This window comes from Ostrinia nubilalis, chromosome 19 (assembly GCF_963855985.1).
Source record: "Ostrinia nubilalis chromosome 19, ilOstNubi1.1, whole genome shotgun sequence".
Lineage (NCBI taxonomy): Eukaryota > Metazoa > Arthropoda > Insecta > Lepidoptera > Crambidae > Ostrinia > Ostrinia nubilalis.
The window spans coordinates 1,984,891-2,129,069 of NC_087106.1; the positions used below are offsets into that span (position 1 = coordinate 1,984,891).

General features: G+C 36.8%; 6 protein-coding genes, 1 long non-coding RNA gene, 6 other non-coding genes and 1 pseudogene across 13 annotated transcripts; 4 read left to right on the top strand and 10 right to left on the bottom strand.

The window, feature by feature from the left end:
• The first annotated feature begins 38,562 nt into the window (after positions 1-38,562).
• Positions 38,563-40,134, top strand: LOC135081038 (uncharacterized). Its single transcript, XR_010259105.1, has 2 exons — positions 38,563-39,254; positions 39,874-40,134. It is a non-coding gene; the product is annotated as an uncharacterized LOC135081038 (long non-coding RNA).
• An 11,745-nt stretch (positions 40,135-51,879) lies between these two features.
• On the bottom strand, positions 51,880-55,073 carry LOC135081033 (carboxypeptidase B-like). Its single transcript, XM_063975757.1, has 6 exons — positions 54,948-55,073; positions 54,615-54,824; positions 54,272-54,380; positions 53,833-53,955; positions 53,322-53,510; positions 51,880-52,499 (listed from the first exon to the last, which is right to left on the bottom strand). Exons 1-6 carry the CDS (start codon positions 55,025-55,027, stop codon positions 51,897-51,899), a joined length of 1,314 nt encoding a protein of 437 aa, XP_063831827.1. The 5' UTR covers positions 55,028-55,073; the 3' UTR covers positions 51,880-51,896.
• Positions 55,074-55,583: 510 nt separating this feature from the next.
• Positions 55,584-58,427, bottom strand: LOC135081032 (carboxypeptidase B-like; annotated as a pseudogene).
• A 1,709-nt stretch (positions 58,428-60,136) lies between these two features.
• On the bottom strand, positions 60,137-63,289 carry LOC135081034 (carboxypeptidase B-like). The gene is made up of 6 exons (XM_063975758.1): positions 63,172-63,289; positions 62,705-62,914; positions 62,232-62,343; positions 61,767-61,889; positions 61,137-61,325; positions 60,137-60,863 (listed from the first exon to the last, which is right to left on the bottom strand). Exons 1-6 carry the CDS (start codon positions 63,249-63,251, stop codon positions 60,270-60,272), a joined length of 1,308 nt encoding a protein of 435 aa, XP_063831828.1. The 5' UTR covers positions 63,252-63,289; the 3' UTR covers positions 60,137-60,269.
• Positions 63,290-64,917: 1,628 nt separating this feature from the next.
• LOC135081367 (uncharacterized) lies at positions 64,918-74,751 on the bottom strand. Its single transcript, XM_063976086.1, has 3 exons — positions 74,739-74,751; positions 71,595-72,606; positions 64,918-66,071 (listed from the first exon to the last, which is right to left on the bottom strand). Exons 1-2 carry the CDS (start codon positions 74,749-74,751, stop codon positions 71,609-71,611), a joined length of 1,011 nt encoding a protein of 336 aa, XP_063832156.1. The 3' UTR covers positions 64,918-66,071; positions 71,595-71,608.
• A 923-nt stretch (positions 74,752-75,674) lies between these two features.
• Trnae-uuc (transfer RNA glutamic acid (anticodon UUC)) lies at positions 75,675-75,746 on the bottom strand. Its single transcript has one exon. It is a non-coding gene; the product is annotated as a tRNA-Glu (tRNA).
• A 1,177-nt stretch (positions 75,747-76,923) lies between these two features.
• Positions 76,924-76,995, bottom strand: Trnae-uuc (transfer RNA glutamic acid (anticodon UUC)). Its single transcript has one exon. It is a non-coding gene; the product is annotated as a tRNA-Glu (tRNA).
• A 1,102-nt stretch (positions 76,996-78,097) lies between these two features.
• On the bottom strand, positions 78,098-78,169 carry Trnae-uuc (transfer RNA glutamic acid (anticodon UUC)). Its single transcript has one exon. It is a non-coding gene; the product is annotated as a tRNA-Glu (tRNA).
• A 1,228-nt stretch (positions 78,170-79,397) lies between these two features.
• Trnae-uuc (transfer RNA glutamic acid (anticodon UUC)) lies at positions 79,398-79,469 on the top strand. The gene has a single exon. It is a non-coding gene; the product is annotated as a tRNA-Glu (tRNA).
• A 16,735-nt stretch (positions 79,470-96,204) lies between these two features.
• Positions 96,205-96,276, top strand: Trnae-uuc (transfer RNA glutamic acid (anticodon UUC)). The gene has a single exon. It is a non-coding gene; the product is annotated as a tRNA-Glu (tRNA).
• Positions 96,277-105,938: 9,662 nt separating this feature from the next.
• LOC135081042 (carboxypeptidase B-like) lies at positions 105,939-108,963 on the bottom strand. The gene is made up of 5 exons (XM_063975762.1): positions 108,857-108,963; positions 108,146-108,355; positions 107,591-107,693; positions 106,884-107,195; positions 105,939-106,590 (listed from the first exon to the last, which is right to left on the bottom strand). Exons 1-5 carry the CDS (start codon positions 108,919-108,921, stop codon positions 105,997-105,999), a joined length of 1,284 nt encoding a protein of 427 aa, XP_063831832.1. The 5' UTR covers positions 108,922-108,963; the 3' UTR covers positions 105,939-105,996.
• Positions 108,964-111,842: 2,879 nt separating this feature from the next.
• Positions 111,843-116,057, top strand: LOC135081059 (carboxypeptidase B-like). Its single transcript, XM_063975781.1, has 6 exons — positions 111,843-111,973; positions 113,568-113,777; positions 113,949-114,054; positions 114,175-114,297; positions 114,557-114,745; positions 115,285-116,057. Exons 1-6 carry the CDS (start codon positions 111,894-111,896, stop codon positions 115,894-115,896), a joined length of 1,320 nt encoding a protein of 439 aa, XP_063831851.1. The 5' UTR covers positions 111,843-111,893; the 3' UTR covers positions 115,897-116,057.
• A 15,285-nt stretch (positions 116,058-131,342) lies between these two features.
• LOC135081251 (carboxypeptidase B-like) lies at positions 131,343-136,418 on the bottom strand. The gene is made up of 5 exons (XM_063975995.1): positions 136,292-136,418; positions 134,476-134,688; positions 133,671-133,878; positions 132,876-133,190; positions 131,343-131,894 (listed from the first exon to the last, which is right to left on the bottom strand). The coding sequence occupies exons 1-5, from the start codon at positions 136,390-136,392 to the stop codon at positions 131,343-131,345; spliced, it is 1,389 nt and encodes a 462-aa protein (XP_063832065.1). The 5' UTR covers positions 136,393-136,418.
• Positions 136,419-137,489: 1,071 nt separating this feature from the next.
• On the bottom strand, positions 137,490-137,561 carry Trnad-guc (transfer RNA aspartic acid (anticodon GUC)). The gene has a single exon. It is a non-coding gene; the product is annotated as a tRNA-Asp (tRNA).
• Positions 137,562-144,179: the final 6,618 nt, after the last annotated feature.

A 144,179-nucleotide genomic window follows, 5' to 3' on the forward strand; every position in this document is an offset into this window, starting at 1 on the left:
TCAAACTTAAGTGGTAGTGGACGGAGCACATAGCTCGTACATGGTTGCTGGAACAGTCCTCGAATGGCGACCACCGGGAGATGTAGTGTGAGCAGGCCTTCTACTAGATGGACCAACGTTTTGGTGAAGATCGCCAGAAGTAGGTACCTGAATGCGGCTGGCAGCGCAAGCGGATCGTTGTGGAAATCATTGTTGGAGGCCTTTGTCTAGCAGTGGATGGCATTTGGCTGAAGCCACGATAGCCGAACGGTGAAGGGGTCAGACTGGGGAACTCGAGATCCGAAGAACGCGAGTTCGAATCCCACCTCGCAGTTTGACTATTGTGGTGAGCCCATTTGTACTTAATTTGTGCAATACAAATGACTAATAATCTTTATTAAAAAAAACTATTTAAGTTTATATTATCAGTTATCCGATTAAAGATCATCATCATCATCATCATGTCAGCTACAGGACGCCCACTGCTGAACATAGGCCTCCCCTAATGCTTTCCACTCTGCGCCTTCCGGTACGCGGCCTCCATTCCAGAACCTTGCTGCCCCATCGGCCGTCAGTTCTGCGTACTAAGTATGTGCCCTGCCCATTGCCACTTCAGTTTGCTAATCCGTCGGGCTATGTCAGCGACTTTAGTTCGTTTACGGATTTCCTCCGTTTAAAGATGCCTTATGCTTATTACATGTTTTGTTCATTAAATTCTCCGCTGCCGCTTGTGTCTTGTCACGCTCGAAGTAATATCCACGGAGACACGTCCAAACTTCTGGGCAGAGACAAATTTCTCAAAACTCTGGACCGCGGCTTTAGGCCTACCGGCGAACGCATTATTCTATTTTATGACTTTTGTTATGAAATCCTTTTAATTTCACTGGTTTTTGTTTGAGACAGATTATCTTCTTGTTTGGTTGTACTTTGAATGGGTAAACATTTTGTTGAGTGCCGTTTACGTGTTTTGAGTGCTTATGATCTTTTTGTGGGAGTTGTGACTGATGTCTTCGGGATTGTCTTTGTTTTTGAGTTTTACGGGGTTCATTATACGTCATGTTATAGCTTTACATAATGAAAAGTCATGAATTGAGATAGCAGGCAGCACGTGACCGGTCGTTGTATAAATCTGTGGGGGTATTGTCCAGCTGTGGACAGCTGAGACGATTATTGAAGAACAGGTATTTCTTCCTTACTCTCGATTATAATTATTTCGAATTGAAAAGCTTACTTTTCTGCAGTACCTAAATGTTTCTTTCTTTCTTTCAGTAATATGAGTGAGTACAAAATAAGTACTAGGTAATAGGAATTTGACTGAAACTTATCTTATTGACAAAAGTATATACTATACAGATAAGTACTTAGTTTCTTCTCAGCACTTGCCATATGTTTGTCTCGAAGCGCTGGTAGGGCCCAAAAGATAAGGAGACATGTCAAGTGCCCCATAAGGGCTACCTTTTCTTTTTTATATTTACTATATTTGACGTTCATAAGTGCCACTTGTGGTCTAAACTGAATAAATATTTTTGATTTTGATTTTGACTCGTTACACCATACAAAACAAACTATCATAAAGAAACAAAATCGGAAAGCCTGAATTTAGTTGGTCTCGACGCAAGGAAACGGCCTCTTCCAGGCAACCCAAGGAAAGACTATCCAGTAGAAGATCGTCTGTCCATCTTTTCCATTTAAGATTTGGACTCTATTTCCATACGCAAACGAGTCGATATTTGCATGTTTCTAGACTCTAGGTCCATCAGTCAGTTTGTTGCGGCGCTTCTTCTCAGCACTTGCCAAATGTTGGTCTCGAAGCGCTGGTAGGGTAAAAAGATTATGAGACATGTAGAGGCTCCTTAAGAGCAAAATGACGATTTGTAAGAACTATTTATTAGTCTAAACAAATTAAGAAATTTTGACTTTGACTTTGACTTAGTGCCTGAGATATAGGAGTGACATGGACATAATATGATGTGACAGAGCACTGACTGAGTCTAAGCCTGGCGTTTATAACCTATAGTATCTTCCCCACTTGGGTTGGAAGAGGTCAGAAGAGCTATTTCCATAAAGCTTATGTAGAATTTCCGCTTCAGAACTATGTGTTGAATGAATTCTCCAGAATTATATTCCATCCAAAGCCATGTAAGCTACAACATATTATAAAGGGTCATAACTTTGAATACTGGTAGGGTTGATACGTTACAATTTTAGCAATTAAATCCAAAAGGGTTGTTAAACGTTACAACTTTACCAATCACATCTAAAAATGACGATTTTTTTAAATGTTTGTTGTAGTCCAAGAAAGGCTGAAACGTTGAGAAATTGTCTTTTTAAGAGAAAAAAAGTACGACAGTATAAATTTCGCTGGGTCAGCTAGTTGTTTTTAAAGTAACGCGTCGGAAAAAGGATGGTAGTACGAAGTTCACGTGGGTCAATTATTTGTAGGTACTATTAAAGGGAAGCGGAGCGCGATAAAAAAATGAGAATCTTGGCTCCGACTACAATTTCAGTATTTTTATCGCTCTTTTATCGGATCAAATCTTGTCTCTAAATTATTATTTCCGTCGTGGCAACCCTAAACGGGACTAATGACCTTTGGAAACAATCAGCCAACTTTGTCATTAGCAAAAACTTTCATTGGACGATTATGGAAATTTATAATATAAAACCATTTTGTGGTAGGCACAGTATGATTGGTAAACGTACGATTACATAACGTACGAATATTGCGTGAAAAGCAGATTTTTATGAGAATTTATGGAGCAAGTTAAAGCCAAAGCACACGATGCGTTACGATGGCGATGCGACGCCGGAGCGGTGTCGCTGCGAGGTCTTACAACCCGATCGAGTTAACTGCGCATCTGGTAGCTGTGACGTCACATCGACGCTCTGGTACGGGACGGGGTGAACGCGGGTGAGTGCGAGGGAGAGTCGCGTTTCAACGAAGTGCGTTGTTAAGAGTAGGCGCATACCGTTGATTTTTAGTTGGCCGATAGTTGTGCCCGATTTTAAATTGTATGAAGAATCGGCCAAATCGAATCGGCGTAGTGTGCGCACTCCCATACATGCCCATACTGATCAACTGCCCGACTAAACTATCGGCCGACGAAAAATCAACGGTGTGCGCCTACTCTAACTTGTCGAACGGGTTCTACATAGAAATATCTGTTATACGGTGATAGATCGAATATTGTTCTTTGGTTTTTAGTCATCACATCAGACTGTGCATTTTGGTTGCAAAATCGCTCTTAATACATCAATATAAGGAGCGTATGTGTAGCTTTATGTACCTTCTCATACATAATAAGTAGGTACCTACATTGCTTAAAAATCTTTAAATAAATTAAAAGTGCTGTGCCAAACTCAAATTAAAAAACTCATAAAACCCATTTTATTTTTGCTACTAGGCTTTTAAAAAGCACTTTTACAAAAATAAGTGTGTTTCTTTAGACATAACTTTTATTGTACAAATAAAAGATTAAATTATTATATTATTTACTTCCGAAATAGTTTCTCAAATAAACTTAAATAACTCAAATACAGAATTTTGTGTTTATTGCTATACTTTCAGTTAAACCTATCTCAAATCCGGTAAGTGTATCTGAAAATACATTTTCCTTTAAATCTAAGGCGACGTAACACTGAAAACAGCACGAAACTGGAAGAATTGAATCGGAAACGTAGTTATTGATAACTTTGTTTGCCAGACGAAAGAGAACCAACGGACATTCTGAGATCTGCAGTTTCTAAAGCAGTGGTTCTTAACCTTTAAGTCATGAGGGACCATTTTACCAAATGTTTGTCCTGTCAGGGATCACACAATTGGTTATACTTATTTATTATATTACAGTCAAAACTCGTAATCGGTCAAAACCACTTTTGAATGCAAAATCAGTTAAATGTGGTTTAGACCGATGCCCTTAGTCAATATCACTTGACCGATTTTTGCAGTCAAAAGTGATTTAGACCAAGGTGTGCAAGTGCACTTCGTGGACCACTTGGAATCCCTCCAGGGACCACCAGTGGTTCGCGGACCACCGGTTAAGAACCACTGTTCTAAAGCAATGTTTAGATAGGAAGATAAATAGATATTATTATTAATCACTATCACTACGTAGTATAATAAAGTCGCTTTCTGATGTCTGTCCCTATGTGTGCTTAGATCTTTAAAACTACGCAACGGATTTTGATAGTTTTTTTAATAGATAGTGATTCAAGAGGGAGGTTTATAGTAAACTTAGCACACGTGCAAAGCCGGGGCGGGTCGGTAGTATTGAATAAAGATTTCTTAAACTTCCATAATATTGCAACGCCTTTCCACATTTTAAGTATCGTAATATAAATGTAGTAGTGTGACAATGTATTAATCTTGTTAGGTACATAAGTATATACAATATCGTAATAATAGTTACCTATTGGTAAAGGAAAATTAATTTAACTTCGAACAATATTAGGTACTAACATTGAAGTAATATTAATAAAGATTTGTGGTCAGCACTCATGCACTTTAATACTGTATTTATCGCCATTTATGAGGAAACAAATGAAATTTGAACTTGATATTTCCAACTGCACCTAAACAAAGATTGAAGAATGATTTTGGAGTTACATAGTATTTTATTGTTGTGCATGTGCAGTAACTTCAAAGGTTAACTAACATTCATTACTTTTCATTTACAACTCCTACTAATATAAATGCGAAAGTTTGTATGGATGTCTGGATGTTAACATGATGAAACTTTACAGTATTATTTTTTATTACCCAGAATAACATAGGCTATAATTTATGACGATCTGTGACAAACTTTTCACGCGGGTGAAGCCGCGGGTAAAAGCTAGTATGTAAAAAATCATACACATTATACATTATTCATATTTTTTCCTTATAGTCTCATGTAGCTACTAGTAACAGGTGCGTGTGCAACAAATTAATATAAATTGAACATTTTATTACACAGTGTAGGTACAGTCAGTGTCACGAACTATTAAACTATTCGTGACACCCAAATAGGCCAGTAGAATTAAACACAAAAATGAATTAAATCGGAAATAATTCCTACTAAATATTTTAGCGCTTTAATGGCTTCATTAGTTGCCCATAAAGACTCTCCTAGGTTTTCGACTTCGACGGAGTTGTGCTTAAGTGGTGGGGGCCCCCGAAAGAGGCGCTTTTTCGGTTTTCCGGTTATACCGCGTAAAGGACTTACCCTATCGAAAAGTGGTCTTCCTGACGGTTGAAGGGCATTTAATCCTGCATTAAATAAGACCAAATTCATATGTTTTGAACAAACCTTTCTCGTGCAAATGTTCGGCAAAGTAGAAAATATGTGTATAATTAATGACCCTCTCCACGTCCAATGGCTCGTTACCCACAGGCTTCCAAATCTTGAAAAGGAGCGCCTCAACCAGTGTAACCCTATCAAAGCTTACGAGCTGGATGCGCCTATCCTTGTTCGTCCCAGCCGTTCCTTAACTGCGGTTGCTGCACCTCTTCCTGGCACTCACCTGAACGACTCTGTATTACCTACTGTGGCTGCTCCTCTTCCTTGTATCCTCCTGCACGACTACGTTGCCTAGCCGTATGCCTGGTCTAAGGTTCGACGCCAAAAATCAACAACAACAAGTTCATATTAAAACGCTGAAGAGTTTTTTGTTTGTTTGTTTGAACGCGCTAATCTCAAGAATTACTAGTTTGATTGAAATAATTATTTTTGTGTTGAATAGCTCATAAATTGAGGAAGGCTATAGGATATATACAATCACTCTGCGACTAATAGCGGCGAAGCAGTAAAGAAAAATGTTGCAAGCACGGAAAATAGTATTTAAACTATTTTCACGCGTACGAAGTTGATTTTGTGGCGTCGAACCTTGGACCAGGCATATGGCTAAGCAATGCAATCGTACAGGAGGGTACAAGAAAGAGGGGCAGCCACAGTAGGTAACACAGAGTCGTTCAGGAGAGTGCTAGGAAGAGGTGCAGCAACCGCAGTTAAGGAACGGCTGGAACGAACAAGGATAAGCGAATCCAACTCGTAAGCCTAGACAGGGATACGCTGGTTAAGGCGACCCTTTACAAGGCTTGGGAGCCTACGGGTGACGAGCTATTGGACGTGGAGAGGGTCATTAATTATACACATATTTTCTACTTTGCCGAACATTTGCACGAGAACGGTTTGTCCAAAACATAATTATGAATTTGATCTTATTTAATGCAGGATTAAATGCCCTTCAACCGTCTGGAAGACCACTTTTCGATAGGGTAAGTCCTTTACGCGATATAATCGGAAAACCGAAAAAGCGCCCCTTTCGGGGGCCCCCACCACTTAAGCACTACTCCGTCGAAGTCGAAAACCTAGGAGAGTCTTAATGGGCAACCAATGAAGCCATTAAAGCAATAAAATCTTTTGTAGGAATTATTTCCGATTTAAAATCTAATTCTACTGGACTAAAAGTAAAGTACGGCAAACGAGAAGCGATACCAAATGTAAACAAACCCAATGTCATGGGTGAACCCGTCTGACTTTGACATATTTTGGCGGGAGAACGAGACATTACGACAAATACACAAGATGGGAAGAGACAGAATATATTGTCAACTCGACAGTCGTTTTTATCTTTGTATCGCTGCTAGTTGGCCGTACTTTAGCCAATGAGTTCGCAACACGTCTTTGTTACATTTTTGTTACATTTTTAATCTGGTTGTGCTATCAACCTTTTGGCCACTTTAGGGCTGAGTTTCACCACCTAATTTTGACCGTAACTATAACGATAACTGGTGTTTTTGTATGGAGTTTGACAGATTTTTGACGTTTTTCAAAGTTAAAGAGAATGGTGCAACCCAGCCTAGGTGTCATGAATTATTTGACGCTGACTGTACTCCAAATATAATATATTACGTCATCCCCTCCATTGTAGAGCTTGTGAATACCCTAAAATGTATAACATAGTATATTATTCTGTTATCAAGATAACTTAGCTTACTTCGAGCGGACACTCAGCTATTTTCCCTCAAGAGGCCATAACCATGACATAATAATAGAATATACTATGTGTACGGCACTATCGCATTTTCAGTGAATAGAATTCAGCTTCAGGACCAAAATGTACGTTACCTAGTTTCAGAGACTAGCTTTAGCATACGGTTTTGCTCGCATATTCATGACTGAATCAAAGCGTATATGAAATATAGAGAGACTAGCTTTTGCCCGCGGCGTGAAATTAATTTTGCCACAGATCGTTATAATTTATAACCTATAATATGTTATTATTATAATTATTTCAGGGATACTGTAAACCTTCATCAAAATCCGTTTACTAGTCATCATCATCATCATCTCAGCCATAGGACGTCCACTGCTGAACATAGGTCTCCTCCAATGCTTTCCATGTTGCCCGGTTGGTAGCGGTCTGCGTCCAGCGCTTTCCTGCTACCTTTATGATGTCGTCGGTCCACCTTGTGGGTGGACGTCCCACGCTGGGTTTTCCGTTTACTAGTATTTGTGTGAAAAAATTACGAACATGGTAACATCTACATACACACTAACTTTCGCATGTGTAATATTAGTAGGTATGATTATCATATTCTCTCTCTACAGGGTGGAATTTTGTAATGCCACCTGGAGGGAAAGTACTCTTAATACTGTACTTAGAAAATTTTACTCAAAGAAAACATTCCTTTATTTTTGAAAATAATATTTTCAAAAATTTGCTTGCCATACCCAGGAATCGGACTAACTAACATTTGTTAAAAATTACACCCTGTATTTTTATTGCATCGATAGTTAGGGTTAAGTATAGGATGAAATCTCTCTAACAAACTTGATAAATCAAATGAAAGGAAAGCTATAAAATCTTACATTATTTTAATTATTTACGGAAAATTGTAGTGTTGTGGTGAATTTTCGAAAAAATTTTGAAAATCTTTAAATGCAGTTTTCTTTCTTTTCAAAAATAAAAATAATTTCTTTGAGTAAAATTTTCTAAGTACAGTATTAAGAGTACTTTCCCTCCAGGTGGCATTACAAAATTCCACCCTGTATACCTTTCGAACTAAATCAACTCTATGTAGGCATTTACCAACCTGCAACACACAATGCAGGAAGTTAAAACATTACGAGTTTAAATTAAATTTTAATCAAAACCCAGAACAATAGATACTAATAAGCAGGAAAATAACTTGTACCTGTTATCATTTGAAAGTTATTTCGTTAATTATTTAGTGGAATAGCCCAAAATTCCATCATTTTCAAAACCTTGCCATAACATTAATGAAGTGCAGGTTTGTTTTAATAAGTCTCTAAATATAAGCTACCCTTTGCAAGCCACAGGAATGCGGGAGTTTGTAACGGTATTTAGAACGACCGCCATTTTGGCGGGGCGGCCATTTTGTTTGCGAGTTTGGCGAGTTTGGCGGGAAGAATCTTTGACCATAATAAAGGTATAAACAGTAGATGTCCTCTTATTATAACATGATACGTTATTTGCTTCCAGTTGCTTCCACCTTTTTAATATAAGTTTTTTTGTAATTCCTTTTTTGTAAAGCAAGCAATAAACGATTTTTTATTTATTTTTTATTTTTTTATTTTGATTATTTCGTGTTTCTTTCACGAATTAAATCATTTATTTCTTGCAAGTTGGCTTTTAAAAACTTTTACTCCTGTCAAATATACCTTGTCTACTTCAAGACAACAAACTTAAAAGACCGATACAGCTCATTGACATTTAGTCACAGTAACCACAAAATCAGTAACTTACAATTTACAATACCTCCCACGACCTCCACCAAGGTTCTCGTGAAGGTCGCGGGAGGTGCCTGGATGCGAGCGGCGCAGAACCGGTCTTTGTGGAAAACCTTGGGGGAGGCCTTTGTCCAGCAGTGGACGTCTTTCGGCTGAAACGAACGAACTTACAACACACTCTACCTTTGGGCCTACCACTTTCATCTACAGTACATTAGTGGTTTTTAAAATGTATTCGGTTTGCAGAATTATACCGAGAAAGGTATAAACTGTAGGTAAACTAAACGAAGCTATTGTTGCTGCCAGGTGGACCCAGATTTTTAGGGTTCCGTAGCCAAATGGCAAAAAACGGAACCCTTATTGATATTTTGGTAGGTGAAGCCATGAATCTTAATCCCTAGTCAGCATTCATCATTTCAACCACAGGCCGTCCACTGCTAAACATAGGCCTCCCCCAATGATTTCCACATCGCCCGGTTGGTAGCCTGCATCCAGCGCCTTCCTGCTACCTTTATGAGGTCGTCGGTACACCTTGTGGGTGGACATCCCACACCATGCTAGCCAGCATTAGTGCTATGATAACTAAGATGTTAATCATAAATTTCTTTTCTAATCTTAGTAACAATCAAAATGAGACACAAAGACAGTTGCTTATCTGTTTTATTGATTTACTGTTAGAGTTAGTTTACACATTTTATGTTAATATAAAGATCAGAGAATAAAAAAAATAGTCTTTTAACCGACTTTAACAAAAAGAGGAAGTTCTCAAATCTCAAATCGGTTGGTTTTTTTTTCTAGACAATTTTACAGAAATAGTTTCTATGAGATAACGAAAATACACTTTTATACCACTTTTAGGCATAATGACAAATTATGACATAAAACAAAAACACAATGACAAAAAACTATTAAAACAATAAGTACCTAATGTAATGTTTACTTATGACTAAAAGTACCACTAATTAATTTTACATGATAAAATACTGACAGACACATAAACAATCGGTATTACCGACGTTATACCTATTTTTAGCTTATTGTGTACCTAAGTGCATACGTTTTATTATAATAATATCAAGTAGGTAGTATAGTGATGTCACCGATGTAGAAATAGATTTAGTTCAGCGGGCCTAGTGTGAGTTTACGTCAAATGCATTCGATGTCGACGGCGTAAAAAAGTGATATTGAATGTATGACGGATTATACAGTGTGTCCGGGCATGTAGTGATCAAACTTTAAGGGCGTAATCTATGGACAATTTTATCGGTGAAAATACTTTAAATTTGGGGCTTGACCCATTTCTCGCATATTTACAAGGATTTAAGTTTTTAATTTTAAGTTTTCACCTCTTCCTTCAAAATCAAGTGATACCGTGGGTAACTTTTAACATTAATAAGCAAATATTTTATATCATGCGATAGCCAGTAAAATTATCTTTTAGTAGAAGTAGAAAATAGACACAAGTTTCATACATTTTAAGGGAGTAAGAATGGATTTAATAAGAAATAAACATGATTTTTTTCACACCTTTTCTCAGTTATTTCCCAACACAAGAAAAACCAGGTCGTTAAGGTATGTTTTATTTGCATTGTATTATTAGTATTTAAGCCATTCTACAAAACGAATGTAAATTTATTAGTCTACGTCTATTAGTTTCGACGTAATTGTTGAACAGAGATACCCATTCCCAGCGGTTTCCATAGTAATCGGAATAGGTTGTGTAATTCTTTCAGGCAGTGCATTTTCGCATGTCGCGTGCGCTATGGAAACCGCTGGGAAGGGGTATCTTTGTTCAACAATTACGTCGAAACTAATAGACGTAGACTAATAAATTTACATTCGTTTTGTAGAATAACTCAAATACTAATAATAAAATGCAAATAAAACATACCTTAACGACCTGGTTTTTCTTGTGTTGGGAAATAACTGAAAAAGATGTGAAAAAAATCGTGTTTATTTCTAATTAAATCCATTCTTACACCCTTAAAATGTATAAACTTGTATCTGTTTTCTACTTCTTCTAATAGATAATTTTATTGGCTATCGCATGATATAAAATTTTTGCTTATTAATGTTAAACTACCCACGCTATCACTTGTTTTTGAAGGAAGAGGTGAAAACTTGAAATTAAAAACTTAAATCCTTGTAAATATGTGAGAAATGGGTCAAGCCCCAAATTTAAAGTATTTTCACCGATAAAATTGTCTATAGATTACGCCCTTAAAGTTTGATCACTACATGCCCGGACACACTGTATAGCGCCCCTAGCGGAAACGTTCAAGAACTAAAATTTTCATTAATTTTTTTAACGCGCTCGCTAGTGAGGACGTTTGATATAAACTCACCATCAGGCCACAGACTGTGTAGGTTTCAGTCTGCCATTAAAGTCTCTATCAAATAACATTCTTCAAAGTAACATTTTCAAATCTCTCAAAAGGAATCAATCATCTTACTATTTACACCACTTCAATACTTTAGTTCTCCTAAGTTTTATAAACATAATTGTGTCTGTTAAAAATTTACAATGCATTCGAATAAAATAAAAAAATAAAATTCAAAAACATTAGGGCCTACTTATTTATTTACCTTAATGATATTACCTACTATAGTTACAGTTGAAAAACCCCATGATCTATGGAGGAAAGTCAGAAAATATGGCATCAATATTCCTGTCATTTATTCCTTCGGTAATGACAATCTCCTCATATACAGGGTGTCCCAGAATGGGTGAATCAAACTGCTAGGGGAGGTAGATCTGCTCATTAGCAGCAAAAAAATAAAGCGCGTAAGGACACAAGAAAAATGTTTTTGAAAAAGTGAAAATAAATCAGCTTTGCCTAAGTATCTGGCTATAATTGCTGCGTTTGGAGTTTATTTCTACTTTTTTCTTACTAATATTAATTGTACATGATCGCTTCGTTTATCTGTAAACAAACTTTTGAAAATAATGACTAGATTTCGAGTTTAGAGCACTTTACTTTACTAAAAAAAAATCCGAACTCAATTTTCTTTCCATATTTTTTAGGGATAGTACATTAGTAGAGCTACCTTCCCTAGCAGTTTGATTCACCCATTCTGGGACACCCTGTATTTACAAATAGCCTTATCGCTCTATAACTGTCATACTTTCTATACATTCATTCCTTTATTTCAATCACCATACGGTCATTGGTCTGCTTGAACGTGCTGTTTAAAAACTCCACTGCAACTACTGGAAAGTCGAACCTTAACTTCGAACTCCTCGTATGTTCTTCTGATTCATTTCGTACCAGGTCCAATGACAGTTTAACTTTCCTCGGGACAAACTGGAACTTCACTGGTTGGGTTTATTGGCGGTCAAGCTGTAGATCCTGGCCACACAGGAGTTCAGCGGTGGGATGGAGAGGTGAGATAGTCCCGTCTGCTGAGAGCTGATGATGTGTCTGTCATGTCTCACGATCAGGGTAAGTAAATGTTGGTAATGTTCCAGCAAGGTCGATGCATAGCACATCATCAGATATCACTCGTTAGTAATATTTCTGGTTTTCCACTTTCTTTGACAATTTCTTAACTTTCTTAAGCAGTGGTTGTATTATCATCTCCTTCTTTGTAACTTTCATTCTTTTAACACTGATTTGGTGGTCTTCTGTTGTACAAAATTTTTCCACAAAAACTATAGTGACTTTCAACTTTCTCACAGTCTGTTAGCAATTTAACTTGCTTACTTCTTCATAATCAATATCTCCTCTTATACAACAATCGCCGATTCTGTCAAAGTCCATCGGACAATTCGCGCTGACGAATATATTCCTGTTAGCCATCACCAATTCATTTTTAGCAGCGCGAGGTATGTTTAGCAACCATACGCCATTCTTTTTGGGTCCTCTGTTAACTTTAGGTTTCACTGTCACTAACTTATCCAACTCATTGTCACTGAAGAATATCATGTCCTGTGCTGATGTCACATAGTCTATGATTAGAAGACACAGAACTGCTGTAACGACACTTTTTCTACTCATTTTGACGTGTAATTAAATTGGTAAGCGTAAAGTGGAGTGCACTCTAGTGTGATCAAACACAGACTGAGTTTACTCCATTATTATGAATCATTTAGAGGTGATTAATTAGGAAGGCACGGGTTAATATTAATTGATTTGTTTGCAACCGCGCAGTACGTCGGTGTAAAGTACTGTCTGAACTTATAGCATATTGACAGACCCCTTAGGATTATTATTTTGTAAATGTTAATTCACATTTTACCATACTTGACCTTCACTGGTTGGGTTTTCTGTTGGCGGTCAAGCTGTAGATCCTGGCTACACAGGAGTTGCAGCGGTGGGAACGAGAGGTGGGAGTATAATAATAATCAGTTGACCTAAATAAATTACGGTTTCTTGTACAGTCATACTCGTATGACTAGTCATAAATTAATTGAAGTGTGTACTTGTGGTTAATTATTAAGAAACTTTGTTGTGTTAATTAATTAATGGTGTCAAACCATGTTATTACCATTGGTTTGGGTTTTTTATTAGTCAACTCTCGAATAAAATCATTTTATTACATTTATCTCTTTTGTAGGTAGGCCTTTTAATCGATAAAATAGGCCAAGTGAATAATTACTAACGCAAATATGGACCGCGACGGTGAACTTAATGCCATGTGTCATTTTCTTCCAGTCAACCTTTGACAGTCTGAAATATTATAACAATATACGAGTACTTAATGATATTAATGGAACTCAACAAAGATAAGCATAATTTTCCATCGTTCAAAAGCAGCCGTGAGCTAATGTTTGCGCCCGGCGTTGCTTGCTTTCCTCTCGAACGACGCGATCTAGGGGAAGTAAAATATTTGCTATTCCCTGCCTACAGGCTCAGCCAAACCAACGCGTGCACGATGACGATGACAATCAGACGTCGTGTGTGAATTTGTAGCGATTAGTTCACATCAACGCGTCCTGTGATTGGTCGCGTTGATCAGAGTAAATACAAATGAGTAGGTCATCTTCATAGAAACGCCCGAGCGCGGTTTGTATGTGAGCGCGCCAATGCGTATGCGGCGAGCACGCACACACTGACAAAATTTAGCGTTGATTAGCGGTGAGGTGCGTAGTAATCGCTATCGCCATCACCGACGCGAACAAACGCGTTGATTTGGCCGAAGCTTACTACGGACCTATTTCATATTACGTCTATACATCGCCCCAATCGTGAAGTCTGTTGCATCAGCGCTGGTATCGTAGTTAATCCAAAAACGGACTTTGTATCTTTGAAATAAGGATCACAAAATTAGTTCCGAAAAATTCCGCTGGTATAAACATTTTGCCGTTTTGTATTGACGATGAAGTTGCAGGGAATTGTGCAGTTTTGTTGACTGTTGAATGCTTTCGCTGTTTTCTTAAGTTTATTTCTTTGGAAAATATAACGAGTATTGTTCACGTTCTACTGAAGAATTATATTCCATTTTACAGATGTTGGGATCTAGATTTACGACTCTTCTTGAACAATAAATAAAAAGGTTCATTTAATTTTTATCTCATAATTAGATCGACAAACATACCTAATTATGTGATAAAATACATATTATCACACGAATCTGGGTATTGAGTAACGCGCGCGTTGCGGCATCGCAACGAAATCGCATCTTTCTAAGGAGAAATATTATGAAAACTCATAAAAAGTAATTAAACTCATGGACGCGTGAATCAATTAGAATGATAACTGGTAGTAAGTAGCTCGACGAAAAAAGCGAGAGAATGTAAAGAAAGAAAGAAACAATTATTACAATATTCCAAGACGTTCCGCAGTGGACCGCCACTGAAATGATGACGATGATGTTGAAATAAAAATACAGTCATGTATTTGTACCATATTAAAACCTTTGATTCCTTGATAAAACTACAAGCATTTCAAGACCTGTGGGCCGAGTGTGAGTTTACATCAAATGTATGAAAATTTTAGTTTTTGAACGTTTCCCGCTAGCGGTGCTGTACCATCCGTCATACATTTAATGTCATTTTTTGACGCTCACTAGTGCGTCACGCTCACTAGTGAGCGCGTTTTATGTAAACACACACTAGGCCCTCTGAGTACATACAAATTTATACTTTGCTCTTTCTTCGAGTAGTTTCCTCATAAATCTAAAAGCTTGTTACATTGATAATTAATAATGGCAGCCGTAATGAAAGCGTGAAATGTTTACAGATCCAGATTTAATTACTCCGACTAGGCAAAGTCAAGGGATAATTCCTCGTTATCTCCCCCAAAATTCATGACTTCCCCAACTTTGGGGCAGAGCCGATAAGGAATGGAGACGGCACGTTTTGCGATTGCTATTTTTTGTGGGTAAATGAACGGGTTATTATTTTTTCATATTTTTGAGGAAAAGCAATGCATTAGTGGTGTGGTAGCTTGGTCGACTCATTATAAATAAATAATAAATTGATATGTTGTGAAGCGATAACGAAATTGAATCTGTCATTAATGTTACATTTACTGACCTGTAGAAAACATTCGAATTAAATCTGAGGTAGTAGGTAAACATTCCGCTAAGTGCCGTAGTTCAGAACAAAAAGTTACCCTACACAATGTATTAAAATACATGAGAGTTTTTATTCCGAAATCACTTCGATCCGGCCATTTTGGAAGTAATATTCATAATAAAAAAAAAAATATCCTGGTCATTCCTTAAGCGATTTCGAAATCAAATCTATCACGAATATGATATTTAATAACTTAACTAGCGGCGACTTCGTACGCTTGGATCCCGTTTTACCCCCTTAGGGGTGGAGTTTCGTAAAATCCTTTCTTAGCGGATGCTTACGTCATAACATCTACCTGCATGCCATCAGCCCGATCCGTCCAGTGGTTTGGGCTGTGCGTTGATAGATCACTATGTCAGTCAGTCAGTCACCTTTGAGTTATATGTATAATTATGTGCAATTTGATATCCCCAGTAACTTATTTTCAATCGGATAGAAGTCTTACTATAACGTCTGTAATTAATCTATCGACTGGTCTGAACCAAGAAAACAGCTTACATTTTGCATTACATTGGTCAAAACCATAACTGCCAGCCTCCTCCAATCCCGTTTCTTAATCTGAAATGTTGTAGCAGTCGGCAGTTCTGTTCAAACTTATTTAATTAGTACTCAGTAATGAGCAGGACTGCGACACTTCGGATCGGTTTAATTTTTCGTTAATCGCCCTAAGTAAAACCACAGTAAAAGAAGGGTAAGTAAAGTTAAATCTATTTGTCAATAAAGTTAGTAATTAAGATTTTAATTCAAATTTACATTTACATAATGGATTTCGTAAAAATAACAGCTTTATTTTGTATCCTATAGTATTAGTTACTTTTTTAACATCATCATCATTTCAGCTATAGGACCTCCACTGTCGAATATAGACCTCCCTTAATTGTTACTTTTTACCATGCTAAAACTCGGTACACAACATAAGCGGGAATTTTACAGTACATGACAATGTTTCCTTGCCACCAAATAAAGAAAAATAAATAATACACAATCTAAGTTGAAGTTTCAATATCAACAAGTTATTTTAGTCTCCACTGCAGGACGATCTTTAATTTACCAAAGGAACATGGAGATGAAAAACTAAATTAATATAAATACTTACTTAAAATATTTGCAGCGGATTTACGTTTATCACTTATATTATGGGAAAGCTGTGTTCCCGAACCGTAACTCAACAAGATTAAACTTGAAATCCTTCTATCCTATGTTTTGTTTCGCGATGTCGTTTGGACTCCATTTTGATCAATTTCGTGGTTTTCTTAACTAACATCACCGAAAACCTAAACTAAAGATTAGTTCATCATCATTATCATCAGGTCATTTAGTCTATACTGCAAGATAATGACCTACCACTCTCTTCTAAAGGCAAATGGAGGATTTGGTCTGCACTATCCCCGTTGGTCAGACGGCTTGAAGAGGCCTGAACTTCGCATATTTCCCAGTTATTCACCTCTGACGTCATTCGGAGAAAGTGGGGGTGGCACTATTCTACTATGACTCATACTTCTTTCTTAAGAATTCTGGACAAAAGTTGGGTTTATTTAAGGTTTTTTGAAATGCCTATTGGCCTTTACAATCGGCCAGCAGTGAACTAGGCCATAGGCTGAAAGAACTTCGAACTTTTTCTTCTTTTTCTTCTGACTAATTTCATTGCGAGTCCAATGACAGTTTAACTTTACCCCGTGACCCGTGACTAACTTGACATTCTGGCTTGACTTTGGGTTGGGTTTATTGGCGGTCAAGCTGTAGATCCTGGCTACACAGGAGTTGCAGCGGTGGGAACGAGAGGTGGGAATAGTCCCATATATTAAGACACTGAGCGACCCGTTAAAGAACATCTCATAATCACTGACACGTAATTAGCCCCACTTAATTAGTCACTGTTTTAATTGTTATTTCCTTCCTCAATTAATGCAGTTTGACAAAATAAACAAATCGTGACGATGTAGACACTCTTTGCCTGTTTATTATTTTTGTAACAAAATATTTACTATACGCACAAGGATATGAGGTCATTAAAGTTTGTAAGAAAATTTCTAAAATGACGCTGCTATGACTAGTCATACAATTAACACGGAAAACAAACTTGTTATTAAATCTAAAACGTTAATAAGTAGTGTTTACAATTGTGACAATCTAATTATTTTAGTAACAGGACATCCAGTGCTGAACATAGCCCTTTATGCGTAAAGATATTTTGGACCAGAAAATACTTTTGTCTTTAGGCATTCAGGTATTTTAGATGAGAAGATACTTTCGTCTACAGGCACTAAAGTAATTTGGCCGAGAAGATCCTTTCATAGATCATGGTTTATGGCCCTGATATAATAATAATGTAGGTATGTTGGATGAAAAAAATTAGGTACGTAGAAATTGTGATCTATGACGGTATTTTGGGATTCATCTAGACTAAAATTCTATATTTAGTTGTTCAAGAATCTATGCCTATATTTTATGTACAAAAATACTCTGTTACGTGGGTTTTGCCTCCTTATTTTGAAGCCTACTTTCAATTATTTGTGACAATGTCTACATAAAAATATTTAAAGGATTTCATCTACCTGTTCCTGTACCATATTCTCAAAATAACTTCACAATTTTCCATCAAAACAAGCAATCTGATATTTCGTTGGAAATTCCATCCGATACAAGTCGAATGACTCCACAAAGTTACAATTGCCGATAAACTCAGCCTGAGTTATATCCCGAAAGAATTACGGCCTTTCTTTATTGACACCAGGGTTTTCTATTACAAGTATGTTAATTTTGTTACTTTATTCCTTTGTGGGTTTAGAAAGAAGTTAATTTTAGCCTATCACACAATGTGGCACTTGGGGAAGGCGTATGTTTAGCAGGGGAAGTCCTGTGGCTGAAATAATGATGATGACACTGTGATGTCAACGAATTTTCGAATAGACATTACTTCTGAGCAAACATTGTGTATGCCGCACCCCTGATAAAAAACTGGAGGAGGGGATGGGGGGTTCCCTTGAAGACGGAGAAGGTCGCTCGAGAGCAAACCAAAGGCTGTGAGAGGGATCTTTGGACGAATTGCCAAGTTAGAACAACAATTCTCCGTTTCATTGGGCTCCGGTGGACACCGTCGGGTTTTAGTAGGCACTAGGCAGGCCTTGTCTACGTGGAGAGAGTCCCACATAATCCACTGATCGTCCCATTCCCCGAGGAATGCTTTGCGCATACTCACTGACGTAGAAGAGGTCGCACTCCTGCTTCATGGACTGAGTAATGGAGCATCTTAAGAAAAATACAGTGACTGGATGAAAAAGTGGGATATTGTGCTCTATGATGTTTTGAAGAGACTAGCTTACATTCAGCAGTAGACTGCTTAGTGAAGGCTGATATACAGCTACTGAGAGCTTTATTTCTATGGACATGAACGGGATGTCCAGGTTTCAATTTCAGTGATGGCGTTTATCAGTAGTAATAGAGTTCAAGTTTGTACTGTACTGTTTTAGCACTCGTCAATAATAAATTTACTTGAAAAGAAAAGTAAAATACTCCATGTACTACGTAGTTTCTGCGTAGTCTTTCCTTTTTCGTAAGTACGTACTTATAACAAAGCGAGCAACGTATATCGGCCGATAGGCGTCACCAATCCGGCGAAACACGGCATCTTCATTTAGCTACGAAATTGAATTTATGTGACAACCTGTCTTGGAGAAATTCCCTTTCTATTCGGAAACCTTCGGGGGTACAAGTTATAAGATGTATAATTTTGATTAGTGTTAGGATCGGCATTTGGATTTGGTTTCCCTGCGTGATCGAATCAGAAATTAGGAGATCGACATAGCTCGCAAAATTGCTAAAATAATGTGGCAGTGGGTAGAGCACTCAGCTCGTAGAGACGATGGGGGTTGGGGCAGAAAAGTACTTGAGTAGCGACTACGGGCTGGAAGACGTAGCATGTTCAGGCATCCTACAAGGTGGACCGATGATCTGGTAAAGGTCGCGGGAAGAGCCTGAATGCGGGCAGCGCAGGACCGTTCATTGTGGAAAATTTAGGGCGGGGGGATTGTCCAGTAGTGGACGTCATTTGGCTGAAACGAACGAACTAATGAATGGCATTTGGAAGACTAGGTTGATTTTCTTCCAAAATATAGGGTGATCCATTCTAGTGAGGATTTCATGTAAACAAGGAAAAGGAGGAAGGTCGCTACCACCTTCGGCCTAATCATTACTTTTCATCAGGTGAGATGCAGGCCAAGAGTTCTTCGTTGTGGATAAAGAACGTAGTACTATAAAATGACATCAAAGCGATCAACACGTAAAAAAAGCAGGCACAACCAAAGTAGAAAAAGACTTATTCTCATAAATTGTACCAAACATGAACAGTACACGATCCCCACTTTTTGTTTTGCTGCTGAAATACCTACTTCGTAATTTTACGATGTTTATTAAATCGCCGAAGTTATTGTGGACGTTGTTTGCAATAAGAATTTTTAATTTTAGATATTTTACGGCTCGGATATTGGGTAGTGATGCACAAAGCCAGAAAATATTCAACGTGAAATTGTGAATTTTAATACAAACACAATATTCAGGTGTTTCAATTGCAATAAGTTTTCAAACTTAATCTTATTCTATTCAATTCATAGAGTTGTTTTTATTTAAAATAACCTGGGATTTCAAAGGAAAAATTTCCACAATTTCTGCTGTTGACTCAAACATATTTGTTAAAACACTGAAAACAAAATACATAAGCTATTTGAATATTGTATGAGAGTGTAGAGTTGCAAGCAAAAATCATGCACACGATAACGCCGTATGATGGCTTAACATTTTCAAAATTTGCAATTCAAATCATTGGGGGGCGGGATAGACATAGTAAAAACTGAGTCAGTAACATAGATAATATGTAATGCATCACTAAACGTGCTAAAGTAACAGACTGTTTCAATAGTGTTAAGTACTTAAAATACCGACTGTTACTTCTTCTTTTTTCTTGTTACTAAATAAAAAAACAGCTGATATCTTTTTCATTTTTAAGAGCTAGTAGTACTAGTGTCGAAAAAACAAAATAATCCTACAATCCTCCATGTATCATTTAATTAAATAGTAGGAATAACTAATTTATTTCGGAATTAGAAACTTAAAATAAATAAAATACTCATAAAAGAAAAATGGCATTAAATTCGTGGTAAAAGTATTTAGCTTAGGGGAAATTGACGCCTATTAAGTATCCATTTTTTGTTCAAATTGAACTTACTATATTCATGTTTACTATGACATAATGGTGTGCGTATGTCATAGCGACGAACACGAATTCAAAATTAGTTCCGGAAAGTACTTGGATAGTCTAATAATTTATGACAGTGACCATACCATATGCCATTACAAATACTACGAGTACAAGGCTTTACCCTGTACCTAACTCAAAACCTGAAAAAGATTTCATGAAGGTCCTAACGCTCGTATAAACATTACCATGAGGTCTCACAGTGCGCGTTGACGCACAGGGTCACACACGAACCAATCACAGAGCTCTATTTAACGCTGTGCGTTCGATTTGCTGCTTCACATAAGCATATATCGTTTGTGAATACGGGTATTAATGTATGTGTTACGGTTAATGTGATAAATTGAAAATTATAAATAATCGCCGGTTATTAGTAATAATAATAGCCGGTGAGTGAGGGCCACCCCTAAGCCGCCTATTTAGTTTTATACACATAAATGATCTCATATTAATCACTCTTACCAAATCATGAGGTAATTATTCATAATAACCGGCGATTATTCATAATTTTCACATTTATCACATTGACCGTAACATATGGACCAAAAAACCTAAATCAATTGGGACTAAATGGATATCAACAGTTATTACGATGCACATTTAATTTTTACCCCACCGAAAGCTCAATGTCGAAATCACTGGGGGGTACTATTGAAATTATAGACTGATAAACAAGCATAAGTATTATGCTTACCACGAGAGGTTAACGGGGTTAAAAAAAATTGCATTAATTCTATCAAGTAAATAATTCCACTAAGCTATCAAGTTAAATACGCCCGCGTTTAGAAAAAGTTTTGCAACTTTCACACTAAGTTTCATCCAAAAATAGACAACAAACTAATTAATAAAGTAGGTTAATTAACCTGATGTATCGCTGACCTAATTAAGGCGTTTCAAATCCGATGGAGCCCAAAATCACGGATAAGAGCAAAGTTACAAATGGGAAATTTTTGGGACTTACACCAGAACATTTCCTGTAACCATGGGGTTGAGTTTGAACCCTTAATGATCATGTTAAGTTCTAATTTGGAGATTAAAGTTTGTTTACAAAACGATACGGGGAGATAATTTGATTAAGATGAAAGTTTACGTCGAATACTTAGAATCTTTAGACGTACCTAACAGTGTTATTGCAAAAAAGTTAAATGGACGTTAAACACATGTTCAACGCGCGTTGAACTATTTGTAATAAGGTCCTAATGCGTAATAAGTGCTGTTTTGTTCCCCATTCGACGAAGCACATGATGTCGTGCCCTGCGTGCCCAAACAACTGCACGCAGGAAGATTTAATTAATGCTACTGGCAACGCCACTCTTGTAGCGGAATTTTTGGCTGACACTGTATAGGTTTGCTGTCGACACGACAAGAAGAAGAAGAATAGGTAGGTAGTTTTGTAAGAAATAAAGATAAAGATACGTGCTGAAAATTAATATGCGCACTTCTATCAGCAGAACAAAACCCACGCGAGCATAGCCACGGGCAAAGGATAGTAGGTATGTTAAATATAGAGAGTTCCTTAAAAGTATATTCAGATTTTCCATTTTTTTTAAAATAATTTCACTTTAATTTTAATTTCACTTATTGCCAATATTCTACTTTAAGAACAAACTCATAATGTATAAAAAACATGTTCAGAGAAATAAGATTCTACAGGTATTTTTCCATTACGAAAGTAATATCATTTCAACGCAGTTTCACGCACATTTTTCGCGTTTTCCAATCATCTACACAGCCAAGACCCAAAATTGAAAATCTTTTTATCATAATAAATGTATTCTATGTAAAAACGGCGATAACAATAAATACATACTTACTGCACTGACTCGTCTTAACCAATTTATTGTTATTACGAAACGAGTCGAAATGAGATTTGCCGAAGGATTCCATAAATTCAGCTTAGGGAATGTGGGGAATGAAATCCCACAACATAAACATAAGCAGCAGGCCTACTTAAAGAACTATAGACCAACCAAAACTTCTTCAAAGTCAGCCATAAGGCCTTCACATGTCTCATAATCTTTTTACCCTACCAGCGCTTCGAGACCAAAATTTGGCAAGTGCTGAGAAGAAGCGCCGTAACAAACACAGTCACCACTATTATGGAAAGAGAAAGAAAATAAGAAAAGAAAAAAAAACAAAGTAAGAAATGTCTATTTAGAATCAAGAAAGAAGAACACAAAGAAACTTTATACCATTTTTTTTCTACTGTAGTGTGGTTCCAGCAGAGTAGAAGACTGATAGACTCACACAAACCCTACTTTTCGTGGATGTTACAAAAGGTGACTAAGGAACAAATAATCAAACAGTCATCAGGGGAGTGCAGGCGAAATCTTTCATTTCAAATGATAACTACGAAATTGATTGTCCCACTCTCATTCCTGTTTAAGACTTCCGTTCCACCGAATAGCAAAAAAAATAATTAAAGTAATTTTTGGTGGCATATCATGCTGAGTTCTCATCATATTTTTCTATTGTACGTGGCGTTAGTATACAATGCTTTGGATCTTGAAATTGCCTAAAGATATCATACTGGATATAACGTGTAATTTGTAACAAATGAAAGTAAATGATGTTTTTGTAAATAATACGAATAACCTTTGAACCCATAACGTTTTCCTTGACTGTTTATGATCACTAATGCCTACAAAAACCGGTCCTACCCACATCCAGGTGTTTCCCTAAACATATGCCTATACCTTAGCTCCTAATCTACAATTCCAAAATTTTTATACCTCAATGCGAAAGGTCACTGACTAACTCACTCATCACGAAATCTCAGGAACTACAACTGCTAGGAGTTTCAAACTTTGCATAGGGTTTCCTTTTAGAACGTAGGTGCTCACTAAGACGGGATTTTGCAAAATGCGACCCCTAAGGGGTAAAAGGTATGCCATAGGCCGCTAGTAATAGGTATTCTAAAGCTGAAGAGTTTGTTTGTTAGTTTGCTTGAACGCGAAATCTCAGGAACTACTGATACGATTTGAAAATTGATTTTTGTGTTGGACAACATCACCCTACAGCCAATAGGGGCGGAGCAGTAAACTATTTTCACGCGTACAAAGTCGCGGGCACATCTAATAAACAATATAAATAGAGTAATATTAATATACTTCTAAAAAATATAGTCTTTTTGACTGATGTCTTGAAAAGGTTATGATAATATTCAACATCTTTCATAATATTGATGTTATTCACGAAAAATATTACGTTACAAGAAGCAATCAAAAACTCAGTGACTGAATGTAAACAACATTGGATAAAATTGAGTTTATGTTACAATGAACCCAATTTGTTAAAAGGTCTTTTGATGTACCCTTGTCTGGGATATAAGATTAACTAAACGAGTTAGATTTCAAGCCAAGTGGTGTACTTTTGTTCAAGCAGAGATATATCTGTTACCCTTTGTTAATTTAGAACATTCTAGAATAGAATTTGATAGTAAACAATAGAGAATTTGCGTCTATTGTTGGGTAGTAAATAATATAATTAAAGATATGTGGATTCTGTGGAGGGCTGTTGAACTGAATGCAAGGTCATCAGTTTTGTGTAAAGGGTTACAGTTAATTTATTTAACAATATTTGATATTCAAATCAAGTTTAAGATGTTTAGACGATTATCACACTGCACCGCGCTCCGCCGCGGTCCGCGTGATTACATATAAAAAATTCCACGCGCAGATGCGTTGTCAGTGTGTTGTGCCGCGCGTGTTTTCTATACAAACTGAGGTACTTGCATACAATGATTAAATCTGTCGTCCCGCGTACCGCGGCGGAGCGCGGTGCAGTGTGATAATCGCCTTAAAGTCATTGATTTCGAATGTGCATAGAGTGTCAAGCGGCTTGTTGTGTAGACGTTTAAAATGGGATACTGCTACTCTTTTGAATATTATTTCCCGTTTTTGCAACATTTTTCTTTACTGCTCCGCCCCTATTGGATGTAGGGTAATGTTAATAGCCTAAAGCCTTCCTCGATAAATAGGCTATCATCATCTCATCATCATCATCATCATCATTTCAACCATAGGACGTCCACTGTTGAACATAGGCCTCCCCCAATGTCTTCCACATCGCACGGTTGGTAGCGGCCTGCATCCAGCGTCTTCCTGCTACCTTCATCAGATCGTCGGTCCAGCGGTCGGTTGGGCAGCGTTCGGGAAACTACGCAACATCTTTTCGTTAAAAATACCTCAGTGCCTGAAGTCGAAAGTCTACAACCAATGTGTGTTACCTGTGATGTCTTATGACTCGGAAACGTGGCCTCTCACTATAGGCCTTATACAGAAGCTCAAAGTTGCACAGCGTGCTATGGAGAGGGCTATGCTCGGTGATTCTCTACGAGATCGAATCTGAAATAGGCTATCCAAAACAAAAATACTTTTCAAATCGGACCCGTAGTTCTTGACGAACAAACAAACAAACTCATCAGCTTTATAATCTATACTAATATTATAAATGCAAAAGTAACTCTGTCTGTCTGTCTGTCTGTCTGTCTCGCTTTCACGCCTAAACCACTGAAGCGATTTTGATGAAATTTGGCATAGAGATAGTTTGAGTCCCGGGAAAGGACATAGGATAGTGTTTATCGCGGTTTTTGAAACAGGGACGCGCGCGATAAAGTTTTTCTGTGACAGACAAAATTCCACGCGGGCGAAGCCGCGGGCGGAAAGCTAGTATTAATTCACTGGTTCTAACTAAGACACAATTTTTGTTTTCTAAACTAATAAATATTTTGTGTCACATTTTCTAAAGTTAATACTATACGTATATTGATATCTTTAAGGTAAGATAACTTTCCAACCTCACCCAAAACTACCACAAATGGGCATAAAAGTGGAAATATAAAACGTGTTATGGCAGCCTTCTAGCAGCGGAAATTAAGGTCCATCTGTTCGATACAGCCTTCGTAGACTGCCGGAGGTGACTGCGTAACTTATGTGGCTGTGGTTCATACGCTGTAGCGGGGGCGGTAGCGGGCGCGATACGTCGAGCGATAGCGGCCGCCCCGCTATCGCTCGACGTATCAAGAGAAAACAAAACTAACGCCCGTATTCACAAACATTGCTATGAGGTCTCACAGTGCGCGTGGACGCACAGGGTGATATGAACCAATCATAGAGCTCTATTCAACGCCGTGCGTTCGATTTGCTGCTTTACTTAAACAAGTATCGTTTGTGAATACGGGCGATAGTCTTAATAAAACTTGAACATCATTTGAACAAAATGTAATAAGAGTTATAACTAAATTTTATACAGTTTTTTACAAAAAATAGAGGTATTAAAGTAATTTTGCCTTTACAGCAAACACATAAAAAATGACATCAAATCCGTTATAATGAAGAGAGACATTGATTGTTTTATTAAATGCTAGCAAGCTGAATGCTAGAAACCGAAATTATTGCTCTTTATATCATCATATTAAAAATCGTGTAGGTAGGCTTTTGTCTATCAGTGGACATAATCGAAATCTGCGGCGCTATGGTGTAATTATATCAACCAATTGGCTGTTGGCTTTGGGGACCTTTTTGGCACTTTTTTTTTGCTGGTTACCATTTTTTGATTTATTTACTACTAGTGGCCGCCCGCGACTTCGTATGCGTGGACCTCGTTTTACCCCCTTAGTTCGTAAAATCTGTTGTTAGATATCATGTTGATAGACGGCGTTTCATGGCTTCCCCCGTATGAATATTTACGAACGTCAAAAACAGTAGTTTGTCTAGCGCTGTAGATTTTAACCAATGACGATAGATGGCGCTTTTTAGACACGTCTTATTTATTTTCATTGAAATTTATTTGTCACAAATCGTCATAGATATATGTTAATCTGGGTTATAAACAATAATACTGTAAAGTTTCAACAAAATCTGTTCAGTAGTTTTTGCGTGAAAGAGTAACAAACATCCACACAAACTTTCGCATTTATAATATTAGTAGGATAGTAGGATTCCAAATCGCTTCAGCGTGTAAACTGTCGTGCTGAACAGTGAAATCGAGCACAATCTTTGACGTGTACAGTGCAGTGTCCCGGCACAATATCACGAGTGCCAATCAACGATAGCAGTACACTGTCGAGCTTTAATATCAGACAAAAAATTATATTCTGCCATAAGATTTACATGAGATATTTTTCCAAAAAGCTTATTAGAGACTTTTCTGAAAACTGCTGTTCTTTTTAGAGAAAGAAAAGCATAGCACAGTTCTCAGTAGAACTGCGCTGTTTTTCGTTCTTCTTTTATTCGCTCTGATTAAATTTTTTCCTTTTTCATGAGTTATATTAACTACTAACTGGAAACTGATCCAAAGTGTTTTTATAAATGTTTGTGGTCACTCCTGGGAATCAAACTTATGACCTTCTAAATGGACACAGAGCCTCTCTGATCTAGACATTGTAAGGACGGTCCACATAATTACGTATTCTTAATATTACAAATTATTATTTAAATTAAAATACTAAGAAACAACTTCTAAATTAAAATAAAAACAAACTACGAATAAGTCTCAGTCAAATCGCACTTTTCAGTTAGTCATGAAACAAACCTAACATTTTCATTTCATTTCTTTGTTACAGGCAACATTCGTTTCTAATGCAAGAATAATGCCCTAAATTAAAAATATTTCATTTTTTTCAATTCATTAGACCCAACGCCTGCAAATGAGGTAACTTGGGCAAAGGGAAAAATTATAGAAGTATCTAAACATGTAAGTTTGTGTTTTAAATTTAAAAGAAATGGAGAGTAGGCTGGTATTTTAATTTGCAGATGTCACGAATACATAAACACATCAGCATAACATTTGCTTCCAATTAATAACTAGATAGTACATTTAGCTAAATACCATATGATGTTATGGTATTTAGCTAAATGTGCTTTCTTGCTACATAAAAATGAAAGTCTTCAGTTGAAGGTGAGGCGGGTCGTTACATTCCCTCTAATATGGTCGAGTGAAGCGATGGCTGGTTCACTCGTCATGTCTGTGAACAGGCGCTGCTTTCGGGGACTGGTCAATCCAAGTTATTCAAATTTATTAATGCGAGTCATTTCTACTAGTATTTAAGTATCTTAATCTGTAAGTCTAGATATTAGCACGTTACTACCTTGTTTAATATGCCACGCAATTTTGTATACCCATTCTTATAAGATACACCATACAAGAATGCGTGGTGATTTCAGTGAACTGCTCCTGAATCAAATGTACCTACTACTGCTTTTTCTATTTATTTATTTCTATTAACCGGCAGACAGTGGTGACTGAGTTTGTTGCGGCGCTTCTTCTCAGCACTTGCCAAATGTTGATCTCGAAGCGCTGGTAGGGTAAAAAGATTATGAGACATGTAGAGGCTCCTTAAGAGCATAATGACGATTTGTAAGAACTATTTATTAGTCTAAACAAATAAAGAAATTTTGACTTTGACTTTACTTTGAAACTTTAATCAACTCGCGACCAAAATGCATCTTCAAGCATTAATAATTTTAAAGAATTTACGATTATCCAACAAAGCTTACACTTTAACATTATTAATAATACAGCTTTAAAAGGCACATTTAATGATATTGTTGCCGTTATATGCTGTCAATAAATTAAAATGAAACAACAAAATAAAACCACCAACCACTTTTTATGAAAAGTAAAATTAATTAATTTTCGGGGTTTCTCTCATGAAATTTTAAAGTAATTCGAAATTTAATTTGATGTTCACTCTTGGCACAGACAATAAATGCAACTTTATTTTCATTCTTCTTCTAAGCTTTAAATTTCATTTCAGCTTCTTCATACTGTGAGTAAATTCTAATATTTCTTTATAAAGGCTTTGTTCTTAGTCTACAAGTCTACAGGCTAGGTCTTTGTGGAAGGCTAGCTAGTTCGTTCTGTGGGTATAGCAAAGTTTGTATGTGTTTAGATAAAAAATATAGTACTTTTTTGCAGACGGCAAACAGACGCGGAGAAATTGAAAATCGTATATGGTGTGCAATAAAGAGTTTTTATTATTATCATCGTTTGTCTTGTATGGTCACAGGTCTTCTGATTATAAGGGAGAGTCCGCTAATTTGGACCAGTTTTTTTCAATCCCATTTTACACATAGTTTTCTTTTGTTTTTGCTAATGTCCATGGTATATAATAAAAGATAAATTATTCAACTTACTATTTCATAAGTATTAATTAACATGATTGTTGTATATTTAGCACAAATCAACAAAATATGAGCTCAGAGCTTCGGTCCAATTTAGCCAACCGGTTCGATAATTTGTACCACAGGGTTACTAAATTGGATTTCAATAAATTTCAAGCCTATAAAAAAACTATGGCAAAATATTATACGATACATTCTTAACAAATTAGGAAACGAAAAGGGACAGTAGTTAATAACATAGACAATCGATATTGTTTTACACGTTATCACGATTTTGAGTACAAGTTTTGTCATTCCAATTATCGTAACGCACACTTGTACCTAATCTACTTTGCGAGTATTTTGCTTTCATTTATTGTTAGTCAAACATAACTACGCTATTATAACTTCAAAATATGATTTACTTAAAAAAAAATTCAAAATCCTTTGGTAAAGTTCCATACAACTTGATGTGGTACAATTTAGCCGACTAGGTGATAGTGCTTTTAAAAAATCGGTAAAAAATATAGCTTATAAATATCGAAAAATGTTTCAAATAATTGTAATCCGCACTAATTTACGCTTGTAAATAATATATTAGAAACACCCTGTGATTAAATTTAACAAAATTACAAACTAAACATGCATTGTCAAAAGTTACTTGAAAACAATGAAAAAATACTTTTCAAAATAAAACACACGTGTTTGTTGTCACGGCAAAAACCACATGGCCGATATTAATTGAATTTAGTTGTGTATCGCTGAGTGTTGCAATTACAGACATTCAATAAATACTTTACGAAATATGAGGGTGGTACAATTTACCCGGCGGTACAATATACCGAACTCTCCCCTACATTTTGTTGCAAAAAACACCTTATTACCTATAATCAAAAACTTACTAGTATTAGAGGCCGGTAGATCTATTCTCATAAATAAAACACTGAATACTCAACTTTCACATTATATTGCCTTATTTTAAATACAATTCATCACTTAGCACAAAAGCGTGGGGAGTCGTCCCCGCGCGTCCCTCTATCTAACGTTTGATCCTAGTGTGACATTGACATTACGTCAATGTTACTATGACAGCAGCTCATTGGCCACAACGATACCGTTATTTTAACGTTTTAGATTTAGCTATTATTTAATTATTTATACTTTATATTCATAAAAAACATTAATTATTATAATAAGATGGCATGACCTTACTGAATTAAGCACGTTCTTAAATGAGAGTAACTAATTGCTCTGAAACACCTACTTCAGATGACAAACAGAATCTTGAGACAATCTCACCTTGAATTTAGTTAGGAATCTTCCAAATCAATTCCATCTTCAAGGATCTTAAATTAACTTATGATCCAATCAATCAAGAGTCCTTATCTTTCCACTCAGTACAAATTAAAGTATTAACTCAATCCGCATACAAAAACATGTCTGAAAACTCGAATATTAATTTAACGAAATTCGACGACATATCTGCTGTTTCGAATTAAGAGTTCTACCCTGCAAATCGATGTCGACACTACCCATGTTTCTCGCTTTTACCTCAAAGCGAGTGAGGGAGACGAATGTGTTTTTATTCCTATGGCTCATTGGAAGGCTCGATCAGCCAAACAGCGATGAAGCAGATGCTCGGAGTTTCCCTGCGTGATCCAATTAGAAATGAGAGATCCCCAGATAAACTAAAGTGACCGACATAGTCCGCAGAATTGCTAAAATAAGTAGTGGGGCACATAGCACATAGAGCTGATGGTCGTTGTGGCAGAAAAGTTTTCGAGTGGCGACCACGGGTCGGAAGATATAGTGTGGGCAGGCCTCCCATTGGGTGGACCGACGATATGTTGAAGATTGCGGGAGGAATCTGGATGCGAGTAGCGTAAGACCGGTTTTTGTGGAAATCCTTGGGGGGAGGCCTTTGTCCAGCAATGGACGTCATTTGGCTGAAACGACGAATCCCCGCGGATTTTCAGAGTAGAGTCCCAGAGTAATCATCCGATTGGGCCAATTGCTCAAGCGCAACAAACGAAGCGATTTTTCATATCGATAATATCAATAAAACACGTCTCGCATGGAATAACCAAGTCAAAAGATTGGAGCGCCACAGAGTTGCGTATTTTTCGATTAAATTCGAAAATAAGAAAAAGATAATAAAAAGAAAGAGTCATTTTTTACAATGACTTTAACCGGTAGACATTGCTGGTATTCCGCCCAGTGGACAAAAATTAATAGTGGCTTTTTAAGTTTTTTATGTTTACAACAATGTAAAAGTGTAGGTATGAAAGAAAGTGTTAAGTTTGTGATAATAAGCTTAGAGTTTTTCATAAAATTAAGGAAGTCCTACTAGCATTTTCGTTCTTTTCAGTTATGTTTAAGTCTTCTTTTACCGAGTAGATTTAACATAGTCTTCTAAATTGTCACCACCCTTAATATCAAAACAATTTTTAATGGAACAGGACGCAAACGAGCTGAAAGATCACCTGATGGTTTGACCTTAATGACTATTATGAGACTTAATGAGACGTTTTACAAAAAATATTTGTTGCATCCCTGTGGGCGGCCTCACCCTCGTTACTCCTTACGTGCAGTAAAACAAGCGCCACGGAACGCGATTTTACGGCGTCACAGTAATGCGTTTTTGTATTGTATTACACATTGGGATGTTTTATGTGTAACAGCATATCGGCTTTTATCGGTTTTGCGACAGGTCGTATGGATATGTTTCGGGCAAACGTAGGACGCCTTGCTCGATGGACTGACGACCTTTAGAAGTTAGCTGGGAAAAGCTGGATGAAAAAAACGGGGAAATTGTTCTTTGTTGCGCTCTTTCTAACAGTGGCCATTAGCTAAAATGATGTATTATTAATGATGTATACGTATAAAAAGACGATGATTTAAAAACAAATGAATACTACGAGCTGTAGAGTTATCATCATCATCATTTCAGCCACAGGACTTCCACTACTGAATATAGGCCTCCCCCAATGATTTCCACATCGCCCGGTTGGTAGCGGCCTGCATCCAGCGCCTTCTTGCTACCTTTATGAGGTCGTCGGTCAGTATGTGTAGTTAAAAACAACGTATTTTAAAACCACAGGACGATATAGCCAATGTACTTAGTAGGTACCTATAGTTTTTTATACGACAGTAAAAATCATTCACATTTTCAGGCATACCTATTACTTAGTACATGTGACTTTGTATTGCTTGTAGAGCTATAAAATTGACGGGCAACAGAATCAAACAATCTTATAAGGCCATTCAAGATTCTTACACGTTATTGTACAGTTTCCTCAGATTTATTTTTATGTGAATGAAATTTTATTTTAGAGTCGACTTGCAATTTAACTGCTGAACATAGGCCTCCCCCAATGATTTCTACAATGGCCGGTTGGTGGCGGCCTGCATCCAGCGCCTTCCCGCTACCTTTATGATGTCGTCGGTCTACCTTGGTGGGTGAACGTCCCACGCTGCGTTTTCCGGTACGCGGCTTCCACTCCAGAACCTTGTTGCCCCATCGGCCGTCAGTTCTGCGTACTATGTACCCTGCCCATCACCTAATATTAAAACACGTATACTACTAAACGGGATCCTGCAAAAAACAGGCTGGTGAGAACACGCACAAAAATAATAATTTGCATTGCCATTATATGTATTTCCAATACCGCAGTATCTGCCAGTTAGTGTCCAGCCCGAAGTTTTAATTTCCGATTGCGGACAACGCAGTACTGTCCGACTGATTCTGACCGCCGGTGCATCATTAAAGTGCGGTAGTGATGGGAGTAAAGGGTTAATTAATTTGGCTTTAATCGACAAACATAAGATGGAGGTTCTCAATTCGGGTGGTTTATTTTTCTAGGTACAGTGAAAAGACAGACAGCAATTGTTCATAGACACACTTGATAAATTGATTGGTGAATATGAATGAGTAACTGATGTTTGATGGCCGCTGGGGCAGGAAAGTTCTTGAGCGGCGACCACGAGCCAGAAGAAGTAGCGTGGGCAGGCCTCCCACTAGGTGGACCGACGATCTAGTGAAGGTCGCGGACGGTGCCTGAATGCGAGCGGCGCAGGACCGGTCTTTGCGGAAATCCTTGGGGGAGGCCTTTGTCCAGCAGTGGACGTCTTGAAATGAACGAACGAACGAACGAACAAAATTGTAATGCACGTCAACATTTTAATGGTCATGACGTTGATATAAGAAAAATGAAACCCTTTGTACATCAGAACATTATTTTTTCAAATAAAAAAAGGTAAGAATAATTTATTAATTAAAAACAATTATTTAACCGGTCAAGCCCATCACTAGCAGCGTAACTTCTGAGCGATATCCAGCGGGATGCATGATGTGCACAGTTAATTATTTCCAGCTACCAGTCAAGCTTAATTTGCGTGCTGTGCATAAAAAATTACTCATTAAATTTCGTATAAGCCCGGCTTTAATTTAAATATAAAAATAAGTAGCAGTATAGGTTAAAATATCGGGAGTTGTAAGCTAGTAGATGAGGCTAAGACTGAAAAAATGGATAAACAACTTTAGTTATTAAATGAATAAACTACACGTGCTGTCTATGACTCAAGGTATATGCTATTAAGAGTTTAAATAAGGAATAAATTGTATTAAACTATTGATAAATAGATAATACACGCCCAGTCTGAGGCTCTGAGCTCATCAAACATCATCATCATCATCATTTCAGCCATAGGACGTCCACTGCTGAACATAGGCCTCCCCCAATGCTTTCCATCTTGATCGATTGGTAGCGGCCTGCGTCCAGCGCTTCCCTGCTACCTTTATGATGTCGTCGGTCCACCTTGTGGGTGCACCACCTCATCATCAGAGAAGTTCACTGCCAGATTTAGGCCAACTCCAATACTCTTTTTCGTTTCAGGCTCCATACAACTTTTTGTTCAAGTAGGTAAACTTTTATGTTTTGCTACTATTCGTTTGTAAGCATAAGTTCTCTGGAAGAAAATTTTTTTTATTATTATTTTATTTTCTGTCTTCGGCTTATCACATCCAGTATGCCAGCGACCTATCACAAGTCGTTACTCCACTTAGCTCAAAAGTATCCTTACATTAAGCTTACTGAGTTGAGGTCTCCACTTAAGAACTCGTTTACTCCAATTAAACATGGCTTCCTAGGCTCTGTTTCCATCAAAGCCACCAATGAGATTTAGTTTCCGCTCAAATTCTGTTCGGAAATCTGATTGCTTATTCAAAGTAAAAGTCAAAATTGCTTTATTTGTTTAGACTATTATTATATAGTGCTTACAAATCGTCAAATATTTTGCTCTTAAGGAGCCTCTACATTAGTCTACATGTCTCATAATCTTTTTACCCTACCAGCGCTTCGAGACCAACATTTGGCATGTGCTGAGAAGAAGCGCCGCAACAAATTCAGTCACCACTGTCTGCCAGTTAATATTAATATAAATATGTAAATGTCAAAACACATTTACTCTCGTATCCACGCCTCTGCTTTGGTGGAAGCCGGGCCTTATATTAGGATTATCCTATTTGACTTTATCAAATATGCTAAGTAAGTCGAGCTAGAGCTGGTTTAGTTAATATTTAACCATAGGCACTGTAGCTGAATTTCATTAGTTTAGCGACAACAGTTCTGAGGAGCTCGCTCGTTATCGCTTCCAGAAATGCTTACCGCACCGCCGAGGTTGCACAGCATTCGCTGAATTACAGTGCTACTCATAGAGATATAGAGAGATGCCAACTAATGCGCTGAGTTCGAAACTCAGTGTCGCATTAGAAAGTTCACACGCGCAAAGTAATCAAAATAATGTGCTCAATATCCACTAGGGTATCAGTAGGTACTCAACGATCGAATAATCTTTAGTACTACGTAAGCAATGTAAACTGTTTACATTATGACGTCGCTGCTGTCATCATTGCTTTCACGGGCAATGTGTTCTGTTTTTGGGCATATTGCTGCGACACCGGCCACGCCCCCTTGTCACGTCACATCTCCCTTAAGTTTCTGTGATCTGTGGTGCTACTCGTAGACAGTAAAACTTTCGTTGTACTTTTGATTCTTTAGGATTGATTCACTGATAGCATTTTCAATTCGTCGACTTGAAAATCTTGGATCTATTCTTGAGTTTGAATCAAGTTTCATAATGCCTCACGTCCATACCCAATACCATCTGAATCTTTAGGGTGGGTTGCACCATCTTACTTTGACTTTGACAAACGTCAAAAATCTGTCAAACTCCATACAAAATGCACCGGTTATCGTCATAGTTACCGTTAAAGTTAGGTGGTGCAACTCAGCCTTAATCACTAACTACTCAATATTCGCACTCCAATCTGCCGAATTCTCTATACAATTCCCTCGGGACCCGTGAGGCGATCCCGTCACCCGTCAGCGCCAAGATTGGGAGATTATACCCACTGAACCTAGCAGTGAATTGTGTGTGCCTGCGATCTTACTGTGTGGATTTGGAGAATAAGCCTTATTGTTATAGGCACAGAGTAGATGCTGAATAGAATACTAGAAGTCAACTCTTTCTTTTACTACCAGAGTCTTATGATAAGCACACGAAAAGTAAGGCAACTCAAGTGGACCATTCCGACTCACTTGAAACGTCACAACAAGTAAAAAATCCGACGTATTTTTTCATTAAATGTCTCAATCCAAATAATTCAATTTTGTAAAGATAAAACTACGAGTATCACTCTTTGTAAAAAAATCTCCTTTATTGTACATTTTTCACAACGTTATTATGACAGTGGATTAAGGAGATTCCTTCATTTAGAATGTAAAAGTTTGTATGAAACTAAACATTTAATGGACTAAAAAAAAAGGGAAAGATTAAAAGAAATATTTGACTGAACATACCTACTATGGCAGTGGACATCTTACGGCTGAAACGAACGAACCTACTATGGCAAACAGAACCTTTTTTATTCACTTGGAGGTTAGTATTAATTTAGTTTAGTTAAAGATCTGGTATATTATTGACAGATCTAAGCAATAATTTAATACAATTAAGCCAAACTAATCCAATATATTTTACATGAATCGTACAGCGCCTACAAGATTAGTCAAGCAAGAGTTCACGTGGTGACCTCGCGTTGCATAAAAACATGCGTATTTGCAAAACATTATGTAATGTAAAAAATATAGAAATGTATCGAAAGTCCTAGAAAGAAACTACTTTAAATCCTATTAATTTAATTTCTTAGTGTCACCTTCCTAATCGGGCAACCATAGAAATGAGACCAATTAAAACCTACTTAAGTGATAATCGTATAAAGTAAATTAATGTAATTAGAAGTAAAGCAAAGAAATAGGTATTTAAGATTAAACTTCTTATCAATATTATGTTCATAAATACATACCTACTTTTTATTATTATTTTAGTATTGCACAATATTTCACCGTATTGTGAAATCTTCTATTGCACAATGTTGTGCAATACCAAAATTTTTAGGACCGCATTTCTCCATTTCTAAGAAAAAACTGTATCAACGGAGCATTCGAATACAAAACAAAAATTTATGAATATTACAAAAACTACGTAAAAATTTCAACATTTTGTGAAATAAAGGGCAATATTATGCAATGGACAAATTCATGAAATACTAGGATTCACCCGTGACTTCATCTTTATAGGTTTCAATAAAGTAATCTGACTCATTACAGCATAATTATGTCCTATGCTAAACTAATATTATTCTGAAGTAAGCTATAACATTATTAAATTTCATTAAAATCTGTCTAGTATTTTTTTCGTGAAAGAGTATCAAACATCCATCCTTTCTCGTTTTAAATGTAGAGTTCAAGGAACTGCTTTAAGTATATTTAGAACTGTGAGCGTTTCGGGGTATTTGAAATATGATGAAATCTATTAGAACTGCAAGCAATATTACGGGGAAAATATTAATTCATCATCATCATCATCATCATCATCATTTCAGCCATAGGACGTCCTACCTACAAGGTGGACCGACGACATCGTAAAGGTAGCAGGGAAGCGCTGGACGTAGGCCGCTACCAATCGATCAACATGGAAAGCATTGGGGGAGGCCTATGTTCAGCAGTGGACGTCATATGGCTGAAATATTAATTCATCTGTATATATTTAGCTTTTTATTATCTCCAACTATACGTGCCGACCTCATAAAGGTAGCAGAAAGGCGCTGGATACGGACTGCTACCAACCAATCATTCTGGGAATCATTGAGGGAGGCCTTTGTTCAGCAGTGGACGTCCTATGGCTAATATGATGATGTTATTTATTTGAACACCAATATGCGCTTTTCGTAGCGTGGCGTGGCGTGGCGTCCCCGCGCGGAACTAAGTTCCAATTTTCGTTAATAGATGGCGTTGACCGTAATTGACTCGCGCTAACATTTGATTTTTTTTGGACTTTATAGGGTGTTTTGCATAACTGGTTAATAAAGTTTTATCAGCCTACGGAAGTTGCGTTATTTACTCGTGTGATTTGTGAAGTGTGAACAACCATGTTCAATAAAAACTATTTTACCAAAATCCTAAAAAACACGAGTTGAAATCTTAAACTTACGTACGTTTGTTACCATTAAGACTCAAAATCCTGTACCCGTACGTAACGTTCCTGTACGTAACTTGTGTGCTTACTGGTATTACATTTGAACTGTGAATGTGTTAAGTTCACAACGACGCGAAAACTAAGTATAGGTTAATGAACCTACGGTAAAACCTTGGTACTACGTTCAATTTCACTTTTCAATGTAGATTCCAGTTTGTTAGAAGAGTTAGGTGCAGTCAGCTTCAAATAATTCGTGACACCTGAAGTAGCCAATAAGTACCGGGCACATATTTTATCTTATTTTCAGGTTGTGTTGTCCATTTTTTTACCACTTTGGGTGACATGATCTATTTGACGCTGACTGTACTCCAGTCAATTTGCCTTTTCAATGTGGATTCCGGTTTGTTATAGAAAAAGATTTACCGTCTACCAACCTTGAAATTTAAATATTTTCTAGCAAAATCTTGAGTGTGATGCAATGTCGCCATATATTTTTTTACATTAAAACCTTTTGGATGTGAATTTATCCAACCTTTTTTTAATTTATTTTTTTTACTCCTTTTTAACTCTTTTAAGTAAAGTCAGCATTATTAATATTTTTATATCTAAATCCAATTCGACAGTAAACATGCTTACATTTGATGACAATATTTTTTTGGCACCATCATCATCACTCATCAGAAGATTCATCGAACCGTTTTAGATAACCATAAAAATGATCCAAATCCTGAAGCAATTCATACAATGACTCATCCATGTACTTACATGTACCTAGTAAACCCTAATCTCCTATACACAGTGTAGCGATATAGCAGTAGGCTTGCTACGAAGTAAATAAAATAAAAGTCACGAAAAGCACTTTCATCTTTTCACCAGTCAAAAATAAATGTGGGTACCCCAACAGGAGGTAAAAATGTGCCAAGTCATATTAATATTATAAACATAATAATAAACACATAAAGATGTCTTAGGCTCAGTTGCACTACCGAACTTTGACCGTAACTGATTTTTGACCTTTGTCAAAGTTAAAGTAAGATGGTACAACCCAGCCTTAGTCCACTGACATAGGTATTGTCGTCACGTAATCATAAAACTTTTTTTAATAAGGTGAATTTCACAATATCTCTTGAAATTACCAACATATTATTTCAATTTGTGCAATCTGTGTAAATTATTGAATCTAAGAACCTATGGTAAGTTCTTTACGGAAACAATAAATTATTGAGTAGCTAATTGAGTGAAACTTAGGCACAAAGTAATTCAAACAAACATCCATAGAGTAGCTGTCTGAGTCACAATATTATTTATAGCACCAAGTTAATTAAAAAATGACCCTACCGCTTACAATTCTACTATGTATACCTACCGCCACACGATTTCACAACGTGATGCAAACGGCGTTCATATAAATAGTCAACGCGAGAAAATCGATTCAGTATACTTCAGCTCTTCAAGGGTTAACAGTCTACAGTAAAAGGCTTCAATAGTAACAGTCTACGTCCAGTACTAAGTATTAAAAAATAGTAACAGTCCACGTCCAGTACTAAGTATTGAAATTAAGTATGAGGGGTCATTTCGAAAGACACTGCTTCGAGTTTGGTTGTGGTGAAGGGCCGGGACCTCACCGGAAAATGCACGGGCCGTGTCACGGTCCAGGTCATCACGGACCCCCTGGATTTGGACCTTGGGGTCACCATGGACATCATGGACATCATGGACACCATGGGCATCACGGTCACCACGGTCACGGACCATGGGGTCGGAAGCATCACGGACACGGAGGACCTTTCGGCCACCACGGGCACGGACCTTTCGGCCATCACGGACCGTTCCCCTGGTCTCATCACGGATTTGGACCAAAACCACCACATCACGGTCACGGACATCACGGCCCAGGCCCACACGGTCCTCACGACAAATTCGAGCGTCACGGTCTTTTCAACTTCATGTGGTCAAAGCCTGGTAAAGACTGCAGTGACAGATGCACCCGTGGAAGGAACCCTCCCAGCCCTGCAGAGGAAACCAGACCTTGCTGCTCGAAGGATAAGAACCAACCTGAAGCGACGATATTTGTGAGAAAGATTGTGATGGACAAAGAACCGAGATGTTATTCTGTTTGAAGTGATGACGTATGTATTTAACGCTTTATGTATTTTATCTCTCTTTACTCGCATTTATTTATCTTATCTTGCACCATTCATGCGAAATCGATAGGGTTAGATAATTATTTTGTTTATCAATTCTTGAATAACAAAACAATTGTGTTTATAAGCTAACTGGGTCATTATAAAGAGTAGTAATTGGTTTTTTTTTTTCATTAAATGTATCTTTATTTACAATAAACAGATTTTTTTTAAACTAAGGCAAACTTAACTCTAGTAATTGTTAGATATTCATTCATCATAATAGTTATGATTATTAAACTTTAGTGTACTTTTTCGACTGCACATTAAGAACAGTTGCATTGCAAAAGTCGCTCTTATTTCGCATGAAATAAGGGCGATATCTTGTTCAACATGTTATTGATGTGTTGAGGATTAGGATATTGATTAAAAAAGTAGGCATTAGGATTAAAATAGCAATAATCGAATAAAATAAAATAAAAACATAAAAAAGTTATAGTTGCTTAGTTTTATGATAAAATAGTGGTAAGAAATATATTCGTATTTATGTAGGAATTTTCATACATTTTTAATCTTTTCTTTTTATAATCTTGCACCCATTTATAATATTTCTCCTCATTTTTAGAGACAGAATCACTTTGAATCAGTATATTATCGAGGTTTTAAACCAAAAAAAGGAATCATGCACGCATCAGGATACGAAGAACCATAGTTCTTGGCCATAGCCAAGGCCATGGGGCCAATGGAGAAGAATTTGAAGAATAAAGAAGATCCAGTCACAAGGATAGATATTAGAAGATGTATCTACAAATAAAGGATGCACAGGATAAAAGTGAAGAAATGGAGTTCATTAAGCATTTAACCAATAAATATAAAATTGAAAACTCTCTGATTGTTTCATTATCAATAATACTCGTAGTGATATATGTAGTTTCAAGTAGACAGGTGATGAGACATAATACAAACGATAGGAAAGACTAAATAAAAATATTCTTATAAGTATAACAAAGTATCAATAACTGACACCTTTAGTCACATTGAAAAACATTTCAAGTACATAATAGTGTAGGCAGGCGATAACACTTAAATAAATATAAAGTAACGATAGGAAAAAGTAAGTTGTTTTTTCATAAATGACAACATTGTTCCTTAAACAACAACACAGTTAAAACACCTATGCACACTAATAGCAAATATTTCAAGTAGAAAATAGTCCTTTTAATCAAACTATACTTGTATTGATCGCTAAATACAAACAAGGTAGGTAATCAAATAATGGACCGTAATTTGACAGCACACAAAACCTAGCAATTGCTTCAAGGTTGTTATTGTTTGATAACCTGTAGACAAATCACAGGCTTGAATCATAATTCTCAAGTGTCATTTCAAAGTGTAGGCCTTAATGTAAGAATATTTCGTCAAGTTGAAAATAACGGTAGACACAAAAATCTCTGATAGTAAAAAAACACTAAATGGTCTTTAATATTTCCTACTTACAAAACGATTCATAAAACTAAATATTATTTAGAAATGCCTATTAATTACCTAATAAAATGTAACTTGACCGCAAAAAAGAATTAGAAATTCTTCATAAAAGTACCTGACCTACATAGCTTTATGAAACAAAACGTACAAAAAAACTATGCAATTTTATTTATTTTACATAAGTACACATACTTTTGAAGATATTGAAGAATTTCTAACCGACCCTTTTTCTTTGCGGCTCAGTGTTTACTTCACTGAAGTTAGCTTAACTGAAAATTTATGCTTTAAAATTGTCCCTGTTTTACTTTTTTTCTACCTAGCTAATTCACAATACACTATCATAATTTTGTCTCTTTCGTACCTTTTTCGACACTTAAATAACTTGTTAGTTGTGTTAACGCCATCTAATCACAGTATACTCCAGGACCATTCCAACTGCACTCTAAACGCATCAAGTGCAAACATTAATTGCAGTTACTGCACTAACTGCGATCCCAGATCATTAGTTCAAGTTTCGCATAATGGACCCCGAAAATTATACACGAGCTGTGAATTAACATGCAACATCCCAAATGGGATGTATGAAAGGCATTTATGAAAATAATTACGTAAAATAATGGATAAAGAATCAATATTGACGACGAAACGAATAGAAAATGCTATGAAGGAAATGACAGAAAAGTATTGACGATGTTTTACTTTATTTAAAGTTCCGTGCCGTGTCACAAAATATTTTACCATACATTAATTTGTCAAGAACAATAACATTGGTGGCGTTGAAACAAAGGGCTGGCACCCCCTAGATGTAAAAAAATATTATTCACACCACCGCGGTTAGGAATTTATATTCCTACGGAAATTACTGTAAGGCGCTCGGCTTATATTTTTGATTTGATTAGATGAATAATACAATAGAAACAACAGTGTATGTACACACGAAAAGTATAAATACAGAACACATGCATAAAACTCACTGACAGCCGCAGCAAAACGGGCGAGGTCTTCCTGATGAACGCCTTTAGAAGGCTTTCCTTCAACGCCGACACTACCCGGTAAAATCAGCCCTGATTCGCGTCTTCTTATACATTACACATTTCCACACACTAAAACAATGCACTATTAGTAAAACAATACACTCGCGGCACATCTCCAAAAGCGGTACAATACAAAAAGAAAAAACAAAAAAGAAACGATGGCACTACGCGCGGCGCGGGAGATGTTTTCAATCCCAATTCCCGTGGAATACTAATTTCAAATCGATGTAAATGTCAATAAAAATCTTAATTTGTTTGTCTTTTCACTCACACTCGTGCATCGCTAAAGTAAGGGCAAAAAAAGAAGGTTGTTTTTCATATCTACCCGCAGAAATATTAATAAAATGTGTCGATGATGGACGCATTCATTGAGCGCGAAAGTTGAAAATAGAACACAAACAAATGAACTGACTGAATAACTCTTTTATCCTTATTATGAATTTTATTGAACGAAAATTATAATATAAGAATAAATTTTGTTATATTCGTAAAAATTAAACTAGTCATATAGGTTACTAATCCTTTGTTTGTCATCTGTCACCCGCTTTGCAATGGAGGGAAGTCGAACCTTAAATTCGAACTCCACCTAGTATGTCCTTCTGATTAATTCAGTTGCAGGTCCAATGCCAGTTTAACTTTTCCTTCACTGTTTGGATTTTTATTAACGGTCAAGCTGTAGATCCTGGCTACTCACAAGTTGCAGCGGTGGGAACGAGAGGTGGGAATAGTTCCGTTTTATAGTTTACAAGGAATTACAAAAGTCTTTCAAAAGATCTCTCAAAGACTTTTCAAAGGTATTTCCCTGCATTTCGCACCCTTCTGTCTTCTATCTTATATTTTAGTTGTGTTGTTGTTGTTTCAATAAACTTTTTCTATCTATATTCTAAGTTAAAATCAATAGAAAACCCGTTAAATGTTGGAAGCCATTATCAAAGCGGGCCATTTACGTGAACAGGCGACACACCACACGTAGGCACTCGGCTATCAGCCTGCACTGAAGAGCTTGCCTAAGCTTTGAATACGAAATCCAGTGCTAAATTCACTTGGGGACGGCTTAGAACGTTTTCGGGCCTTTAGTCCGACCATTTACGGAGAATCGTGAAATAAAGGTGCTTCTTGGTGTATAAAGGATATTGAAGACGTGTAAACGTTGTGGCCATTTTCTAATTGCAGTTTAATTCTGTTCATTTCGGGAGTGTTTCTTCAAATCTATTCACAACATTTCAAACATTAATAATTAAGAGATGCTGTTAGCTTTTGCCCGTCGGTTTATCACAGATCGTTACAAACTATAAGTAGTCTATATGTTATTCTGATGTATAAACAATAATATTGTAAAGTTACATCAAAATCCATTCGGTAGTTTTTGTGTGAAAGAGCAACAAACATACATCCTCCTCACAAACTTTTGCATTTATTTAAAGGTTAAAGAAGAATCCTCTGAATCCAATTCACTAACTTCTGATTCCATTGTTCAAATAAGTACAAAACTTTTTCCTTTTGGAATCACACCAAAAATCTCATGCACAATCTAACAGTTGATCAGTTTTGCTGTTACAGGAATAGTGCAGCATTTAGCTTGTAGATTAATCCGTCCAGTTCCGTCTGGATTTTGCCAATCAATACAGGGTTACAGTCGGAACGATGTCTGTAAGTCAGGCAACCAAATTACCAGTCAGCCTCATGCACGACCACTCCTTTAGCCTGTATTGCCTATTCCACACTGCTGCCACGATCAGAGATCACAATAGACGTGGAATACAGTAACGCCAGTATTCACAAACATTACTATGAGGTCTCACAGTGCGCGTGGACGCACAGGGTGACACATGATCCAATTATAAAGCTCTATTCAACGCTGTGCGTTCGATTTGCTGCTTCACTTAAGCAAGCATCGTTTGTAAATACGGGCGTAAATCCAGTTTAAAAATATGTGTATGTGTGTATTTGGGTTTGAAGAGTCCTAGATCCGTTTCTTTGAAAACTTTGAATAGGATCTTTTGCCCGGTACTACTCTGATCAGCAAAGCTGAGTGAGCAGCGGCATTGAACAGACCGTAGCCCGCTAATGGTGGGCCGGGTGTCCTGTTCTACCAGGGCCATTAGGAGAAATACTATAAAAACAATTGGAAGGAAGGATTGGATTGCCTTCGAAGCCACAGAGGCTCGCCCATAAATGAGCTGAGGCGGAGCTGCGGACGAATGTCCAAGTTAAGACAATAGCTATGTTTTATTGGGGCTTAGTGAGCAGGCGGGGAGAGTCCCACATAACCCGCCGTTCCCATCGACAATAGGCATGCACATGCACAAAGCATTTTACGACGTTAAAAAAAAGGTAGGTTGAAGACAATGGATTAAGAAGTATTCATCGTTGATTCGGTCTATGTCAAGGCTGCTCAACCTTTCGAAGACTCCGATTCAGTCGTTAACGATGGGCCACTTGCATTTCTGACAGCTAACTTCATAGAGGTCATAAAGTTCGAATCGGGCTGGAGTGGAAACAAAACAAGGCAATGATTGGAATAAAAAAGGCCTACTATTTTACCGTAGTCAGAGGTTTCTGTATTTGTGTATTTTATGTACTCACACTTTGTAATGGATAGTACTGCGCTAATTGGCGGTTTGTAGTCACCACTCGCGTGTCGGTTAGAGCTGGTAAGCCAGATACCTACAAAACATTTAATGAGCGCTGAAAAATTCCAGGTCTCTTTGTCGAGTTCACTAATGATGGACTTTCTTACATTGGGACTGTTTGTCGCCGATTTAGGGTTTACAATTGGACTGGAGTCTTTTACGTTCCATCATTTTAATGTAAACATCACTGAATTCTATTAAGTACACTATGTTTAGTATTAGTTTACAACCCTCAAAAATGGCTGCTACATCATACACATGCGCCACTGTTACAGTCACAATCAGTGATTGTCAGAATATTCTTCAACAGAATTCATCCGTGTCACCAGTGACAAATCATCACTAAAATTATCGAAGAATCCCTACAGAATCCCGTGTGCTGTACTAGATCTCTATTTTTTTTTATACAAGACAAGGCAGGTATTTGACCGCAATCGCACCTGGTGTTAAGTGAGATGCAGTCTAGGATGGTACATATCTGTAATCCTCTTTAAATACATCAGCTATGACATCCAAGGGCAGAATCTTGATTTCAAACTTCATTTAGAGGCTCTAGTACCCTAGGAATATTCCATCCTTTCACATCTAGATCAACCTGTTAAGTAACCAGTGACCTGTGCATTTTGTGTCACTGTTTAAATACCTACAGATATAAAGAGGATTACGCTTGTCCCTAATTTAATGTTCAAATAACACCGTTCCTCTGTTACACATAATCCCTTGGATTTGAGCATCAATCTGATTTTATGACAAGTCCCTCCTCAAATTCAGTTGAACACTTCAAAATTATTGAAATTTACAAATCCTTTGCGGTCTGTTTAAGGTGAGAGGATTCGCGGTAAAATAGAGTGTTAGACTTTACCTAGTGGTGACAGAGTTGATGCCAGCATATTTTGAAATTTAGAGAGATAACTAACATTAAGTCCAAGCAAAGGTCGTTTTTTTTGGAACACACCATAGCGAGAATGCATTTTGCCTAGTATGGTTACTGGACTTACAGAATATACTAACCTCATCCAGCGGATTTTACCCGCATCCAGTGCTTTCCGTGAGCTTCCTTAGATCATCGGTCCACCGAGACAAACGCTTGCCTACATTACGTTAATGTGCTGTTAATGTTGCAAACCAACAACCCCAGCAATTTTTTATAGAGCAAAGACACGAGCAGGTGAAATGAGTGATGAAAAGTGAAGTTAAGCAGAAATCAATGTTAGAAGCAAATCCTCTTGCTCGAGCATTCGCACTGAGGATAATTATGAGGCGAATTCCCATAATTTTTTTTTTAAATACATTTATCATACGCACATAGAAATTTGAAAAAGACCGCACAATGTACCTTCTACAAGAACTGGTTTTAACGTCAATACAACATACTTAGTGCCCTCCGCAACCTAGAAATTCAGGAAAACGTTCGGAAGTTCTTGCAGAATGACAATACCCAAAACCCCAATACAGCAAACGCGGCTCATTTGTTCTAGGCCCATGAGTCGGCTGTCAAAGAAGAAATTTTCTTCGAGATGTAATAAATAAAACTTTAAAAATAAATAATAATAACTTAAAGTTTCGCATTAATTTAAAAAAAGTCGCAGAAGCAACAAGAGTAATAATACCCAATAAAAATGGTATGAGAAAAAAATTATAGGGCTCGAATTAAATCTACATTAACCGAGCCAAAATCATTGGGAGAAATAAATCTGCCCGAGGATTTAAAAAACTTCATGGGAGAACCATTTTAAAAATGTCAAAGAAAGCCTGGCAAAGAGGCTCACCGAGGTGACTGGTGATCAAAAGGTTGGCAGTTATTTCGACCAACGATAAGCCTAGCCATACAACGTGACAATGCATTGGGCACCATTCCCGACTGCGGCGCTGGGGGTTATTTTGTAAATAGATACTTATTTTAAGTAATTTTAAGTTTAGTTTTTAAGTAATTTTAAGTTTTTTGTAAATAAATGTATTATAAAATTGTTTATTACCTGTTCAACTTTTGCATGATTATTTTATTTGGATCATGGATGGAACATTTCAAAGTTGCCCGAAATTATTTATGCAACTGTATTCGATACATGGTACAGTTGGAATGGGAAACAACCAGATAATAGTGCCCCTTGTGTACGCACTTTTATCACGAAAAATACAAAAATGTTATACCTATTTTCTACCAGAGCTGAAGGGTTATGGATAGTCACTTTGCAATGATGAGTATTTTGCTCCTGAAAGTGGTAATGACAGATTTTGAAATCGCCGTTATCAACTCGTTAACCGAGCCAAAATCATTGGGGGAAATAAGTCTGCCCGAGGATGAACAAAACTTCACAGGCGAACCATTTTTAATTCCTCCAAACACAGACCATCCTTCAGTAGATAATATAAAAGTTCTTATTTTTGGTACAACAAAAAATATCAAACTTTTGCATGATTCTTATTTGGATCGTGGATGGAACATTTCAAAGAAATTTATTCATGCAACTTTAATACATGGTACAGTTGGAACGGGTAACAACCAGAGAATAGTACCCCTTGTGTACGCACTTTTATCACAAAAAACACAATAATGTTATACTTATTTTCTAACAGAGCTGAAGCGTTATGGACAATCACTTTGCAATGATGAGTCTTTTGCTCATCAAGTGGTAATGACAAATTTTGAGATCGCCGTTATCAACTTGGTACGTTCTGTATTTCCAAGAACTTATCATAATACCTGTCTTTTTCATTTGGGTCAGAATATATGGCGCCATGTTCAACAGTTCGGATTGCAAAACCAGTTCTTTTATTTGGATCATGGATGAAACATTTCAAAGTTGCCCGAAATTATTCATGCAACTGTACCTATTCGATACATGGTACAGTTGGAACGGGTAACAACCAGAGACTAGACTGTACCCCTTGTGTACGCACTTTTATCACGAAAAACACAAGAATTATACCTATTTTCTACTAGAGCTAAAGCGTTATGAACAGTCACTTTGCAATGATGAGTCTTTTGTTCCTCAAGTGGTAATGACAGATTTTAAGATCGCCGTTATCCCGGTACGTTCTGTATTTCCAAGAACTTATCATAATACCTGACTTTTTCATTTGGGTCAGAATATATATGACGCCATGTTCAACAGTTCGGTTTGCAAAACCTGTTCTTTTATTTGGACCATGGATGGAACATTTCAAAGTTGCCCGAAATAATTATTCATGCAACTGTAGTTACTCGATACATGGTACAGTTGGAACGGGAAACAACCAGAGAATAGTATCCCTTGTGTACGCACTTTTATCACGAAAAACACAAGAATGTTATACCTATTTTCTAATAGAGCTGAAGCGTTATAGATAATCACTTTGCAATGATGAGTATTTTGCTCCTGAAGTGGTAACGACAGATTTTGAAATCGCCGTTATTAACTCGTTGACCGAGTCAAAATCATTGGGGGAATTAAGTCTGCCCGAGGATGTAAAAAACTTCACGGGTGAACCATTTTTAATTCCAAACACAGACCATCCTTCAATAGATAATATAAAAGTTCTTATTTTTGGTACAACAAAAAATATCAAACTTTTGCGTGATTCTTATTTGGATCATGGATGGAACATTTCAAAGAAATTATTCATGCAACTATAATACTACATACAGTTGGAACGGGTAACAATCAGAGAATAGTAGGTACCCCTTGTGTACGAACTTTTAGCACGAAAAACAAGAATGTTATACCTATTTTCTAACAGAGCTGAAGCGTTATGGACAGTCATTTTGCAATGATGAGTCTTTTGCTCCTCAAGTGGTAATGACAGATTTTGAGATCGCCGCTATCCCGGTACGTTCTGTATTTCTAAGAACTTATCATAAACCTGTCTTTTTAATTTGGGTCAGAATATATGGCGCCATGTTCAACAGTTCAGACTGCAAAACCAGTATCTCACAGATGCTGAAATACTAAACCGCCATCAAAATATTACTTTACTACTAAATATTGGCCACCGCTACTGCTTGCCAACATAACCTCTCATTCATATCTCCCGAAGCAAAGCTTAACATCGAAAAGGACTCTGTTACATCCACACTCGTAAGGAGATTAACAAGTGTAACTATTAACTCCGAAACCGTTTGCTATGATATAGCTATTGGGTTACGTTTAAGGCTCCTCACCCACGGCGACTTATTATAGCGATTCAGTAGCGATTCTGTAGCGCATTCGCATCGATACAGTCACAATGCGGTCGCTAGCAGTGTGTCTCGCCCGGCCCACATAAACACGATTCTGTCGTGATGCAAACGCGATACTGTCGCAAAACAGGCTCTGGATTGGAACCTCCCAGTAAAACGCAAACGTGATCGCCCCAAACAAACTTGGCTGCGCACTAGCAGATGAGGCGAAGAAAATCGCCAAGACTTGGAGTAAGATCAAACGCGAAGCTCAAGACCGAATTCGATGGAAGACTGTCGTGGACACCCTCCCTGTGGGGGATAGGGGAAATAATCTAGGGGACATAGGACATTAAGTGAAGTAAGTCACAAAATTACCTGCTGCCGCGTCACCCTCCCTCCGTTCTCTCCCCAATGTCGACCTACCGATACAGTCACAAATTCACAATACTGTAGCGCGTTAGTAGCGCGTTGGCATCACTTCTGTAGCGCGTTGCAAATGCGACTAACGCGCGTTTATAAAACGCGCGACAGCATCACTACAAAAAGTCGCCGACTCACCGTGGGCGAGAGGCCTAACAGATTGCGGAAAATTGATTAAGTTTTGTGGGTGAAGTTGTAGCCATTTTAATTGGTGATTTCGTGAAGATTTCAGGGTTATACGGGTGTAAAAGTTGGGAACTAGTTGGCTTTTAGTGGCAAGTACTAGGTGTTAAGTGGACTTAACTTAAGACTATTTCTGTTCCAGTCTTGAGAATTTGGTTCAATGTGTATGGGTCCTTTATCACCCTACTGAAGTATTTTACTGTTTAAAGCCAAAGCCACATAATAAAGCGAAAAGCTACTATTTTACTTCAACACCATATTTATAATTTTTAAACGAGTGTAAAAGAGTTTTTTAAAGCCTATTTACAGATATAAATGAGTTTTATTGATTACAATTATTCATCATCATTTCAGCACTGCTGAACATAGGCCTCCCCCAATGATTTCCACAATGGCTGGTTGGCGGCGGCCTGCGTCCAGCGCCTTCATGAGGTCATCGGTCCACCTTGTGGTGGACATCTTATGCTGCGCGGTTATGAACAATTATAATAAAGGTGCAATGGAAAAAAATACAATAATTTTCAATTTGAAGTCGCAATTGAATGTTTCCAGTTAAATTAAAATCCATAACTTTAATTAATCTGATGTCACCATAAATAATCCGATCAGGATTTAATTAGGTATTTGTTGGCAAAGTTTACGTTTAGAGGCTGTTTGCAATTTATTATGCTAATGAATCTCGATGGTATAGGTGTTGAGGGTTAGTTATAAATTATACACACAGACGCGAAGGATGGCGAACGTCTTCGCGAAATGACAAACCTATCGGAAATAGGTTGTCCTTTCGTGACAAGTAAACAATTCAATATTATCGTATTGAATTTTATTTTAGGCTACCTTTTAGGAAAACATATTAAATAAAATAAATAAATATCCTTGGACATTTTACACTGCGCTTCTAGTCCCAAACTAAGCAAAGCTTGTACTATGGGTACTTAAATATTTTTTTTTAAATACATACACATTATTTATACATAGAAAACCTAGTCCAATACAAACAAATATGTTCATGCACACAAATATTTGTACTGTGCGGGAACCGAACGCCGTTACCTCCGGAATAGTAGTCCGTTTCGAACCACTACACCAAACGGCCGACAATCTTTTTCAATATTACGTCATCCAACAGGACAATGAGGTCTTAAACTTTAAATTCAAATTCAAATCATTATTATTTTGAATTTGTCTTAAACTTTCGTTAAAATTGTCAATAAAGTGTATTCAACAATTACGCAAACTTGTCAATCAATTTTACGATACAATCGTATTCCATGATTTGGAGTCTTTTAATTACCATTTTACATTGATTTAATATGCTCTAACTTCAACATGCATAAAGTTGTTCATCGCTATTGTTTCGGGTATTCCAACTGTGAATTTTGGGGAATGGGAAGTTTAAACAGTAAAATTTCCAGTCATGGCTCCATTAGTTGATTAATTAATATTTCTCTGTCTGGTGTTAAATCGTTATTCGGTATTGCTATAGGGATTTACTTGTACTACTAATTGCTCGCCAGTCAATTTCCTTTCAACATTATGTATTTGCCAACATAATGACCATTCTTCAAAACCGTTACCTTACCCATCCAATTTCTCTTCAGCTAATCTTGACAAGTTCACCAAAATGCTGTCTATTTGCCACAGCCGTGTGTCCCCGTTAATAGCCTGTTTGCTCTCGTTATCTCGGGCGAGCACACGTAGAGTTACGAGCGTAAGTGTTGTTACGCCCTCGCGTAACTCTCATAGTAATGAGTGTTGCGAATCATGAGCTATTCCGTAAACATTGATTGTATTGATCTTTGGGGAGCAGGGAAAAACTGCGTGGGTAGGATGTGACGTGTTTATTATCTAGTAAGGAATAAAGGAGACCGAAAAGCTTTGATGCTGGTACTATGTGATCTCACTTGATTATGTCTAAAGTATACAAGATATCGAAAAACTGGTTGAATTTTCGGATAGATCCAGTTAATTCTGTAACATATTATTGATACCGTTTGAAAGAGCTCGTTTTAAGCACTTTCGGAATTAGTAAACAGCCAATGCCTTTGGTACACAAAGGCAATACAAAACAATGCAAAGACAAAAATAGCATGGAATCCATTCCGAGCCTTAGAACTAATTTATGAAGTTCGATTTAAAATCAAAGTTAAATCCAAAACTGTGATAAGTTTAAACAAAAACTTAGCTTTTAACCAATTACAACACAAAATCTGTGCAAGAGTCCTAATAACGAGTTTTATGAAAATCTGCGTAGGGTTTGCAAAGGGCAACATGTAGGCCTTAGAGAATTAAAATGAAGGCGTACCCTTTTAGATTTTCTTTGCATTATTACAGCAAGTGCGAACCTACTATTGTTTAGGGCAAATGGTCATATCCACTCAGTAAATACTTCCTCTTCAGCCTTGAAGAGTCCCAGAGGAAATCAGGCAGCCAGTTTCAGCGCCGTGACGTCAGTAACGTTTAGGCAGGAATGTATGATGTACCAAGTGAAAAATAGAACAAAGATAAGAAAGAAGATGTAAGATGATACACTTAAAATAAATTATGTATTTCCTATCTAAAGGTTCTATTGACGTGATTGTAATAGTAGCTGAAGTTTCTTTTAAATATTTAATGGGCTGTGATTCTGTCATGACGTCATTGGAAGTGATGTAAAGGCAAAGTCTGCAGTCCTTAAACATTTATAACTTTCCACACATGAGACGCGATGGTTGTGAACAAAGTAAATAAACATACAATATTCAAAATGTATTTAATTGTTTCTCTTCATACTCAACATGTCGCGGACGAATCTGGCTCCAGCCTTAATGCCTTCAAAAGTCTCGAATCCAGCTTGCTCAATAAACACGGGATCAACTAGAAAACCTAATAAAGTAGTATGTCCATTTAATGCTGGCAATTCATAGGTGTAAGACAAAGGAATTCCTGCCCCAGCTTGGGCATAATCACTGGACCCACCAGATGCGGTGTATCTTAAAACGTGAACGATATTTCCAACTTGATAATTAGGTTTGGAAGGCCACTTAACTCTGTCGATAGCTTGAGCCATGTTCACACCGACGACGTTAAGAGCGAGAGCATTGGGAGGGAGCTGACCAGTTCCGAAGCCAAATAAGACCATGCTGCCGAAGCTGTGGATGTCAATGAAAAGCTCGATGCGGTCAGCGTGCTCTTCAAGGATGCGTCTGATGTTGTCAGTCTCAGGTTCGGAGAAGGGTCCAGCGCCGTGGAAGGTGTCAAAGCACCAGCTATTACTGGAAGCTGTGCCCCACCACGCGTCAAAGTTCCTGTTCAAGTCGACTCCCATGCAGAAGGAGCTGATGCCCTCGCGGCGGTTTTTACGCCAGAAACGATCCTGGAAAGTAATAATAATAGAATAAATCTTTTTCTTTAAGAATCAGGTACTTCAATTCCTTGTTAATTTTGTTTGCTTAGAAAACAATTTAATAATTTTAGGATGTAAAGTTTCTTTATCCACTAGAGACTAAAGGTCTCCTGGATCCTACGCCTACGGTATTTAAGAAGGTGACAACACAGTTAAAACACGGTAATAATATCATACAGTATTGTAACTTCATATAAACAGACGAAACGAGAGCTTTCCTTCAATATTCAAATCTCGGGATGCGCTCGGTATGCAAAAGTCGGGGGTGTCGTGAATGTGCCGAATGGACGTCGGTGACCAAGTGTTGAAAATGAAAAAGTTATTGAATTTGATAGACCGTCATTTACGGTCAAATTGGTCAAAAACTAGTCAAATTGTAATTTTCAGTCAGTTTGATTTGAAATGAAAATTATATTGTATAAGCTTTCGCCCACGACTTCGCCCGCCCGAAATTAAAGTAACAGGTCATTATGATTAGTAAAGTTTCAAAATTATTTAAGTATTGTAGTTTTTTTGAATTAAATCTACTAATCACAAAACATTCACAAAACTAGATAGAAACTCTAAGTAGGCAGATGTAATTAAAATGGGTAGGTGAGCAGCCCTATCGCATGTTGTCATACCGTGACGTACCGCGCGGCTGTTGACATTTATTTCAAAAATATGGCCGAGTTGGAATACTGATAGTATTACCGTGGTTAAAAGGAACAAATGCGTCATCCAAATAAGCTCCAAATCAATTCCAAATATCTAATCTGTTTGGAATACAATTACTAAAATTTTAAAACTTACACCATCGTGACTGTGTTCGTATCCATCAGGGTTGCCAATTGGCAGAATGATCCAGTCCAGGTCATTGACTAGGTCAGAATCAGTAACGTCGATGACCAGTTTCTCAATGGCATAAAGTGTTGCTGGCAGAGTGACCCACTCCCGGGCGTGGAGCAGGGACATCAGGAAAATTACTGGCTTTCTTCTGTCCTGCAAGACAAGTTTAAAAAATTTGGATCTTCGTCAATTTGTATTTTCATTTACCCAATCATATAAGTTAGTTCTATTTTATTGGCTACTTCGTGGTATTCTGATTAACTATCTTTAATTTCGCTATGAGCCTGTTAAAATTTGTTATAAGATGAATTTTGCCACTTATGACAGATTCAGTTGAAGAAATGTTGAAGTATGGATTTGAACTTCGGTTGTGCTAAATTCAAACATTAACTAAAGTCGCACGTACTTTTTATCGAATAGCCGATAAACTTATCATGATTGATTGATATCTAAGCCCTTTCAATTTACAAATTACCTCAAAGTTGGTGGTGGAGATTTTCAGGTACTTCATGTCACGGCCCAATAAGCTACTTCCAGCAGATTCTACTTTCACCAGATTGGGGTAGGCATTGCCCAATCTGACGAGGTAGTCGTCGACCTGAAAAAGTTAAACAATTTTAAATTATTAAAGATGACGGATTAGCAAGCTGAAGTGGCAATGGGCCTAAGGCACATAGTACGCAGAACTGACGGTTGATGGGGCAGTAAGACTCTGGAGTGGAGGCCATGTACCGGAAAGCATAACGTGAGATGTGTCTACCCACAAGGTGAACCGACGACCTTATAAAGCAGGTGAAGCACAAAGCAGGAAGGTGCTGAATGCAGGCTGTCACTAACCGGTCAATATGGAAATAATTGATGAAGGTGGCTGAAATTCAAAAAGGAAGTAGATTGGGAAACAAGAAGAAACTTACCACTTGGTATCTGTGAATTTCATCGTATGGTAAAGCCAATCTGGAACTGGACCTGTTGCTACGCTTTGACGCAGCATTAGCCAGCAACTTGTCTTCTAGTTCCAACTGCCTGAATAAAACAATTAAAATTTAACTTTCAGTGAAATGGTCAATGTCTCTATTAACACAATATTCCTTTGATCACACGTTTTTCATTCTTACTTTCATTTGATTCTTTTTTTTCAAGTCAAGTCTAGTTTCAGGGTTCCAGTTTTTTATATTGTTTAACCAAAGAACAATAATTGGGGGATACGACTCTTTCAAATGCATTCTTTCGGTAAATCAATTTAACTTTTATACTTACTCTCTTACGTTTGCTACTTTGATGTTGTACTCCACATCCATAGATGCCAGGAGTTCCTCAAAATGTGACTTCAGCTCTTTGGAGACGAGGATCTGACCTGGATTTTCAGTGTGTCCGTAGACGAACACTTGGATAGGGATCTGGTTTTCCAGTTCATGGATGAATTTAGTCTGCACAGCATTCTTCACGAAGACTTCGTAAAGAGAGTGTCTGAAAGATTGTGGCTGTTAGAAAATCTGAAGCATGTGTTTATAAGTTGAGAGAACATGTTAAGCCCTTGGTCACTCTTAACAGATGCCTTTAGTAACTTTTGTATACAAAATATTTATTTACCCTTCGTATTGTTCATGTTTAGCACACACCACATAAAATATGGCACAGAATAACAAAACACTCTTTAAAAGGTTGGCCATGTTGCTTAGGCCAAAATTAATATACCAAATGAGTATTAAGAGTGCTGTTTAAACCTTTTAATACTGTTTTGATAACGGAAACCATCAATCTTCTTTATCCACAATTTGGTAATTTGTTGATAAATTATTACGAAATCATCCTTATGAAAAACCCATTGGAGATTTAAAAATATACACCTATTCGTAATAATACATTAAATATGTCAATCAAACAACATAATCTACGTTAATATTAATAAAAGATAGGGAAAAATGCGCCACCACAAATTAAAAAGTCCAGTACAAACGGATCTAGCACACATGTAAATGCAAATAAATGATTTGATTTGATTTGATTTTGCGGTAAAAATTGCTATTTTACATAAATGAGGTTGTAGTAATCAAGTAAAATGGCCAAAATCAAACAAGAAATTCCAATATGTGCCATATTGGAAATAATGGATTTTTCAAAATTTTAGTCATTGATGGAAAATATTATGACTTAAAGTGCAATTTTAAAACAGTGAAAAGAAGCCAAATGGGTAGGTAAGTAAATTAAAAATACAATGTATGCAATCTGGAAATTCAATTTATTTATCGTCTTTCCTCATACTCAACATGTCACGAACAAACCTAGCTCCAGACTTAATGCCTTCAAAAGTCTCGAATCCGGCTTGTTCTATAAAATCGGGATCAACAAAGAAACCAAATAAACCGGTATCTCCATTGAAAGCTGGTAACTCAAAAGTATATGATAGAGGAATTCCTGCTTCAACGTGAGCATAATCACAGGATCCACCCGATGCTCGATATCCTAAAACATGGAAGATATTTCCAACGACATAGTTAGGTTTGGAGGGCCACTTCACCCTGTCGATAGCTTGGGCCATGTTAACACCTACGACAGCAAGACTGAGTGCATTGGGGGAAAGTTCGCCAATCCCGTAGCCGAATAAGACCATGCTGCCGAAACTGTGGATGTCGATGAAAAGCTCAATGCGATCAGCGTGCTCGTCAAGAATTCGTTTGATGTTTTGAGTCTCTGGTTCGGAGAAGGGTCCAGTGCCGTGGTATTCGTCGGAGCAGAGACTGCTGCTGGAAGCTGTTCCCCACCAAACGTCGAAGTTTCTGTTCAAGTCGACCCCCATGCATAGGTTGATACCATCGCGACGGTTTTTACGCCAGAAACGGTCCTGGAAATAGAGAGCAGAAAAATTTAAGCATAAAAAGCTCCAGATGAAAGATAATATCTTCCAAAAATTCTTACATCAACGTGACTGTGTTCATATCCATCAGGGTTGGCAATGGGCATAATGATCCAGTCCATGTCATTGATCAGATCTGAGTCAGTGACGTCAATAACCAGCTTCTAATTGCATAAAGTGTTGCTGGTAGGGTGACCCACTCCCGGGCATGGAGTAGTGACATCAGGAAAATTACTGGCTTTCTTCTGTCCTGCAAGATTAAGAATTTGTTTCATGAAGTCTGTATCATCAACCTGATTATACTTTACTTCTTCTTGCCCATTTAATTAAGTTACCTCAAAGTTGGTGGTGGAGATTTTCAGGTACTTTACATCGCGGCCTAGTAAGCTACTTCCAGCAGATTCAACTTTCACCAGATTGGGGTAAGCATTGCCCAGTCTGACGAGGTAGTCGTCAACCTAAAAAAGGTGCATAATTTTATAACTTTTAATCATACTTCACTTGAATAGGGTAACATTAGAATCAAGGAAAATAACGTCATACCACTTGGTATCTATGTATCACATCATACGACAGAGCCTCCATTCTAGAACTGGACCTGTTTCTGCTTTTGGACGCAGCATTAGCCATTAACCTGTCTTCCAGCTCCAGTTGTCTGAAAAGTATTAATATAAAAGAAATCTTAACATCAAAGAGCATCTTCCACTTCACTATTGGACCCAAGGTTAAAAATATACGTAATTTATTTTAAGTCAGTGCTGACGATAATTTTATAGCTACTTATCGTGACGAATTTCGAGAAAGTTTAGGATATTTTTTCTGTAGTGGTTAAGTTTCGTTAATGGTATAGCAGTGAAAGATTTATTTCATCTACATTTACTTACTCTCTAATGTTGCGAGTTTTGATGCTGTATTCTACGTTCATAGATGATAATAATTCTTCAAAATGCGCCTTTCGCTCTTTGGAGACGAGGATCTGCCCTGGTCGTTCGGTGTGTCCATGGACGAACACCTGGATAGGGAACTGGCTTTCCAGTTCATGGAGAAATTTAGTTTGCTCAGCATTCTTCACGATGACTTCGTAAAGGGAGTGGCTGGAAGAATTGATATTATGGAATTTATTTAATATCTTAGTAATTTATTACTTATCCTGTAGCAGTGTTGTGCATATCAGACTTTAAGATCATTATGCATTTGACAAGACTCAATCGGACCAACTGATTAACTTGCTGTCCCCAGAACGGAATCTCCTCTTATTCTTATTTCGGTTTTTTAATATTTGTATTTTTTATACCGGATTTTCCAAAAATTTGAATACATAGCAATCCATTGTCGTACCTATATCAGCTTAATTTAAGAGCGTTTACGCCGTTTGGCGCAAAAACAGTACTTTTTCAACCCGTTACATTCATTAACCAGTTACATTACAAATATGTTATAGGCATAAATAATTAGGCAATTTCGTCATCTAAATAGTTAGTTGAGAAAATATTTCGATTAGTATAGTATTTAAGAATTCTATCAAGACAAATCCACACAGGTTTTCAAATTTCCACTTTAGCGTCAGTTTACAAGCTGAATTTTTTATAAAAATACTATGAAAACGATATAACAAACATTTATATCCTATAGCATAGGTCCTTAGGCAAATAGTTAGTTGAGAAAATTCTTACATTTAAGCATTTTACAATAAGAATTCACAAATTCAAAGAACGTGAAATACCCAAAAATCAAAGTGATTTTTACACCATTATTCTTCTTTAATTCAACATAAAAATAGCTTAATATAATAAAATAACATCTTCTTTAAAATATTCACTTTGAAACGATATAATACTTTATTGTTATTGTTTTGCTATAAACATTTAAAAACTATTAAAAAACGCCGCGCGCGAATCATTTCCAATGATGCCCCTTGAAACGCCGCGCTTCGCGTAAACACTCTTAAAATATGTAAAACATTGTATTTACCCTTCATATTGTTCATGTTTTGCACACACCACACAAAAAGTTGCACAAAACAACAACACACTCTCTAAAAGTTTGACCATGTTGCTTTGCCCGAAATGAATATGACAAATGAGTTTACAGACAGCTGTTAAATCTTATAATACGTACTGTTTTAGATAATCGAGGTTATCAATCTTATTAGTCTACAATTGGGTAGGTAATTAATTGTTGAGATTTGTATCACGAAAAAATCCATATGAAAAACCCGATGGAAACTTCAAAACAAGTTGCCTACCTAGATTCAAATCAGTTACAAGTAAAACAAACTTAGATAACGTACATTTTATTGATATCACACACTTCAAACTAAAGCCTGGTCCGTGAGCACGTAGTCGCGTTCGCGACTGTGCGACGGGTGCAGTGAGTGTGTGAGCGCGACAGCAACATAATTACGCGCGAGCGATAGGGATGGGTAGCTTGGGGTCATTGGACGGGATTCTACGTGCTCACGGACCAGACTTTAGCAAAAATCACCTCATTATCATTAAGAATCAGAATATTTCATCTCTACTGCAGGAGCACGAGTCTCTTCAATTAACCAGAGGCATATTATGGAGGATTTGGCTTACACGTCCCACACGCTGGCCAGACAGGTTAGGGAGGCCTGATATTAGCATAATAATAATTATATCCTTTCTTTTGTTTTACAACATACACAGGAAGTAAGGAGATAGTTCTTATCTAAGGTAGCTTATCAACCCGGACCATTCAAGAGACGAATGAGGACAGAGATCCATTAAATAGACCCCTTTGAGATAACAATAATACAGTAGGATCTGCACACCTAGCTGATAGGTATTATCTCTAGGACTATTGATGCTAACCCTAGGTGTTAGGTCTGCTGCATTACGTGGATGGTATTGGTATTGTTATGTTGTGGATTACTAGTGGCAATATGTTACACAATTGAATGTAAGTAGAGTTCAAAATGACATTTAGGCGATTATCACACTGCACCGCGCTCCGCGTGGCGACATACTCGTAATATAACGAATCCCGCGCGCAAACGCGTTTTCAGTGTGTTGTGCCGCGCGTGTTTTCTATACAAACTGAGGTATTTGCATATAATGATTAAATCTGTCGTCCCGCGTACCGCAGCGGAGCGCGGTGCAGTGTTATAATCGCCTTAACACTGCTTTGAGCATGAAATTGACTTAGTAAATACATCAGTAATTTTACACACACAATACTTTAAATGGTGCAACCCTCGCATGGAAGATCCTAAGTTTGATTCCCAAAACGATCACGGCACGAAAATATCAACAACAAAAAAAAACGGAAAAATGTAAATGCCATCGGATATATCAAAATGAATCGAACTTAATAAGTAATATGGAAAATTATAATAAATACTCTCATTGAAAATCAATAAAAAGATAAAGAACAAAAAATGCTAATTACAATCAATGCCATTGAATTAAGATTATTTGATGCCCTTTGCAATCTAAGATAGACTGAAATTGTGGCCATAGAGAGTTCAGTATCAATGTTTGATAGCTTATTGTTTGGCAATATTGCCAGTCTCTAGCGTAGGCTATAACCTACTGTTTGACTGTCTGAAGTAACGAAGGAACTGAAATTCTCATATCAAATAAATGATAATAAGTTGTAAAGAAAGCAGCTAGAAGTCGGTTAAAAATAGGATTAAAAACAGATTGTACAAGAGAGTAAAATACAATATCCAAAGCAGGTCAACAGCTACAACTCGCGTAATAACAGAGAATTAATTGTCCTAACAATATATTAGCCGGATAGCACTCGTTTCATATCATAAATTACGACCTGTCAGCCAAATGAAGCGATTAGGCACCCGGGAATCCACGTTCCATAGTGCATAATGCATGCAACCAGTCTTGGTACTTGTAGCCTTAAGTTTTATTGGAGGCTTGGACACGAAGGCATAATAAAACTCCAGAGTTTTAACAGATTTTAATAATGTTATTGTAAAATTACACATTTATTACAATGTCACAGTATTTAGCTTGATGAGCCATCATCTGTGAAAAATCAACTACAAAAGACAGTCTTTGGTTGGTTTAAAAAATGGTCTATCTATTCAAAAAATCGCGAACGATTCTAGCTCCAACCTTAATACCCTCCCAGGTCTCATATCCAGCTTGTCTGATGAATGCCAATTCAACTAAATAACCAAGATTACCAGCACTTATGCCTCTGATTGCAGGAAGGTCGAATGTGTACGATAGAGGTATGCCTAGAGCGTGAGCGAAGTCACTGGCTACTCCTGATGCTGCGGTCGTAGCGTAGTAGATATTCCCAACAGAATAGTCAGGCTTCGCGTTCCATTTGACTCTATCAATGGCTTGAGCCATGTTTACACCAACAAGGTTAAGAGTCAAAGCATTGGGAGCTAGTTGACCGTTGCCAAATCCGAAGAGGATCATGCTGCCATGAGCATGAAGATCAATGAATAGCTCAATACGGTCGGAATAAGCCTCGAAGATTCCCCTGATATTTTGGGTCTCCGGTTCAGAGAAGGGTTCAGGTCCGTGGAAGACGTCACTGCAGACGTTGTTGCTGGAAGCAGTTCCCCAAAAGATGTCAAAGTTTCTGTTCAAGTCGACTCCTAAGCAGGAGTTGTCGGGCGTCAAGCCAGTGCGACGGTTCTTACGCCAGAAACGGAACTGAAAGTCAAAATAACCGTTTATGTAATTCTAATTCTCAACTCAAGCACAATACTATTTCAATCGCTAGATTGTTTCAGGCAAATGATGTCCACTATTGGACAAAGGCCTCCCCTAAGGATTTCCACAATGACTGACCCTGCTTTTCCCGCATCCAGGTACTTCTCATGACCTTCAACAATTCTTCTAAAAAGTGCTTAGTCATTTATGATCCTATGTTAACAAATCTATGTTAAAAAAGCTATGAAACTAAATGAGTATGACACAACTTACGTCAGTATGAGTAAACTCAAATCCATCAGGGTTGGCGATAGGCAGGATGATCCAGTCAATGTCGTTGACGAGGTCACTCTCCGTGACGTTGAGGACCAGCTGGTCTATAGTGTACAGCGTTCCCGGCAGACCGACCCAGTCTCTGGCGTGGAGAAGCGACATGACGAAGACCACGGGCTTTCTTCTGTCCTGATAAATGAGACGTATTTTTTTTCTTATTAAAAATTGAGTGGAAATTGTCGGAGAAGCCTGAAAGTTTTCCAAACCAGATCTGTTGCTTACATACCTAATATTTTAATAATAATAAACAAAGAAGCATTATTCACTATCTTGTCATTATTTCCCGTACAATGTTAATCTTAGATTACCTTGGTACAAATACTAGAATACCTGTCATGATATTATAATATTATCAATATAGATAATTCTGTCGGTGTGGTAATGAATACATAACTACTAACACTTAATCACAAACGATGCTTGATTAAGTGAAGCAGCAAATCAAACGCACAACGTTGAATAGAGCTCTGTGATTGGTTCGTGTGTCACCCTATGCATCTGTGAGACCTCATAGTAATGTTTGTGAATACGGGCTTAAGGCTGAATAAATATTTCTGCCGACATAGATACCTCAAAGTTGGTAGTAGAGATTTTCAAGTACTTGACATCACGACCTTCGAAGCTCTGCCCAGCAGATACTACGGTGACCAGCTCTGGGAAAGCATTTCCCAGTCGGACAAGGTAGTCGTCAACCTAGAAAAAATGAGTTCAAATAAACAAGAGACTAACAGAATTTTTTGAAATAATTAAATTTATTAACTACCAAAGACATGAAATATTTGAAATCTTAATAGCAATGTCACTGTTTGATATTCATCGGTTTGAAAATTCTTTCAGGGCATGGAATTTTTATTATTGTAAGGCATATTACATATTTCTTTAACATAATGTAAACAATTGAATTATAAAGATACTTCACTAGAAGAGTAAATAGATGATTGCTTAACATTTTACTGACCGCCTGTCTGTATCCATTAGAATTTAGATGACTTAATATTCAATACTTTGAGTGAGATGAGTTGATGAGCAACTTACCACTTCGTATCTGTGAATATGATTGTACGATAAAGCTTCGACTCCAAGAGCAAATCTGTTGCTTTTATCATCTTTATGCTGGGCAAGGATCCTCTCTTCCATCTCTAACTGTCTGCAAGAAGTAACAAATGTTTATTAAAATGTATCCAGGAAGAAAACAATTTTCAAACTAATGAATCGGAACATGTATCAAAGTAATTTACGATTACTAATAGAACGTTTTGGGGAACATCTATCAAATATTGCTTCTTTCGGTTCAGATTGAAAGAAAGAAGAAAGAAAATTTGTTCATTTGGTTCACAAAATTGCACTGTTTAGTAAGATATGCATTGTTAGAACCAAAATGAACTAGTCATTAGATGCTTTCATGTAGAATGCAGTACATACCCTGATATTCTGCGGAAGTATTAAAATTAGTTTATTGCCTTCATTCTGTTCATGGTTTGACGTTAAAAAGTATCTTAGCAACTTACTCTCTGATATTCTCCGCCAGAACTTTATACTCCACGTCCCCAGACGTCAACAAATCTTCAAAACCTTTTCTCTGCTCTTTGGAAACCAGGACCTGTCCATTCCGACTGGTATGAGCGTAGACAAAGAAGTCAACAGGGATTTTGGTTTCAAGACCATTGACGAACTTTGCTTGATCTTCATTCTTCACAAAAACCTCGTATAGGGTGTGCCTGAAAGTAGTTTAAAAGTAAAAATCGATCAGTTTCAAATATACAAACGGCTCTGTGCCAGATTTTCTTTAAGGGAGACCTTTTTGAAGTGGTGACTGAAGAAGCTGAGGATAGTATTACTAATAAACCATAAATACTTATCAAGAGATAGGTACTCACTTACAAAGAAAACATAACATGCTTCTAGCTAGACGGAGACAAACATGATGCCACAAATAAGTTATCTTCAAAATTGATGGTTATCTAATGGTGCTTACCCATCATATACTTCATGTTTAGCACAAACCACGTAAAAGGCCACACAGAACACAAAAACACTCTTGCAAAAGTTCGCCATGTCACCACGGCCAAATACAATGCCCTACACAATGTTCATTTAAGTATTAATCCATTTTAATACTGTTATAGTCATATCTTAGTAAATCCGCTGAATTTATGATGATATGATTAAATGCCTGATAATTTCAAAATAATGACAATGATATTTTTTTTTAAATTAAAGTACCTTATAATGGGTCAGCAACTTTTAGCTCCCCCAAGGTTTTCCACAATGAACGCGGTCCTGCATTGCCCGCATCTAAGTTCTTCCCGCGACCTATATTACCAGATCATCGGTCCACCTAGTAGGAGGCCTGCCCACGCTACGTATTCCAGCCCGTGGTCGCCACTCGAACTTTCCTGCGCTTTTGGGCTTTTTGCCTTTTGGGGGAGACCTTTGTCCAGCAGTAGACGTCATTTGGCTGAAACGAACAAACGAACGAACTTTTAGCTGTGTCCGCGACTTCATACGTGTGAAAATATTTCCTGTTTTTGCAAATTTTTTATTCCACTCCAACTCATTTTTTTTATCAATTTAAACGAGTAGTTACTGAGATTAGCGCATTTTACCAAACAAATAAACTGTACAATATTAGGTGTACATGTCATTGATTTCTATGATTTCTATTCACAGTATTTGATGGTCGCGTGTCAGATTAAGTTTATTAGATTCCATAATAGACATAAAACTTTCCACTCCAGATAATCTACCATGTTATTTGGCTCCGTTTTAATCATACCTAAAATATTCAAACCAAATTGGTAAAACCATTGCCTTTAAAACTTGAAGTTCGTGTATAATTAATAATAATAATAGTAGTCTTGGACATTTTTCCATACATTTTTACGAACGTATATTACCCAGAACCTTGGAGCAGCAAGGTTCTGGGAAAACGCAGCGTGGGACATCCGTCGTCCACCCATAAGGTGGACCGACGACCTCATAGATGTAGCAAGGAAGATGGCGCTGGATGCAGGCCGCTACCGACCGAGCGATGTGGAAATCATTGGGGTAGACCTATGTTCCGCAGTTGAAGTCCTGCGGCTGAAATGATGATGATGATGATTTACCCAGCGATAACATCTATTGAACCCGTTATATCTAAAGAAGCAACTATAATAGTCTAGAAACTATAATGCTAGATGGTAGTAATTCCAATAGACATTTAGTGAACTACAAATAAAGATGGGCAGAAAGATAGTAATAAAGCGATAAATACAAGTAGAATTAAGAATCAAACGAACTTACCTTGTAAAGTTTGATTCCAATTATGCGAGGGTCTCAACCGAAGACGATTAATAATTACTTGCAGCATTACATGAGATGATGCTATCTTCGTCACACCTTTAGAGTTATAATGTAAGAAAGCATTTTCTGTCCTACTCCCACCTTGCACCGACTGGCAGCCCCGCGTCACCTGATTTCATTATTTCAAAGTTTGTGTTATTACAAATATATTTTTTATTTTTGTTTATCTGTTTGGGTTGGGTGGGATAGGGATGTAATCGTCTTCGGTTGAGACCCTCGCATAATTGGAATCAAACTTTACAAGGTAAGTTCGTTTGATTCTTAATTATACTTCGGGTCTCAACCGAAGACGATTAATAATTACTTGCAGATGTTTAGAGCAAAGTAATGTAAGAGATAAGAAAAATAAAAAATGTATGTGAGAAAAAGACGTGAAATTATTTAATTTCTCAATTTACTAAATAAGTTAAACAACCTTATTCTTAAATCATTTTAAAGATAATGTTACATTTATCGTTCTCTTAACGATGTTAATAAAATAAATGCAATTAACCTTTTGTTTTATTTAACAAATCATGTACCAAATATGGCATTAACAAAATCATTTTCATTTGTATCGATTACTTCTCTTCGATAGTACTTAATAAAAACATTAGAGGAATTACTCCAACCCGCTGCCTTGCGAACCACTTCCAGACTAACCCCGGATCTGTGAGCGGCGGATGTAGATGCCGAGCGAGTACTATGTGCTCCAAATATAGAAATATCTATGCCACTATCGAGCAACACCTTTTTCACCCAATGTGCTAATGTTTGAGAACCAACTTTTTTGTGAGGTTTTCGCACAGCAATAAAAAGATGTTCCTCCGAAGGAATCTGTCTCAAAGAAGAGGTGTTTGCTATGTAAGTTTCAACAGCCAACGCGGGACAAATACTGGGATTTTCACGGATATATGGCAATCTGATGAGTGGTTGACAAGAACCGGGCCTCGATGTTTTTATCAAGTCGGTGATCTTAATAACAATGGCATTGTCTTGTTTTGATATATTATTCAATTTGATTAAACTGATAGTTTGCATTCTTTGAGCGGAAGCAATAGCCAAAAGTGTGCAAGTTTTATGTGACAAATCAGCTAATGGGATATTATCGTAAGGATACATATTAGATAGATGATTCAACACTATGTTTGTGTCCCATGTTGAATTATATTTCGGATTTGGGGGAGCAAGTCTATAAACACCTTTAAGGAAACGGTTAATGTAATCATTAACAGTTACTTCCGTACCTAAAATTAGTGACAAAGCTGATCTATGAGTGTTTAAACTGCTGTAACTAGTATATTGCTCTTCAAATTTTGTGGTAAGGAATGATAATACTGTTGAACTATTAGCCTCGTAAACGTCTAAGTTATTCTCTTTGCAAAAATGCCACCAGGATTTTATGGAACTATTGTATTGATTCAATGTGTTTTTTGCAAGAGAAGCCATCATTATATTTAAGGATTCTTGAGGTACACCGCGTTTAATCATTGATTCCCTGATAATTTGGCTGCCACCAGGATAAGACTCGCGTGAAGAGGATGGCAGGTTCTGAAAGGAGAATATAATAGGAATTCATCAGGGCCAAAGAACAACTTTTCCGATAATACAAGCTTGGACCACAATGGATACCAAGGTTGTGATGGCCAGTAAGGCACCACTACTATCCCCGTTGCTTTGTCTGACAAAATTTTTTCCAGGACTCTAGTAATTAAACAGAATGGGGGAAAGGCATAAAAGTTTATATTTTGCCAGCAAAATGTGAATGCATCTACAACTTCAGAATATGGATCGAGTTTCCATGAAGCATATCTACTACATTTATAGTTTTGAACGCTAGCGAAAAGATCAAATTCGGGTTTTCCTAATGATGTGCTAATTCGCAAAAAGGCATTATCTGAGATTTCCCACTCTGTATCTATATTGATTCGTCGAGACTCGCGATCTGCTTTTATATTATCACAAGATCTAACGTAGGATGCGAACACAAAAATATTTCGGGACTCACACCACTGCCAAATCTTTCGTGCAAGATCATTCAAATGAGGATGTTGGACACCACCCATTTTATTTATGTATGATATATATATGATATGATATGATTGTCTATTCGTAGTAAAATATTACAATTCCGTAAATCAATTGTAAATATTTTTAGTCCATAAAATGCGGCTTTTAATTCAAGTTCGTTAATATGAAGCACAAGTTCTGTCTCTGTCCAGTTTCCGTTGGCACTTTGACCACTGCATGCAGCGCCCCAGCCGGTATTTGAAGCATCAGTAAAAATTTCAAGTGAATACTCGTTATTTTTACGGATGTTAGCAAATGACGTCATTATGTTATCTCGCCACCATAAAAATTCATTTTTTAAATTTTGTCTTAATTTCATTTGTTTACTGTAATTCTCAGAATAATTTAGGGCCAAAAACTTCTCTCTTTCAAACAGTTTAGTGTACATCCAACCGTAACTGACAGCTGGGCATGCGGCGGTCAAAAGTCCGATAAATTCAGCAAAAAATCTTATAGTACATTTGGTTTTACACATAAGCTCTGTAGCTCGACTTTTTATTCGTTGTTTCTTTTCCTCTGGTAGGGTAATTATCATGTTTCTACTGTCAAACATAAATCCTAAAAACTTGCAAAGTTGACTTGGTATCATTGCACTTTTATTTGTGTTTATTATGAACCCTAATGATTCTAAAAGGGATCTTGTAGTGTTAACATTTGACAGGCACTCGTTATATGAACTACCTAGGCATAAAAAATCGTCAAGATAATTTACTGATAAAAAAACCTGACGTGCGTAAGTTTTCTAGAACGGGTTTTAGTAGTTTTGTAAAAACAAATGGGGCAGTGCAAAGGCCGAACGGAAGGACGTTAAATTCATATAATTGTGACCTCCAGCGAAACCGTAACTTTTTTCGGTCACCCTCATTTATAGAAATCAAAAAGTATGCGTCTTTAATATCAATAGTTGACATAAAATAGTCTTGGCTTAATAATCTAAGTGCAGTGCGATAATCTTCCATTTTAAAATGATCTGTTTTAACAAAGGACAATGTTCGTTCTCCATACATTGTTCGCCTAAAGAACCAACAATTTTGACATATTACTACCCGAAAGCGAAATAATACGATTCTGTGTGTAAGAACAATGATTCCTGATGGACACTTGCCATAAAATTAATGATTAAGAATATTAAATCACAGCGATTTTATAATATGTCGTTTATGACAACATGGCGTCTAATGTATTGTGTGAATGTATGAACACCGATTCGCGAAAAATGTTTTGTATTGTCGTCACGCCGAGTCGCAGCCAAATAGTATAAAATAATAGAACAAGTTTTAGAAATACAACTCGGAATTCCACTTTTACAATATGCCCACATATTGCACGTAAATAAACAACATGAATCGTAGGTTGTTTCCACCCTTGTCATCTGACACATGAAATAAACTCCTATTGTATTATAGATATCGAAGCCGAATCGTATATAATAATAGAATGGGTTTTGGAGATCACTCGGGGTTCCACTTTTATAAAATACCTACATATTACATAAAAATACCACGAATCATGAGTTTTCTTTTCACCATTTACATCTGACACGAGATAACAAACTCCTATCTCCATGACTACCATCGTAGTCTATGCCAAAGACTACAATATTTTAAGCAAGAAGTTTCAAACCTTAGCGGCTACGGTAACCCCTGGGCCACATACATCATGATAACATTCGGTCGACACCGGAACGAAGTCTTGCGATTATGCAAAAAAGCATCGTATTCTAGTGCGGCTATATCACGTTCAACCGGGGTTTTAATTCGACTAAAGTCCTGACTAAAGACTGGAAGAAAATACGCCGCATTGTATGAGCACTTCGTGTTCGTTAAAGCGGCTTCAGATCTAGAGCCCACATAGTTTCCTTTCCAATAATATCCGCAAGTAGCGCTGCATGATCTTTACAACAAAAACGGCAATAGTTATTAAGGTGCCAAAATTATATGATTACTTTGGCACGGTATTATACACGTGCGAAGATTTGTCATTTTCATTCATTTCTTCATCATCATCATCATTTCAGCCACAGGACGTCCACTACTGAACATAGGCCTCCCCCAATGACTTCCACATCGCACGGTTGGTAGCGGCCTGCATCCAGCGCCTTCCCGCTACCTTTATCAGGTCGTCGGTCCACCTTGTGGTGGGTTGACATTGCAGAATATGACTTTTGATAGGTTCATCATAGAATTCGGCGGGGATATCCTCACGGAGGAAGTTCGTAAAAGGGCGGAACAAGATCTTATAATAATGCAAGGCCGAAGCTGTTACGCGCGTGCTCCTACGTGTAATCCGGCGAGTATGCAATAAATAGTAATGTCTGGTAAATAGTGGTAATACGTATCGTTCGTTCGTTCGTTTCAGCCGAAAAGACGTCCACTGCTGGACAAAGGCCTCCCCCAAGGATTTCCACGAAGACCGATCCTGCACCGCTCGCATACAGGCACCTCCCGCGACCTTCACCAGATCGTCGGTCCACCTAGTGGGAGGCCTGCCCACGCTACGTCTTTCGGCTCGTGGTCGCCACTCAAGAACTTTCCTGCCCCAGCGGCCATCAGCTCTACGAGCTATGTGCCCCGCCCAGTCTATGTCTGTATGCGCTACGATTACAGGGTATCATTTTGCATAGTCGCAAGACTTCACTCCGCTGCTGTCAAATCAATGTCGCATAATGTTATCGCAATGTGTGTGGCCCTTGGCCAAATCACAGAAGCCTATGCGAAGAAAGAGCACTTGAATGACAATAAAAATCAGGGTTACCATTTTATAAGATTTCCTCACTATTGAGGGTAACAAAGTAACATTAATAATCTAGCCATTAATTACATTTATTACCTATACGAGAAAGTAAAGCAACATGCGGTTTTATTTTAATTTGTAAAATATTAAACCCCTCATATTTGTAACAGTTTGTTCCAAGTTTAGTTTTACTGTTTTGTTAACAGTATTGCTGTTTCAGCTGTCACTGTGAAGCTTTGGGAAAATAAATAAATAGAAAAAATATTAACATAAATATTTATTTAAGTTTTTATGTTCATTATCATAATATGCCAATTTAAGTTACACTGTGTGACAGTCTTTGACACTAAACAAACTCTTCAGCTTAATAATACCTACCTACAGGGCGTTTTTATAGTTACTCTTGCTGATGAAACAAGAAGGGTTGATTCTACTACTGAAATACAACTACTTTTCTTACAGGACCAATATCAAATTCTCAAAAAAATTCACATCCTCGTGATGGTGATAATTTCTATGGAGAGGTTTTTTTTATATTCGGTCTCTTGGGATAAGTTATTCCATTTGAGCAGTAGAATTAATCCTTTTTATTCGATCACATATAAAAACAACACAAGTGTTTAGGAAAACTTCTTCTTTGGTATGGTATCACTTCGGAGTTATAATGTCGGCAACTCTGTATCACTGACTTGTAACTTTCAAACAGCATGAATAATAAGGGCACCACATTGGTTTTCTTTCTGAAAAAAGGCTTTCAGTTTTAGTACTAACCCTTTAGCACTATTTCATTGAAATAAAAATACAATAAACGCACAGAAGACTGAAATTGAGTCAACTGACGTGACATTTATAATTTGTTGACATTATGACAGTTTGACAAGACTAGGGATTGAAAAAGTTTTAATTGAAAAAGTAAAATGACAATTTATTAAAACGATTCACATGGATATAATCGATTAAAAATATTTATAAAATGTTCTGATACTTGCCTGTAGCGATTATCCAATCCTGGTTTCTACTGAAAAACTACCTCGTGGCAAGATTTTAATAAAATAATAAAATCTTTATCTTCTCTTTCACAATCTATAAAAGTTCATTTGGTCTATTATTATAAATGTGCTATGAATGAGGGTTTTCGCGATTGAAAAATCCGCGAGATGGCAATACGTAGACGCGAGGTCCAAATGCTGCATGATTGGTGGATATCTGTCAATGTCATGTCAAAAATAACCAATCATGCAGCATTTGGACCTCACGTCTACGTATTGCCATCTGGCGGATTTTTCAATCGCGAAAACCCTCATTGGCATAGATTATGAGAGACTGGCAACTATACTAGGTTGATATCAGGTGATCCGTCTGCTCATTTGCCTCCTGTCACATAAAAAAAAAATATATATGTTTCTCACACTTCAACTGGCATTGGATTCAACATCGGATTCTGACACTTTTACAGTTATGATACCATGAATATCAGTTTATGGTCCTAATTATTTTTATTTTATTTACGACCTTCGACCAGTTGGACACTTTAGATATCTTCTTGTAATAGTGTCAAACTGTCAATATCTTTTTAGCTTTTAACGCAAATCTAGTCTTCAAAGCAGTTTAATCGATTTATTTTATTTTCAAAATCGATATTTTATTGTCTATGATGGCCGCAGGAACATCACTATACATGGACTCCCAGCAATAAAGTACGGTAATGCCTCGTACAGATTTTATCGGCAAAAATTATGGAACTTGATAGGTTTTAGACCATGCCACGCACCAAAACGTCCGGAAGTTGTAATAGTATTATAGAATAAACGTTAAAAGACTTATTTATTTAATTTTTCAATGCTTAAGTGTCCATTAGAATGAAAGGGTGCTTAATGTATTAAAAAAAATAGAAAATAATTATGATGGGTTAATGTTTTTGGGCGGTTTTTTAGGCGGTTTCTGACAATGTCCTTTATTGAGCTCTTTTAGGTTTAATATGAATCTATGTGTTCCGTTAGGCTTAGGCACTGTAAAGATTGGTGAGACAAATTGTCCTTCACAAGATGTACAAGGTGATATAAATTTAAACTGTATTAATTCCAGGATACATTCATCAATGATCTCAATTTGAGAATGTGTGTTACACGCATTATTTTGAGGTTCAGTTATTTGTACAGGCTCCTCTATAAAGGGAATTTTGTATCCTTGAACCCAATCTAAAATTGTACAATCATTAGTGAGCTCACACCATCTGTCATAAAAGTGAGTCAATCGACCAGCAACGCATACCTGAGGACCTTCTCCTATCGTCTCCTCGTCTGCTGCCGCGCGTGGTTGGTGGAGCGACGGCCTCGCGGCGCTTCCAGGCGGCGATCCCTCGGCGGTCGGCGCGGTGCAGGGGTCGTCCGCGGCTCGACCGCTGCTGCTACGCGCGGCGGCGCCCCCCTCGAGTTTAAAGCGCCCCGAGGCTGTGTTGTTGTTGCCGGGGCCCTATACGTAGGGCGTTGAGTCTTTTGTTTGATTTCCGAGCCCGTCTTGCTTATTGCCTTCGAAGACTTGATGTGATCTGATAATGCGGAACCAAAAAGATGTTCGTCTATAGTTGTATTTTTGACAGTATCTCTTATGTCCTTATTAAGAGTGCTCAGTGCCGCATAACGCCTGGATTGTGATTCTTTATAGTGGCTGTCGCATATGAGTCTGCCGGCGTCACTCAATGTCTTTATTATATCTTGAGGAACAGTACTATTTGATGCCAGGGCCCAATTCAAAACTCGTCCTATAGCAGAGAGACTACTAGCAAGTTGATTTTGCTTGCTTTGGCTGTATAAATCTTTTTTAATGTTCATTTCCAACAGAGCTGCTTTGATTTCCAAATTGAGTTTTGGGGCTCTCATATTTGGGCAGTTTTCTGGCGGTAAGTAACATTTTATTAGTTCTAATTGGATCTCTTTAGAAAGCCCGTTAGCTAATATATGTGCCCATCTAGGTGCGATATCCTTATGTAGATTTTCTCCATGATTTTTCTGGCTGGTGGGGTCCTCGCCAAGCAGTTGAAGAATCTCTGGGTCTAATGAAGGTGTATTTTCATCCAAAATAGATGTTGCCGGAGCGTCATTTACGTTGACACTCGACGGGTCCTGTTGCGTAGACACAGGTACTGTGTGTGTCACAGATTCGGGTTCTGTCGGTGGCGCAGGTATGGAAGCAGCTCGCGACGTAGATGGTCCGGTAAGTGGCTCTGTTGACTCGGGATGGCAGTCGCCGTAGATGTCAGCGTTTTCATCTGAGTAATTTTCCGCTGTCAAGGAGCAACAATAAACGTAAGTATTCTATTTTTAACCATAACTAGCATGGAAGAATGCATATAGCATTTAACTATATATTAAAGACCTCAACACTTTTAAAGTGGAGTATACCCTCGACACGCTTTGCGTGGAGTACATATAGGTGTCTCGACACAGATTAAGTGGAGTATGTATAATTAATCCTCAACATGGTTTACGTGGAGTAGCCTCGACGCTCATTAAAGCGGAGTAGCCTCAACGCTTATTAAAGCGGAGTAGCCTCGACACTATTAAAGTGGAGTTTGTTTGTCCTCAACACGAATTACGTGGAGCTGTCTCAACACTGAAGTGGAGTTACGAGTATTATATCCTCAACACGGTATACGTGGAGTAAAAATTGCCTCAACACTATTATTGTGGGCTAAATAAAATGCCATAACACAACTAAGCACTATTTTCCAATATTAAAACTTAGATAATTTCGTACGGAACAGGTAGGTAAAACATTATACTTAATAAATATGTTTTCCCATTAAAAATATTATGTAGGTAGGTTGAAGTTCCGTTTCCCATAACCGTGCAATTTCTATATTTTGTTACACTTAGATTGTAATTTACCTTGTAATGAACTATGATATTCATATTCCTGTGTGTCGTATCTCTTATAGTACGAAGAATCACTTTCTCCTTCCACCGATGCTGATGATGATAAGCGCCGTCTTTTTCTAATTTCGACTCCAACTTTTTGATTTTCCGTAAAATACTATCATAATCACTGTCCCTAGACCTAGAACGCTTTCGTTTTCCCATAATTATTCAGAATATAATTATTTCCCGAATGCGAGGTGTGATTCCGATAACACAAAAACACGTAATGAAATCAGGTGACGCGGGGCTGCCAGTCGGTGCAAGGTGGGAGTAGGACAGAAAATGCTTTCTTACATTATAACTCTAAAGGTGTGACGAAGATAGCATCATCTCATGTAATGCTGCAAGTAATTATTAATCGTCTTCGGTTGAGACCCGAAGTATAAGTACCTACTCGTAGATAATAAAGAAGTAATGAACAATCCTATGAAGCCAAATAATTAATTGGTAAGAAACTCACTGACCCGAGCTAAGACAAAGAAAGGATGGTAGGCACCGGAGGGAAATGAGGTGAACCAGAAAAGTATACATACCTACTTCTATTATAGCTCACGATAGTGCCATCTTTATTCTTGTAATTTTAATTCGGAATTACTCTGCCAGGAGGACTATTCCCAACTCTCGTTCCTACCACTGCAACTCCTGTGTAGCCAGGGTCTACAGCTTGAAATTTTAATTGAAGAACATAGGAGGAGTAGGAAATTGAGGTTCAAAGCGGATGACAGGTGACACACAATCGCTCTAATTATAATGAATGACATTACTATAATTCCTTCCTTCGGTAATGACATTCTAAATCTCCTTAATCCTCCGTCATTCCTTCATTCCAAACACCACACGGTCAGTATCTGTCGACCAAATGGCCGCAGTGTCTTCTCAGCTATGATTTTTAAATCAGAACAGAATGACTGCTGCTCATTGCTGTTCTTTTGTAAGAACAAATACCTCTAGCACTAGACGTTTTGTCTTTAAACGTTTTGCTGTCAGTGTTGGTCCTAAGAGGTCTTGAGAGAACCAGCTCTTGAGAGTTAGTTCTTGAGACATTGATCTCTCAAGAACTTTTATTTCGCTAAAAATGGTAGTTAAGTGACCTCTTTCATCAGCTGCCCGTGGACAGTAACAGAGTTAGCTGTTGGCACATCCGAAGTTCTACCTCGTTATTATAATGCTGAGAACTGCTTCTATACTTTTTTCGGTCAACACAAACTGAGTGCTTAAATGGCTTCTATTGAGCAAACAGAATATTTGTAAGTATTCCGAATGAGTTCGAAGATTGTGGGAATTAACGTTATTACTTTACATTGAATTGAATAAGTCGATTACATGTTTAATTGAAATATCCTACAGATAAGATTTTATAATTAGTTTTTTTTTTTTTTCATTTTTAATGGATTGGAGGATTCAAAGGCATTTTTTTCTGTTACAATCATATCAGAAACGTAAATTTCAAAGTTCAATAATAATTACACTTAATCTGAATTTCTATACTAATAAATACCTTTATCTTTCATGATTAAAACTACATACCTACTTTAGGTATAAATATTAGTTAGTGTTCTTTTACACTGATATTTATATTTGCCCCCAGCGGAGTTCGAACTTACTTCCGTTTTTTTAATGCATAACAAGGCAGGTATTTGACCACAATCGCACCTGGTGTTAAGTGGGATGCAGTCTAGGATGGTACATATCTGCCCTGTAAGTGCCTATTCACTCTCTTATTATTGAAATCTACCAAACCATAAACACCTTATCAGGTAGGCCATGAAATTGACGTAACAAAAATATTTTTTTACCTCAAGTATCAAAATCATCGGTCTGCGTATACTACACAGCAAGCTTGCACTGGGACGCATTTGGCGTGACATGCACCAAACGTCCTTCAGGAATTAATTATAGCGGCATAACTGTGTAATGTTATTGGACCCATGGATCAGTGGAAGTTGAACTATTACAATGAAGGCGGTTTGAATCAATGAGGGCTATCGTTTTAGCGCTCACCAGTTAGCGCCACTGTAGAGTAAGGTCCTGTCACTTGCTATTCGCGAAGACAGTGGCACCAACTGGTGAGCGCTAAAGTGGTACGAGGACTATCGCATTTGCAATCATCAAGATGGCGCCACTGTAGAGTAAGGTCCTGTCAATCGCCAGGGGTGCCAACTGTTAAGTATAAAAACGATAGCCCTCATTAGGGGATATTATTAAAGACTTCAAAAGTAACTAACTTAGCTTGAGCTAAACCTAAAGATTTTAATCTTGTACAATTTACGATCTTTTATTGCGTGCTAATTTTGCTCTAAAAATGTCGTAAATAAAACAATTGTGTACTTTATACATCATAGACTTTATAAAATAAAACTAATAAATAATATTTATTAAGTGGTTACCACTCGTTATGTAGGTATTTATAGATACAAATAAAATCAAAAAGATATTCCCGTACCGGGAATCGAACCCGAGCCTCCTGGGTGAAAGCCAGGTATCCTAGCCACTAGACCATACGGGAGATGAGTGGCGGATCGAAATTTAAAAACTTAAAACCAAAACCATCACAACAGTTCGAAGAAAGATAAAATTTATCTTCGAACTGTTGTGATGGTTTTGGTTTTAAGTTTTTAAATTCATTTTTTGTTGATGTTTTGCATTTTTGCACCATATTTTTGTCAGTCTGTTTTTGAACCATTTGTTGGATTTTTTTAATAAGTTTTGTAGATTAATATATCTTACTGTACCTAAGTTTTTGTAATAAAAAAACATCGAATTGTATAAAATTTAAATAGCAAAAAAGCATTTCTTCTTCTAATGCCACAACAATAAATAAAAAAAATGGCTGTGACATACGGACGGACAGACAGACAGACATGACGAATCTATAAGGGTTCCGTTTTTTGCCATTTGGCTACGGAACCCTAAAAACACCTACTCACCCCTAAATCTCCTCTGAAAGGCATCCATCGAGCCGAATTTACCCCAAAAATGGGTTATAAATATAAATAATTCATAACTATAGTTTTTCATAACGAAGGCGGCCTATTCGACCCACCAGGGTCAGTTTACGAGGCTATAAAAATGCACTATACCTAAACAAACTCAGATAGTATGGTTTTATGAGGGTAGTTACTCCTGTCTATTGAGGAGGCGAAAAGGGATAAAAAAGAAGGAATAATAAGTTTGATTGAGTTCATATTTTACAAATACCTAAGTTATTTCTTAACTCAATACAAAAAGTATGTACTTACTACTACTACTCTGATCATGACAATGTAGTCATCATCATCATCTCAGCCATAGGACGTCCACTGCTGAACATAGGCCGCCCCCAATGCTTTCCGTGTTGCCCGGTTGGTAGCGGCCTGCGTCCAGCGCCTTCCTGCTACCTTTATGATGTCGTCAATTTTTTTTATTTGTTTGTGCTTACTAATCGTCAAATGTTTAAAGAATAAACAAAAAAAAAAAGATTAACAAAAAAAAATAGTTTTGCTGTTATGGAGCAAAACTTTACATGTCTCATATTTTTGCCCTATCAGCGCTTACAAAAAAATGTTCCATAATTTATTTATTTTTTCGTTTGTCACTCAAGATTTTATCGCAAAAGCGATTATCTAAATTTTTGCGGATATTATTGTGTAAGTTGAGTTTCCTAAAAATGTAAACAAACTCCAATAAAAATTGATCTAAAAAGTTTCCCGTACCGGGAATCGAACCCGAGCCTCCTGGGTGAAAGCCAGGTATCCTAGCCACTAGACCATACGGGATTGTGAGACACAGTTGAACAAGACATAACTGCTGCAGCGAAGATTCTATTCAATACTTGTACAGTCATACCAATATTTTAATTTTAAAAATTGTCTACTATAACTGGATACGTTGAAATCAAATTAGTGACAAAGGTAGGATCTACCTATTCAAGTAAAGGGCATATCATCATCATTTCAGCCATGGGCCTCCCCCAATGACATCCACAACGGCCGGTTGGTGGCGGCCTTTATCTAGCGCCTTCCCGCTACCTTTAAGAGCATATCACGGCATATCACGTGAAGTTCGTTCGTTCGTTTCAGCCAAATGATGTCCACTGCTGGACAAAGGCCTCCCCCAAGGTTTTCCACAATGAACGGTCCTGCGCTGCCCGCATCCAGGCTCTTCCCGCGACCTTTACCAGATCGTCGGTCCACCTAGTAGGAGGCCTGCCCACGCTACGTCTTCCAGCCCGTGGTCGCCAATCGAGAACTTTCCTGCCCCAACGGCCATCGTCTCTACGAGCTATGTGCCCCGCGCCCACTGCCACTTGATTTTAGCAATTCTGCGAGCTATGTCGGTTACTTATTAAAGTAAATAAAAAATATACATGTGAAATTTTGTGAGGATGGATGTATGTATACTTATTCACGTAAAAACTACTAAAGAGATTATAGTAAGTATTACAGTTTTATTATTTCTACATCAAAATATCATATGGACTGGACATAACTGTTTATTTTAAAACGGACTGTATTAACAAATGACGAATACCTAGTTCGTGTATACCTAACAAAAGAAATTAATGAGTTGGTAGTTAGGTACTTAGCTTGACAATGCGCTCGTTAACTAGTAAATAATTTAACGACTATATTATTGTAGGTACAGACGAGCATATCAAGCTAAGTATTTTGGTATGTTATGTAGCCGTAATAGGGTCCAATTTGTGAAAACTTTTGGCATTGTTCTTTATAATTCACTATTACTACAATGATAAATGTAGAAGCGTAGAAAATATAATACTTAAATTTATACAAAATTCTTTGAAGTATGTATTTTTTCAAACCATAACTAAAGGCAACAGTAACATGCATTTCTTATGAAAATAACAAAAAAAATTATTTCCCGTACCGGGAATCGAACCCGAGCCTCCTGGGTGAAAGCCAGGTATCCTAGCCACTAGACCATACGGGAGATGACAAGAAAAACAAAAACGAAACGAGGTATCTTTTTAGTTTCTTTTTAATATGTTTTGCCTGCCAACTTCAACAAAAAAATTAAAAATAAAGAAAAATTTTAATCATCAGTGATCGCATAATCGGGTGCATATTTACTGCTGAGTTGTACCACCTAACTTTAACGGTAACTATGACGATAACCGGTGCATTTTGTATGGAGTTTGACAGATTTTTGACGTTTGTCAAAGTCAAAGTAAGATGGTGCAACCCAGCCTTAAAGATAATTTTTAACAAGGAAAATATATAAGCGGCTTCTTGAAACATATTTTTTGAAACATAAATCCCGGTGACCCGTATTATAGAAAATTTGGGAATGCGAAACTAGTCGTAAAATAAGTAAATGTACCTACACCCGATTTGATTTTAGCCACAAAAATGTTATAGTACATTTAATCTTGTTTTTTTACTGATTTGTAGTTTTTGATTGAATCGAAAAAAAAAACATGATTATTATGAGCCAGTGCGCCCGCGTATTTGTATGCAATCAAACGCTCCATTAACATTGTATTCTTTAGCGATGCAAAATAAAATAAATAGTTTCTAAGCAACCCTGTATAAAGTCAACAACCCCGTCTGGTGGGCTTCCACTGCTAAGAGGATAACCACCCAAAACTTCACTTTGCTATGAATAATAATAAAATTATAATTAATAACTCCAGTGTTTATTGTGCGCTGAAAAATATACAATATTGCTAGAATAACAGAACCAGTCACTCAGAAATAATGTAAAGAGAGAAAGGGAAAATGGTGGTGAAAGATTTTTAAATTGTTGTATCTGTCGATAAACAAATAAAGAAACTTTACCCATTGATAGTAATATTAGTGTAGATAGGTATTAATTAATGCTTGCACTGCACATCCCTAACATTTAATTTTGTCTATTATAGGTCTTCATATTGTTTGTAAGATCGTTGTACTCTACCTATTAACAGAGCTATGTATATACTGTTTTAAAAACGTATAGGATAAAAGGAAATCATATCAGTGTTCGCTCAAAAAAAATCCCTTTAGAAAGAAAGAAGATTATTATTGCTAAAACTAAACAACAAATTGTAGATTTTTTTTTCTCTGTACATTATTATGTGTAATGTAAAATGTAAATACATATAATAATTTTACCTCACTTTCAAATGTCAAGAAGCAAAAAAAAGTTCGGAATTTTAAATTTCGGCCTATCTGTCATCTCCCGTATGGTCTAGTGGCTAGGATACCTGGCTTTCACCCAGGAGGCTCGGGTTCGATTCCCGGTACGGGAATTTTTTTTCTTTCCTTTTTTTAAAATCAATATCAGTCTAATCAGCACTTTCATTAATTTATTGTAAGTAAGGTACTTGATACAAATAAGGCCTACGTTCTAATAAGGCCTATATACATCAGAAAACACAGATAAACAAATCCAACCGGGATAATACTTCAAGGACACGTACTCATATGCCCTACAACCCGGTAGAGTGCAAGAGCGTCCCGATCCACGATCCCAGCACCAATTGGCACGCGTTCTTCTAAGGTGGTGGGTGATTTCGTGCTCTCTTATAAAAATCTGGCGATTTCATCTTAAATTTTCGGTAAAATAACGCTGTTTTAGATTAAGCTTTTCTTAGTAATCTTTTCTAAATATTTCTTACTAGCTAATAATTACCTTAATTTGTACTACTGGCTATAGATGCATTATTTGTAAATTTTTAAAGACAACAAGAGCGAAATATCTAATAAGGCCTAGGCCTTATTTTAGCATGGTAGGGCATATTGGATACTTATGTCAACACCTGATTACGGACAAATTCATTAAACTAAATGAGTCAAAGAGTAACTAAATATTTATTTAATAAGAATGTTACTAACAGCACAGAAAATAAAAAGAAAACAGAGTAAAAAAAAATACTATTCCTGTAAAAAAAAGAAACAAAATACAAAACCAATAAAAAATAAGAAAAAAAGCCGTATGTATAATTCTAAAGGATTAAAGCTGATATTATCATGCCTGTCTCGAAGACAATGTAGCAGATATGCTGCCATAAAGGACTGCTTTTGGTGGTATCATAAAGATTGTGTAGGAGTTCGTAAAGAAGATTCAGAAGCCTTTTTATGCCCTGGTTCTAACAAAAATTGAGATCTCATTTTGTTTACAAAAAATCAAGACTAAATGATGTTCCTAAACTGATTTATTTAAAAGGTTTTATGTGTAGGCCTTATTCGAACACGGTGTTTTAATAAGCCCTATACAAAAAAATAATATTGTTTGTTTTTGATATTTTTTTTGATAATTTAAGTAAGGAATCATTACTTTGTTACTATGAATATTTAATTTTATCTATCCTAATTTATGTATTATTCTTAATAAGTGGAATTTAAGTTTATCTAGAGATATACAGTATATTTCTGTTTACTTGGTATGTAAAATTTTGATAACGCAAACAAATCGCCGTGTTTAATGTTATAAGACCGCATTTTGTTTAATACAACCTCAATTTTAAGGTCTACAGGCATTTGAATCATATAGGCCTTATTCCGTGTAGGTGATTTAATAAAGCCAAAATCAGTGGTTTCGTAATTTGCTTATTTTGAATAGATTTTTAGGTCGCGGGAAGTACCTGGATGCAAGCGGCGCAGGACCGGTCTTTGTGGAAATCCTTTGGGGGAGGCCTTTGTCCAGCAGTGGACGTCTTTCGGCTGAAACGAACGAACGAACGAATAGATTTAGTTAAAAATTGTGTTATTTTTTGTAATATTGCTAAAATTAAAGGATGGAAGAAGTTAATTAACCTTGTTTTTGTTGACTGGCGTTAATATTTATTGAAATATAAGCATTTAAAGTTAGGTAGGCCTTATTTGTATCAAGTACCTTACTTACCTTATTGTATTACCTTGTCTCGGTGAATAAATGATCTTTTTTTTTTTTAATCTTAATACCAATTATATTTTAACATAACTATTTTTTTTGTTGATCAAGCAAAACATGCATGGACGATAGCATAACGAGTAAACACTTTCTACTTTATCACAGTAGTATACGTACTAGTTTGCAACAAAATGTAGTATTATAGGTAAGACTTAGGCGGAGTTGTTTGTACCAACTTACTTTAACCGTAACTATTACAATAACCGGTGCTTTTTGTATGAAGTTTGACAGATTTTTGACGTTTGTTAAAGATAGTGCTTACACTCAGCCTTAATAATATCATGTGAAATAATAAAGATAATAAAGCGTCATCCTACCATAATTTAAACAAAAAATCTTTTATCTTCACCCTTTTTCATAACTTCACACTGTTTGGTGGGCACGAAGGATTCTTCCCTAATCAATTCAGTTCCTATACAAACAGACCTAATGGCCCGGAACCTTAAGGAACCCTAAAATAACAGAGGGTACGTGATTTGGGTATAAATTGCATTTATTAGCCTTAGGATGTTTTGTCGTGCGGCCGTGTAAATAGGGAGTCAGCAAGATGGTTGCGGAGAAAATTATTAAGTGTTATTTTTCTGGGTATTTTTGGGACTATTCCCACCTTTCGTTCCCACTGCAACTTCTGTGTGGTAGGATCTACTTGACTTACTTGACTTATGGTCCTATGTCCCCTAGATGGGGCAGAGGGCGTCCACAACAGTCCTCCATCTCGTTCGGTCTTGAGCTTCTCGCTTGATCTCGCTCCAGGTCTTGCCGATCTTCTTCGCCTCGTCCGCTACAGTGCGCCGCCAAGTTTGCCTGGGTCGACCACGTTTGCGTTTTCCTTGGGGATTCCAATCCAGAGCCTGCTTAGGGATGTGATCGGGGTCCCTTCGGAGAGTGTGGCCAATCCAGTTCCACTTGCGGCGCTTGATCTGCTGGTCGATCGGAATAGGATCGGATAGTAGGATCTACAGCTTGACCGAAAAAAACTTAGGCTGAGTTGCACCACCTAACTTTAACGGTAACTATAATGATAACCGATGCTTTTTGTATGGAATTTGACAGATTTTTGACGTTTGTCACAGTTAAAATAAGATGGTGCAACCCAGCCTTAGCAATGAAGGTCACTCTGTCCCTGTCCCGGGAAAATTGAAAGTTAATCTGTCATTGGACCCGCAACGAAATTAATCAGAAGAACATAGGAGTTCGAAGTTAATGTTCAACTTTCCTTCATATCAGCACAAAGCTAATGACAGGTGACAAAACAAAGGTTTAAGTAACCTTTAAGAAAAAAATTATAAACACCACGGTCATTAAGCAATATCTATAGGGATCTATCAAAGCAAAGCTGTTAGCTGCCTGCCTGCCTTGCCATGGCAGCCTTAGGTCCGGTTGAGCCTTGTCACGTTTATCTTCTTCTTTTCAACCAAAAGACGCCCACTGCTGGGCAAAGGCCTCCCCTAAGGCCCTCTTTCCATCAAAGCGGAGAGAAGCGGAGATGTTTAAGAATGACTAAATTACACAAAAACTCGACTAAATTATACTCGTAATCATTAATTACAACTTTCAAAACAAAAAATCTTAAAAAAATTGCTAAATTCGCTTAGCCTCTAATGACCTTAATAGGACTCGAACTCTAAAAACGGGAAGCTCCGTCATTTTAAGGGGGAAGTGGGGTAAACGAGCTCATCCGAAGAAATAAGGGGCGATCGGGGAAATGATCGGACATTAAATAAGTGTCTGCGGTTATGCCGCCCCCTGGTGAGATTTCTTTGAAGATATTGCCCAGAAGAATTATCGCTGGGCCGCCACAGAGATGCAGCATGCAACTTTAAGATAAGGCACGCCAACTACTTTATAAGACAATTAACCAACTACATTATAGGTATTGTAGAACTAACACCTGTTCACATAATTCTGTGTACATTTCTGACCACCGAGTTAAGTTACCTACAATAGGTCTTCCCGTCCAAAGTCGCCACTTGAAAACTTTTCTACCCAAACGGCCATCAACTTATATGCCCCACCTACTGCCACAAGACCAGACCTCCCACTCGGTGGACCGACGATCTGAATAGGTCGCGAGAAGCACATGGATGCGGGTAGCGCAGGACCGGTCACTGTGGTAACTCTGCTGTGGGAAAGGCCTTTGTTCAACAGTGGTCATTCCTATTGAAAGGAACAAAAGAGAAATGAGTACACATTTTAGTTGTAATTTTTGGTCACTCAAAAAAGTTATACAGGGACCAAAAATGAGGTTACGAAATATTTTATTCAATACGTTTTGGAACATTTTTCTGTGAAGGTTATAAAATTAACAAACTCTTGTATTTATAATGCGAACAGCTATCAACTGGAATTCGCTGCCTGCTGCTGTCTTTCCTGAACACTATAATCCGGGCCTTTTCGAGAGTGAATACGCATTTACAGGGCAGATATGTATGTACCATCCTAGACAGCATCTCACTTATCACCAGGTGCGATTGCGGTCATATGTATAGTAATACCTGCCTTGTCATGCATAAAAAAGGGAACTGCGTTTTTGTCTGATCCCTGTGTCTCCATAACCCATGACCGGGCGTTTATTTGGAATTCTCCATTGAAGCGGATCTTTTGTTGAAATGAATTAGGAATAATCAGCGTGCTTTATACAATGGTCCTCTTTGTTTTGGCTTCCTCAGACTAATGGAGCGATTTGTTTTGCATGTTACGGCGCGATCCATCATTATCCAGTGGCCGGATTTATTTGTAACCGACGTTAATTGATTCATTGTTTAGTTTACGAAATTATCAAATTAGTAGTGTTTTATAGTAGGGGAGACCGAGGAGAGTTGCAACAGAGTTGTGACATTGTCGAATTTTTGTAACTTTAACTATCGTAACAACGCGTATATTTTAGCATACCTACGGGTATACTTGAACTAAAAAACGCGCACTGTACGAGCTCGCTAGTAATTTATAAGTTATAAAAAATCGACAATGTTACAACTGTCCTCGGTCTCCCCTACAGCTTAACATAATATTAAGATCGTGTGATCTTTATAACACGTATACTACTAAACTGGATCCAGCAAAAAAACAGGATGTCTCCTTTGGAACAAGCCATAAATATGTGTGGGACAAACCACCAACGCTCGTTCTTTCTAATCACCAATCGATATAACTCTAATTGAACCAAACGTATAACTTTAATATCGGTAAAATTCAATTTCCAATACGATGCAACGGGGTATTGAGTTTCATAATAACGTTCTCCGGCCACGAGGGCTAACTAAAGAAAAAACTTAATAACAATCGGAAAGAAATCCTCTGGGAAGCGAAAGGTGCTTTTGTAGAGCTGTTAAAACCACTAAAAGTATTTTTAGTGTTGCAGATTTTGATTTTGAAACAAGACTTACTCGCTTAATTTAAACTTTCATTACATAAAGTCTCGGTGTGGAGGCCGTGTACCGAAAAACGTAGAGTGGGATGTCCACCCACAATGTGGACCGACGACATCATAAAGGTAGCAGGAAGGCGCTGAACGCAGGCCGCTACCAACCATGCAACATGGAAAGCATTGGGGGAGGCAGATGTTCAGCAGTGGATGTCCTATGGCTGAGATGATGATGATGATGATTACGTAAAGCTGTTGAAGTTCACATTACAAAACAATATTTCAATATTTCATTTAATCTCAATCATAGACTATCCAATGATTGGTCTAAATATTATTAGTTCAACAAATCAAAAATATTCCAAGCTCTTAAAATTTTGTCAAGTTTTGGGCTTCAAACAAAGAATGGGTCACGTTTCTCTTCACATAATCACTTTAAAGTGTTATACTTCGAAACAAAGCCAAAATATATTTCGAGCGTCATTCGGCGCGTGCAGATTCTGTAATGAAAATTGATTATTTTTGACGTCAAAGAACAAACTTAAAATTGTAATCAATTTTAATTTTGCAATAAGGAATATTGAGGAATCAATAAAATTGAAAGAACGAAGTGAAACAACACGTTGTCTTCTTTTTCGAAAAAATAAAATTCAGAATAAGTGCATCCAGTTCAGAGTTTTTTTATGCATCTTAGTTACTTACGTACTCTCGATTTCAATAATTTCAAGTGTATTTAAATTTCGGTATTAACAACTCGGTAAAATACATATTACAAATGTCTAAAATCCACATTAAAAGTTCGAGTTAATATTTTTTATTACAAACCTCGGGAACTTAACCGTCCATAATCAGATAACTCGAAAACTCTTATTGGAGCCATTTTAATATAACTTTCGGGGATCCGCCATCTTGTTGTCCAGTTCGTTTGATGGAAGTTCGGAAGAATTTTTGTTATTGGATTTTCGTATTATAATTTAAAGTTTTTACGAAAATCTGTCCGTAGATTTAAGCTGTGTTAGTATTATTAGGGGTTAAGCCCCTGGTACACTGTTAGCATGATTGCGATGTAACGTAAACATGACGTGACGTGATAACTGCATGATGAGAGGGTGGCGTGAATTTTTTTTTGACAAACGCAACCGTTTGTTGTTTCGCGAGTCGACATAAAGCGCAATACACACTGAGCCCGCCGGGCTGCTGACAAAGCCCGGCGACACAACCCGGCGGCCTGTATGAAAAGAATCATGTCGGCAACATGCGCCCGCGCGTGTTACCCGCCAATATGTTGGCGGCTTGGGTACGCCTGCGCTCAGTTGCCCGGCGACCCTCGACCTGTAGTGACGTGCTTGTATGCTGACTGCCAAATACATTTCTCATCTTAAGCCGCCGACATACCGCCGACCAAATTTTCCGACTTGTAATCAGTGAAGCCGACAACTAGACCGTCGACAAAAGTTGCCGACATATGTCGGCGGGCTCAATGTGTATTGTGCTTAACGTTACATAGGCAAATTCGTTTGTAGGTACGATTATGATTATCGTCTCAACCAAATGCCGTCCAGTGCTAGACAAAGGTTTCCCCCAAAGATTTCCACAATAGTAATGTAAATGTAATGTGTTAACACCAACGCCATCCAGCGGCAACTGGAGGAGAAACGATATGTCACAGATCAGCAAGACATACATCGACCGGTGCCTCACAGTTCTTCGGTACTCCGATAGGTAGCGCTGTCCTCCATGTATAAAACGCGATTACATAAATTTCGCCTACTTCACTTATTAACTTTTATTCGATTACCATTGTAAACGTCAAATAAACGTTATAGTCTAAATGTAAATCAAAATTATTCATTTAAGTACGAGTACTAATCCCAGCTGAACCTGATCTGCTATTCTGAGGCGCAAACAGGCACATTCTGTCATTACTAGACTGCTATACTGAATTCTGAAATTTACGCTACATGCAAAATAGACCGAGTCGTGTTACATCCGCTGGTCTGTGCTAGAGCCTTAAAGCTTTTCTTTGTGTAAATACTTAATGTTAGCTTTCCAATCTCCCAAAATTATTAATTTGACGACTCTGTCTGAGGACACTTGATCTTTTTAATCTTAACGAAGCAATTATAGATTTTACGGACTCCAATGGCGTTTTAAATTAAATTTTAGATACGCAGATAGAGTTTTAAAACATTAGTAACACCCAAAAGGCATTTTTAGTGTTATTTATGTAGAACACTACTTTGGTACACTAGTATAGTACGAATACCTTTAAACCTATTAACCTTATTTAGCCGACAATTTTAAACATCTTTGATGACTTATAAAGGCCCGTATTCACAAACATTACTATGAGGTCTCACAGTGCGCGTGGATGCACAGGGTGACACACGAACCAATCACAGAGCTCTATTCAACGCTGTGCATTCGATTTACAGCTTCACTTAAGCAAGCACCGTTTGTGAATACGGGCGTAAGTCTGACATCAACCAAGAAGACTTGAACTCAAGTTATTTCACCCAACTGCACCACGAGACAATGTGTTGTAATCTAATATTTTGTTTGCAAGAAAGCTCGCTCGCAAAAATGGCATTCCTCCAAACCCCGACACATATCAAGAGTTTCTCTATGGAACCCCAAAAAGTTATACCAGTCGAGTTTAAAATGAACTGCTATTCACAAGGTATCAATCCCGGGAGATGACTGCGTTCAATAACGTGTGAGAATCTTGTAAGGGCAATCGCACATTTAATACTTTTATTTGTTAGAAAAAAAATTGGAGTTGCTTCGCAAATCGCCGTAGGCAATTTTTTTTAAATTAGTTTGATACTTTTATTTTCTTGTAGTCTACAGTATGTGCATAAGACTATACTTTTAGATAGCTGTGTTATAGATATTGATTGTTACCTTAAAAATGTTAATGTATTGTCTTTACTGTCGCAATGGGACCTCCCGTAATGACAAGTGAAATATTGTTATAAATAAATAAATAAACCGTTTTTTTAAACTAATTTGGAAATTTATTTTTTTCTATTTGGAAGTAAGCAGAAGAATAATAGGACTAGATTGACCCAACATAATTTTACCAAAGTCCATTCAGTAGTTTAGCTTTTGAATCATCAAATCCCAACTAATCCCATCCCAACTAATATTATAAATGCGAAAGTAACTCTGTCTGTCTGTCTGTCTGTCTGTCTGTCTGTCTGTCTGTCTGTCTGTTACGCTTTCCCGCTTAAACCTCGCAACCGATTTTGATGAAATTTGGCATAGAGATAGTTTGAGTCCCGGGAAAGAACATAGGATAGTTTTTATCCCGGTTTTTGAAACAGGGACGCGCGCGATAAAGTTTTTCTGTGACAGACAAAATTCCACGCGGGCGAAGCCGCGGGCGGAAAGCTAGTTGTAAATAATGTGAAACGAAATTGCACATTTTCCTTACTTGCTGTGACTTTTCAGTGTTGTTTATGGAAATATAATAGTCTTATATGCCCATTTTCACCATCAATCCCTAATTTTTAAGTGACTCCTATGTTAACACATAGCAGGAAATTTGTTTTTATAGAAGTCACTTTAAAATTAGGGATTGATGGTGAAAGCGGGCATTAAAAGATTATTGTCAATATACTAACTAACAATGCTTTAGTAGAAATACGGGAGGCCTATGAACAAATATGGCCTAAAAGTGAACTGATGATGATGATAAATCTATTAGAATAATATTATCCAAAAAATATTCAATGTAGAGTCCCAGCTCATTTACAGTTCTATTACATGCATATTATGTATGGCAGATAAATGTATATGGGCTCTTACGTCTGAGAGCAGTGTCTTGGCACGGGTTTGTAGACCTTATGGAGTGGAGATTCGGTTGATTTTCAATTTGTACATATGCGAAAGGCTTATTGATTGTGAATATTGGCTGTGGCTTGATTATAGCGAGATGAATGTTTATTAAAATTCAAATCTCTTTTTATTTCAGACTGCATAGACCAGTATGAGCAATCTTAAGGTTAATTTTTACTAAGGTTATGGTTAATATGTGAATAATTACAGCATTTTCTGATCACAAACTATAAATGCTTTCTTTTGTTACCAGATCGTGAAATAATGAAACAGTAAAAGTTCATTGTGAATTTGACGTTAATTTTTTTGTATTCTTTGTATTTGTCAATTTTGTGTTAGTAAGAGTTTCAATCTACCTGACCTTTTCGTTCGTTTCAAACAAAGGCCTCCCCTAAATATTTCTACAACGACCGGTCCAGCGCTTAAGCCTAACCTCGGTCTAACCTTTTAAACAAAAAGAAATATTGAATGTAATATTAATTGGAATTATTTATTTGTAGGTATGCCCGTTTCATAGTACTTAGAGGTACAAACCCAAATATACCTTGCTTACCTCATAATTACAACGCGACTTCTTCAAACATCGCCGCTAGTCAAGCCGCGTCCCTAAGCGTTCTCCTCAAACGACGCCATCTTGCGACGGAAATTATCAGCTACGCGGCAAACTGGCTGATACCTTATCGGCGGATAAGTAGTGTGCCGGGACCTTTATGCACACTTCACTTGAAATATGCAGCGAAATGAAGCTCTAGATTGAGAAGCTGAAATAGCGATATTTATATGGGGACTGAGGTGGATGCGATTTAGGTTTTGCCGAAGTATGTAAAAGTGTTGATTTTTGTAAAGAAAGAAAAAATGATAAAATACAAGTCATTTTTTTTAAATTAAAACAATTGCTATATTTTTAGGAAAAGCTCTATTTGTGAACTTTTACTATAATTAATGGCGATAGTGATAAAATCAGTAGCTCCGACATTTTTATTGAATCAGTAGGGATTTGGTAGGGATTTCTAAATTATGATGTATGTCAAATCTGTAAATAATTATATGAGTGTCTGTTTGTAGTGTTACAGACACCTAGCAAATACCTAGAGTCCCGTAAAATTACTGTCTGCCTGCATTACTGAAACAAAGTCTGAAGGATAGTAATTTTTTTTTTTTTTTTTTTATGCATAACAAGGCAGGTATTTGACCACAATCGCACCTGATGTTAAGTGGGATGCGGTCTAGTCTAGACTAATTAAGGCTGGGTTACACGTACACCATCTTATTTTAACTTTAAAAAACGTCAAAAGTCTGTCAAACTCCATACAAAAACACCGGTTATCGTTATAGTTCCGGTTAAAAAAAGGTGGTGCAACTCAGACTAAGAGTAAGTAGCCAATATTTTTTCCCTTTCTACCTTCCATAGCATAAAATTGGATACTTAGCTAGAATATTTCAAGCTTAATAATAACATCAGATTTGGCAATAACCTCCGCCGCGTAATCAAAAACCTGCGAATATTCCATCGTTATTATAGTTTTAGGCTTATTAAAACAGTGAAAACATTAATTAAAAATTCCAAAGCTACTAACAACAAAATTCTTAATAAATTGATTATAATAGAATTGATGAAAATCTGATATCGTTTGGAAAAATCAATTAATAAGGCAGGTATGTAATTCGAAAAAGACTGGCACTGACTTGAAGACTATAAATTATTAATCAGTTAATTGATTTATTGTCATTTTGCCCGAATCACAAGAAAAATCACACTTCGAATCATTGTCATCATCATTTCAGCCACAGGACGTCCACTGCTGAACTTAGGCCTCCCCCAGCGAGTTTGCCCGGTTGGTAGCGGTCCAAATGTCTTGTGAAAAACACTTAAGTACTTTCAATGTAAAAACTTAGGCTTTGTGGCAAATCGACAATAACCCAAACCAACAAAAAAATTAAAAATTAGCTCTAAAACTATTTTTCATTAACTAACCTAGATGTCGATCAACATTGTAAAAGAAAATTTCAATCTATTCGGTATTCAGGGCTACACCATCAACTCAAACAACCGGCCAATAATAATTTTCATTAAAATCAGCCATAGTTAATTACCTGCTTCTGATGGGTGCTCTGGAGATATTTTCAAATAGAGACTAGAAGAGACAGAGTTGATTATAGCTAAAGACAATAATGTCAGTTCTAGGCATTGAACATTGAAAAATTTAACGTCTTGGCTTAAAAATAAAATACTTTAGGTATATTATCCCCCCTAGGATTCTGACTAATTTTAATGAGTCACTCTAAATACACTGGTCATCATAAAAATCGGCCCACCTACGTTTTACAGGAAAACTCGTTTCTACTGACACAATCATGGTGCCCCAACAATATTGGTGTTATTTGAAAGCCCAATAAATATCCTTAAAGAAAAACACATTTAATTTCCTAATAAACGATTAACATATACAATAAATGTGACTTGAAAAACTTGAAAAAAGACCTCACTTTGGGCTCACCTCTGGGATCAATTAGACCAATTTTTATGGTTATAAAAACAAATAATGATCTCACGTGTCCTTTTTAACAGATGGATAGCGATTAATCCCAACTTAACAGTTTTATAGCCATAAAAGTTGGCTCAAGCGTAACTACCTATTTTTTGAAGAAGTGACTCTGGATTCTTCTACAGACACATTTTTGGGGTAAAAATCTTTCCTTTAATGAAATTAAGTTTAGAACTAGGCTCTTAAATGGTAATATAGTATAGTAATATTGGTGGGAAGTGGGGATGCATACTTTTGAAAGTGCTTGTCGCGGGTGGGTCGATTTTTATGATGACCAGTGTAGTACACTCCATCTCTCTTAACTAGACCATGGAGGTGTATTCTTTATCTTTCTCCCACAAAAGCAAAAGTAAAAATGCGAAAGCCCCAGCTCTTTATTGGTTAAATGTAGACAGAATTTAAGACAGAGACGGACTTTGGCGTAGACCGTTTAATCGATGGACCGACTATCTGGTATAGGTATGTAGCTTGAAGCACCTGACTCCATCTGTGGGTAACGCAGAACCTATCGTTGTATAAATTCTTTGAATAAGCCTTTGCCACGTAGCGGAAATACTCAAACCACATGTAATGCAATGCAATAAATGATTTGATTTGATTTGATTTGAAAATACTTTCCCATTTTCGCAGCAAAAGGCCCGAACTCAAAACATCATTCGTATCCCAAATTCTACCACATCCAGCAGCTCTTATCCTTGCCCAAAGATGGCAAGAATTCATTAAAATTTCTCATTTGAAAGCGTCTTCAAGTGCCATCGTACGTAGCTCTTCAGCGAAATGCATTTCGTGCCATTTAGGTCCCCGAATATTCTAGATTCAGTTTATGTCTGAGATCTGGGGCTGAAGATAATAATATTTTAGAGGGATTTTTGGCAGTCTGTCAGTTTACAACGCCAAAGCTTTGGAGCTTAAACTTGATAGACGTATAACTTAGATAGCTTCTGAGCCATACGTACGTTGTATATATATGATTACTATGTTTCTAGACGATCTAGCAATTTATATTGTACTTATTCGTAGTGTTTTGTGTGTAGAGTCTGACTTAAATAGATATTCAATTTTAAATGTGGTATTGTCTACAAAACTTGAAGTCATAGAATTAAGATAGATATTTTAATTTGTTTCAAAATAAGACTCAGTGATTGCAAACAAAGACGGATTCGGTCTCATTATTAGCTATTTTCAATTACATGCTAAAAGTCAAAGCTATTAAATGATTTTTATGTTATTTGAGTACTAGCTGACCCGGCGAACTTCGTACCGCCTTAGCGTAGAGATTTTCTTTATATTTTTTTCCGTAAAAACCTTGTACAGAAAACTACAAAAAAAAATCAGCCAAATCGGTCAAGCCGTTTTCATGCTATGTCGTGACAACGGAAAACGGGTTTCATTTTTATATATATATTATATTACGAGGATTAGTATCCGGGATAGATTCAAAAGTCGCTGCATAATTGAACAACGGAGCAATTTATCATATTGACTTTACAAAAAATCTTTATCTACCCTCACAAACATTCCTATCTGACCAATCACGTTCACAAAGCTTTCCAAAGCTCAGATCTTAACCAGTTAATAACTAAAAAGCTAAGCCCATTCAGGCTAGTGAATACTAAGGGTATGTCAAAGAGACTAAGCGTAGGCTTTTAACTGATAGACCTTAATCAACCGAATGGCTTCACAGGATCGGAGCTAGGGGAGTGTGTGAAAGGCTTTCTTTTTCATCTAGTTTTGAGATCAAATACACAGGATTTTTAGATGTTAAACTGGTTTGTTTTCCAAAAATATGTACCAAGATAAATATGATAACTCTTTATTCACATCGTACAGAAGATATTATGCTTATGAAAAATAAAATTGGAAGCTTGAAAGAACTTTCCAATCAATCAGCAGAGAGGAAGGTTTTTTAAAATGAAAAGTATATTAGGTAAGTTGTAATAATTTACCTCTATGGATGGACCGACGACCTAAAAAAGATAGCTGGGAGTAAGTTTTGAATCTAAATCGTAGAAAAGAAATATAGGTAGGTAGGCACTTAAAATGCAGAAATAGTAAACTTAGGAAACAAAACTGAAAAAAATATTACGTCACAATATCAAATATATTTGTTTGACCTATCTTGGAATCGAACCCAGTACCCCAGATCTTCTACCCACCGGACCACAGCGTCGGATTAATTACAGTAACTTTAATTGGACCACAATTAGTTGTTCCGACTGTTCCGAGTTCGGAACTTGGGCTATGTTGTGGCTAACTACTACTTAAACGCTCTGCGCATGAGAATGTAATTGAATTTGGCTAGAATTATTTCTAGAATTAAATTTAGGTTTACTGAGAATATTTAAGTAAGTGGTTAAGATTTTTTTCATTCATTGTTAATGACATTTTGTTAAATATTTTAAAAGTAGGTAGATTTTATTTGATTTGAAATCGATTAATAGTTAAAAAGATGCGTCCAAAGGTATATTACTGCATTTTTTAATAATTCAGGTAGGTAAAATTTTGTAGAACACATATTTAAATTAAAATACCATAATACAAAACGAAAATAGAATTAACACAGTAAAAAATAAAAGCAAAACCTTAATAGAATAAAATTAAGACAGTAAAAATTCAAAAAGTATTAAGTTGGCACAAAATAAAAAAGTATAATTAAAAAAGGAAATAAAAATATCGTTCGATCTGAACTCACACTGCCAAATAAAGAACATATTTTAAAATAAAAAAAAATGTTGCACACATTTTCTACATAAAGAGGTTGTCTATTTTTATTTTTATAAGGCCAGCTTCACACGTTGGCGCCAACGTTGGTCACAACTCCACTCGTTCTACTTGGAGATGTAGAAAAAAATTGTCCCAATATTGGCGCCAACACTATGGTTTTATGGTTTTAGATATTTATTTTTCTAAAAGAATACAATTATATTCACTTATAAGAAAAATACAGAATACACTTTATAATAAATAAGCAGCAAGTGCACGCAACAAACAAGCTTGTTTCATTTATGTATTAAATGAAACTAGGTACAGAAAACAATGAAGTTAAAATAAAATAATAACAAACCGCTCAAATGCTATATTTTTCAAATTCAAGTGTAGTTTTATTCTTAACCTACCCACACTGCAACTACAAAACCAGCAACCGGCTTGGCTTCCATTACGTAACGCTCAACAGTTGCTATCACAGTTGCTATGTGACCGGTTTTTTTTTTCCTACATTACAAGTAATAAAAACGCGAGAATGTGAATAAATGAATGTGCTCGTACAATGAACCAGATTGATTTTTTTTTGTATTTTTTTTTCAAACGTTGAACAACGTTGGTCCCAACATTCGCGTTGGGATCAACATTGGGGCCAACGTGTTGAGCCAGCCTTACAGAATCTCAACTTGCAGTCCGATCTGGCCCGAGGCGCAAGTTGCTAGCCACAACATTGGTGAAGTTTGAACATGCCAAGAATCTAGCAACTGGCGAGCAAACAGTATCCTAAAGCTACGAGTATGGACTGACGGCACGTCAATCTAAACAAAGGCACCTTATGTAGCTGATAATAGAGGCGATTTTTCAACAAAAATGATCATCTAGTGTTATGTGCTGTCGACTATTATTTACAGTTGAATGTACAGTTTTGTTCCAAAATAACACCTACGTACAAATACATAAGATCCTAGTTGATCGTTTTGCTGACGTCAATACATAGCCAACAAAAATGATTTCAACCAATACCATTTCTCGCAAATACAGGAACCCATAATTAAATTTAAAAAATAGTAGGCCTTATTCTTTTCAATATTGCTTTATTAGGGTTCCGTACCTCAAAAGGAAAAAACGGAACCCTTATAGGATCACTTTGTTGTCCGTCTGTCCGTCCGTCCGTCCGTCTGTCAAGACCCTTTTTCTCAGGAACGCGTGGAGGTATGAAGCTGAAATTTATATCAATTACTCAGGTCTACTGTCCCTTGAAGCTGTTAAAAAATCAAACTTCTAAGCCAACGCAATCAAAAGATACAGCCGTTTATGCCGCAAATTTTCGACACTTGCAAGGGAATCAAAACCTACAGGGTGCTTCCCGTGAACTCAGAATCTTGAAATTTGGTACGAAGCAACGTCTTATAGCATAGATAAAGGAAAAATTACGAAAACCATAAATTTTTAGTTACATCACATAATATATTTTTTTTTAATAATTTTAAACTTACTACCCATTTCCTCATAAACGCGTAAAGGTATTAAATTGAAATTCATACCAAATACTCAGGTCTATAATACCTTTAAGCTGTAACAAAATCAAACTTCTATGTCAACGCAATCAAAAGAAACAGCAGTTTAAGCTGCATATTTTGAAACTCGCAAGTACTCGCAAGGGAATCAAAACCTAAAGGGTACTTCCAGTCGACCTAGAATCTTGAAATTTGGCATGAAGCAACTTTTTATAGCACACATAAAGGAAAAATTCCGAAAACCTTAAATTTTTAGTTACATTACAAAATATATATTTTTTAATAAATATAAACTTATTACTTTTTTCCTCATGAACGCGTAGAGCTATCAAGTTGAAATTCATATCAAAGACTTAGATCTAATTGCCTTTAACCCGTGAAAAAAATAAAATTCTAAGTCAACGCAAAAACGCAAAACGCAAAAGTACAACCATTGATACCGCATATTTTGAAACTCGCAACTACACGCAAGGGAATTAAAACCTAAAGACCACTTCCCGTTGACATAGAATCTCGAAATTTGGTAAGAAGCAATAGCTTACAGCACAGGTAACAGAAAAATTCCGAAAAGCTTAAAATTTTAAGTAGTTATACCACCAAAAAAATTGTGATTGTAAACATAATTTTAGTTACAGCAATGACAAACGATAAAGAGATCTTTGTCTTAAATTTATGCTCCTCCATCTTTCCCCATTGTAATGTTATGAATTTCATTTTGCAATAAAAATACCATAGTTATGACTCGATTGTCGTAATGAACGAACTTTGTAAACCTTGCAGGTTTGTACGGAACCCTCGGTGCGCGAGTCCGACTCGCACTTGGCCGGTTTTTTTTTTACTAGCGGCCGCCCGCGACTTCGTACGCGTGGATCCCGTTTTACCTCCTTAGGGATTGAATTTTGCAACATCCCGTCTTAGTGAGCACCTACGTTCTAAAAGGAACCCCCATCAAAATCCTCCTAGCACTTGAGATTTCGTGATGAGTGAGTCAGTCAATCAGTGACCTTTCGCTTTTATAGATATAGAAGATTATTGTCGCATGAACCGAAACTTAGACCGACTGAAACTGTACTGAAAGCAAGTCTTATGAGCAATACTTACTTATCCAGCTGTGACTCACAATCCCGTATGGTCTAGTGGCTAGGATACCTGGCTTTCACCCAGGAGGCTCGGGTTCGATTCCCGGTACGGGAAACCTTTTCTTTCCTTTGGGGCCATTTTCATTTTACAACAAACTTTTTAAATTATTATAAATAGCAATAATAATGTAGTTTTTGCTATGTTTCAATTTATAAGTGCCTACAGACAAAACTCCTCAAACTACATAGTTAAACGAAAATATTGTTTTGCAAGAACCTAATTATATCGTGCGTTTGAATTTATTAATAAATCCACTTTCTTTGACATTTTAATACGTAGTTACTTACTATAACATGATTACTTAATTAACATAGTTAATTATAGCTCAAAATTTCAATTTATTTTGTAGACAAAATTATTAGCTTGAATTTCAATAAATCCATATTCCTTGACATTTTGATTCACTACCAACCTATTTCTCCCACCTTCTTAACGTACAGTCGTACGTCATCTCAGTCTCTACATTTACGCCACAAAACAAACCTTATTACAACTGTCATAAGATACTTTCACGATATTTAGCTGGATATGCCGTCGACTGTACCTTCCATATTATTTTCTCAATCATAACTTATCAAAATGTCAGAAGCATAATTTGAAGATATGAAAACACCCACGAATCCCTATGTAATTGGGTTATGCTACATTACAATTATTCTTTAATTTATAATTAAACAATAATTTAATAAATAATTTTTAATTGTATTGTGTTGTGCCAAATAAACGTTTTTTTATTCATTTCCCCTTCCCTCCGGACATCTGAGGCGGTCAGACGTGTGTCACAGTAATCTTTATTAATTGTTAAAATTAATTTTTAAACGAAAAATAATACACAAAAATCCGCATACAATAATAGGAGCTCATAACCACGACGGAGCTCCGTGTACAACAGACGCCACACGTGAGTGTTACCTAGTATTCACTACGCACTCGATACGGGCGGGGGTCTGGTTACGGTGGACGGAAAGCGGTGTTGTACCAAAGCGTCGCGACCGTCCAACTTTTTTTTTTTTTTTTTCGTCAGGAAATGCATGAAATTGCATACCCACTGGCCCGGGGGAACCAGTGGGTTATGTGAGGCTCTCCCTGCCAGATGGGCAGGGCCTACTCACTAAAACCTGACGGTGTCCTCCCGAAGTCTTTGGGACGGAGCTGCGAGTTATTGTCCGAGCTAGACGGCCTAGACATTCTTTCGCGGCTCCGCCCCAGACTGTGGCTCGCTCTGTTGGTCTGAGCAAGCGACGACTGGCTTCAGGGGAGTAGTACCTCCCCTGTTCTTCACTAACGGTGCGCGTGAACACATACGCGCGCCGCCGCCGCGGATCCTCCTTTAGCGGCCACCAAACACCCCCGTGTCTAGTGGCCGAGGACCCTTAAGAGGGGGCATGGAGATGGTAGTGTCTCCTGCGGTGTCCTGGACGTCGGCGACGGTTCGGTGGAGCGTCAGGCGAGGCCTCTCGCTCCCTCTCCGCCGCTTCTTTCTGCGACATGACCTCCTCGCAGAAGTGGAGCACCGCATGCCATGCATCTGGGCTCTCTAGCATACGATGCCATGCATCTGGGCTCTCTAGCATACGATGACCTTCGCCGACTGTCCTTTCACTTCGCTCCTACTAAGCGCTGTTGCCCTGGTACTTTTGAGTTTGGCTTTGTACGCATCTACGTCATGCCGCTACGTCACTCCCCCCCCGCGCCGACCTCACAGCACATAGATGCCCGGGCGCCGCTCGCGCAGCCGAGCTCGGCAGCCGGCGGAGAGCTTCGCAAGGAACTTTCGGCATCGCAACTGCAACAGAGCTCATCAGATGCTGAGGGTACTAAGTCGGAAGACACGTCATGCAAATCCTCGGGGATAACGCAGCGGCAGAAGCGCAAGAGGAGAAGTACAATAGATATACAACTAGCTAATTTTATGTCCGAAATGAGAGGCATGTTCGCAGACCTAAAAAAGCAACAGGAGTCAAAGATGGATAAACTCTGTGCAACATTTCAAGAAATAAAAAATCAAAACACAGAAATAAAGACGTCTATAGAATTCCTAACATCCAAATATGATTCTCTTTTGGAGGAAGTCAACGACTTGAAGAAAGAAAAGTCACAAAATCTTGCACAAATTCAGTCACTGGAAAATAGATTAGAGAATTTTGAAAGAAATGCTCGATCTACTTGTCTGGAAATAAAAAATCTACCGGTTAGTAAACCTGAGACTAAGGCAAACCTAATGGACACAGTGACCAAGATTGGTTCTGTCCTTAACTTTGACATTCAGAAAAATGACATACGAGACATCTTCCGCATCAACACTAGAAATCCTGAAAACAAAACTTTGATCGTGGAATTAACCAGCGTCATCACTAAAGACAGCATACTTAAAGCTTACAAACAATATAACAGAGGACCCAATAGACTGAATACGGAACATTTAAAAATTGACGGATCTCCAAAACCAATTTTCATATCGGAGAATCTTACAGCTAAGATGAAACGACTTTTCTACACTGCACGAGTCTTCGCGAGCAGCAACGGATATAAATATTGTTGGTCGTCAAATGGCAAAATATTTATTAGAGAGAAAGATGGATCTCCATATTACATGATCAGGGATGAATTAGACTTGAAGAAGCTTGAAAGATTGCTATGACTATATACTTGTGTGCTAGCTTATGTAATGTCTATTCTTATGCTATTCGATGTTATTTCTTGTAGTAATATTAGTACGTTGCTCAGATTCATTATTATTGTTACTTTGTCATACTTCATATCCAATTGCCATTCATATAATACACACACTCAATTCAATGAACTTTATAGTAATTTTACAACACACAAACACATTATATTGATTACTAATGCAAGTGCAATTTTTATTGTTCTACTACTGCTTTTGGTTTCTGTCCTTTCATGTCTCATGAGAATAATCTTTTCGTTGGGATTGTGCACTTATGTCAATAAACCAAGTTCGTGTATGCTCGTAATTTTTGCCAAGTACATTAATGGATGAGCACCTAAGAATAATTTCGGAAATAGATAAGGTGTCTGTCGGTAAATCATACATATGTTCCCCTGAAAATTCTACAGCATACATAGCAAACACGAAGCTAAACTTGAAGATATTTCATATAAACATAAGAAGCACCGGTAATTCCGTTAATTTTGAAAATCTTTTGCTTTTAATAGATCGTACTAAACTAGACCTAGATATAATAATTTTATCTGAATGCTGGCTGAGTAAGTGTCCCCATCTCCCAGCACTTCCAGATTATCAGACCTATAAAACCAGCCATTTAAATCAGAATGACGGGATAGTGGTGTACATTAGGGACAATATCAATGCCAAAGTGTGTGAACCAATTGTGGTTGATGCTAATTGCTTAAAATTGGAGTTATCTTCGGGTATGGCGATCCTTGCTGTGTATCGCTCGCCGTCTTTCAGAAATATTGATAACTTTATTAATTCAATTGATACCTTACTGCTTTCACTACGTCACTTCAAAAATATAGCTTTGGTTGGGGACCTCAATATAAATATCTCTTCAGATAATCCTGATCCAAACACCAACTTGTATTTGAACTTAATGGCATCTCATTCTATGTTACCAGCTCACCTCTTCCCCACCCGTAATAATAACTGCCTTGATCATCTGATCCTCAAAAGCGACAAACCGGCTGTTACGCTAGTACTTGACTCAACATTTACGGATCACTCTCCTCTTGTATTCTCATGTCAGTTGGATTGCAAAGTTGGAAAAACTACAAAAGTCACTTCCAAACGTATTGATATACCAGCTTGTGTGAAAGAGATTGAAAACCTAGATTTCTCTATTGTTCTAAAATGTTACGACGCCGAAAATGCTTCTAATACTCTTGTTCAACAATTATCAAGCATAATAGTAGCCAATACTAAAACCGCTATTCTACCGAGCAGAAAACGTATTAATAAACCCTGGATCACGCCGGGCTTGCTTCGATGTATTCGTCACAGGGACAAACTTTATCGTAACACCAAAAAGCAACCAAATAATGAGATCTTAAATGTTATTTATAAACGCTACAAAAACTTTTGTAATAATTTACTCAAAAAAATTAAAAGGGAATACGAACGTTCACAATTCGAAAAACACAAGAAAAATCCAAAGCAGCTGTGGAATCTTATTAAAAACATCTCAAATTTACAGCAGAGAACTTCACCTTCAGACGAACTCATATCCAGTTATGATAGTCCGCAGACAATAGCTGACTCGATTAATAGTTTCTTTGCTAGCGTGGGTAAGGATTTGGCACATAATTTATTATCCAGTTTTCCTAATGCATCTCTTCACAGTTCCATCGAACCCGATAATCCTATGCCGGACTCTATGGTTTTACTAGGTACTGACAATGCGGAAATTGAAGATATTATTTTGGGGCTAAAACTAAACTGCGCGAAAGGATGGGACGGTATTCCGACCTCCTTGATTAAGGAGGCGAGACATATCCTTATCCCGGTCTTAAAACACGTGTTTAACCTTTGTCTCTCTTCCGGTACTTTTCCGACTGCTTTTAAGAAGGCACTAGTTCATCCTATATACAAGGCTGGGGACAGATGTAGTGTCAATAATTATAGGCCCATATCAGTTTTACCTGTCCTTTCAAAAATTTTGGAAAAAATATTGAACAGAAAACTAATACAGTACCTAAATCATAAAAATATTCTATCCTCTAATCAATTCGGCTTTAGATCAGGTAAATCAACAGAGGACGCCGTTCTAAATTTAACTAGTACCATTGTTAATAATTTAAATCAAAAGTCGACTTCACTATGTATTTTTCTCGATCTTACAAAGGCTTTTGACACTGTGTCTGTCCCCCTGCTTCTGTCTAAGCTTCATCGGATTGGCATTCGTGGTGTGGTGCTCGATATCTTTAGGAGCTACCTTAGTGATCGGTCACAGTGCGTCGCGGTTGGCGAATTTCAAAGTGATAGTCAATCAATCACCTACGGTGTACCCCAGGGCAGCGTCTTGGGGCCAACCTTGTTTCTAATTTATATCAATGATCTTTGCCAACTAAGCCTGCCCAACTGCAAGATTATAACTTATGCCGATGACACTGCGATTGTTACACATGGAAAAAGTTGGCAGGAAACGCGCTTGTTTGCAGAATCCGCTCTAAATAGTGTAATGTCTTGGCTGTCTCGTAACTTGCTAACATTGAACTTAGGAAAAACTAAACTTATCACTTTTTCTCCTAGGCTTTCGTCTCAACCGGACTCTTCATTTAACCTTATTGCTCATACTTGTAATATGATCCCAAATAATTCATGTGCTTGTGTCTCAATCTCTCGTACTCAAAACATCAAGTACCTGGGTGTTATAGTGGACAGCACTATGTCTTGGACCGAACACATTGGATCTGTTACAGGAAGAGTTAGAAAACTTATCTTTGTTTTTAGTAAGCTAAGGGTTGGTGCCGATCTTGGTACGCTCAGGATTGCTTACTTTGCTCTTGCCCAGTCAATCATATCATACTGCATCACAGTCTGGGGTGGTTCTGGCAAAACAAAAATTCTTCCGCTTGAGAGAGCCCAAAGGGCTGTCTTGAAGGTGATGGCCTACAAGCCTATCAGATATCCCACCAAGACGATACATGATTTCTGGGAAATTCTTTCAGTACGCAAATTATTTGTTTTGAACGTTGTACTCCGTAAGCACAAGCTTCTTATTTATAGTCCCGCTTTACTGGAAGGCAAAAGAAGAAAGGATAGAATTTGTGACTCTGTCATAAGTAGAATTGTATTAGCTAAGCACCATTTTGACTGCATTTCATCTTCTTTATACAACAAAGTAAACGCAGCACTCCACATCTACTCCCTTCCCACTTTCAAATGCAAAATCCTTTTAAGTGAATGGCTTCTTGGTCTTGATTATGACGCAGTAGAAACTTTGATAAAGTAGTGGTAATGGTAATTGTATAATTTGGAAAAAATTGGTATCAAAATAAAAATAAATCGAATCATAATGAAACTTGCACTCTCAGCACGAACTATACACACACACTCACAGTTCTAAATAATGTGTAAACTTAACTATTTAATTTATAAAATAGAAGTTAAAATTAAAATTAAGTCTAATATTGAAACAAAAATACTTTTACGTCTGCAATGTCAGCCTGTATGAGGTGGGCGCTAGCAACTGCGACACAGTCCTTGACTAATGCAGTTGCTAACGCAACAATGTTTGTGCATGTAAGTGTTTTTGTTGCCAATAAAGATTTTATTTATTTATTTATTTATTTATTTATTTATCTTTAAGCTCTGTGAGTGAGCGGCTCTTTTATCTGTTTTGTCATTTTAATTAGCTACAAAGAAAAATTTCCATTAACCCATTATAGACTAGCGGTCCCATATGGTACCACTTTTTTGTGTGTTTTAATTTGGCTCTATACATTAACACGTGAAAAGATTCAGTGCTCTGATTGATGCAAGTCGTAGCCAATAGATATGGTCTATGCTTCTAGGAATAAAAATTGACAGTTATTCTTTTCATTTGTGTGTAATAAATGATTGAAGTGAGCGCATCAAAATTTTCTCTTAAAAATTGACGCGCCATTCAAGTAAGTGATCATATTTTTTTTGTGTGATAGTGAAATACTGATTTTGTTACAATCTTGTATTCTCCATAAGTGCTCTAATTATGAAATGGTGTAAAATTACGTCGATAGGTAATAATAATTGGAAATATTGTATGTCAAAATTACTGGTACCGTACGGTACCGCTAGCCGCTTACCGTGTCTTTTTCATTATTTTATGATTTTTAGTTTTTACTGTATTTATTGGGAAGTATGTGATATATTCAATGGTATATAAGGTATACAGGAAGATAAAGTAAAATAGTTTCCTATACTTTACAAAACCATGGGTTTTTGTTTATTTTAGATGTAACTTACACGAAACATTGGCAGTTTTGGAGGACGATGAAGGTCCCAAGACGAAGCAGATATTTATAGAACGAACTCGAGATAATTGCAATTCTCGAACAATATTAGAGCATAGGAAATGTTACGTGGGGCTAAGTGCAGCGTGCAATGCCAAGCTCCATTCCAAATTTTTGAATATTCAAAGATAAAAATGAATATTCCTTACCCAATATACAGTTTTTTTTACATTTAATATCACTTCTGTTATTTGCTTGTATATTAATACATATAATAATAATAATAAAATATATAATTTACCCTATTTTTATAAAGTCCATGATAAAGTTATGTTTTAACCGACTGACACGGTAAGAGGCTAGCGGTACCATATGGTACCAGCATTTTTTTTCTAGATTACAGGTCGGATCATTTTTTTAATGCTTGTATAGCATTATGTAGACCATAATTATGAACATATTTCAAAAAAACAAAAATCTGACACTTTAAGAAAACTCAGTCTATAATGGGTTAAATAAGCTAAGCAATTGTAAATTTGACTGTTCTTTAGACAATGCAGTAAGTCCACTTATTGTACCTACTTGCTGAATGCCTAATTTCACTAAAATAAAAAAAGTATAAAGTAGACACTTTAAATTCCTTCCCGAATAAACTAATTATCTCAAATCAAACGAAAAGTTAAAACAAAAAAATTGTCTCATTTTAAAAACAGTTCATTTTCTTGTTCATTGTACCTTATAGAGGTTTGCAAAACGCTTCTAAACGATTAATAAGGGCCAATGTTCAGCGGACGTTCTTTTCAGTGGCTAAAACGAGGATGATGATGATGATAATAATATAGTTACTTACTTTGGTAGTCTTTATTGTCCTATCTTTAGGTCTATTTAACTTCCAAGTAATTCCTTATATAGATTTATCTTTTTACATACCCAAATACATTCAAAATTGTTGTCTTTTCCAAGATAACTAAATAAAGTTGAAGAAAATGTTCCCTAAACTGCAGTTTCTTAAGCACACAACAATAAACATTAGTATTCAGAATTCAGACTAGTGCTATCCCCCGGGCACCCCTATTACTTCCAAGTCTAGACAATATTTTTTCAAAGCCGGGAACGGTCAGAGTTCCAGTGGGAATACTAAGAGCTGGGGGAAGAAATTTATTAATTTATTTTTCCACTGGATTTAACGTTGCATTGGAGGTTGGTTTCGTGATGGAAATTCGCGGTTGGTAATTTTTGGCTATTGTGTTTTGCTTGATATTTGAATCAGATCATGTCTCAAGAAAGATCTTGGGGAAGGACACAGTTCTCTTGTCTTTTATAATATCTACATCAGGTGACGTTATACCGAAGTAGTGGTAGGGTTAATACTGGGACGTGTAAAAGTGCTTTTTGAAAGTCAGCTTCAAAATCAAAATGAGTCTATAAGTTTTATGTTTTTATACAGGTTAAGACCTTTCTCAGAGTGGATAAAAAAAAAATTAAGAACAAAATGTACCTACATATAAAAAAATGATGATCAAATTTTAATCACAGTTCTATTGCTTCAGTCATTTTTTTAACGTACGACAAAATTATAAAAACAAACGGACCTATAACGTCGCATCTTTGCAAATCTTGCATCATCGTTAAAAAGTAGGTACCTACATTACTATTGCTGAACAGTGTGTGATGTCATACGGACGTTGATTAGTTAGGTGGTCATTTATCTGAAGGGTTAAGACCACCCCTGCGAATCAAGAAACAATGGACAATCAATTGTTACCTACGTGAACATATTATGCGACCACTTGGGGATTAATGGGTCAAATTAATGCGATTATATGCGTGCTATGCAAATCCTAGGAGTTTAAGTTCTTCCATATCCCCCAAGAGCTGAATCAAGATTATTTTCAGCATTTTCTAGCTCCAGGAGCCCTGATTAAGGCGGAAATCCAAAGTTTTCTCGACGCAAATTAGCATTTTGTTCCGTGGCCTCCGATGCATGTAAACTTGGTTTAATTGGAATTTTCTCATCTTGAGAAGTTTCCGCGCATTGCGGATCAATTTCCAATTCAGAGTATTCTATTCGCGTTTGCTTGGATGCTGAAGGATGTACGGTGGTCGACAGAATATATCGATACTTTAAATTATTGCCTCTTCTCTACATCACCTCAATAGTCACGACCACGAGTGATATTGACAAGACCTTGACGTTAAAATTGCTAAATCAGCAAGTACCTAAATGTAAGAAGAAATTTAAGGTGTTAATCATTTTATACGAGTACCTAACTACTTAGAACTTTACTCAGAGATCGTAAAAGAGACCCTAAGTTTGCCAATTAATTGTACTTATATTATGAAAAACAGATTTTTAAACCTGTCTCCTATAGATTCTACATTAAACAAGAAACGAGGCCCCCAAGTCCTAATAAAATTCAGACATAGAAAAACAACAAAAAATAGTAGATTAAATTGGACTTATCGTGAATAGACTTTATTCTAAGATTGATAAAATGGTCTATTTTTCAATAGCAAAATTCCCGTACTTGTTTAGTTATCACTTTTTAGTTAATTTACAAGTTATCATAATCAACTATCAATGTTTGCCAAATCTTTTTATCGTATTTAATGGATACTATGAACTATCAGTAACATCATATCTTAGGAGAAGATAATAATCTCTATAATCTGTCATTTTACGTGTAACATACTTATAATATTCACTGCTGTCGTTTCATTAGTGGTACGACAAAACAGTAGTATGTTTTTATGATCTGATACTATGTTTTTTGAAAACACGTGCAACAAATAACAAAGGCAAATAATATAAAAATGTTTATTATAAAAAAAGATCATCAACAACTTATTCAAATAGAGAATTTAAGGATGGGGGACGAAGAGGTCGCCAGCTCTCCTGGCGCCAACGACGATGCCTGCCCAAGTCTCCCGGCAGACCTGCTCGATGAACCGAGGGTCCAGAATGAAACCGTTCATACCAGCGTTCAACCCTGGAAGCTCGTAAGTATACGACAGAGGCACGCCGATGCTGTGAGCGTAATCCTCAGAAGCACCTGATGCGCCGTACCCAATAGTCAGAAGAGAATTGCCAACAGAATATCTAGGGAAATTAGGGAGACTATGAGTGAAGATCTCATCAGCCATAGCAACTCCAACGGTCTGGAGTGCAAATGCGTTGTTGGATAAAGAACCATCATGTCCCCAAGGGTACAGGATCATGCTACCAAAGCTATGCATGGTGAGGTACAGAGCCATTCTGCTAAGGTTCTCGTGGAGGATGTCACGAACAACCCTGGTCTCGATTTCGGAGAAGGCTGTAGGGCCTCCGTAAGTGTCGGAGCAAGGGTTGGTGCTGGTTCCGACGGTGTTCCATGCGAAGTCGTAGTTGCGGTTGCCATCAACGCCTCGGCATAATGCAATGCTGGTAGCCGAACGTGTCTTCCTCCAGAAACGGTTCTGAAAATTGATAAAGAGTTCAATTCACTGAGTATGTGTGCCAAGTACGTCTTATGCTTTATTGATTTTATAGTTTCATGACCTAATGAACTTTAATTCCCACCCAAAAAGGTATAATTTAAAATACTATATTGTAGTGTATAAATTGATAATAACATGAATGACATTCATTTGATGACTATGTGATTTATTATACAGATTTTTTGATTACTTCACGAAAGCAAGTCATATTATTATAATAGCAACCATCGCACCGAACGGAATGGAAACTAACTCAAAATCTGAATACTTACAGATGTGTAACTGTGTTCATAACCGTCAGGGTTGACGATAGGCAAGAGGATCCAGTCGAACCTCTCCAGTAGGTCAGGTTCGGTGACATCCTCCACCAGTTTCCTGATCGCCCAAGTGACGGTGGGTGGTGAGATCCATTCCCTGGAGTGGATGCCTCCGTCAATGAAGATCACAGGCTTGCTGGTGTCTTGGAAGTTGGTGGTGGATATCTTCAGGTACTTGATGGGGCGGCCTTCGAAGGAGTTGGCGGGGCTGACGAGGGTGACCACGTTGGGGTAGCGACGAGCGATGTCGTCGAGGTAGGCGTCGTACTTGAAAGAGAAGATGATAGTTCTAATTTATGGGTCAAGGATTCCTTCCACTCAAATTTTAAGATTATGTTCAATAATAAAGAACAAGTGGACAATCTAATTAATTTGCAGGTTAGTATCGGAAGATTATCAGGACACGTACTGATTGATTAGACTTTTATTTAGTTATAACAGTTTATTAAGTTATCTAGTAAAGGATTGATTTGATTTTGGATTTTAATAATTTTTGGACTTAATTATATTTTTTTGTTAGTTGACCTATCATTTGCACATATCACAACACAAATACTTTCAAATTGTGCCTGGAATATTGTCATTCGATCGGTTAAGACTGATAACTATTTTAAACTAGAGATGAGATTTCCCTAGGTTATGTTTATTAAGTAGATACTTACGACACTTAGAGGCTGATAATTGTCATAAGGGATCCTGGCACCCCCATTCCTGGCCTTCTCTTGAACCACCTCCTCGATAATCCTATCATCATTCTGGAGCGCCCTAAAACGTAAATTGAAAATTTTACAATCCAATAATATAGATGAAATTATTTTACTACGGCTCCAAATTTGCACTAAGGAGCTTAGGGTTGGGATGAGTAATTTTCAAAAGAAATAAACGGACCTTAAAATTGATCAATAAAGTTAATTTACGTATTAATTTGTACATAAATGACTCAGTATTTTGTTTATTAAATTAGACGATGTAAATTTTACGTCAGCCATTATTGTTTATTCAACTGTTTCTACTAGACCGTTGAAAATATTATATCATTGTAAAATATTTGGTCGAAAAGTCATTGATTTTTAAATGTGTTAGATATCTATGTTCACTTGGACTAATATCAAATTACGAGTATTTATTTAATGACAATGATATAATTTGGGTTAAATTTTATGTAACCAAAACAGGACACTAGTTTCAAATTTTGATTTCAAAATGACCCTACTCACTTGACTACGTCATCGGCATGGACCCTGTAGGACAGGCCAAAGGCTTTCAGGCTCTTGGTGAACGCAGCCTGGAATTCAGGCTTGACCAGGACCAAGGTCTCCTGGCTGCTGGTCACACGGCCCAGGAAGTCTAGCTGGAACTCATTCTCTAAGGACTGCAGAGCATGTTGCTGTGCTTGGTTCTTCTGTCCTACAAAGTAGGATTTGTAACTGTGGACAAAAAGTTTCACGTAATCAAAAGTGGAATCACAGAAGAATCTAGTGAATATGGTGAAGACGTATATAGTTTAGGTGCTTCTTACTGTCGAATATTTATAAAGAAATCAAATATTTATAAAGACGTTACTTACTTAGTTATCACAAATAGAGAAAGATAATAATAAGTTTAAAATAATATTAGAGTAGTTAGAGTATTAGCATACGTTTGAACAATAAACATTAATAAGACTTCAAAGCAAACCATACTTCAAAAGAAATTTTGGCGTAAAGGTCAAGAATTTGAATCTATGTGTACTAAACTACTAACTACCAGCTTTAGAAGCCGAAATTGCAAACTACAAGATCACGTAGCCAATAGCAATAATGGAAAAATATTGATACCGTTAAAGGATTTCAAAATCTGATTTTGAACTGGAAGCACTACTAAATACTGACATCTAATTTAATTATAATAGGTGTGATTTTGCAACAAACAACAAAAATATCACTGACCCAGCATATTCCTCGTGCTTGGCGTAGACCGCCACGAAAAGCAACGCGATCGCCAACACCTTCATCTCGATAGCTGCTGATCTGACACTAATCTACACTTTTATAACGGCAGCAGTTGATAAAACACTTTATCTTAGATCTGATAAAACCCAAAATTTGATAACATTGATTGTATTCCTAATCCCTTTAGTTGTGTGTCAGTTGCGTTGTTCTATTGAACACTCATTCATACTTTGACTCTACGTAACCGACTCCCACAATTAATTTGTAATCAAAATGACTTACACAGAACAATTTCATTACAGCCTTCTTCTTTTAGAGTGAAGATATTTTCTCAAGTATTGTGAGAAATTTTGACGAAAACTAGAGATTCAATCACAAATATTACTTAGGGAATATAATTTCTGTATTTATGTTGGTTTTACGGAATAAACTGTAATTTAGACTAACTTACAAAACTTCTGCATTTAATATATCGACTGGTTAAAAAACATTAACTTCTGCTAGTCATCAATTATAGGTATCTCAAAGATCAATCAATATTTCAATACAGGCTGAATTTAAAAACAGATGTTTCATATATAGATATACTTCCAATTTCTTTGACCACCTACCAAAATATTCGGTCCTTTTCTATGAATTCTTATTTTACTACAACTCATTCCTTGCATTCCTGATGGAAAGTGATGATTATACCGAAAGTGGAAGTAAAATAAATAAATAAAATAAATATTTATTTCAGGCATAGCCCATAAAAGTGTTAGTAACAAAGGTCTTATAAACTATGGTTAGTAAATCACACAATAACCTAAACATAATTAAAGAACGACAATTTGGTGTCTTTAGTAAGATGGACGCGTGTCCAGTGCTGCAAGGTGTGTGTTGAGTGTTGGAAGTAAGCTTCACGCAGAATCGTCAACCACAGAGGAATTGTCTGTCTCAATAGAATTCTGTTAACATTGTTTTTATGACGACAGATTTATAATTCAAAAAATAAAGAATCACCTCCTTTGCATTAAATTGAAAATGACGAAAGATTGTGTTAATTGCAAAATAACAATATTATTATCTTAATTACGTTTATAAGAACTCAATCAATGATAAAAATGTTTATCATCCAATTTTAAAGTATAATTCCACTTTGTGATAGGTTGCTATCAGAGGTGCTTAGCTGGTCGCAATGAGGTTGTAGCTCGAGCTTATTGATGATAACTATTTTAGTAATGCATTTCCAAAAATATTAATAAAATATCAATCAATTCAGACAAAGATCGGCAGAGAGGTTTTCAGACTATGCACTTGCATCTTATGCTCTTTATGTACCCAAATCAGCCCAAATCTCAGTTACCTAACTAATCAGTCATCATCATTTCAGACAAAGGACATTCACTGCTAACATATCCCTCCCCAAATGATTACCATATAGGCCACAAGGTGGACAGACGATCTCACAAAGGTGAAGGCTTTGGATGCAGGTTGTCAATTTGGAAGTTAATCAATAAAAATGATTTATGGTTGATATTACAATTCTTTGAATCATCGTCATTAAAGTAGCAGTGAAAGGGAAATTAGTAAGCATTAAGTTCCGATCGAGCTTTGAGCTATATCATTTCCTTTTCTATGCGAGCATCAAAAGGCATTGGGACTATAAAATTGTTAAGCCTAGTCAGTGATCTTAGGGTGAATGACTAAAGGTGACAACCATTAAACATTCCTAATCTGTATTTCTTGTGACTGGTGGTCCACCAATTCACATTTCCTATTCTTTTTACATTTTCATTCCCTATTTTATATCTTCAATGCTATCTAGGCGATAGACGGTATTTTAATATGTGTTGCTATAAACCAACATTCATCAAAATTAGTTCAGTGGTTCAGGTGTAAAAACGTCATCGTCAACAGTCGCAATTTCGCAATTACAATATTATTACGGATCAATATTTTTACTATTATCTTGTTTTGGTTAATATCAATACGTCTTAATACTCATGAAAATGATATGCTTAATCTAGATGATCCCTTTAAATTACAATATGTTCAAAATTATCAAATTTTACGGGTTTTCCCCTTGACTATTTGGAGATGTTTCTTATAACCATCATGTCTACTTAAACAATAATTAAAATTATCATCAGTCTCTAGTTACTGTAAGAAGATGGTCATCTTTAATTTACCAGAGGCATAGAGGATTTAGCATACACTCCGTATCTACTGTAAGAAGATGATTTTTGTTTTACCAGAGGCAAATGGAGGATTTGGCCTCACTCCTCAACTTGCCAGATGGGTTGGGGGATGGGTAAAAATAAATCTTTAGTCAATTTCACACAGCTTTATTTCTAAGTTACATATCTGGGTCTTTTATTAATTAAAGTTAACTAACAAAAAACCCAAGTATGTAACTTACTTAGAAATGAATTAGCTTGATAATTATAATCATCAGATAAAATTATAACTCAATGACGCTATATTTTTAATCAATCCACGTGCGTAAACTATCTTGTTTAGGTGTTAAATTAATTGAAACGTACATTGTTATCTTTATGTTTTAAGGCGCTAAGTCCAAGAAAGTGCTACCATAATTAATTGTATGTATCCTAATTATTCATTCAAGTATATTGATCTATTTGGTACCTAATGCTTCAATATTTTTACCAATCATCACAGTTTTAAACCCATAAAAAGCAGAGCTCGAATTATTTGTTGCATCAAATAAATTTTCATAATAAACGTTTGTATCTACGAAGTCATGGAAATTCTTGACATGCTCCTGTTCATCACAATTATTAGCCTTGTCCTCTTTGGGATTTGAACCCGCATCACTATCTGCTTTAACCTCTTCTAGATCCGAATCCGCAAGGCCAAGCGGCTATATACCTTGAACAGATAGTGATGACATATCAAAATTACTAAATACCGCTTAATCCTGCAGACTTCGGTTTATCTTGGAGATAATAATATGGGGATTTAAGACAGTATTAATATAATAATTACCTTCTGTTTCGAACACAGTAGCTGTTCTTCGTTTGGCCATAGCACCATGGCCAACCTTTTCAAGAGTTTCTTTGTGTTCTGTGTCACCTTTTACGTTGTGTGTGCTAAGCACGAAGTATACGATGGGTAAGCACTTCTCTGGTAAAAGTTGTTTATTATGGAGGTCTATGATGTTATCAAACTATGAATACGACTCTTAATATGATTAAAGACTCATGTGAAATTCAGGGCTTAAAAAAAAGAAAATCAATAATTAAAGCTGCTACAAATCTCATTAGAAAAAAACTAGAAAAGGCTTTGTCTTCAAAGAACACAATTTGAAAGTAACGAAATATTTTCTCTTCCTTCCAATGATTTCGTTACGGATTCAATGATAATAACTAGAGATGGGCCGACTAGTCGCCGACTAGTCGGGAAAGCCGACTATTCGGCATCATTTGTAGTCGGCCGACTAGTGACGACTATTCGGCAAAATATGCCGATTATAATCGGCGCATTACAAAATTAAATATGTGAATGAAATAAAACTCATAATCACGAAAATTATTATGAGGTAGACCAAGGGCGTCTGTCTAAACCAATTTTGACTGCAAAAAATCAGTAAAAAGTGGTTTCACCAGATTTAAAATTTTACCAATCAGTCTAAATTCATACAAAGTTAAGATTAGTTAAAATTACCAGGAAATCATCAAAAATGTGTAAAGTTTAAGTAATTTGTCGATATAAAAATTATGTCATTTTTTTTCGGGGAAAATATGCATGGAGTTGCATACCTATCCTGCGGGGAAGTGGTAGATTATGTGGGGCTCCTTTCATCGGAAGGATGAGGAATACCCACATAAATAATAGCCCCTGAGCTCCGTCGATCGCCTTAGTGTGAAGAACTATGGAAATCCGGACAAAGCCATCAACTATCACAGTCCGTCCCGGCAATTGCCCACCTGTATGGCGGGCCCTGCCTATCCGACGGTGGTGCAAGTCCGTGCTATGCAGGCGGGGGTACCCCCCACGCCGCCAGCTCGCTGACCATCACCGTGGAGGGTGGAGAGGAATCAGTGGACCGAGGATGCTTGCCGCGATAAGCGCAAGTTTGTCCATATATTTTGACGTCGATAAGTAAGAATAATATATCACGGCGCGCATCCTAATCTAGCAGGAGTCAATCATATTGTCACCTCCTCTGACCCCTCCGCCGTCGAAAATTATGACATCTACCTTAGGTACTGTTAGGTGATTGTAATGTTGCTTTTTATTTTTTCTCATATTAAAGAAATCTAATTTCTCAAGAAGTTATATTTATCTCTTTAGAAATCTAGATATTCTTATTTCTTTAAGAAATCTAAATATTATTCTTCGGACAAGTAGGTATTAGAATGATCGGCATTGCCGATTAGTCGGCCGACTAGTCGGCAATTTGAAAACCGATTAGTCGGCTAGTCGGTTAGTCGGCAAAGACCATAGTCGGCCCATCACTAAATTAATAACTTTCCCCTGGAACAAACTTGACTTTCACTGGTTTAACTTTTATCAGCGGTCAAACTGTAGATCCTGATTTTCCTGATTATACAGGAGTTGCGGTAGCTCGAACGAGAGATGAAAATTGCCCGATTTTTTTCAGTTGTTGCAACAATTTTAAGAATAACTCCATTATTTGCACCAAAACGACTTAGTATGAAAGTTGACTTTAGTTTCGTGTTATTATTATAATAATTACTTTTAGACACTCTCTCTACGAAATTGTCGTGAAGAATGAAGAGCAGTCTAACTTCGTCAATGGCCTGGAAAACGACCTCCCGATCGACGTGTTTGTCTACGCAAACACTGGACGCAATGGACAGATCCTGGTCCCCAAAGACCAGAAGGCGAACTTCGAAACTCTGTTGGCTTCTAAAGATGTAGAGTACAGCATCAAAGTTGAGAACATTCGGGAGTAAGTTAATATTAGTAGTAATAGCACTTATGGATATTATTACTTTATATGACAACTACCAAATAATATTTGTTTTGAGATTCAATTTCAGTCATATCGATTAACACCTTAGAAATTAAAATCGGTTCACTTGTTAGTATTTTAGTAATTTAATTCCTTTATTATTTTCAGGCAATTAGAAATCGAAGACAAAATCTTGGCTCAAATGGCGGCCAGGACTAGCAACAGGTCTTCCGTCGTTGGTCTTGATTTCGACAATATTCACAGATTCCAAGTGGTGTGTATTTGTTAAATGCTTCCTTAAACTATGACATAGAGCACCATCGTGACTATAAATGTTTGATTAGACAAATTTTGAACTTTGGATTTCACAAAAAAAAATCTTTTGTTATTTTAGGTCGACGACTACCTCGTCCAATTGGCTAACGCTTACCCCAATCTGGTCACTGTTGCATCAGCTGGAAAAAGTTTTGAAGGTCGTGACATGAAGTACTTGAAAATTTCCACTACCAATTTCCAGGTATGTAGGTATATCGCTGCAATCTGCGAGCCACAATGACTAATTTTGTAGTTTTCCAAATAATGAACCTACATAGACTAAATATTTACAAATATTTACAAATAAAAAATATGTCCCAAATCGCTGTCCAAACAACACGACATCGAATATTTTATGATATAAAAACTTATTAAAGTAATAAATCTTGTTTCTTCATCAATATTAACTCTTCTTATTACAGAAGTCTGTTGTCCTACCTAATCAATATTTTTTTTAACAGGACACAAGAAAACCCGTAGTATTCCTAATGTCCCTTCTCCATGCCCGAGAGTGGGTTACCCTCCCAGCTACGTTGTTTGCCATTGAAAAGCTAGTCCTCGACGTCACTGAGGCTGACTTGGTCAATGATATTGACTGGATCATCATGCCTATCGCCAACCCTGATGGATATGAATGGACTCACACCAACGTAAGTAAAATTGAGAACAAAGACCTAGATTTTATAATATTAGTCGTTATTGTTTTCTCGGAAAAACATGACGAAAAAAACACCTTAATAGAACTGTTGGTTTCCCGAAGTTTGAAATTTATTTTTAACAATCGGCAGTCGATATTCTAAATTCTAATATTCTTATCTCAGGTATCTCTCTTATAACTACATAATTATGTCAATACTCATTCATCTAAGTCGGCCGTTTTATGTAGTGGTTCGAAACGGACTACTATTCCGGAGGTAGCGGGTTCGATTCCCGCACAGTACAAACATTTGTGTGCATGAACATATTTGTTTGTATTGGACTGGGTGTTTTCTATGTATAATAAGTATGTACTTACAAAAACCGTTGTCTAGTACCCATAGTACAAGCTTTGCTTAGTTTGGGACTAGAAGCGCAGTGAAAATATCCAAGGATATTTATTTATTATTTATTTATAAGTAGGTTTTTATTTATTAATATACTTGTGTATATGATAATACACAGATTCTTTAAATGATAATTCATTTTACAGTTCCGCTTTTGGAGAAAGAACCGCCGCAACGGTTTAATGGTCGGCAACTTCTGCATGGGTGTTGATCTGAACAGAAACTTCGACATCTTCTGGGGCACGGCTTCCAGCAACAGCGTGTGCTCTGACACCTTCCACGGCCACGGGCCTTTCTCCGAGCCCGAAACTGCAAATATCAGAGACGTCCTCAACGAACACTCCGGACGTATTGAGATCTTCATGGATCTCCACAGCTTCGGAAGCATGATCCTGTACGGATACGCCAACGGCGTTCTCCCACCCAATGCGTTGACTATCAACCTAGTCGGTGTCAATATGGCGCAAGCTATCGACAGAGTCAAATGGCCCAACAAACCCAATTACATTGTCGGCAACGTCTTTCACGTCTTGTACGCTGCTTCAGGCGGCTCCAGCGACTATGCCCAGGCCATCGGTATACCGCTATCTTACACTTATGAACTCCCCGCATTCTCTGGTGCAGGACAAACTTTGAACGGTTTCCTAGTAGACCCAGCTTTCATCAGACAAGCTGGATTCGAGACTTGGGAAGGCATCAAAGCTGGAGCCAGATTTGTGAGGGACAGTTTGAGTATGAGAAAAAATATGCTCCGTTGATTTTTGTATTGGTGTTGATAAAGTTTCAAAATTAATTTGGAATTCATTATACCTATTTCGATGTAAAATTTAAATTCAAAGGATGCTTGTGCCATACCTAAAATCTTTTTGGATAATAAAAATTTTAAAACTGACAATAAACATAATCTCAATACCAACAACCATTTTATTGCATCTACCGTTTATGATAAAGGCGAATAGTGATCGATGAGGGGTTGGATTCAATTCCTTTAACGTAGTGACGCAAGCACGAAGTTGAATATGTCACGAATGTCACATTTTCTAGTCATTGCTTAAAAGCCATCACTGAAATACAACTACACTTATAAATAGAAAAAAAAAAAACGAACAAAATCGAATACTAAAATTATCGACAACTGCTGACCCGCACTATTTTTTCTAGTGTGAGTTTTGAGCAGCCCAGAATGGTAATGCCGTAATCCGTACGCTCTAACTTTCAATGAATTTAGAACATTGCACCGATGCCGGGATACCGCAAGGCACCACTTTATGCCACACTTTCTATTTCCTAATAGAATTTTAATTACAAGAGTGGCTTTAGGAGCTGCTCATACGGATATTATTTCTGCAGGCAACGTTTTAGACTGTGACGTTATTTAGAATCATTACTATACTTTGAGTACCTACTAAGGCTTAGAAGTTGTCTTTTAAATGGCCCGTATCTAAAATGGCGGAATGGAATGGAATGTAGATTTTACAGTACTACAAATAAGTACTTTGGTACCTCATAATACAAGGTTGTAGTTAAGTATTTACTTCAAGACCGTGACAGTAGTTTTCACACTGTAAAAATTTCTTGCGTGATAAAGCGTTTCTTGTTTCTCCGTTTACACAAAGCCTTATATTTTTTCGCTCTAGGGTTAAGCTAGCCAAGCTGAAGCTTCGTTTTATTGTCTGTATTTAAATAGAGTTAGTTGTGCTGTTGTCTTATTGTCTTAATTCATTCTGTGTGAGTGTAGCTTGTTAGTATTTAATTAGTATGGTAATACTTGTTCTTGTTTTCCGTAGTTAGTGGATTTTAATTTAACTAATGGGAATAAGTTACTAATTATATTTTAAGTTAATTTAATATGCAACTCAAAGGTGACTGACTGACTGACATAGTGATCTTTCAACGCACAGCCCAAACCACTGGACGGATATCAACTCATACTTCACACGATAAAGTGCTAATTTTCCTTATAAAGTAATTAATGCAAATCTAAGAATACGTGAAAGATTGCAGGCATGAAATAACATGAATGTATTCTTGGTAATGTTATTTTGTCACTTCTTCTCAACACCAACCCATATGTTGTCCCGAAGTGGTAGTAGGGCAAGCTATATTTAGGATGTGCATAAGCGCCCTGGAATGGACCTAAGTAATGAATAAAAAACTTGGATTTGTGAGCAATATAACCAAGTGCATGAGAACTTCCATGCATGCTGCTTACATTTTATTAAAAGATTACTAATAAAAAGTTACACACTTGTTGAACACTTTTTTAAATGACATTTCCATATTAAACGTCACTTTAAAACATTGTTCAACAAGCGTGTAAGTTTTATTAGTAAGGGGGTTAGTGTGAGTGTGATCCTCCAATGTACTATCAGTCCTTCAATCAACGAAGTATCTTCAATATCATGATGATAATGCAAAGTGTAAGCAAACATATTAATATTTATACTCTCGTTTTTAAATTAGGCTTCATTTACAATAGTTGATTTCTAGCTCTAGAAAATTGACCAAAAATAACAAACCAGTTAGTTCATCTCTATTGTTTGTTATCTCAGAGAAAAATACACAATTCAAACGATCGGAAAATACACAGAACTTTATACGATAGGACTTCGTTTGAAACAAATATTGAAATTGCTGGAAACGAAGTAAAAATGCTTTTTTATGTAAAACCTTCAGACTCGTATGAGAAAATAGACCAGTGCTTAAAACTACATATTTGTTCTCGAATGACCTATTTTTATAATCAGCGAATTATTTCATGACGCTTAATGATCATCAGATCATTTGGGCGCCACTGTTGGAACACAACTCTCTCTCTATGTGTGTGTGTGTAATTCTTGCCAAAAACAGAATCTATATTTTTTCGGATACAAAGCAGGTTTTTAAAACAGTATTTTGTTTAAGTGATTAATATTTTGAACAATCTAACTACAACATAATGATTTCCTTCACCTTAAGCCTAGGCGCAGACTATCGATTTTTCATCGGCCAATAGTTTAGTCGGGCAGTTGATTAGTATGGGCAATATGGGCATGTATGCAATTACACCGATTTGATTTGGCCGATTCTTCATACAAATTAAAATCGAGCCCAACTATCGGCCAACTAAAAATCGGTGGTCTGCGCCTAGTTTAAGTCTAAAATCTGCATCTAAAAATACCCATTACATTGTCGTTGAATTCGATTTTAAACCTCGCTATTGGCACAAAATGTTTCAGCTTTGTTTTTTCAGCCAGGTAAGTAATAAGCAAAGAATTCGCTGGATGCCTCCGCGTGCCGTGGGAGGGGATATTGCCTGGAGGTGAGACGTGACAGCCGCTGGACAGTAGTGCTGGGGAGGATGATTGTCGATATCGATAAAAAGTTCCTTGTTCAGGGTCATTTCGTTGCCACAATAGTCTTGTATGGACAACAGAACTTTAATGTTAATACTGTGGCACTTCATAAAGTTGTAATAGGGGCGATTTCCACCTACACGGTGGACCGACGAAATCGTAAAGGTAGCGGGGAAGCGCTGGGCGCAGGCTGCTACCAATCGATCAACATGGAAAGCATTGGGGGAGGCCTATGTTCAGCAGTGGAAGTCCTATGACTAAAATTATGAGGGGCGATTTGGCAACAAAAATACATAGTCTGATATGCTTTCGATTGTGCCCATAGCCATGACCTATGGACTCAATTTTCTCAGTTCAAAATCATCTCTATAAGTCTTGCATAGCCATGATTTACAACTTCGCTGCCTTTAAGTTACTTGATTGACCTTTTTTGGTCAAAAGTACAGGCTTCAACAACCTAAGACTTAAAACTAAACTGGGAATTTTTATTTTTTATTTTATTCAATAAGTACACATACAGGTTACAGTCATTTACATATCAAAATACATAAACAAAATGAACACTGTCTAGACTCCAACCTACAAGTAGCGTACATTTAAGTTACGATGATTTCATTTACGTTGCACAATTAATAAACACATACAAAATGCTCAAATACACAACCCTATAAACTGTGTTAAAAAAGAAAAAAGGAAAAAGTTATCAATTATTTTTTGTATTATTATCAGTATCTATATTTAAAACTGTGTCAATGCTTCTGCGAAACGAGTGTAATTTTTGTTGAAATATATCAAATTCCGGATTCTCTAACGCCATGTCATTATAAAGTCTGCGCATCCTAACCAGGGGATTGTAAAAAGAGGTGTTATTTTTGTAAACTTCTAGTGGGAACAGTTTAGAACGTCCACTTCTATAATTGGTGTTAAAATTCAGTTGAGTCACTAAATCGGGACAGTCAATCAATGAGTGTACAATTTTGTGTAGATATACAATATCAATTTTCTGGCGACGAGTATGCAATGAAGTTACTCCGAATTTAACCATTCTGTCATTGTAATCTTTAAGAGTTCTACCAAATCCACAGCGAAATGACACTATCCTTAGGCACCTCCTCTGGACACGCTCAATGCTATCCGAGTGAACTTTATAATATGGAGACCAAATAGGACAGCCATATTCCAGTATACTCCTCACCAAACTGTAAAATAATTTCAGGGTGCTACGTGGGTCCTTGAATCGACTAGTGCACCTCACAATGAAACTCAAATTTAAAAGAATAAATTTCAAAAGAATTGTAACTACTTTGTGTGCCGTATTTAAATCAAGTTTCTCTGTGGGGAAACTTACTAATATACGAGTATTTAGCTAGCTCTGGACTGGTCATAGGTTCAGATGTCAGGTAATTCAATTCAAAGCTCCAATCCTGAAAAACTATCGACATTGACATTCACCATCATTAAGGCAGACATCTTGGAAGCCAGAAAACGTTAGTGCTCTTGTTGAATCGGAACACAGTTTTAGCACAGTGCCAAAAGGAACAGTAGTATTGTTACAACTAAAAGTTATGCATATTTAAGTAGACTGACCGCTATTAGAACTATTGGTACCTACGTAATGATCATCGTAGTCAACAACGTCTTTTGTAGAAACTGCGTCTTTGCTTGAAATGCAATAAGCAAATTAAATTCAGAATGGGCTATCATTTTTACCTATTTAATAACCAGCTCATGAATCATCATGACCTTATTCGCATGAAATTCTACTTGAAGAAATAGAGCATAAGTTCGACTGATTTTAAAAAACTAGCCCTTCATCCTATTCATAAAATCTCTCTAATAACAATGACCTACATTGCATAGGTACGCGGGTATTATCGAGGCTTATGTCAAACTATCTACCAATGGCTGAAACGATGAAGATGATGATGGTACACTTATCCTGTCTCATAAATTACAAAAGGCTAGTCCTTATGCAAAATTGTAAAATTTGGGGTTGCTGTCCCTTTTTACTTTACATTGGTACTTCTGTCGAATCGGAACACAGTTTCGGTTGGGAATGTCGTTCGGAACACCAAACACTTCTACGGATTCCGTAGTCAAATACGGATGTGTATGAAGTTTAAGCGAACGTTTCAGGTGAGCGTGTGGATATAATATATCTTAGAGGACTCGCATTACATTTGCGAAATGTAAAGCCTGCTATACATGTTGGCCGAGCCTTGACGAGTGTACGCCAACACCAACGTCTAGACAATATATTTGCGTTGCCTTGACATTGCTCGGCGACGCTCGCCTAGTTGGTCGAACGGAGGCAAGCACCAACGTGTATACAACGCATTTGCCATCGCTTGCCACGACTCGCTGTCACTCGTGATCACTTGCTGCACTTCGGAACGTTGTCGGTTTTTCGTCACAAATCAAAGGCGCTCGCGCGCACTCGGCCAATAGCGTCCACATGTTTGTCCGTGTAATTATTACGCGGTTGGCGTCCGTCGTAGGTACACGAAGAAATGTCGCTCACAACAAACGACGATATATTCAAATTTTTGGAGTTTTACCAGAATGAAGCGGTTATTCACCACCTTCAATTTTGTCACATCCACCACCTTCTTTTTTGTCTTTTCTTTTTCACCACCTTCGTGCGGTACACACTGACATAATAATTATAAGCACACATATAGCAGCAGCTGAAATAGCTTCTACGTCGTCGTCCATATTCTTTCAATTCACAATATAAACTGACCAAGCCCAACGTATGGGCATCTTTCAAATTAGCTTGCGTCCATTGGTCTAGGCTCGCGTTGGTCTTTAATTTGCCAAACATGTAGACAGTAGCGCTTGACTTGTGACGATTTGCATAGGCTCGCGTTGGTCTACGCTCGGCCAACATGTATAGCAGGCTTAACAAATGTCTAATGTCATCATCGTCTCTACATTTTCCATTTCAGGAGCAAGACCCTTTTTATTTTTCAAAGGAAAAAGAAGGATTTGGCCTATACTCTATGCTAGTCAGACGGGTTGAAGAGGCCTCATGTTTACATAGCAGCCCCTAAGATTAATAGGTACTTACATCTAAATATAATTAACTCAAAAGTAACTGACTGACTGACATAGTGATCTATCAACGTACAGCCCAAACCACTTGACGGATCGGGCTGAAATTTGGCATGCAGGTAGATGTTATGACGTAGGCATCCGCTCATAAAGGATTTTACGAAACTCCATCCCTAAGGGGGTAAACGGGATCCACGCGTACGAAGTCGCGGGCTGCCGCTAGTCATTGATATGTACCTACTCGTTATCGTTCGTCAAGGTCTTGATTTGTGGAATATTTTACCTTTTCAACCCCGGGGCAGAATTTGGCCGGACATCTAATTAGAAATTTTCACGGCATTCTCAATCCAAGCCTAGCAACCTTATTCAGATCGCCCAATTTATTTCAAAGCCAAATCTAAATTCCTGGGACCATTTTAAGCAGGTGCCGACGGAAACTTTTCACTTTATTTTCCAAATCGAGGATTTTATATTGAGGATTAACTACAAATTTTTGGAGCATATTAAATCTGTAGGATCTCACAGTATAAATAAAATCAGAAGGTAAACTAATTTTCACTATCGCAATTCAATTTGTATCGGTATGTGCATTTGATTCTTTCCAAAATCAATCATAACGTTTTTTTGCATTTGTGTTTCGTAAAGATCTATCTAAACTAATGTAAAAGACGCGCACTATAGCTTGATAAGGACATTGCTGGCTTCAAGCTAATCATCCGAAAATTAGTGTGAAATTTTCAGAATCTGCAGAACCAAGTTTGCAACAATATCAGTCACTGTAATTTAATTCTTTGTGTGTTGGTTCTTCGCTCACTTTACTCTATTGTGCAAACGTCTGTGGATTTCAAAATTAGATTCTTCCTTTATGATTGTAGGGAGTAAAAACAAATTTGGTCCGGAGAAATCTTAAGTGGTTCGTGATGCCTCGAAAATTATTGGGAATTTGCGACTTAGTTATGAGAAAAATTTAAAAGAAGATAACAATGTTATTTGAAAACTCTTTCTTAGTTTAAATTAGTTTATTGCAGGACTAAGATGTAGTTTAGTTTACTTGAAACTAAATGAATTTTCATAATGGAGATGATTGTAATATTTTCAAATGAACTGAATCATAAGTAAGTATGACAACATTATGGATATGGATTATAAATAGTAATAGGAGGATATTATTTAACCTCGTAAGACCGAAGAGTAAATTTTGTCAACTTCTAAGTATCGCCGAATGTGCTTTCAGAAGAACAAATAATTTGAAGTCGTAAACGCCGAGCACTTCGAGTAAAAAAATTTCTATGATAGAGATTTTCTTTTGCACCCATATTTTCAGGGACCCTATATAATAGTGCATAGAGCTTATTTTGGGTAAAAAATAATAAAAAAATGTTTTCTCTTAAAAGAACATTCGGTATTACAGACTTTAAAAAGAAAAAGTAAATAAATTATATATTATACTTTAAAGTAAAACATAAATGTAACCTCCTTAATAAATTAATACTACATAAAGATACAATAATGATATTAATAAATGTAACTGAAAAGGCACAAGTATTTTAATTTTATTTAATGTTCCATAATTAGTACTTTTAAAAGTACTATCGGTTTTATAACATACAATAATGATAGGTTAGAATGTATAAGAAGTAAAGTCAATATTCATGTTAATTATAATATTTATTAAACTAAAAATCAGAACGTTCTCATAGTAAATTTTCTTAATCATATCATAATTTTAAAAGTCCAATTCTCAATTCATCTCAATAGAAAAAATATACAAAAATAAAACTTTCACCATTAAGACCGAATGTTCCTTGCAAAGAACTATTATTTTCAAACGAAAAAAAATCATACAAAACTTTTTCGAATTGGTAAAAATATTTTTTTTGCTTGTTTAGCAGTACTTTAACTTTAATTACACTGGTTAGTTTTTCAATTAAACTACGTTTACGTGAAGAAAAAAAATTAGTCGTAAATCACGTCCGCTCGGAAGAACCACCTTATCAAAGAAAAATGATAATTTGACAGTGACATTTTGTTTTTTTTACATTAATAAGTTCGGATACCTGATTTTGAATACTTTGAGCCATAGACTATCACTCGAGTTAAGCTCTAGCCGAGAGCTTTCGCGAAAAAATATATTTATTTTTAATTACAATTTTACTTAACTAACTAACCTTATTGAATCTAAGTCTTCGACTGCTGTAAAACCGGGCTCGATGCTCAGGCGCAGGGCTGCTTATCGCCAACAAACGCAAGCTCAGCGTCTAGACGACATCGTCCGATCATTTCGTAGAACCGAGGTACATAGAGCTCGCATAACACCTCCCCGCCGAGATAGAGGTCCATTCTTTAGCTTATCTGCTGAAGATAGACCGAGGAACGGATTCAGTTTGTAGAATTACAGGGCGTTCCGTTTCTGTAGTTACAGCGGCTGCCCTGTTCTGTATGTATTTCCTCCATTTGATATAGAGAACATATGAAGCTGCTATAATGAAGATTATGTAGAGCGGCGTGGTCCAGTATAGATGCGGCTGAATATCTACGTCTTCTATTTTCAAAGTTTGCTGCTCTCGTTCCAAAAATCCAATAGTATTATGAAGTTGTTTCAAATCCACATTTTCAATTTTCAGTCGCTCAAGGGGGTTCCTGATTTTCACTTCCTCTGAATTGAACGCATAGAGCTTTATAGGTTTTCCGTAAACGGTATGATGTGAATTTATGAATTTCAGCTTTTCACTGGATGCACTGCAGTTTTCCGGAAGTTGTAGTAAGTATACTCCTTTAATTTTCATGTATTCATCCTGAACACACTGTATGTGAAGCTTAGTAGAGTTTGGACTGACAAATATGTAGTATTCTTCATTTATCTTTTCAAATATTTCCTGCTCTATTTTGACTTGTTCATATTGACATTGCGACGATAGTTTCTGAGATATAATCAGGTCGTACACACAGTTACGATTTTGTTCCGGGCTCTGCAGGAGAGTGTTTTCTTGGCAGTAGTGAAATTTTCCTGTTCTTATGCAGGGTGATTCCAAGTACTGGTACGCATTTTCGTTCATAACCAGGTAGGATTTGTTAGGAATAAGGATAGTATTATTGGATGTGGGGATTGGGAACAATTGATAGTATGTAAATATATCCATATAGAATATCGGTACTTTTATAACAAATATCAACTTATTATCGCTAAAGTAAGAGCCTATGTCAAAAAAGCTACAAAAAATACGAGATTCTTTCAAATCGGTCGTTACCAATTGATCAGGCTTGTAATGTTTAGTAAGTTCTGATACAAAATATGCTACATTTGAGGACGATAGTATGTTACGATAAGCAATATGTTTCGTAGACAGTGATATCGCTGTCTCTAGATCAGTCAGGGTTTCCAAAATAATTTGTACGTTAATTTCCAATAATTTATAAGAACTGTCCAATTTTACAAAATCAATAAAAGATTGTTCAGAGTAGTTTACTTGTCTTAAAATTTCCGAAATCTTTGTTGATAATTTGTTTTGATTCTGAACAATAGACGAAATTGTTGTATTAAAATTTTTCAAAAAGAGTTTGTTCAAAGTAATTGCCTCATTAACATGGTGTGTAATTTCGTTTTGATTTTTCCGAAGTATGTTTATTGCTTTATCGTATCTTACGGCATCGTCCTGGTCTAGATTACCAGTAATACTATGAATAATCGTACCAAGTCCATCTATAAGCGCTCTTCTAAATCTAGATCGACTTAACAAATTAAACTTATCGAGGATACTAGTTAGTTTATCAGAAATAAACTGATGTAAAATAACAAATCTAAATTTATAATCCCTATTTAAATCGCTAATCAAAGCCTCTAGGGTGAGAGCCTGATTTTTGGTGATAATTATTTGGTCTCTAATGCTGTCTAAATTAATAAGATGTAAAAAGACGTGATCAGTTTGTTTAACTTTAGATAATCCTAATTTGAATGGCAATATTCCGGGGTTATCAGTCATCGGCGTTAGTTTCGCTTCCTCGGCTTGTGCCGGGTAGCTCGCCGTCGTCCTGTAACAAAGAACGTTGCATTTTAAGAGGCCTTCGTATGTTTCGCTTATGGTACTCTTGTTCTCTGACGTCTGCAACTTTAATACCCAAATCTCTCGCGGCGGTCCTAGTCAAATATCGCGGTTGGTCCTTGTGGCGGACAGCAAGTGGATTTTTTGAATAAATGGCCTTATCCTCTTCATATTCGAGGGGAGCTTCTAAGGTCTCATTACGTTTATTAATAGTATTTATTTGTTTAGAATTTAGACGTTCGTTAATTTTTTCGTACATTGTTGTTGTTATTTCTTTATGTTTATTTATGTAATTTTGTAAACATTGTTTTTCCAAAAGAATGTCAAACGGATCGCGGTTATCTAAATGGCCATTAATAATTTCTATAGGTTTTTTATCTGTGGCGGAATGTATTGAATTATTATATGCCAATACTGCAAACAGCATCAACTCAGTGATGGTGGACTGTTTGTGGTTTTGTTGTAAAAGTCGAATGTGTTCTAATATAGTCGAATGAAATCTCTCAATAGCTCCATTCGATTGAGGATTATTGACGCTGGTAAAATGTAAATTAATTTTGTGTAATGCGGCAAATTCTTTGAGGGGTAGGTTTTTAAATTCTGTCCCTTGGTCAGCGGTGATATTTAAAGGTAAGCCATGGTGAGTCATCCAGATCGTGAGTGAGTTAATGACACTTACTCCTGTCATGCTATCCAGGGGGTATGCTTGAGCATATTTTGAGAATGTATCTATAATTGTCAGAAACTTTTGGCCTTTAATTTGGAAAGTATCAACATGTATAATTTCGAATGGTTTTGTAGGGACCGGTGTGAATTGGAGCATTTGTTTATTGGGATGTCTTTCATATTTATTTGTTTGACAAGATGAACAGTTATTTATAATTTCGGTTACTGTTTTAGGAATATTTGGCCAATAGTAATTCCTTTTAAGTTGTTTTTCCGTTTCTACTATGCCTCTGTGATTAGATTTACCTTCGTGATAAGCTTTTGTAATACGATACTGCTCATCTGTGTCAATAACGTCCTGCAATTTGTTTTTACAGAACACAAGATCGTATGCGGAGTTTTTAAAAGTTGTTTGCAATATTTTGGTAAGATCTGGTAAGTAATTAAAATCTGAAAGCCAAACGCCATGCTGGATATCAGGTCGAATGTAATGTTTAAATAAATCAATAATGTTTTTCGATAAATCATTGAGGCCAATTTGAGCAATTATGCGGTTTTTCCCAGGGAAAATCTCTTTAATATCTACTTTGGCTGGTGAGTGTAAAACAAACTGAATAAAAATTTGATTTTTATGGGTGTTAACACATTTTTCAGCGATAGGAATTTCTAAAACTGGCTGTTCCTGATTAGTGTGAACTGTTTCATCCTGTAATTGATCTAATTCTATATTATCTACGTCGGGAATTTCTGAAACGTTGCCAATAAGTGATAGGATGTCCTCTAAAACTTCTGAAGTACGTGGACTCTGTGGAACTGTGGACTCAGGTTGATCAGCACGGGATTCTGTCTCATTGTTGTTAATAACGACCCTAGATAGAGCATCCGCGTTGGTGTTAGAAGTTCCTTTTTTGTATACGACCTCATAGTCGAACTCAGCCAACTTGAGCTTCCATCTCGTGAGTCGAGAGTTGGGCTCCTTTAAAGACACGAGCCATTGCAGGGGCTTGTGGTCGGTGACTATTTTAAATTTTCGGCCAAATAGGTATGGGCGGAAGTATTTTGTCGCCCAAACAATAGCGAGCAACTCTTTTTCAGTTGTGCTATAATTGACTTCGTTGTCGTTGAGCGTTCGAGAGGCAAATGCTATTGGTTTGTCTGAGCCAATAGGGCCTTGCGAAAGTACTGCGCCGATGGCGAAATGAGAAGCGTCAGTTGTGACGTTAAATTCTTTTTCAAAATCTGGGTAGCTGAGAATAGGATCATTCATCAGCATTTCCTGGCAAATTTTGAATGTTTTTTCGTAAACTGGGTCGTCAATGTTTATTTTGGCACCTTTTTTTAGGCATGAAGTTTTTAATTTGTTGGGTTTTGTTAATTTTGAAAAATTGGGAATGAATTTTCGGTAATAACCGAGAAGACCAAGAAATGACTTTATTTCTTTCGGTGTTTTTGGAATGGGGAAATTTTTGATTGCATGGACCTTATCAGGATTTGGTTTGACACCATCTGGTGTAACTATGTGTCCTAAATAAGCGGTTTCATGTTTGAGAAATTCCGATTTATCTAGCTGAATTTTGAAATTTGCTTCTCTAAGTCGCTGGAATACTTTTTCAGTGTTGGCAATACTTTCCTGAAGGGAAGTTGCAAAAACAATTATGTCATCCATATAAACAACGCAGATATCATTGATCAACCCCCGCAGAACATTTTCCATTGCTCTTTGGAAGGTTGAAGGCGCATTTTTGAGGCCAAACGGCATGCGACAATATTCGTAATGGCCGTTTTCCACTGTAAAAGCGGTTTTCTGTATATCGTCGGGGTGCATCTCAATTTGATGGAAACCACTCGCCAAATCGAGCGTGGTAAAATATTGACAACGACCTAATTTATCTAATACGTCAGATATATTTGGGATAGGATATCTATCGCAGATTGTTTTTTCATTTAGCTTTCTGTAGTCTACAACTAGGCGCCATTTTTGCCGACCAGATGCATCAGGTTTCTTTGCTACTATCCAGATTGGAGAGGACCAGGGAGACTCAGATGGTTGTATAATTTTTTGTTGAAGCATCTTATTTATTTGTGACTGAACCTCTGCTTTGTGTACGAACGGATATCTATAAGATTTTGTGTAAACAGGAATTTCGTCAGTGGTTTTTATTCGATGCTTGATGGTATTTGTGAAAGTGAGAGGGCAATCCTCATAATAAAAAATGTCACTGTAGTCTTTGCAAAGTTTAACTATTTTTTGCTTTTCCTCTTCGTTCATATGGTCAGTTCGAAGAAGGGATTCTATGTTGGATGATTTTGGCATCGGTGTCTCAATATTAAAACAATCAAAATTTTTTTCTAGGGGAACCGACTTCAAAGGTTGTGTCAAATTGACGATAATGTCATTACGACTTGGATTACTAATCTCAATGTAAGCATGTCCCTTCTGTGAATATGTAATTAATGGCGGAATAATGCACTGATTAAGGAGATTTTCCGGGATGAAAATTTCGCCAGATTCCGTATTTACGGGAATTTTAACAGTGGTAGTGCTATTAGCTTTGACTAACGCCTCAAAAAGGTTGTGAACTCCAGTATCCATCATACGGATAGGGTTTTTCGCAAATTCTGTAATCAACAATTTACTTGACAGGTTGACACTTGCTTTGAGATTTTCCAACAAATCTAAGCCAATGAGGCCGTCAAAAACGTTGTGAAATTTGTATGCATAAAATTTACACATTTGTTTTGTGTTAAATTCGTCAAAAAGTGGTATATCAATTGTATATTTGTGGTGTGTAGTGCAATGCACATTTGTGACCGAAAATGGTTCGTGGTTTAATTGAAAATTTGGATAATATTTTTTTATGACCTCCGGAGACAAAAATGATTGGTTAGAACCAGTGTCAATAAGTAATTTTAGGGGAGGATTATTTATCTGTATATACGGAAGTTGTCTTTTCGAATGAACATTAACTTGTATCACGTTTCGTTGTTGTGGTCTGGGACTTCGCAAAAATTTTGTTCCTCAGGAACATTTGAAGTTTGAGAACCGGAGGCAGCCTCACAATAGTTCATGTCATCATATGGAGCGGGAATAAATTCTGGCTCGAAATTATTTTGGTCACATTCGGAATAATAATAATTTTGTTCAGCAAAATCATCATTTGTTTCGTTGTGATTTAATTCCTCAAAAACGAAATCGGGGTAGTGGCCAACATTTTTGAAATAATTTGGATTTTGTGGATTTAGTTGCTGCGGTCTATAATTCGGATTTGGAATAAATCTCGGTGTGTTATTTTGTGCATTTGGGTACGAAATTCCACTCATAGGGGTTGGTTTCGGCCTAGGAGTGCGTCTCGGGTCTTGATAAAAATAGTTTTGTCTGTTTTGCTGATTTTGGTTTGGTCTGTACTGATTAAAATTTTGTCTGAAATTCTGTTGGTTTGGATTATTATTCCAAGGTAAACGGTTTTGGTTAAAATTCATATTATTTGGTTTTTGTTGATACCAATTAGGTGGCAATTTTTGAAAATTATTTGGTCTGAAATTCTGGTTTGTTTGTTGATTTTGCGGTCTATTATTATTATTGACGTTGTTATTATTTTGGGGCTGAAAACGTTTCTGTAAATACATGATGTTATTTTCCTCTTTAATAAATTGCAACGCTTTAGGTAAAGATTCGGGGCGCATAGCCCGAATCGTAGAGCCTAAGGGCTCTCGCAATCCAGCTAAAAAGGTCTTTAAAGCCTGGGCCGTGAAAAAATCTCGTTTACATGCAATGACGTTTGGATCGTCATTGTGAATATTTATGTAATTCATCAAAGTTGTCAATAAATTCACACATTTATCGTAAAATTGCTGGGGGCTCTCGTTACCCTGATGTAAATTTACAAGGTCGCGATTTAAGGAATTTTCGTCTCTTTGATCCGAAAAATTTTGAATAAGCACTGCTTTAATTGCAGGCCATGTATTTGCGGCATTAACGTCAATTATTTCGAGAGCTTTTCCCTTCAATTTTCCGATAATTCCATTAATAATAATAACATTTTGAAAATTATCATTATTTGCGGCATCAAAATATTGTAAATAAATGTTATCTACTGTATTTAAAAATCTGTACAATGAGTTTGAATCTCCACTATATTCAGGCACTATTTTAAGTGCTAAATCAAAAAGTTGTAACTGTGCCATAATTGCTAAAACACACAAAAATCAATTGATAAAATATAATAATAAACACAATTATGGATTTCGATAATCCTATGTATTTTATCTATTTATTTATTACTGAAAGTGAACTCTATATTTTTTATTAATTATTTTTTACAATATTACAGTATTCTTGGAATTCGGGAAAGGAGAGTTATGAACTTGTGTAAAAATAACCAAGCGTACTCACAGTATAATCACAAACACAAACACTTTCGCCATAATTAGTCCTTATGAGAGTGAAGTGAACCCCCAAGGCGTCGCAGCTTCCACAAAACGTAAAGTCACTTTTCGGGAAAATAGTTCGCACTGTAAACCGTTGAAACGGACACTGAACACGATTTTTAGTTGTCCAGTTCAGCACGTCCTACCGACTGCGCCAGTTAAGCTCTAGCCGAGAGCTTTCGCGAAAAAATATATTTATTTTTAATTACAATTTTACTTAACTAACTAACCTTATTGAATCTAAGTCTTCGACTGCTGTAAAACCGGGCTCGATGCTCAGGCGCAGGGCTGCTTATCGCCAACAAACGCAAGCTCAGCGTCTAGACGACATCGTCCGATCATTTCGTAGAACCGAGGTACATAGAGCTCGCATAACACTCGTTTTTTTCGATAGGCGCGAATTTTTGAACTTAAAATTATCGCTAAAGTTTTAGTTCCTCTGAAGGCACATCCGGCGATACTTACAATTCACCTCCGAAAATGTCTCGGCGTTACCGACTACAAAGTTTCAGTTCCTTCTGAGGCACATCCGGGCTTACGAGGTTAAATTGAGTATTTAATCGGTGATTACTTTTCCAGATTGCTTTCTTGATTGGTATTAAAATCTAGTGTAGTTGCTTACAATAAATAATGAGTTATTTAAAAAAATTTAATATTTATAAACATGAGATTTTTTTCAGCTCAAAGTACACCATTGGCAGCCACAGACACAGCTCTAAACACATCTTCTGCAATATCGACTATTTCTTCCTTCGGTACTAAAACTGCATCGGTGCCTCTAGGCACAACATCTACATTAAAAGTGTATAATACAGTTGCATTTCTAGCATAATCTGTGCTCGTTCCTGAAACTCTGTCGCCTGTAGCTTCTGCAGCAATATCTAAGGAGTATTCATCTTCCATAGCAGCTAACATGTCCCTGCCTAAGAGCAGGTGTTGTCTGAACATCCCACTGGCAGCCCTTTCGTAATGCCAAGGATATGAAATGAAGCCTCCTGTGTTTTGCAAAGAGATATACATCCTCAATCGACTTCCAAACTCTTCGATGATGAATCGTACGAGTTGGCTCTCGATTTCTGAGAAAGGACTGACTCCAGCAAAGAGGTGGCTGCAAGCACTGGAGCTGGAATCGAAATTCAACCAGTCGATGTCGAAGTTACGGTTGATGTTCACTCCGGGGCAGATGAAGCCCAAGTTGCTGTTGGTGCTCCTGGATTTGGTCCAGAAACGAAGCTGGAATGAGATATTGAATAAAGGTTAATATTGATTAAACATAGACCCCTTATTACAAAAAAGTTAAACCCGGGACGAACACTGGTTTAAAATGACATTATACTCGTATTATATTAAATGTCTATTCAGAGTCTAACTTTTTGTAATAATGTGGAGAGTATTAATTTGATTGATTTTGACCACAAAACAAGTTATCTTGGTAGTTAAAATTTTTATTCTTATGATTAGAACTATGATGGCTTCTACAGGCCGAAGGAAGCAAAATTAAATAATGTAGTATGTAGGTATGTAAAAACCTACTGTTATAACAGCTATTTTCTGTTAGTTGTTTTATCAACTCAAATTGTTTTTATGATAGCTCAGATTTATTTTGATTAACAAAATCAAATAATCTTATTACTGATATGACGCCATATTTAAAAACATTATTTTATTAATATGATAAATCTATAAACATACAATTGTTTATGAATGTGGTTTTTTCCTCAGAACATCATATTTTTTTGCTTTCTTATCCCTTAGAAACTTTCATCGTATATGCCACGTAAGCTTAAAACGTAAATTAAACTGCCTAATTTTAGAACAGTATTAGTGGTGACCTGAAAACATGGTTCTCTCATTTGTAACACCGCTGAACACATATACATATATATTATATCATGCCTGATGCGAGGTTATACTCGGATGTATATTTGTTAAAAAAGATACGTTTTGTTTATAGCACTTTAAATATTAACTTAGCTGAGAAAGCATGGAGAATTGGAGATCTTAACGTGCCACCCAGAGCAATTTAATTAAGTAATATAATATATGTATACAACTCAAAGGTGACTGACTGATTGACTGACTGACTGACTGACTGACTGACTGATTGACATAGTGATCTATCTTTTCAATGAAAAGTGAGTTTATGCACATCATCCAACCTTATTAAAGGTACGTTTAGATAATTACTTAAAATATAAATTATACAAGACTTACATTAGTATGCGTGTACTCGTATCCATCAGGATTCAATACAGGAATGATCACCCATTCAAAGTCATCCAAAAACGTAGCTTCATCCAAAACTTTTTCAACCACATAGAAAGAAACGGGTATAGTAATCCATTCTCGAGGTATAATCCCTGCTTCGACCACTATAACGGGTTTTTGTATGTCTATCTGATTGTTCATGTTTGTTAGTTTCAAATAAACTAAAGGTCGGTTTTCTTCAGTGCGACCAAATTCGATAACTTCTAAGGAAGTAGTTGAATTAGTGTAAGATTCTTGTAGGCGGTATAAATGGGCGAGAATCTGAAAGTAAACATAGGAACTCTTATTTAAAATAACAAGCAACAGGTACTTATACAGTAATCAGTCTACACGTTCCTGAATTTTTAATTCCTTCATGTTGGATCACAATTGGATAACCTCACCATAGTTCGCATCATAAATGTCATCAACTTTTTTGCGGTGTGATTAGATTTCAGATCAATGGCAAAAATTGTTTTGCCCTCTACAAAATATTCATAATACATAATTTAACATTTATGACGTCTGAAGTTCTTGAGTGTAAAGAAATCCTTGGGGTAGACATTAACCCCCTTACTAATAAAAAGTTACACAGTTGTTGATCACTGTTTTAAAATGACATTTCCATACTAAACGTCACTTTAAAACACTGATCAACGAGCGTGTAAGTTTTATTAGTAAGGGGGTAATTGTCCAGCAATGGACGTCATTTGTAAGAATTTTACTTATTTTTCGTATAAAGGTATACAGATCTAACGTTACCTTATCATACCGATAGTAATCCGTAAAATCAAAGTCATCCACAGATTCGTCGTCATCGTCCTCAGAGACATTTTCTTCAGAGCCAATGTCTTGCTCGCCACTGTCTTCAATGTCGTCATCATCCTCAGGGCCATTATCATCAGAAGCACCGCCGTCAGCATCATTGCGAGCTATTCTCACCACATTTGAGTCTTTCTCGGCTAAATAACTGAAAACACAAAAAAAACAACGTCAAAAACTACCCATGACTTCTTCATTCCCTCAAACACTTGAAAGATCAATAGACACTATTTTATTGATACTCATCTCTGCCATGGCTACCGTACCGTTATTTATTAAAATTATTACAAATAGATAACTACAGTTTCAAACCATTTGTCAAAGTGACAATGGGCAGGGCATATAATACGCAGCAGAACTGACGGCCGATGATGCAGCAAGGTTCTGGAGTGGAGGCCACGTACATTGTGGAAGGCCTATGTTCAACAGTGGACGTCCTGTGGCTGAAATTATGATGATGATCTGTCTACTTAATACGGATTATTCATCCCGCTGACAGATTAACAGAGACGGGCACCTTCATTTTTCGACAAAACTTTTATCCGAGAATGACTTGGTATAACTGACCGCGACAGACGCGCTGCCGATTCATACTATGTGACAGCGGATGCATGCCTTCACATTATAAAAACGCCGCTCCCGCGCTGTAGTCGCGCTTCTAACGCCCTAATGTGAAAGCGCTCTATACGTTTAAGGAGCTTACTAAAACTTAATAATGAAAAGAATCACACACATAAACACTTACTCATAAACATCTTCAATAGCGATATCTTTTTCTACCCCCAATAACTCGAGCTGTTCTTCAAACCATTCTTCATGGGAAGGCGGCACCATAGCTTGGCCCACCACACCATGCTTTACTGAGGGTTTCCGCCAATAGTCCACGGCGTCACTCTTCAGCCGATGGAACTGCTTTTCTTGGTCTTCGGTCTTCAGGTCCACATTGTAGACTTTGTATCTGGAAGTAGAGAGAGAAAAAACCTTTATGATTAAAGTTTAAAACATTTGCGATGTATGTACCTACAACTATTATAATTAAAAATAATGTGTACAAAAAATCGTCTCCTTAAGATTCAGCCGAAACGACTTTCAGTGTGATTCAGTAAAAAGAAGACCCTGTTAGGAAACTGACTTCCATAAGTCATAATGATCAGATATGAAACAAACAACTTAAATAATACCAAATTAAATAACCACCCACAAGGTGGACCGACGACCTCATTAAGGTAGCAGGAAAGCGCTGGATGCAGGCCGCTACAAACCGGTTGATGTGGAAATTATTGGGAGAAGCTTATGTTCAGCAGTAGACGTCCTGTGGCTGAAATGATGATGAACTTAAACAATGTATAATAGTTTGTTGAATCTTATTTGAGTGCCGATTCATAGCTACATACGTTTTTTGAAGTATCATAGACATTAATTATGCTAATTAAATATCTTAAAATTATGATAACAACGTTTGTCTGATAAAAGTTCCCTTAATTCTTCGTGATTGATCGAATTAATGATAAACGTAATAAAATAATATGATTATGGAGTTTGTAATCAAATAACAAATGTTTTAAATAAAAATTCTTAAAGGATAAAATAGTTGTTCAGGCTATACGACTATTGTTATTTTTATTTAATAATATTAAATACTGTGGAAAACCTTGGGGGAGGCCTTTGTCCAGCAGTGGACGTCATTTGGCTGAAACGAACGAACGAACGAATATTAAATACAACAAATAAAATACATTTTCTGTAATTTTTAAGTGTTTTACCTTTTGTATTATTTTGTATTATTATTTTTATTTGTAGTTAAGTTCTCCTTGCCTTGGTTACTTCATAATTAATTGAAACCTCAGTGGCCTAATGTATGTTTTATGAATTCATCTAATAATAATAATGGTAGGTAATTTTTTTTACACCTGCACCAGTCAGTGCCCTAAGCATGAATTACTTCTCGTAATCAAATTCCTTAAAAACCGTAGCGGCGCCATTATCATAACGAAAACTGTATTTGTTCGTGCTTCGGGTACAGTTTTATGTTGTTTGTATGAGTACACGCATAGTTTTATTAGTACCTACTTGGTAAAGAATTTTTTTTGCTTCTTTCAACTTTCAACTTTTGTTCTTTCTGTGTTCTTTCAACTTTTATTTTGTTTAAAGATAAAACATAGAAGCCATTATTGACGTTCCATTTCTACGTTCATAAGTGCCAATAGTGATTTGAAACAAAATAAAAATCATGTATCTTTATTTGTATAGACTAATTGAATTAGTACCTACCATCGGCAACAGTGTTAACTATCCATTACCTGTCATGTCTATCTTCTATGTCTTCTATCGCAAAGAATCACCATTTGATGAGAGCGAGAGCAAAAACTTTAATAGATCAGTTAACAGTTACTTACAAATCGGGAGCCAATACATGTCTCATTCTTTTTTTGCCCTACCAGCGCTTCGAGACAAACATTTGGCAAGTGCTGAGAAGAAGCGCCGCACAATCACTAGGTAGTGATGAATATTTCACTATAGCAAAAATAATAATTTGACATTTTATTTACAATTAAACTTACCCTTTATAATCCCAATTGTACTTGCCGGTCACGCACAAAATCTTTACAAACAACAATAAAAACACAAACACGTTCATTCTGACCGCAGTGACATAACACATAGTGATTATGGCCACCAAATACCAGAGTGCTTTATCTTCCAGCTTAGTGGTCAAAATTATCTTATTTATTAACGTAATAAAGATAAAATACAGGTGTATTAAAAATAATATACCTACAAGGTGTTAAAAAAATGTATGGGACCAATCAATAAATATTATCATCATCATCTCAGCCATAGGACGTACACTGCTGAACATAGGCCTCCCCCAATGCTTTCCATGTTACCCGGTTGGTAGCGGCCTGCGTCCAGCGCTTTCCTGCTACCTTTATGATGTCGTCGGTTTTCTATGATCTGAGTCGTTGGTCCACCTTGTGGGTGGACGTCCCACGCTGCGTCTCATAAGAATCAATATCATAATCGCAATCAAAACACTTCTACACACACTGTTACAACTGGGTTGATGGGCCAGTTAGTATATTGTTTTTACAAGCTTTTATTTTACATTCATCTATCTTGTGTCTGTCTCTGTACCCAAATCTTTCCCGGGTTTTTTAGATTATTATATTGGTTTTTCAGACAAAAAAATATCGCCAAGATTTCGAGAACGCCCGTTATGTTACCTAAGGAAGGACTAAGGCTGTGTTGCACCACCCAACTTTGACCGTAACTAAAATGATAACCGGTGTTTTTGTATGGAGTTTGACAGATTTTTGACGTTTGTCAAAGTTAAAGTAAGATGGTGCAACCCAGCCTAAATGTTACTGTTTGATAGCAATTTACCCAAATTAATTAACTCCTTTTTCGATATGTACTGTAGCTCTAGTTTAGTTTGACCTTTCTAATGCAAGTACTCCCATATAAATGAGAGATAAGATCTGGATATTACTATTATTGTCGAAGACGTAATTCATTAGTAATTAATATTTTTATCTGTTTACACTTAGTACACCCTATATGTATGTTATATTTTTTATAAACCTTATCTGTCAGTATCAGATACAGATTCTGTGCTCAATAAAATAATATTTTTATTACAACTATTGCCTAATTCCGTAGTAAATAGTATAGTAATTTTAAAAAAATTTGGAAATGTAAATCAAAGTATTAAAATACAAATATTTTCAAGAAACAAAAATAATAAAAATACAAAAAGTTCTCTCCGGCGGGGAATCGAACCCCGGTCTCCCGCGTGACAGGCGGGGATACTGACCACTATACTACCGAAGACTTATTGAGGACAACGAAATTATAACTTAAGAACGGTTACCACGTGTAGCGCGCAACGGTTTAAGAAGGTTTGCCAGTTCTCCTTAACTCAACGTGATAAGGTCGAATATTCAATTAACTGTTTTGTCATACAAATATTCTACAATCTTGAGTATTCAGAATGACTCAAGATAAGAAGAACATCAAAATCGATCGCATATTTTTTGTTGACCTGTTAGTTATCTATCTTTCTACTATAAAAAGTAAAAAAAGGTTTTGACACATTTAGTCAAAACGAAATAAAATAAATAAATAATAATAATAAATCTTTGGACAATTTCACACAGCGCCAGCTAGCCCCAAAGTAAGCAACTTAATGCTTGTGTTATGGGTGCTAGCTTAACGGATATACTACTTATATACTTTTTTTTTTAAATACATACATATTATACATAGTAACACCCAGACCCGTCACAGAAATTAAAATTCATCATTTCAATTTCTGCCCGGCCGGGAATCGAACCCGGAACCTCTCGGCATAGTAGTCCGCTCTGAACCACTACACCAAACGGCTGACACAAGATATTAGACTTTGTCGACTGAATATAATTATATTTTGACACCATTTCAAAATGTTGTAGTATAACCTGCGTGTGTTGGTTGGTCCTGTCTATTTATTTCCAACTATGGTCTATCCTTGTGACTTTGCCTTACGTTAATTGGTAGGCGTAAAATATTTTGTTATTTTTTATTTCTTGCCTGTGACTGTCCTCCAATGGAGACCTAACAATTAAATCCTACTAATATTATAAATGCGAAAGTTTGTGTGGATGTCTGGATGTTTGTTACTCTTTCACGCAAAAACTGCTGAACGGATTTTGATGAAACTTTACAGTATTATTGTTTATAACCCAAAATAACATATAGGCTATAATTTATGACGATCTGTGAGTAACTAAATTTCACGCGGATGAAGCCACGGGCAAAAGCTAGTTTGAAATAAACACACTGTACGCTCATACCTACTTATAGCTAAAAGAGTATAGGTAACTCACAAGTATTATTATAGCTCACAGTATTAAATCTGGGGGCACGGCAGTGCCCCCGCCAAGTCGAGCGCGAAGCAAACACTGCCGTACCATCCTTTACTGGAACCAATTCGCCGCATTTTCAGGCCCCTATTTGAGAACCTCTGGATAAGACCAGAACGCAGAAATTTTCGTCATCTAGTAAGCTATAATCACATACTTAAAATCCAAAATTTCAAGTCTGTAGGTCATTTAGTTACGAAGTTAAGCGAAAGCAAAGTTTCGCATTTACGACACTCACTCACTCACTCACTGATGATCATCAAAATAGAACTAGTACTTCCCATAAACTCAGAGAGCTGAAATTTGGTACAGAGTTAGGGTTTAATGGCCACATAAAGGGAAAACTATAAAAACTAGGAAAATCGAAGATCTGGAGTAACACCACATTCATAATACTACTCCGGCACCGTGGTGTTCGGCTGTATCGCTCACCGCTAGATGGCGCTAGCACTAGCAAGCGGTGTCCAGATTTGTTTCCTTTCTAGAGAAAGTCATCGATTAAGTTGAATGTTGTGTAATTTGCATTTCGTTGATTTCGTTTATTATATTGTAAGGTTCGCTAAGGTTATGTTATTAAAACAATTCTGATTCGTTGTCCATTTTAAAGGTCGTTGAGTTTATTTGTGTTTAATATCGTAAAAAATGTCGATAAAACGACGACGTTAAATAATTTTGCCACGTTCTACAAAAAGAAGTGAAATCCCACCAAAAACATTCTGTAAAAAACTAGCCAAGTCTCGATGGAGCTGCTTGTTTATCTCTAAAAAGTAATGAAATCTAGACAAAGTCGTGCCAAGTCTATGGTTCCTTACTGCGATTTCTTTATTATTATAGTTAATGTTGTGTGACTTGGCCGTTGAACAATCTTTATTAAGATAATCATACATAAGTATTATAAATACGCAGCTTTACTGAACCTACAATTGAATGGTTATTGTTGAATCAACGTTTTCCAAGTGGCAATTTTCCATCGTCAATGGGTAGCGGTTCTGGCGACAGATTGGTGCAATGGTGTCATGGAGCACCTGGTTTTGTCACCCTTCAACGGCCAAGTCACACAACATTAACTATAATAATAAAGAAATCGCAGTAAGGAACCATAGACTTGGCACGACTTTGTCTAGATTTCATTACTTTTTAGAGATAAACAAGCAGCTCCATCGAGACTTGGCTAGTTTTTTACAGAATGTTTTTGGTGGGATATAATTTTAGACTTTATAGCCCATAATAATCCTAAAAGGGTTTCTAAATATAACTAAGCAGTAATTAATTATATTGCGAACATCAATCAAATTTATTCCAACTAGATCAAAATGTAACGTGTATTCAAATTATAATATAAATTAATTTGATAAAAGCAAATTCATCTTATTTGCACGGCTCACAATATTTCAATTTGAAGAATAATCTTATTGTTCTTAAATGTAAGTAGTATGAGACGGCGTGATATTTCATTTAGAAAATTACCTCCATTGCTGAAATATATTAAAAACTAGCTTTCCGCCCGCGGCTTCGCCCGCGTGGAATTTTGTCTGTCACAGAAAAACTTTATCGCGCGCGTCCCTGTTTCAAAAACCGGGATAAAAACTATCCTATGTTCTTTCCCGGGACTCAAACTATCTCTATGCCAAATTTCATCAAAATCGGTTGCGAGGTTTAAGCGGGAAAGCGTAACAGACAGACAGACAGACAGAGTTACTTTCGCATTTATAATATTAGTTGGGATTGAAAGACACCCATTTTTATTATTTTCAGTCTACAGACTCTTGGTCCGTTCTCCTATTGGTTTATAAGTTTTATTCAAATTATTACGTGAGACAATTTTGGTAATTTTTCAATCCCCTCTCCCCTTGGTGAGATTTCGTGAGATTTTTCTCTACCCTCCTCCTCCCCCTAATCTCACGTGAGATTTTACAAATTTTGTATTCACCATCGATCCCTAATTTTTAAGTGACCCCTATGGTAACACTTAACAGGAATTTGTTTCATAGAGGTCACTTAAAAATTAGGGATTTATAGTTAAAACTGGCATAAATCTATTTTTTTTTATTCACTAGAGTCAAATAGAAGATTTGGCCAACATTGCAATTACTTACCTACTGGCCAGAAGGGTTGAGGAGGCAGGATGAATTCAATTAAAGCTGGGTTGCACCATTTTACTTTAACTTCTACAAACGTCAAAATTGGGGGAGGCCTATGTTCAGCAGTGGACGTCCTACGGCTGAGATGATGGTGATGAAACGTCAAAAATCTGTCAAACTCGATACAAAAGCACCGGTTATCGTCATAGTTACCGTTAAAGTTAGGTGGTGCAAGTCAGCCTAAGTATTTTTGCAAATACGACTTTAAAAGTTAATCCAATATTTTATTAACCTGTTCACTGCGCATGAACTAACAAAAGAACTAAATTAGCACAATGTTTACTCAATAACTAAGATTCTATTGAAATAGCAAATCAATGAACCAATCACAGTGTAGCTGTATTTATATTAGTTACCAGCGTATTTTAAACTTAGTGAATTGCAATTTTACACCTCACAAAATTTTCTAATTATTTAAATCGTCTAGTTGTGTCTGAAAGTAATATTTTTCTCTAGATTTTGCCGCTTGGCTGGTTCTATTACGAAAATAATTTAGTTATTATAGTTCATTCAACTTATGATGGTGATTTAGACAGATAAACGATTCGTTTTATGATTATAAATTTTTACGAATAAAAATATTGAGTTGTAAAAATCAATTACTTTTGTGTGTTTTCATCCTTCCAAAATATCAATCACTAATCTTTCTCAATTAACCTAAACAAGAATTTCTAATTATTTATTAGTTTACTAGCTTTCCGCCCGCGGCTTCGCCCGCGTGGAATTTTGTCTGTCACAGAAAAACTTTATCGCGCGCGTCCCTGTTTCAAAAACCGGGATAAAAACTATCCTATGTTCTTTCCCGGGACTCAAACTATCTCTATGCCAAATTTCATCAAAATCGGTTGCGAGGTTTAAGCGGGAAAGCGTAACAGACAGACAGACAGACAGACAGACAGACAGACAGACAGACAGAGTTACTTTCGCATTTATAATATTAGTTGGGATTATTTAGAAAAAATTGAAAAAAAAAAAATTAAATGAATTGCTTCTGCGTTAGTCGGAACTTTTGCTCATAGGGATGGGACATAAACAATCGCAATAAATCAGTAATCGGCATGGTGGTCATCTTACCATCGAATCACGATTATTATCTCAGGCAGGTCAAAGCTAAGTCAGTACGTGTGCGTTTGCCTTTGATGACGGTTTTGTTTTATGCGATTTCTCCACGTATTGTTTGTTATTGTTATTTTGATGTTTTATTGAATAAAATGCATATATTTAATTCTTTGTGATTTATTTTGTACCACTAAGAATATTCACGTTTATTCCATTTCCAGATAGTTCAAATTCATAGATATAATTTTGATCAAGATTAAAAATCAACGAAATAAAAGGCGATTAGATTTCTATAGAAAATATTCTCGATTCTAAAAAATATCGATTAGGTTTATAAAGAGCGCCTCACTAAATAGAACTGTCATAATCACCATCTTACGCTGAATGGACTATATGAATATTTAACAAGCATCACATCAGCACTAAGGCTGAGTTGCACCACCTAACTTTGACGATAACCGGTGCTTTTTGTATGGAGTTTGACAGATTTTTGACGTTTGTCAAAGTTAAAGTAAGATGGTGCAACCCAGCCTAACTTGGCTGTAAGCAGAACCATTATTTACAAAAATAATCTCTAAAACACTTTCTTCCAATAAAATTATTATAGACGAAAAAAATGCTCGTAGTGAACAGATAAATCTATTCGAGTCAGTTGTAACAACTAAAATTAACAATACAACTGAAGAAATAAAATGAATAGTGTGATACAACGTAGATAAATTCAAATAAATCGTTTAAACAGCATTAAAAGTTATTTCTATTCTGAGCCCCTTAAATGGTTCTTCATTCCCGCGCTAAAACAATCCTGCAACTTTTACGTTCGCAATTGCAGTAAAATTTACAGCGAACATAAGTAGATGATATTTATCGTTGTATATTGCCAACAACAGAATGGACTATAAACTTTGAACCTTAAAAGTAGGAAGTTTCAAAGTAGAACAATGGCGGGAAACTTATATTGCTCCTCTAGCTTAACTATTCAAAGTTTCGCCATAAATTTAAATATGAATATGTCGTTTCACAAGAAGGAACTAAGGAACGAGTTCTGAATAAAATTGATCTTAATTTACATGGTGATGTAATGGCAGTTGTTGGGAGGTTGCTGGAGCATGCCATGGTATTAGTGACGCTTAAATTAGACCTGTATTCACAAACGATGCTTGCTTATGTGAAGTAGCAAATCGAACGCACAGCGTTGAATAGAGCTCTATGATTGGTTCGTGTGTGACCCCATACGTCCACGTGAACTTTGAGATCTCACAGTAATGTTTGTGAATGTGGGCGTTAGAGACTTTTACAGCTATAAAATATAGGTACATAGTTACGACTTTCTATGAATAGGGATTTATACTAACGGGACTATTCCGACAGCTAGTTCCCACCGCTGCAACTCCTGTGTAGCCAGGATCTACAGCTTCAACGCCAATAAAAACCCAAAGAAGGTCATGTTTTTCCCCTGGGAGTGGGATGTGTACCTACTAGACAAATGGCTGCTAGAAAAGCAATGGTTGATTATTGAGAAGCGTGACCTGTCGAAATATTTGATACCTACTTTGTAAAAATGTGACTCATCCGAACAAAACAACCATCCTGTATTTGGCTAGAAATATGAACTACTTTAGTTTCTCTTTCAACTTAATTTTCAGTTGCGTTCGTTAATAGCTCGTCGTTCGTTTCGGTGCAAATGCAACCAAGTTTACGTTGAGCTAAAATTGTTTTCTTCAAACTTTCGACCTGTTCCCAGCGCTAATGGTTTAATCTTTCGACCTATTGTTGCTTCGGTGGAGACACCTCGAGTTAACGTTTGAGTTAAACTAAAATCTAAAGCGAAACTAAAATAAGCATTTCCATTTAGTAATTAGCAGCGCAGTCTCACTAATTTATTAATAACTAGCGGCCGCCCACGACTTCGTACGTGTGGATCCCGTTTTACCCCCTTAAGGATGCAGTTTCGTAATATCCTTTCTTAGCGGATGCCTACGTCATAAAATCTACCTGCATGCTAAATTTCGGCCCGATCCGTCCAGTGGTTTGGGTTGTGCGTTGATAGATCACTAGTCAGTCAACCTTTGAGTTATATTATTTAGATTTCGAAGTTTATTATTAGCAACAGCGCAATGAACCTTCACCTATAGGTAAATGAAGTGGCAGTGGGCGAGGCAGATAGCTCGTAGAGCTGATGGCCGCTGGAGCAGAAAAGTTCTCGAATGGCGACCACGGGCCGGAAAACGTAGCACTGGGCAGGCTGCCCACTAGATGAAAATACCTACTACTTACTTTTCATAAGGGTTACTAAACTTTTGTTTGTCACCTATTAGCCGCTTTGCAATGGAGGGAAGCCAAACCTT

Bases quoted from the DNA above. Each gene is read 5' to 3' on its own strand.
- LOC135081033 (XM_063975757.1), bottom strand. From the start codon at position 55,027: ATGGCCAACCTTTTAAAGAGTGTTTTGTTATTCTGTGCCATATTTTAT. The intron at 54,825-54,947 runs GTAAATAAATAT...ACAATCTTTCAG, and splicing joins AAACATGAACAATACGAAGG to ACACTCTCTTTACGAAGTCT. The intron at 54,381-54,614 runs GTAAGTATAAAA...TGTTTTATTCAG, and splicing joins AAAGTAGCAAACGTAAGAGA to GCAGTTGGAACTAGAAGACA.
- LOC135081034 (XM_063975758.1), bottom strand. From the start codon at position 63,251: ATGGCGAACTTTTGCAAGAGTGTTTTTGTGTTCTGTGTGGCCTTTTAC. The intron at 62,915-63,171 runs GTAAGCACCATT...AACTACTTTCAG, and splicing joins AAACATGAAGTATATGATGG to GCACACCCTATACGAGGTTT. The intron at 62,344-62,704 runs GTAAGTTGCTAA...TACTTCTTGCAG, and splicing joins CTGGCGGAGAATATCAGAGA to ACAGTTAGAGATGGAAGAGA.
- LOC135081042 (XM_063975762.1), bottom strand. From the start codon at position 108,921: ATGAAGGTGTTGGCGATCGCGTTGCTTTTCGTGGCGGTCTACGCCAAG. The intron at 108,356-108,856 runs GTCAGTGATATT...TTTTGTCCACAG, and splicing joins AAGCACGAGGAATATGCTGG to TTACAAATCCTACTTTGTAG. The intron at 107,196-107,590 runs GTAAGTATCTAC...TTCTCTTTCAAG, and splicing joins ATTATCAGCCTCTAAGTGTC to TACGACGCCTACCTCGACGA.
- LOC135081059 (XM_063975781.1), top strand. From the start codon at position 111,894: ATGGCCAACCTTTTCAAGAGTTTCTTTGTGTTCTGTGTCACCTTTTAC. The intron at 111,974-113,567 runs GTAAGCACTTCT...AATTACTTTTAG, and splicing joins AAGCACGAAGTATACGATGG to ACACTCTCTCTACGAAATTG. The intron at 114,298-114,556 runs GTATGTAGGTAT...TTTTTTTAACAG, and splicing joins TTTCCACTACCAATTTCCAG to GACACAAGAAAACCCGTAGT.
- LOC135081251 (XM_063975995.1), bottom strand. From the start codon at position 136,392: ATGTGTTATGTCACTGCGGTCAGAATGAACGTGTTTGTGTTTTTATTG. The intron at 134,689-136,291 runs GTAAGTTTAATT...CTCTACTTCCAG, and splicing joins TACAATTGGGATTATAAAGG to ATACAAAGTCTACAATGTGG. The intron at 133,191-133,670 runs GTAACGTTAGAT...GTTTACTTTCAG, and splicing joins ATTACTATCGGTATGATAAG to ATTCTCGCCCATTTATACCG.